At 43.1% G+C, this 144,179-nt stretch overlaps 1 long non-coding RNA gene and 1 other non-coding gene across 2 annotated transcripts; one reads left to right on the forward strand and one right to left on the reverse strand.

Moving 5' to 3' along the window:
- Positions 1-6,147: 6,147 nt before the first annotated feature.
- On the forward strand, positions 6,148-70,385 carry LOC136326047 (uncharacterized). The gene is made up of 6 exons (XR_010729377.1): positions 6,148-6,215; positions 22,580-22,673; positions 64,076-64,275; positions 67,110-67,186; positions 67,889-68,153; positions 68,650-70,385. It is a non-coding gene; the product is annotated as an uncharacterized lncRNA (long non-coding RNA).
- On the reverse strand, positions 51,048-51,123 carry TRNAT-CGU (transfer RNA threonine (anticodon CGU)). The gene has a single exon. It is a non-coding gene; the product is annotated as a tRNA-Thr (tRNA).
- Positions 70,386-144,179: the final 73,794 nt, after the last annotated feature.

Below are 144,179 nucleotides of genomic sequence, written 5' to 3' on the forward strand. Positions count from 1 at the left end.
TTTTCCAGTTATGCCTTGCTGCAGATCTTAAGGTTGTTTTGTTTTCTTTTCCCTGTCTGGTTCTTGAGCCAAAACTAATGAAAGCTGACTGTCAGAATCCCCAGGACATAGCACATTTAGTGTGGAACTGTGGTTGGCTGCTCAAATCAAGAGTTGAGTGTGCACGTGCATATCCCTTGCGCATAGCCTCCCTCCTTATTCTAGTTCTCCCTGGGAGCCTGGAACACCATTAAGACTGTGGCCCTTTTATTTGTAACTTAAATGTTCTTCATGGTTCTTGCCATTGTCCCTGTCAGAAGATAGACCCTGATAATTGGCTTATCTGGGGTTGAGTTCTGCATACTATGAATGTCACTCATTCAGTATGTCTTTTAAGAAGTTTTTTATCAATCATTTACTATGCATCTGCCACCATGTTAGGTGCAGAAATTTAACTTTAGTCTGAACTATAAACCAATCTTATAAGCAGGCCCAGAATTGGAGAAATGTGTTATAAGCTCGGCCTTCTAGAACTCACAACGTATTTTAGCGATGAAAGGGGATTTTTTTTTCTCACTTATCTATAGAAATGTTGATTTTTTTTCGTTAAATGTATATTAAGAAAAATAAGAATTTGGCTTATCAAGATCCTCATGTTTATCAGTAGCTTACTCCTCATTTTGACAATCCCCTCAACTGGGGCTGGACATCATGAAAAAATTTAGTGAAAACCTTATACTTCTTTTGGGAAGTCTTTCTCCCACCTTCCTTTTTATAGCTTCCCTCTTTCCACAATTAAATGCACCAGATATTTCATATCACTTGTTAAAACCATTAATAATGTGTCTGTTTTCTAGTGACATTCCTCTGGGCACTCTTTCAATTTAGGGAGGCTGGGTGGTGGTATTCTTTCCTGGATTCTCAGTGCTGAGTGTGCTCAGTGCTCCAAAAAATATTTGAGTTTATCATGGCCTTTCTTTCAAAACTTCCTTAAAGATTTCTGTTTAACATATTTTTCTTTATACAAGAAGTCCTGTGAATATCTTGCCTTTTCTCCTGATTACTCCATCTAAGTGAAAATCTGAGTCACATGAAAAATTCCTTCCTGTGAATATCTGGTGCAGAGGCCCCATTAACACCTTTATTATCTAAGAGGTGGTTTGATTGTTTCTCCCTGGACTCCCTCGGACAGAATGATGAACTTCAGAGCACTCACCCAAGGAAAGAGGTGAGCGGATTGGAATCACTTGGCTGCACTACCTGCATGTGGGGTAAGAGTCTCTCTCTCTCAAGCATAAATTCCCCTCTTTCTGTAAAGAGCAGCAAAGGCCAAGCCGTTGGCATGCAAATACTTGCAAAGTGAAAATGGATACACTTCCACCGCTCCTCATCGCTGGCCTCCGGAGCACAGCCTGCCAACCGTGCATGCATGTTGGTTTGGCACCAAGACAAATGTTCCCTGGAGCATAGACTGAAACCACCAACCTGATATCGCATGGGACACCAGCCAAATCCTGACCTTGCTCTCTGCAGGTGAGCAGCTGTGGGGTTAACCTGTGATGGTCTCCAGCTCCTGTCTGGTTGGTGGCCTGGGTTTTCTTTTTCCTTTTTTTTTTTTCTTTTAATGCTGCATTTGAATTTGTTGTTCTCCCCACTCCACTGGTATCTACCAGAAACAAAACCACCCTCCTGGTCTCGGTTTGTGAACAGTAGGCAGCTACTTAGCTCCAAGAAATGGGCAAACCACACGATTTCTTCTTGCCTGGTGTCTTCCTGCCCCTTTATAGGGAAGGGCCACTGATGGACCATTCCAAAATTGTGCCCAGGGACTGGGGGCTGGCATCGCCAGCATCTGTGATTGCGGTCTGCTCCCTTTGCACCCTCCTTGTCTGTATTTCCGCCTACTGCTCCAACTCCTCTGTCTCACTTATTTTTTTGTTTGTTTCCAACCATTGTTTATTCAGAGCTTCCAACAGTCTAAGTTTTTCATGAATTCTGAGCTCTAATTGAGCATGTGGGGTGCTGGCTCTTCCAGCAAGCTGCTTTGACCATTATGACGGAATAAAGAGGCAGCAAGGTGCAGTTAGAGTAGGGGCTCTAAACCAGAAGGCTTTGATATAGTCCCAGCCCCACTTCTAAGTAGTCATGGGACTGCGCCGGGACACCTTGGCCACGGGTGTGTCAGTTCCCTCACCTGTGGCATGGGGAGTTTGGATGAGATGATTTTTAAGGCTTTTCTCATTCTGCCACTCTATGGGGCTCACTAGCTCTGCGAAATTTGTAGTGGGTTGTGCCAGTCTCACTTTCCTTTTGAAAAACTTTGTTAAGTGAATAAACAAGGAGCTGTGAATAGAGTCCCCTAAGCAAGGTTTATCAAATGCAGAGTCTCAAGGGGAGAATCTCTCCTTAACGCGGTACCCAGAGGCTTCTAGCCTAGAAAGAAAATTGCACTCCCTATCTTGAAATGTGGGGCAAAGATTTCCTCCAGGGGAAGAAAATGATTCGAGGAATATTTGTCGTTTTCTAAGGATCCTGTTTCTATATTGTAGCATAAGCATGTAGAATTATTGAAGTAAAATTGTACTTTTGGAAGGAAAAGGTTAAAGTTGGCTACTGATATTCATCAGGAGATGGATATTTAATCTTTAATCTCTTGTCCTAGGCCTCTACTTTGGATCAACTCATTATCCCAAATAAACGATGTGTCATTCCCATTATTTATGTCTCACTGCAGCCAAAGTATCTGGACCTCGTTTTAGTAAGCGCCATTCATTTCGACCTATTCAGCATTAATCTCCCTGCTAACATCTTTCCTGTTCTATGTGCTGTCCCTATTTGCTTTTATGTTTTCTGCAGAGTGTTTATAAAAGGATAATCTTTTCCAAAGCAGACAGAATTTTTGTGTATAAACTGCTCTGTTTGAATGCCTCATTGATATACCATCTAAAAACTGAAGTGTTCAGCAAGATTAGCAAAGCCCTGCGCTACTGAGCTGGGGAAAACATGAGAACCAATTTCTTCACTACAGGAGGCAAAGGTGACAACAGATTCCTTTGCTTTCACAGAGCCATTGCCCATACAGGTCCTGCTAGGCCTGGTTGCCTAGAAATTAAAGGGGTACGCAGCACAGCGGCTCAGAAGTCACTGAAAAAGGGGGCATGGTGGCCCTATGACCTCTTTTCTGGAATTTTCTCAGAGAATGTCATGACTCTACACATGCTGAGTTTACATGTGGTCCCCTTTAGCTAAATCCTTTTAAACTTTCATGAAGTATCTGCACGCTGTTGCACAGTTGTTCACTGAGGCTAAATAATTTGTGTTGTTCTGGTCTACCTCGTAGGAAGGGCAGTAAGAACTAAGTAAGAATCCACGGAACAGGACGATCTCCTCCTGCCTCCTCCATGTCCTCCCTCCAGGGATTGGGGCCTCATCCAAACAGCTCTCTTTTGCCGAGAGAGGGGAGAAGAGAGATCACTTCGTTTTACAACGGACAAAGAAGCTTCCTTTGTGGAATTTTGCATGGCGTGAGGTCCCAAATATGCCATCGATGAAAAGACTTAACAGATGGATTCTGAGAACAGGGATACGTTCAAGAAAAAAAATTTTTTTTAATCAGTGGAAGGGGGTTATGAGTCTGGGCAGTGTTGGGGCTGAGCACAGGAAGCCACATTGAGCAAACACTTTGTACCTTAGACGGTGAGTTCAGCTGGTGGAGACACGTGGAAATATCTGAAACACAAACCGTGCTTGGTTTTTAGTTGGCAATACTGTGGAGGTGAAAAAAATCCCAAGATACACAGTGCCAAAAACTATATGTGCCTTCAAAGACTCTTTCCAAGAAATTGATCACTTTGATTACTCAGTAGCAAGTCTTATTATTTTCTGAGGAGTGAGAATTTTTGCCTACAATTCCACATTTATTAGGGAAGAGTTCAAGACAGACATATGGTTGAGCCATTTTAAGGCTATAAACCCATGTAACCTAATACTAAGGGCCTGCCAAATCTCTTCTGAAGATCTAAGCTATAAAAACACTGAAAAAGTATCCATCAAGACTCCATCAACAGTAAGCACTGTTTAGGATTTTGCTTTGGCTCAATGTCATCGTTGTTGGCCATTGGTTATAGCCTTAACTGGGATGAGTGCCCTTGCCTGCATCTGCAGTCCACACCAAGATGAGGATGACAAACATTTGGGAAGAACTTGAACCCAGTTCTTTAGGGTACTTTGTGTGGTCTTTGGGAAAAGTGACAAGCAAGTGATAGCTCTTTCTCATCACTTGGCAAGATAGCCCTGTACTAAGACAGGGGGGTTCTTACAGGGAGCCTGGGTCAGCTGCAATGACCAGAGGGACATAGGGACTAGGTTCTCATGACAGGGGTCAGCCTCTTGGCTGCAGGGAAATTTACCATGTTGGCTCCTTGCATGTTGAAGAGTTACCTTAAGAATATGCAGAGTAAGTTTCAGTCATGTTGGAGATATCATCTCAGTGGATATCATAAAGTTGGAGAACTTTATTTCTTCCACTTTTCATTCTTTTCTTCAGTACTCATTTCTTTTTCTTCCCTTCTTTTCTCTTTCATTTTCTTTACTTCCCTCCCTTTCTCTTTCTCTTGCTATCATTTTCTTTCTTCATCTTGGAGCTCTTGGGGACTCTAGAGTATAAAAAAAATATGATCCTTGCTTTAAAAAGGCTACAACATAAATGGGTAAAAATGGCCAACTCACAATGTGCCTCATGTAAGGCTGTCCGCTTGAGCTTATTTTGCATTTCAGCACCTATCACACACTGGTGGCTGCCTGGAGCCCTGTGTTGAGAGGTTTCTGGGTTCAGAACTAGGCTCAGGGGGAATGAATGCCCTGATCAAGCAGATGTGACAGCAAAGGACACAAGGGGAGTGGGGAGGAAGAGCACTCGTGGCAGAAACTTGCCATCCTGGGTCTAAATCAGGATTTATCAACTGTGGCACTATTGAAATTTGGACTGGAGAGTTCTTTGTTGTTGGGGGCTGTCCTGCACACTCTGGGGTGGTTAGCAGCATCCCTGGCCTCTACCCACTAGATGCCAGTAACACCCCCACAGCTGTGACAACTAAAACTGTCTCGAGCCATTGCAAACGTTCCCTGGGGGGTACAATTGCCCCTGTTTTAAAATCGTTGGTCTAAATAATTACCACAGGACTAACTATAGGGAAATAAATGGGAAAGTTAAAGGGGCTGGAAGGATGCGGAGGTTTAGGGAGGTGGTGAGGGTGTGTGTGACAGAGGAGAAGAAATTCTCAGTCACTGCTGTTGCCTTAGAGGCTGTATATTGTGCTACATTTCCAAAGTCCTAAGGTCATGTTCACTGCTAGGTCAGGACTGGGGGGAACAGAGCCATAGAACACAGCAGGGCAGAGTGAAGTTATACTGCAGTTTATCTGTGGTAGGATTGGTGGAACACGGGATGATTTAGTCCATGCAGGTGACATTTTCTGTGCTGGAGACTTCAATAAAAGAGGATGTTGATGCTCTTTGGGTTCATTACGAGGTAGATTGGCCTTGTATCAGGGGGACAAGAAAACAGTCCCTTGTGCAGCCCTGGGAATCTTTGATAAACAATGAGACCCAGGACCTTACAGGATAAATAAAAGTGGAATCATATCCATTATCAACCCCCTTTATGGGAAGTGAGTTTATTCACCTTCAATCTTCTGACTTGACCCAAATATTGGCAAGCAGTGAATAAATACTAATATATTTGATAAAATAAACCAGTGGCTTTAGGACACGTCAAGATACCTAAGTCAATTTTAAACACTCTTTCCTTTGGGGATCTTAGCCCAGGTCATTTCCGGAGAGTGTGAAGCAATGGGAAGGGCTGGGAGCGACTTCCGGCTCTGCTCCTGCTCGGAGGCTGGGAAGCCGGGAGCAAGTCACCGCACCTCTCTGACCCTCCTATTGGTATCTGCAAAGTGGGGGTGGTACTTCCTGCCTAACAAGGTTGTCATGAGGACTAAATGAGATGGTATACATCAAATGCCATCCTCAGGGATTGGCACAAATTGAGGGGCTCAACAAATGTTGATTACCTTCTATGCCTTTCTCATTCAGACTTGCCATCATTCTCCTGTGGTTGAGAACACGGATAAGAACTGACTTCTGGTTTCTGATACAGGTTTCTTTGAAGTTTCTTTTGCCATCCGGTACCCGCTTTCAGAACATTGATGTCTAATAAGATCAGACTGAAGATTTAGGTAAGTGCGTATGAACTTAAGCTGAGGCAGTAGGTCCCCCAGGTATCACTGGCGTTTTGGAGGCAAAATCTCTCTTCTCGCCCTGTGCATATCTCTGTGTAATTGGAGGGCATAGTCTGCAACCATTTTTCTAGTACAGTAAGGTATGTTATAGTGAACAGAAAACAAATATCATCTTAAGAAACTAGAAGAGAAAATGTACCTTGCATCTTAGACAATTTTCTCCCAGAAGCTCATAGAATTGAACCACGGAAGTCTCAATATTCAGTCAGGAAGGGACCTCCCTAAGGGTGTTAAGTCCAGCTCACTCTCTTCCCAGATGAGGCTCTGAGGACCTGGGGAGCAGGAACTTGCTCCACTAGCATGGCCGTCTCGGTAGAAGCAGTTTTGGGGCCGGAGCCCGGGACTCCCGTATCTTTTTATCTGGGAGCTCAGCCTGAGCTCATGGTGGCATCCTCTCTTCATTGAACTGCTGCTCAACTTGTTCTGTCCTGAACAGAATGAAAGCTGTTTATGGGTTTCTGCCCTGCTTCGTGGAGTTAGTCTTATCTTCCCCACCAGGCCAAGTTCACACGTTTATTCAACACCACTTTAGTCATTTCTGGGTATACATCTATTGTATTCATATTGCAACACAGCCACTTACCAGCTCTGAGACACTGGGCAAATTACTTCACTTATATGGGCTTGGTGTTAGTCAACATTCTTCACAGAAACAGAACCAATAGGCCATATCTATCTATCTATCTATCTATCTATCTATCTATCTATCTATCTATCTATCTCTATGAATTATATTTATATATCTATGGATTAGAATTGGCTCACAAGTTCAAAGATTTGAAGTTGGCAGGCTGAAGACCCAGAAAGAATTGATATTTTAGTTTGAGTCTAAAGGCAGAAAAAAATCTAATGTACTAGCTTGAAGGCAGTCAGGCAGGAATGGGGGCAGCCTTTTTGTTCTGTTCAGGACTTCCACTGATTAGATGAGGCCCACCCACATTAGGGTGGACAACGTGCTTTACTCACTCTACTCATTCAAATGTCAGCTCATCCAGAAACACCCTCAGCAACAAACCCAGCAAAAGATTTATCCAACTATCTGGGCACCCTACAGCCCAATGACACCAAAAGAGGAAGTTAACACAAAAGATTAACTATCACAAATGTCAATCTCCTCATTTGTAAAATTAAGGTAATAATTGCACGTCTAAGGTTAATGAAAAGACTCCTCTTTGATCTCATGAGTTAATGAAAATAAAAGTTAATGAAACTAGAGTGCCCTTGTGTATCTCAAAAAATTATTGATGTTGTTTTTAAAGGACTTGAGAATAGAGGCTAAATTCTAGACAGAGAGAGAAGAGAGTGCTGGGGACAGAGAGAGAGAGAGGAAGGGGTGGCTTCACGGTGTGTGACCTATGTCGTAGTCACAGGAGCTCCACACTTAGAAATGCCCTGTGTTTTGCTGTCTCAAAATGCTTAATAATTTTTGAACAAGGGGCCCTGCATTTTCATTTTGCACTGGGCCTCACAAATTATAAAGCTGGTCCAGGCACGAGAAGTAGGGAGTTTTTAAAAAATGCTCAAAGAGATGTCGGTGAGCTCCCCAGGCTCTGCCGAATCTCAGGTTCCCCTCCCTCGGCTGCTGAATTCTGCAGACATGAAAACTGCCACAAGACATTCATTTTTAATGACTTGTTATGGGCTTCTTAGCAATATATCTTGGGGCATTAAGGTGTGTCAGGGACTTAAAATGATTGATGTCTTCGCTTCACACAAGGGGTCTTCCGTACTTACCTAGCACCAGATATTCACTTGGGAAATTTATGGGCGCTCTTGGCAGCCTAAGCGGCCATCAAATATTAATCAAAAATATGTAATAACTAATATATACTTAAAGAATTGAGGAAAATTAATATTCAAGGGAAGCGTTCAGGGACCCATAAAAATAACAAACGCTAACGGGACCCAGTCAAGGTTGGCAGGTTCAGAACTCACCGTGCTCTTACTTACACTTGCTTTGAGAGTCTGGGATTGCTGGGATCCTCTGACGCTGAGATGGCAAGAAGGAAGGGGGCTTTGTGCTCACTCCGCTGGGTCTGGACTCCTGTTAGTTAGAGGAGTGAGCTCCTACTTCAACTCTGCCTTTCTACCCCCTCCCCACTTTCCTCTGTAGGTCTTTCTCATAACACCAAACTTCCCCAGTCAGCAGACAGTTTTGTTTCTAAATTATATATAGTTTACCTTCAGCATTATTCTGTATTAGTTTCAGATGTACAGCGAAGTGGTTAGAAAATCATGTCCTTTACAGAGTGGTCCCCTCGCTGCCTCAAGTCCCCACCCGGCCGCATACACAGTTATCACCGTATTATTGCCAACATTCCCTCTGCTGTCACCCACATCCCTGTGACTGTTCTGTGACTACCGGTTTGCACTTCGTAGTCCTTTCACCTTTCCCTGCCAACCTCCCAACCCCTCTGACAACTGTCAGCATGTTTCCTGTGTCTATGAGTCTGTTTCTATTTTGTTTGTGCATTCTGTTCATCAGATTCCACATGTAAGTGAAATCGTATGGTAGTTGTTTTTCTCTGTCTGACTTATTTCGCTTCGCATCATACCCTCTAGGTCCAGCCATGTCATCACAGATGAACAGAGTTCATTCTCTTTTACGGCCAGGTAGTATTCCATCATGTAAATGTACCACAGCTCTTCTGCCCACTCACTGATTGACGGGCACTTGGGCTGCTTTCATAGGTGGGCCATTGGAAATAACGTGCAGCCAGTTCTTTATGCGGCTCTCTTTGGGCAGCCCCTTGAGGTTAGACTGTGTCTTATCTCCCTATTTTCAACACCTAGGAGAGTGAATCCACAAAGTATTAGGTTGAATCATACAATACGCCCACTTTTTGTAGATCACAACCACACAAATAGCAGTGCTAAAACTGGACTGGGCCTTTTTAGTAAAAATTTTTAATTAGAACTGAATGACTTCCACAGAGCAGGCTGGAAAAACTCCCACACTTCCTGGTTTCAGTGACTTCTGATTAGCCTATAGGCAGCAGGCAAATGTCCACTCGTTCACTGGGGAAGTCTCATCTTGCTTCTCCTTAGCCAAAATAAAGCCGTGTAGAATGGACCTGCCTGGGGATTGGCAAAGTCAGTTTCATTGTCCCCAGTTGCTGCTTTGGGTTGAGAACTTCCGGAGTCCTTTCTTCTCCTTCGTGTGCTTGTTCTTTGGCTCATTCTCACCGCCACCCTCACCAGCTTGCTTACTTCGGTTGCACTGGGCACGCAGGGAACTTAAATGATTTATTTTTATTTGTGTGGCTCTCCTGATATAATTTTCCAGGAGAGACGGGAATGCTCTCTAATCCCCACAGAGGAGCGGATATCGGCAGACTGAGTCGGCTTGGAAAGGAATAGTTTGTTCGGGGGTTGGACCACCACGGCAGTTGCTGGTCTCCTCTGTTATTGTGAAAAATCAGGAGCAGAGCCTGTCACTTGTCATCTGTTCTTCGAGTGTAACCAACTTTTCTTCCATGGGCCATTTGGTGTGACTATGAATGATGGCTCTGGCTAAATGACACCATCCTGATGGTGGGGTAAACAGAAGTGATGCTGGAACAGGCACCTTGGAAGCAGCCTGTGTTTTCGGAGAGCTGCTGAAAGGGCCTGTGATCGAGAGAAATGTGCAGCACGCTTGGGGCCGAGGTCCTGCGTGTGCCGGCCCCTTCACTCCCCCTGAGCTGCTGGGGCGTGGGCGGGCCGTCGGCCGGGGCTTGACCCTCTACGCACACTTGTACTACAGTTCATATGTGCATGAAATTTCAATGTTATTTAGCTTACCCCCTCATTTTCTTAGCCTCTCTGAGTCTTAGCCAAGATTCTTGCCTTCTAGCTCTGTGCCTTTGTACTCTGTTGTGCATATAACCGCATGCTCTTTCCTGTGTTCTCAGGCACCATTGTCTTAATAACAACTATTTGATTTTTGAGTATCAAAAACCTCTCTGCAACCATATTAATCTGTGCATCAGTTATAAAGCTCAATTTAGAAAGATTGAGATGAGGAAAAATGCATTGCGAGGTAGTATGGAGTGCTGGATAGGAAAGGAAGTTCTGGATTTCAGAAAGCTTTGGCTCCTGTTCTAGGTCCAGCTCTGGCCTCTGATCTTGGGCAAGCTACTCTTCAGGTCTCAGAATTATCACTGGGGCTAAAAATTGTAGTTCCTACAACAGCTGATTTGAAGAGTAATTGAAATAACACATGTAAAACTCTTGCCACGGTTCCCAGCACGTAGTCACTGCACAATCAGTCTGAACTATTACTATTATTTGTGTACGTGTTTGGTGCACATACTGTATCTGCATGTGAGGGAGGTGGGGATGAGTACCTCAGAGGTGGTAGCAATGCAGTGTTGGGATGGTTGCCTCGTTCTCTGTTTCAATTTGCTTGTACAGATATTTTCTGAGGCAGTACTAAAATCTATCTATTGATAAGATACACGCATTTTTATATTTTTGTTCCCTTTTTAAAAAGCATCCTTTTCCAAAGTGTAATAAGAGTTAAAGGAGATCATTCGTGCACCGTGCATTTTGTGCATATAAATTTGCTTTGTACATATCCAGCACGTAGTAACTGTTTGGTACACATTAGCAGCTCTTGCCATTATAGAGAGCCCATTGTGGACTTGTATGAAAAAAAAAAGAAGAGAACATAATTCATTTTACAAACAACTTTGACTCATAGATCTGTATGGCATGTTAATTTTCAAGCATTCTCACACCCCAGTTGGGCAACATAGAATATATTCTTTCCATTGTACAGGTGGAGCAACTGAGAGACAGAAGAGTCACATCGCCAACAGGCAGTGACCCAAGGAGCCGGGGCCAGAACCAGGTCTGGAATACAGACTTCCTGGCTCCTGACCCAGGTTCCTTCTGCCATGTAGCCTTCGCTGGGAGGCTGGAGGGACCAGGGAAGTGTCTGCTTCGGGGATCTCTCAGTTGCCCTTGGAAGTTTATCATCTATCGACTGAATGTTGACCCAAAACACACTAATTCCTGAGGCGACCTTACAGGATGTCCTGTTGAGACTTTTTCTTCTTTTTTGTCAGTGCTTTGCTGGCAGATTAAAATTCAGTGGACCCCATTTGTAGGAAGTCTGATAAAATATTCTCATCTCAATTGCAAACAACTTCTCCATCTGCCCCTTGGCTGAGGGGATCAGACCTAAATGCCGTCATGAGAGGAGAGAGTGAGACCAGGCAGAGGAAAGTACAGGAAACAGGAAGGGTTTGTGTCCGGACACTGTGTCTACCTGCTCTGTTATCTCATGGTACTTACTCATCAGCTCTATTAAGCAACTGGTATTCTTCACCAATTTGACTGACTCTGCCTAAAATTGCCTTGGCTAATTATTTGCTATCTCGTAGATGCAGCTCTATCCATGTAGCAGATAGATCTGTAAGAGAAACAAACGATTTGGGGCTGAGCTATGAAGCTTGGATGGGCAAGGGTTGAAAAGATTGCAAGATATAGGGAGCAAAAGCAGAAAAGCTGATATGGAAAAGGTGACACTGTTTGTGAAAGACACTGAAAGAAGTCAATGCCATCCATCCAAGAAAGCATTTAGAACACCCACAAAATGGAAGCAATGCTTTGGGAGTGAATAGAAAATAGACATTATTTTAGATTTGGACTGGTAAGAGAAACATTCTTTCATTCAATAATTCCTGTATGTGCCTTGTGTGTGCCAGGCACTCTGCTGGGTCCTGGAGATATACGGGCGAATGAGAAAAACAAGTAAGTCCCTCTTGGAACTTACAGCTTAGTGGGAGAGAGTAACAAGGGAAATGTGACCACAGTCTGGGATAGGTCCTAGGGAAGGACTAAAGAGGATGTTGTGACAGAGAGAATCAGGGTGCGTGGGGTGAAGTTCTCTTAGATGCCCGAAAGGAGAGCATTTTAGGCAAAGATAATTTCATATGCAAAGATCTGAGAAGAGACATCTTAGCACATTCTCTAAGCCACCTGAAAGATTACATAGTACATGGTAGTGAGGAGAAAAATGACAAAGCCAAAAGGGGTATCGAGAAAAGAAGTGGCAGTCATTGGGCTGGGAGGTAGCAGTAGGATGGAGACAAGAGGGTAGATGCAAGGTCTTTGGGGTGAAGCAGGGAGGGTGGCGAGGGCGGTGGCCTCGGCTGAGGGATTGGCTATGGGAGTCGAAGATTACCCAAGTGTCTGGATTAAGAACTCGGTCTGTGATGGGGCCACTTACCATGACGGAATGCCCAAAGAGAGATCTTTGTAAAGGGGAGAATAAAGAATTGCATTTGGAAGCTGCATAGCTTGAGGGGAATGTCCAAGTAGACATGCTGAGTATGTTTGGTTAGTTATGTTGGTCTGGAGCTCAAGAGAAGTCTGAATTGAAGGCATGTAAACAACAGAGAAAGAAATAGACAATTCAAATGCTATGTGTGTTCAGAGAATGAAGCAACTCATTTAGACTAGGGATATGAAGATGATTTTAGGGGCATATCAAATTCAGCAAGGACAATAAGCAGAGAAATAGAAAGTGGATAGGGAGAGAATTAGAGCAATGCCTTTCTTTGTATGATAAAGAGCAAAGGCTGATGATGAATAATATCAAAAGGACTGTACTTCTAAATCCTCCCCCAGAGAATTTAACTGGGAGAAGAGACCGAGTGAGGTCTGCTCCATCATTAAGAAAATGAATATTCAAGCCACAGAAAAAAATACTTGCAAGATAGATATGTCACAAAGATTTCATATCCATAATATAAAAAGAACTCTTACAAGCCAGCAATTAGAAGACAAACCAAAAACAATTAGGCAAAAATCTTGAATAAACACGTCATGCAAGATCATGTACCAACAGCAAGAAGCAGATGAGAAGTCATTAGTCATCAAGGAAATGCAAATTAAAACCATAGTGAGCTACTATTTCACACACATGAGAATGGCCCAATCTGAAAACCCAGTACCACATGTGATCATATGGAGCCACCAGGACTTTGATGTATTTTTTTTAAGAGTTAATCATTTATTCACTATATTAGTTTCCTGGGGCTGCCATAAGAAGTCACCACAAACTTGGAAGTTTAAAACAACAGAAATTAATTTTCCCACAGTTCTGGAGGCCAGAAGTCTCACATCAGTTTTCCTGGGCCAAAGTCAAGGGCCACATTCCTTCTGGAGGCTCTAGAGGAAAATCAGTTCCTTTCCTTTTTCTCCTCCTCCTCCTCCTCCTCCTCCTCCTCCTCCTCCTCCTCCTCCTCCTCCTCCTCCTCTTCTTCTTCTTCTTCTTCTTCTTTTTCTTCTTCTTCTTTCCTTCTTTCTTCTTTTTTGACAGAGACACAGAGAGTCTTCTTAAAAAAATGGGGTAAAGAACACATAATAAAAATCTACTATTTTAACCATTTATAAGTGCGTATTTTCACAATGTTATGTATGTTCATGCTGTTGTGAAACAGATCTCCAAAACTTTTTTATTGTGCAAATCTGAAACTCAATACATGTTAAATAACTCCCTTCTCCCCCTCTATGGTAACTACCATTCTGTTTTCTGTTTCAGTCAATTTGGTTATTTTAGATACCAGCTATCCATGAATTCACACAATAATTGTCTTGTGACTGGCTTATTTCACTTAGCCTAATACCCTCTAGGTTCACCCATGTTGTAGCATATACCATTTTTTTTCCCTTTTAAGGCTGAGTAATATTCCACTGTGTGTGTATCATATTCTGTCTATCCATTCATTAGTCTGTGCATTTAGGTTGCTTCCACTTCTTGGCTATTGTGACTAGTGCTGGTATGAGCATGGGCACACAAGTATTTCTTAGAGACCTTGCTTTAGGTTCTTTTGGGTATATACTGAGTGGTTGAAATGATGGATCATGTGATAGTTCTGTTTTTAATTTTCTGAGGAATCTCCACACTGTTTTCCATTGCAGCATCATTATTTTACATTCCCACCAATAGTGCACAGGGGTTCCAATTTCTCTACATTCTCAACATTTAACACTTGCTATTTTCTACCTCTTTTTTTGTTTTGTTTTGAGAGTAGCCATTCCAGTGGAGTGACATGATATTTCTTTTTTTAAATTGAATTTATTGGTGGAGACCTTAGAGTTTTCTATGTACAATATCATGTCATCTGCAAATAAGGACAATTTCACTTCCTCCTTTCCAATTTGGATGCCTATTATTTCTTCTTCTTTTCTGATTGCTGTGACTGGAACTTCCAGTAGTATGTTGAAGAAGAATGGGGAAAGTGGACATCCCTGTCTTGTTCCTGATCTTAAGAAACAAGAGTTTTTGTCCATTGAGTATGATGTTGGCTGTGGGTTTGTCATATATGGCCTTTATTACATTGAGGAATGATCCCTCTATTCCCACTTAGCTGAAAATTTTTATCTAAATGGGTGCGGGATTTTATCAAATGCTTTTTTTGTTTCTATTGATATGATCATATGACTTTTATCTTTCATTTTGTTTATGTGATGAATCATGTTTATTGGTTTGCAAATATTGTACCACCCTTACATCCCCAGAATAAATCCTACTTGATCGTGGTGTACAATCTTTTTAATGTATTGCTGGATCCAGTTTAATAATTTTTTGTTGAGGTTTTAGCATATACGTTCATCAGGGATGTTGGTTTATAATTCTCTTTCTTTGTAGTGTTTTTATTTGGCTTTGGAATTAGGATAATTCTGGCCTCATAAAAAGAACTTGAAAGTCTTTCCTCCTCTTGTATTATTTGGAATAGTTTGAGAAGGATGGGTGTTAGTTCTTCTTTGAAAGTTTGGTAAAATTCTCCTGTGAAGCCATCAGTCCATGACTTTTGTTTGCTGGGAGGTTTATTTATATATTTATTTCTATATTTATTTTTATTACTATTTCAATTTTATTAGTTATAATATGTCTATTCAGGTTTTCTGATTCTTCCTGATTCAGCTTTGGAAGATTGTATGTTTTTATTAATTTATCCATTTGCCCAGGTTGTCCAGTTTTTTGGCATACAGTCAACATAGTATTTTCTTAAAATCTTTTGTACTTATGTGATGTCAGTTGTTACTTCTCTTCTTTTATTTCTGATTTTATTTGGTTATTCTCTTTCTTTCTTGGTGAGTCTGGTAAAGATTTGTCAATCTTGTTTATCTTTTCAAAGAACCAACTCTTGGTTAAATTCATCTTTTGTATTGGTTTTTTAGTCTCTGTCATTTTTTTTCTGCACTAATCTTTATTATTGCTTTCTTTCTACTTAAGGTTTTTTTTTTGTTGTTCATTTTCTAGTTCTTTTAGGTGTAGGATTAGAGTGTTTTCTTTGATATTTTTCTTGCATCTTGAGGTAAGCTTGTGAACTTCCTTCTCAGGACTGATTTCTCTGTGTCCCATAGATTTTTGGTTGTTGTATGTTCATTTTCATTTGTTTCCAGGTAACTTGGTTTCTTTCAATATCTCATTGTTAGCCCATTCATTGTTTAATTACATCCTATTTATCCTCCATGTATTTGAATACTTTTTAGTTTTTTTATTGTAGTTGATTTTTAGTTTTATACCATTGTTGTCAGAGAAGATTCTTGATATGGTTTCAATCGTCTTGAATGTATTAAGACTTATTTTGTCTTTTAAGATGTGGCCTATGTTTAAGAATGTTAAATGTGCATTTGAGAAGATTGTATATTCTGCTGTTTTTGGCTATAATATTCTGTAAACACCCATTAAATCCATCTAATCCAGTGTGTCATTTCATGTCTTTGTTGCCTGGTTGATTTTTTTTTTTTCTGGAAGATCTATCCGTTGAAGTCAGTGGGTTATTAAAATCCCCTACTGTGACTGTATTGCTGTTGATATCTCCCTTAATATCCACCAAGATTTTCTCTCTCTATATATATTTAGTGCTCTTATGTTAGGTGCTTGTGTGTTTACAATGGTTATATCCTCTTGTTAGACCAATCTTTTTAGTATCACATCATGATCTTTTTTGTCTCTACTTATATCTTTTTTTGAAGTCTATTTTGTCTGTTATAAGTATTGCTACCTCAGCTTTTTTTTCATTTTCATTTGCATAGAATATTTTTTCTCTATCCTTTCATTTAAATTCTGTGTGTAGCCCTGGCCGGTTGGCTCAGCGGTAGAGCGTCGGCCTAGCGTGCGGAGAACCCGGGTTCGATTCCCGGCCAGGGCACACAGGAGAAGCGCCCATTTGCTTCTCCACCCCTCCGCCGCGCTTTCCTCTCTGTCTCTCTCTTCCCCTCCCGCAGCCAAGGCTCCATTGGAGCAGAGATGGCCCGGGCGCTGGGCATGGCTCTGTGGCCTCTGCCTCAGGCGCTAGAGTGGCTCTGGTCGCAATATGGCGACGCCCAGGATGGGCAGAGCATCGCCCCCTGGGGGGCAGAGCACCGCCCCTGGTGGGCGGGCCGGGTGGATCCCGGTCGGGCGCATGCGGGAGTCTGTCTGACTGTCTCTCCCTGTTTCCAGCTTCAGAAAAATGAAAAAAAAAAAATAAATAAATAAATAAATTCTGTGTGTATCTTTTGCTCTGAAGTTGGTGTCCTGTAGCTAGCATAGAAATGTGCTGTGTTTCCTATCCATTGAGCTACCCTATATCTTTTGATTGGAGCCTTTAATCCATTTATAGTTATTATTGATAGGTACATATTTTTTGCCATTTTGTTCTTTATGTATGTCTCTTTCTTGCTCTCTCTCACTCTCTCTCTCTCTGTTTTTCCTAATTCCTAAAGTAGGCTCTTTAACATTTCTTGTGATACTGGTTTGGTGGTAATAAACTCCTTTTGTTTTATTTTTAGTCTAAGAAGATTTTTATTTTTGCCTTTAATTTTAAATGATATCCTTGCTGTATAGGGTAGTCTTGGTTGTAGTTCTTTATTTTTCATTACTTTTACTATTTCATGCCAATCTCTTCTGGCCTGAAGTGTTTCTGTTGAGAAATTAGTTAACAGCTTTATGGGAGTTCCCTTGTAAGTAATTAACTGTCTCTTCCTTGCTGCTTTAAAGAGTCTCTCTTTGTCTTTAACTTTTGCCATTTTAATTATGCTGTGTCTTGGTGTGGGCCTCTTTGGGTTCATCTTGATAATGACTCTTTGTGCTTCCTAAACTTGTGTTACTTTTTTCTTCACCAGGTTAAGGAAGTTTTTAGCCATTATTTCTTCAAACAGGTTCTCTATTCCTTGCTCCCTTTCTTCTTTTTCTGATACTTTGTGAAGAGGATTTTATTCTGCATAATGTTGTCCCAGAGGTCCCTTAGACTATCTTTATTGTTTTAAATTCTTTTTTTCCTTTTTGCTGTTCTGCTTGAGTACTCACTGTTATCTTGTCCTCTAAATCACTAATTCAATTCTCTTCTTCATCTAACCTGCCGTTGATTCCTTCTAGTGTAGTCTTCATTTCTGTCTGGTTTCTTTTAATGGTTTCTATGTCCTTTTTAATGCTTACTACCTCTTTGCTTATGTTCTCATTGAATCATCCATTCTTACCCTAAGGTCCTTGAGCATCCTTATAAACAATGTTTTAAAGTCTGCATCTGGTATTTTAATTGCTTCTATATTATTTAGTTCTTTTTCTGGGGATTTCTCTTGTGGATTTAAAAAAAAATAAATTTGGGGTATATTTCTTTATCTCCCCATTTTCTTTGCTTTTTTGTGTTTGTCTTTGTGTATTAGGTAAATCTATTCTCAGTGGCTCAGTTTTCTACATCACCTGAGGTAGGTGCTTCAGAAATAATTTTTATGTGGGTGATGTGCCCTCTCCATTGTAGTTGATTCTTGAATACTGTTGGCTTGTTCATGGGTAGAGTTAACTCTCAGGCTGGATGACTGTAAGGATAAATCTTGGTCACTGTGTATGACTCATTGTTCAGGGGCTGCCCCGCCTGAGGCCAAGTTCCTAACTGGTGTCTGACAGAGTCCCCCTTTGGCTGTGCCATTTGTGTGGCTAGTTGGGTCAAGCTCTGGTGTGATTTAAAATTCATAACTAGTTGTATTAGTTTTGGGCCCCCTTGACCAGGGCTTTTGTGCAGGTCAATGTCAGATGCACCTGTCTGCCTTGGGCTATTCATCAGGAGATACCACGCTATTCAGTGTTTGTGGTCATGCATACAGGGTCTGGATGTGTGTGGGAGGAGCCATGCTGTGTACCAGGATTGGATTTCTGAAGCTGTGAGCTGGGGGAAGATCAATAAAAGCCCAAGGCTCCCTGAAGTAGGCGTCTACTGGTCAGTTATTCCACCTCCCACCCCAATGTTGCCTGGACTTCCTCCGGAGTCTTATGAAGAAAGGCTGTAGAGTGAGCCTAATCTGGCCCTACCTTCTGACTCTTCCATGTGCTAAGCTTGCTAGAGTGGGGGTGACCAGATCGTAAGGATATAACTTGTGGGTCCTCTACTTGGGGGTAACATGGTCAGGTACTCAGTGGGGAGAATGTGTCCCCTATTCCAGAGCCATAACACTCAGTCTCTGCTGGATTCTCCAATGCTAGCTCCACAGGATCAGTGCACCACAGGTTCAGGGTGGATGCAGCCAGCTGTCTCCACGGCAGGACAAGCTTGGCAAGAAAGGGTCACTGGGAAGTGGGCAAAGAGATAAAAAAGTCCTTCCATTGGAGGTGACACCAGCTGGGCTGCAGGAAGGAGTGAGCTGCACTGCTCCCCTTCACTCTGTAGTCATGTCTGCTTGAACCCCTGACTGTAGACTCTGAAGGGGATGAATTCCAAATGTCCCAGCTTTGAGCGGAGCTGTCTTGTTCTCACCCCTTGGGAACTGAATCCAGCAGGTCAGGGCTGGCGGGACTTGGAGGAGCAGATCAAGGCTGCCCTCATTGGGGGTGACACTGGCCTTTGGGAAGGGAGTAAGCTGCATGCCTCCCTTTAGTTCTGCAGCCGAGCTACTAGAGACCCTGACAAGTGTCTTGCATTAGGGGTGATGGCTGCTTAACCCACAGTAGGGGGAAAAGATTGGCCCCCATTCCACAACCACACAGCTTAATGACCCTCTGAGAGTCTGTCTGTAGTTTCTTCAGTAAAAGAGCCCATGTGTCTCAGTTCCCTGTCGGGTACAAACAACAGTCCTTTCTGTCAGACTAGAGCTTGGCCAGATGGTGTCTCCAGTGTTTTAAGGTTTGGGTTAGTACACTCCCCCAGCTGCTGCTGTGAGAATAGGAGGGCCCAACCCTAAAAGATGGTGCTTGAAGGTGCTGTAGGATGTTGATTCAGGATCAGAATCTTGGTAGCTGACCCTCCAGAGAGAGAGAGTCTCCAGAACCACACCATGCAAACCTTTTCTTTATGGCTTCCATATGCCTGAGTCACCTTTCCTCTACCAAAATCCTGGCTGAGTGCCCAAGAGCAAGCTCCTTTGCCTAGACCCTTTAGGAAAGCACCTGTGGATTCTAGCAGACTCCCTCCTCTTTCCAGTGGACAGAGGCCTTGCTGATTTTTTGCTGCCAGATGCTATGCAGGCTCCTTTTCCTGGCCCTGGTGCTCTGGTGTGGGATCCCAACATGAAGTTGAGACCCCACATTCCCCAGGAGGAACTTTTGTAACCCAGCCATCTCTCTGGCTTCTCAGCTGCCGCACCTGAGTGCAAGGGCCAACCCTCTCCACACCTCTGCCCTTCTTACCAGTCTCTGTGTGGCTTCCGCTATAAATCCATAGACTCCTGTTCAGCTGTCCTTCAGTTGGTCATTCAGGTTGATTGCTCTATAATTTAGCTGCAAATCTAGTTTGGCACTGGGAGGAGGTGTGTGTAGTTTCCACCTACTCCATTGTCATCTTGGATCCCTTTATGTATTTGTTGGTTGGAGAACAAAACAACCCAACCACTTTGAAGGACTATTTGGTAGTTTCTTAAAAAAAATTGAACATATATCTACTCTATGACCCAGAAATGCTAAATTCAGGGTATATATTCAGGAAAAATGAAAACACACATGCACAAAAATGACTTGTACAAAAATGATGATATTAATCTTAGTCACAATAGTTAAACATGGGAAACAGCCAAATTTCCACTGATAAGAGAATGGATAAATGGTTGTCTATTCATGTAGTGGAGTTCTATTCAGCAATACAGAGGAACGAGCCACTGCAAATGCAATAATGTCTCAGAAAACACTATTTGAGTGAAAGAAGGCATACATTGAAAAGTAGGTGCTCCATGATTCCATTTACCTGATGTTTTAGAACTGAGAAAATTAATCTATTGTAATAGAAATCATAAAGTGATTGCCTGGTCAGGCACACAGAGAAACTTTCTGGGGTGATGGAAATGGTGTGTATCTCAGGCAAGTGACGGTTACAGAGCTGTGTACAATTGCTAAAACTCATTGGTCTGAATGTTCAAAATCTTAAGATTTTACCTTTTATTATGTGTAACTTATATTTCAGTTAAAAAAATCTCGATGGTCTAGCTCCAGAACTTACATTCTTATAGTGCTTCTCCATGTAAGGGGAAAAACAGGAGTGACTACATGGGAAAAGTTTACTGAAATAAAATGGATGACTCTAACTTCTCAGGTTCTAAAGGTCTTGCTTTCTGAGTAATGCATGTGGTCTCAGCCCATAGGTTCTCCGGCTGATCTGTATCCTAGTGGACATGCGGATATGTTGCTGAATTAGAGACCTGAGATTGAAGTGTGGGTTCAGGTTAATACAACCCACATTGATGTGGCCCTGACTCTATGCTGGGCCTTGGGTGTACCGTGTTTCCTAAAGTAGGCTGTTGGCTTCCTAAGGGACAAGCATTTTGGCTTCTAGCTCTCTCTTTTCCTCCACAATCTGGCCTTGCTCTTCCCCTGGTTGCTCACAGGCCAATGTCTGTACAGAGTAGGTACAGAATAAGTATGGTGAGTGAATGGACGAAGAAATAAGTAATTAACATCAACTGTGTGACACTCTAGATGAATATAAGAACTCAATGACTAGTTTTATTTCAAATAAATAAATAATGTTAGCATATATCTGACATTAAAGAAAATATATCCCCACCTCCAATCTACTTAGTTTCTCTTCACTCTCTGTAAATAAAAGAGTAGAATAGGGAAGAAGACATAGAAAAGAAAATGATCTCATTTTCTGTCCCTTTTACTTCTGATATTAAAGGCCAAACTGATAACAACTGCTTAGTGGTTGAACTTTGGATTATTAAAAAATATTTTGCAAGAAATAAGCTTGGCTTATATGAACCAACAATGAGATAACCTACTTCGACAAGAATGACAGCAACAGTTGATAATTCTGGGAGAAAACATGAACCAAAACAAGAACTAAAAAAAAAAAGAGCCTTCCAATCTCAAAGGCAATGGGATATTAAGGAGATTAAATTTAACTGCAGATGCCAACAGAGAGCTTTTGGAAGATGTATTTTCATGAGGGTCTTTTTTTTTTTTAATCAAAGTTTATTAACTGCCAATATTTTTTACATGGCGTACAAAGTGACAAAATAAAGCATTTAATGATTTTAAATCTAGAATATATTTACAGAAATAAAGCAGAACTAACTTGGGTCAAATGTTTTATTCTTTGAATGCTTCTCTTAACCATATGAATTAGCTTTGTGAGAAAAAAAAATGACTTTAAATAAATCACTGTGTTGAAAATAGAATGTAATTGATCATGTATGAGTCAGCAACCTTAAAAAGAAAATCTATTTTAATTGTTTACATTTGATTTTAGATGGCAGATGAGAATGGGTTAAATATTTGGAAATGTGTATAAAATTAAATTTTATGCTCTGATTCTAAAATGTAAAAGCCTGGCTAATATGTATTTATTGACAATTTTTATAAAATTTAATAATCAGTTTATTGTAAATTTAGTGAAGAAAATAGAGGATATGTTTTATTTATGGAATTTATGAATTCTTGCATGAATACCTAGTCTATCATAAAACAGAAAACAAATATTGTTGTCTTAAGACTATAAATAGGGTGGGGGGTGGTAAGAGGGAGAATTCCAAAGAAGGAGAATTTGCAGAGACATAAGCTTTCACATTTATACTGGTCAGTTGGCACAGAACCACAAGTTTGGTTTTGAGTTTCCTGATGGCCAATTCAAAAAGGGAACACAATTTATTAAAATGACATAATAAAATTTACATTAACTATTGACTTTAAGCAAGGCTTATCCTAATTAGAAAACCTCCCAGAACTCTTAGGGTTAAAAGAAAAGGCGTGTGTGTGTGTGTGTGTGTGTGTGCGTGTGTGTGTGTGTGTGTGTTTTCTCAGGGAACTACGTAACAAAATGGACAATGTTCTCAATAATATATAGCTTTAATAAAAGTAACAGAATTTTGTTCTGAACTCTCTTCTCCAATGTCAGCTGAAGGCGGTATTGCTACGTATGAAGAGGTGAAGACAAACAAGGATGGGTTGGTCTGGAAACCATCGGCAATGTCCTCCAAAACATACCTCATGTAAGTAGAGCTGCAAAGAATTTGGGGTCATTTTCTCTGACATGGGTCTTCTGTGAGGATACTGGGCAGTGATCAGTCAGCTTTAAACATCATATTAGAGAAGGAGAATACTGGCAGTCTTTGGTGAAACCCGAGAAGACATACTAAGCGAGGGCATGCACATGGTGAAGGGTGGAAAATGGCCAGTGACTGCAGTGATGATGATGTCCTCTTGCACCTGAGAGTCGGTCTCCATAGATGAAATGGTAGCCTTGGGCTTGGCAGTCTAAAGACTTGACATTGCCTTTTACTGATTGGGTATCATAAACAAAATCTCTTACTCACTCTGTCAGTTTCCTGACCTCTACAACTAAACTGGGGAGGGACAGCTCTTTCCTCACTCCTGATGTTTCCTTCCAAGTAGAAGTTCTGGATTCTGGACCTTCTCTATCTCCTGTTCCAGGGGAGTGACTTATCTGATTGATACATTTAGGAAAATAAGCTGGACACACTTGACTCACCCCTCCCCCTTTCCTTCCTGGGAGCTATTCACCTGCCTCGAAAAAGCAAGAGTTCTCTCCCCATCTACACTGACCAGACCATCTTCATCAACATGCCTGTGTCCAGGAGGCAATTTTGCTGAATTCTGGGCTTCTCACACGAAGCTGTGTCCTTCCATTGGGCCTTTGTGATACAGAATTTGTTTTAGCTTCTATCTTTCATGCCTTTATTTTATTTATCCATTTGCTCAGATCTCAAGGGAAGAGGGATGCTATCCATTGGCTCCCTCCAGACACCCCAGCAGGATTGACTATTGTTTAATCATACCCCTCTCCCATCAGTTGTGAGGACTGATCAAGGTAACGACCCAGAAGCAGGACGGTGTGCTGTGGCCAGTGTGGGGGCTGCTGACTGTCACTATATGGGCCATTTCCTCACATTCTTTTAGTCTGGAGGCATCACTGAGTAATACTAATCACAGTGTCCATTTTAAGGCAGCGGTCTCCAACACCACAAGAGAATCAATAGGGTCTCAGGAAGTCCCACCAAGTCCTTACATCTTGGTTCAAGGGGTCTGCAGACACCCGTGAGTACTCTTCTTGAACAGCTGTCTTCTGGGGCTACCTGTAGTGTCTGGCCCCTCGAGTGATCCCATTCTCTTGGCTGCAAGGGTGACAGCTATCTCAGGAGTCTTTCTAATCCTGTGTCCATACCCCAGCTTGATGGTGAAAGGGCCTTGTTGGTCTCAAGGTAAAAAATAGGGGATCTCTAGAAGCAGGTGCCAGATAAATAAATATTAGGAACAGTCACGTGTCCGAGGTCCTGCTGGCAGTGGGTGCAGGGTGCAGAGGATGGCATGTTGGCTCCCGGAGCAGTTCTGGTTGTTGGGAGGTGGGTTGACACAAGCACCGTTCCTGGAAGCGTGGTCTCCCAGCACGGCTCCATGTGCCTCCTCCATCTGCTCCAGTATTCTGGGCACCTTGACAGGAGGCCTCCAAATGAAAAGGGAAAACAAAAAAGTACATTTTTTCTCATCTCCAAATACCTACAGCTCAGGGATATGAATGAAAAAACACTTATCTTAGGACTTTCCGACTTACTGCAGGAGGAGGACAGGACAAGAAATAAACAAAACTGTTAAAACAAACACTAAAGGTACCATCTTGCTTCTTTTCTGTCCTTGTTTGCTCTTTATTTATAAGGGGAGGGAAAAAAGAAATCTGGTATTTAAACCAACCTGCTGACAGTTTGCTTTTATTTGATTTGTACCTCATTTGCATGAATAAAAAGTCTAGGGAGAGTGTTGTGACTTAACAGTAATATAAAAGCTATTACGGGTGCCTTGATCATTGGTTTCTTTATCATAGGGTGATTGCATCTTGCTTTTAATCACCAAATGCCATTTAAAACGTTCCCCAAAGCTATGGAGATTGACAGAAGATACAGGTTCCTTCATTGTGGGGCATGCTGAGTCAACTGCAGACTGTAAAACTCACCAGATCCCAAAATGGAAAGAGAAGTGACTGCTAGAGACATGAGAGTGTCTTCTTGTCAAGGACGAGGGGTGAAGGGCAATATCATCCATTAGAGCCTGAGACCTGGGATAGTGAAGGAAGAACAGGGCTTTTCTTGTGCCAAGAAAGTTCCTCCATCCTACTCCCTCCCCGTGGATGGGACACAGGTGGGACTCACTTGATAATGCTGGTGATTCTTCCCCAGAGGGTAAGGACCCTGCCTGAAAAGCCCACCCTCCTTAATATGACCAAAGATTGTGAGACACCCCCCTCAACTCAGTGTGATTGGGGCATTAAGACAGGAAGTATTCACAAGAGCGTGGGGGGTATCTATGCAAGTATTTAAATGGACCCTAAGGCCAATGTTAAATTTGTGAGGTTTCTAGGTTCTCAGTGGTGCCACATTTCATTCTAAATCATTTTTTCTCTTCTTAGCAGAACTGTCTCAGTTTTGGCTTTCATGGGTATTAAAAACTTGATAGTAACATGAGGTTTTACCTCTCCTAGAGGTATTCATATTTTAACAGGGATTGAAACCTTCGCTTTTTCTTTGCGAAGGATCGGGACTCCTCAGGACTGTGGTAGAGAATGGTTGGAGGCAGGGGAGAGAGGGCTACCTAGGAACTTTGAAGTCCTACCACACATAACTGCTAGCTTTCTAGGGGACAGGAATGCAGGCTGGCGAAGAGAAAAGTGGCTGGATTTCAAGTTCAATTAGTAATATAGTGTGTCCGTAAAGTCATGGTGCACATTTGAACGATCACAGGAAAGCAAGAAAAGACGATAGAAATGTGAAATCTGCACCATATAAAAGGAAAACCCAGTTTCTGTAGGATGAGGTGGCATCATGTGCGCATGCGCAGACGATGACATAACACCGTGTATACAGCAGAGCAGCCCATGGCCATACCAGTCGAGATGTGGACGGTACAGAGGAAAGTTCAGTGTGTTCTGTGGCTCACTAAATTTGAATCCGTGACCAAAGTGCAATGTGAATATCGGTGCGTTTATAATGAAGCACCACCACGTGGGAATAACATTACTCGGTGGGATAAGCAGTTGAAGGAAACCGGCAGTTTGGTGGAGAAAATCCATTCTGGTAGGCCATCAGTCAGTGACGAGTCTGTAGAGGCTATACGGGATAGCTACCTAAGGAGCCCTAAAAAATCTGTGTGTGAGCCCACATCGAACTGCACTGAATAGTTATGAAACTGGGAGAGTTTTCCTTTTATTTGGTGCAGATTTCACATTTCTATCGTCTTTTGTTGCTTTCTTGTGATCGTTCAAAAGTGCACCGTGACTTTACGGACACACTGTATTTGCTAGGCTATGAGTTCAGCTGCTTGTGGCAAACTCAGAAGAACAGTGGCTTAAACAAAACGCGAATGCCTTTCTCATGGAACAGTCTGGAAGGAGGTGCTCCATGGTCCAGGTGGCTCTTTGCAATTTGAGGTTTTTCAGAGGTCCGCATCTGCTTGACTCGGGTGTCTCCACCACATTCACACTGAAAACAGCAGGAGGGAGGGAAAGAAGGGAAAAGGGGCACATTGCTCCATTTAAGGACATGACTCAAAGTCGCCTACGTGGCTTCTAAACTTTTCTCATAAGATCATACCTAGCTGCAAGGGAGGTTGGAAAATATCCCGCCTATTTTTGTGCAGCCATGTGCCTGGGATTTGCATCTGTCAGAGGGAAAGGGAGGTGGTTACTGAAAGCCGACTAAGAGTCTTTGTGGGCAGGTTTGGGGTGAAGCTGTTGGAAAGCAGAAGTTGCTTGCTTGGAAAAGCAGAAAGGGATGTTCGGTGGGGTTGAGACGTGAATCAACTGATAGGAGCTCTGGAAACTTGTTTTCCTGAGACTTCACTTCCAACATTTTGGTATTACGTTTTTAGTACTGCCTCCAATCTAATGTATCCGGCTCCAGCTTCCCTTGGACTTCTCAAACTTGTTTTCAACTTTGAGTTAAGAAAATATCATCATAGCCTTTCATCAAATGATTCTATTTAATAACCATCAAGTGAGCAAATACTACAGGCAAGTGAGGTGTGGGAATACGATGCTGGAGAAGCTGTAGTGCCTATGCTGGCAGTGTCTGCAGATAGCAGGCATACTCTATGTCAGGCACTCTACCTAGATTACCCCTTAATACCCAGAACAACCTGAGTGGACACCATTGTTATCATCCTTATTTTATGCATAGAAAGATGAGCTTTGAACCCAGGGATACTGTCTCCAATCCTGACCACCAACACCCTGGTCCTCGACGGGCCAATACACATTCAAATCCTACATTTCTTCAAGGCCTGTCTCAGCCATCACACCCCCTTCCCACCACCACAAAATGAGTTCCTTCATCACATTTTCCTTGAGTGCCAGGTGACTTTTCCTTTATTTTTAAAAATTTTACCCACCTACTGTGTCTGCTCTCTGGCCCGCACAATCAGTCACTTACTTACATGTCACTGTAGAAATATTTCATCTCTCTCTGCTACCTTCTTCTTCTAATTATGTCATAAGCCCCTCAAGGGTTCTAACTCTGGCTGTGCCATTCACTAGGAGGTAATACTTTGAGAATGTAGATCTGGCCTCGCAGCACGGCTGGGGGCAGGGATGGTTTTCATAAGGCTGTATTTAATGAACGGTTCAGAAAGAAACTGGCTAATCAGAATAGTCAATAGCTGTGAATGTCTGTACCATGCAAATGACTATATATATTAGCTCTGGCTGTAAAAACATAATGGGTGACCTTCTTTGCAAGTGCATAGCATGGCCAACATTTTAGGCTTTGTCTCTTCTAGCTGCCACAAAGCCTATTGTCATGCATGTGGCAAGTATGTAATAAGTCTGTGAACTATAATCAACATGATACACAGGTGGGTGTCACACTAGTAATCCCCTGTTTTGGATGAATGATGATCCTCTGGGTCATTCTGTGATTATTTGGTGGTAAGGGGGGCATAAACTTAATTCTCCTACCATACTGGGCTTTAATTCACAAATTTGAATGTGGAGTGTCCTACTGCACCTTCAGAGAGGTGGAGACTGGGGACTTGACATCAAACTACAGAAGCTGGTGAGGCAAGTCTGGCCTCAACCTTCCTGGGTCACCTGGCTCAGGGGGAGGTGATGGATATCCCGCTATGCACAGCCCCAGGAAAGGTCTGGCGACCTAAGGACTCTGTGTGGCAGTTCTCCAAAGTAAGCAGCAGCTCCTAGAATCACCCGGCGGATCGGCCACAATTGCCCCAGAGCCCACCTCCCTACCTGGCACTCAGAGCCTGTTGTGGAACGTTCTTTTTGCCCTTCTGTTTCATCTTCCGCTGCAATCATGCGACAGCTGCATGAACACATGGAGGAGACTTGGCAGCTGCTAGACACAGATGCTGGGCTCTGTAATGCCCTCCCCCCCGCCCCTCTGCTGCTGCTTCTGAGTATTTCTCTGGCTGCCTGGGTGTCTTCGTCCCTGCCTATGAGAGGGACGTGCTTGAGGTGCTAGTGGGGTGTGAACCCTTGGGGGATCGGTGCTGCTGAGCAGGCAGGATGGCTGGGTCCTCAAGTTTGTCTTTGCCTTTTTCACAAATTGTGTCAGTTTTTATCTGTTCCCCATGTGCATGTGTGAGTGAGGATGAGGTCAAACTGACCTGGAGGGAAATATTATAATTTGGGGTGTCTTTTTCTCTCCACCCTTGAAGCCTTTTCTCTCATCCAGGTTCTCATTATGTCCTCGTTGCTTTGTGTTTAACTGGCCTCCTTACTTCCGACTTGTCCCTTTTCTTCCACCTTCCAGAGTGATCTTTCTATATCCAAACCTGACCGCATTTCTTTTTTGGAATCCTCATAGCTTGCAAGATAAAATCTGAACGTAGTGTGACTAAAAGGCCCTGCATGACTCATCTCTGCTGTGGCCACATCTGTTTTGACTGGAACAGATCAGCTGTTTCTACCTCGGTCTTCTACTTGTGTTTACTCAGCCTCAGGAATCCTTTCTCTTCTTGTCTGCTCACCTGGCTTGCTTTATCTGAGCCAGAGAGCTCTCTAGGGTACTCTTCCAGGTGTAGCCTCTCCTTTGGTCCTCGATGAGCCAAACTGAAGAAGTTGCCAACAGAACCATCTCCGTATACAGAGAACCATTCAGACAAAGCTGCTCATTAAAACAGCCTACTGTGTGCCAGATGCTGGGACACAAGTGTGAACAAGCGCCAATCCTCCAGGAGTTCATAGACTGTTGGACAAATGGATGAGAAAGCACACAATTAATATAGCGAGGGAAGTGAGCTCCAGGCCGGAGGGAAGTCCAAGCTGTTACAGAAATTAGATGCCCTTTCTTTGTCTCCTATAACATCCTGAATTCCTTCTTGTAGCTCTATAATTCTTTGTGCATTTTCAGTCTATCTGTCCCCCCAACAACATGTGAATTTCATGAAATCAGAAACTGTATCTTATTCAATTTAGATCCCTTATGCCCACTCAGTACCTGGCGCAGAACTCAAGAAATATCTGTTGGACCACAGCACTCAAATAATGGTGCCCACATAGAGATGGTCACTGGGTGTCTGTCCAGACAAACAGCAACTCCAAGGAAGTGCCCAGAATCCTCCTAGGTTAAAGAACACAGGAAAGAACACGTGGGAAATTAGGGAGCTGCAGAATTGACTTTTACATCTGTGTTATAGAGAAATTAAAAAACCCTGACAAGCAAGAAGGAGAAACAGTATCTTGAGTAATTCTACCACCCAGAATTTACCACATTGCTGCTGTTGCTGTGTTGGTGTGTGTCCTTGCAGACTTTTCTCTACATGTATGTATAAGAAAGCATTTGAGTCAGAATCCTGGTTCTACCACCTACTGCTAGCTGAGTGACCTCAGCCACAGTTCTTACCCTCTCTGTGCCTCCTCGTGCCTCAGTAGAGGTCACAAAAAGACTTAGAGCACAGTGCTCTTGTGAGAATGAAATATTCTACCTGTGCTTATAATAGTACCTGGTACATAGTAAGCACAAACTCATCTATTTATTAAGAGCCTATGTTGTGCCAGGTATTTTTCTAGATATCATTTAATAGCCAAAAGCTCCACTGTTGTTATACAGCTTTTATTCTGGTTTAACCGCCAAGAACATTAACTAGTTTTGTTATTACAAAAAAGGATCATATGATATATTGTATGGAATCTGCTTTTCTCATTTACAGCATCTTGCTGTGTATTATGACATTCCTCCATGTCATAAAACGACCTTACATGATTACTGTGGTAGTGAGCTAGTATTTCAGGAAAAAGATATCATACTTTATTTAATAATTTTCTTGTAGACATTGAAGTAGTTTCTAATTTTTCATAATTCTAAAGTCGAGTATGATGAAAAATCTTTGCATACACCTCCTCATGCACTTCCCGGGGTATTCCGTTAAGATATATAGTGTTAAGAGTGGAATTACAGCTCAAAGGGGCATGCACGTGTATCAGGCTTTTGGTAGACGTGGTCTTCTGTGAGGGTTTTATACCAAATTGCAATCCCAAGTGCTATGGAAGAGAGCCCATTTCTTCATACTCCCATCTGAACCAATGCTCAACTTTTTTTATTCTTTGTAAATTTTGCAATTAGGGCAAAAAAAATGGTATTGTATCATTTTAATTTGCATTTCTTTAATTTCTAGTGAAGCTGATTTTAATATATATATTTCATGGGCTATGTGTAGTTCTTATTTTCTGAGTTGACCATGGTATCCTTTAAAGCCTGCATTGTGACTTTGATATAAAATGATCTTGGATGTTGATTTAGATTGAATAACCTTTTTTTCTGTGAAAGACATAGACCTGTGTTGAGCTTTGTGAGATAATGGTTTCAAGGGACATGTGCCCAACCTTCTCTGTTATATATTTGCATTTTCCACTAAAAATGTCCAACATGTTATAAATTTGACTTTTCTGCACTTCGGCAGTGATGCAGTTTTAATACTAATGAATCACTTTTTTGTACAACCATCTCAGTGAAAGCAGGGGGCACTTTTGCATAGACTGAAAGGTATGGTCGTGCATAATGGATGTATGATCCGGTACATGCTGGTGTTTTCCTCTATGGTGGGTGTTGGCAGAGTTGAATGCACATTTATGTCGGCCTGTGTGCTTGTCTCTATCTTGAGCTGAGTTCAGGAAACAATATGTCAGCGGTTCTCAACCTGTGGGTCGCGACCCTGGCGGGGGTCGAACGACCAAAACACAGGGGTCACCTAAAGCCATCAGAAAATACATATTTGAACAACCAAAACACAGGGGTCGCCTAAAGCCATCGGAAAATTTTTTGATGGCTTTAGGTGACCCCTGTGTTTTGGTCATTCGACCCCCTCCGGGGTTGCTACCCACAGGTTGAGAACCGCAATATGTATATTTTGGGTTCTCTGTGAAGTCATACAAGTATTGTTGTTTTTCTGTGACCTAAATCTATAGCCCAACAGACATTTAGTTCAAAATTTTCTTCTTTTAGGAGGACTGTCCTAATTGTCCCAATTATCCACCCATCCTCAGATTACTTCCCTAACTCTGAACTTCCTGAGCACATGTATCCACATCTAAACTTGCTTATGCGTTGCTAAAAATGTGTCCTCTGTGTAACTCATATATAGTGTTTCTTGTATGGGAACCCTATGCCTTCGCTTAGGACCATTTGGAAGTGAGAGTCCAGGCTTTGTCACATCCCTTCAAAACCAATCTCTCCCACAACTGACCACACCTTTGTAGGAAGATGAAGGAGAAAGCTGCATGATATGACACTCAGCAATAAAAAACACCAAGATTTGTCCTTCTCTTACCAAAGCTCCTCTTTAGTCATGGGCTTCTGGGTCTCCCTCTTCTTCTCTATGAACCTTTGCCTAAAGTAGCCACTGAATATATCATTTCCTTTCCAGAGAAATTTAACTCTCTTCTGGAGTTCTTAGTCAAAGGCATCTGTTAATTGTAATACCCAGGGAAACCAGCATTATTATTATTATTTTTTGAAGTGGAATCTCTTTCTATGGGAAAATGCACTGCTTAGAAAAGTAAGGGTTTCTCCAAGTTGTTCCATTAAGCTATTTCACCAGAATTTGTTTTGTCTCTTCAACCAATCAGATGGCTTCCATTTATTTTGTGTTCTCTCTTAGCTTCCTTCTCTCCCATGCCTCCTCCACAACTTTGTACAAAGTAGGTTCTCAATAAATGCATGCCAACCAGTAGACAGTCTCCTGGCTCTTAAGTATATTACCATGATGTAGCCCAACACTTGAAATTTAGAAGGCAGAAGAATACATGGACAAATAAATGATGGAGACTTGTTCCCTGTACCTCACTACTGTAATGAGTAAGATGCTGTGACTAACTGGGCCCTGTGCCACTGTGTGTACTGCTGTCCAGGGGTTGGGCATCAGCTCAGTCATTCACTTCCTTCTACTTCTAGTGTATCTCTCTTTTTACCCTAGTTAGTTGACAGGGTCTTTTTCTCTAATTCTTTTTGTGTCTTCATCCATAAACAGTTGGGTCAATTCAAGAGGGTACTTCCAAGATCCATTCCCCAGAATATGATCCACTCTTGGATTCTACCTCCTATCCCAGCCATTGATAATATGGTTCCGCCCAGGCTTTTCTATATGGGACCCTGATTGTTTAGGACCTGCTTCTGAGGCTGTACTCTGCCCCATTTCTCCAGAGGACTCCACTGACTTCACAAATATCAGGAAGAGGAAGACACTGGGAGACAAAGGTGGAGATATATTGATTGCATAAAGGGCAGAAGGAATAAAGGACTCTACAGAGAAAAAAAGGCAGGTCTTTTCTACTTGGAAATAAAGAAAGTCAACTCAATGATAGGGTCAAATCCAGATGTTGGAATTTTTATATGGCTTCTTCCTCTGTGCTATGGCCTTTCCTCTTGACTTCTTTGTGTTACTTGCTTGAAATGCACAAAATAAAAATGCCAAACAAGTATGTAGTAGTGGGAAGTGACTGAGAGTCAAAGAGGAATTTCAGGATGTCATTTTACCCAATACCCAAGGAAGTTGGGGGTCAACCTAGAAGATGGGGTTCATCAACCAGATAAAGACTTAGTCTGAAATCTGTGCCGATAAAGTACTGCCCATCTCCCGCTGGCTAATTCTCACTCAGGCGACCCTGTGCTTTCTGTTTCCCTGTCTCTTCACAGATACTGATATCTCATGGGATTAGAGGGGGCATGGATAAATACTAAATGATTAAAGTGTTCTCTTATAACATTTTTTAGTGCCCACAGGTGTTGTGTTTCCTTCTTCAAAGACCTCTGATTGTAGGAATGTCCCACCAAACGTGAGTCAGACTCATCATACACCTCTTTGGCCCAAACCCATGCATTTTTGGTATTTGTAGTAAGAACACAAGAATACTTGACATGAGATCTACTCTCTTAAATTGTAAAGTGTACAGTACTGTATTGTTAACTACGGGGACCATGTTACACCACAGATTTCTAGAGCTTATTCATCTTCACTGAAACTTTGCTCCTGTTGGTTAGTAACTTTCCATTTCCCCCTCCCTACCAGTGACCACCTACCCACTCTTTGATTCTATGAATTTGACTATTTTAGATACCTCACATAAATAGAATCATCAATCAAATCAGTATTTGTCCTTCTGTAACTGGTTCATTTTACTTAGCATGATGTCTTCAAGGTTTTCAGACCCTTGTATTTAAGTCCCTGCTCACTCTTTTGTGGCAGGGTGTATGAAAGAACTAAGCAGTTCTTGTTCACCTCTGCTTTGTCCATGTTCCAGCCCCTTCCTGGTCATTCACTGTCTCCTAGACCCTGGAGCCCTGTTTACTAAATCTATGGTGCTCCCCTGATCTTTGCCCTGAGACCCCCCCAAGCCCTACTTCTGACCTGTCTGACCCTGTGGGCCACCTGGTCCTTGAAGCTTGCCTGCCTCCGGTCTGCTCAGCTCTCCTGCCTGTCCAGGCCTCTGACCCTCGGCCCTTCTGCTCAGACCTGCCCTGCTGAGGCCCCTGCCTGGCAGGACATGGCTCCTGTGATGACTAAATATAGGAGTTGTACAAAAGAACGGTGGGACCCAAATAAAGTCTGAAGCAGGAAATATAATGATCCTCCAAAAATATGGTTCTGATGCTTCCACAGGAGCCCTGTCTCTGCTTCAAAGCATGTGAACTATCTTTATTTTGCATTCAAACTATCTTTTGGGGCCAGGTTTCCTTCATAACACAGCTTATTGCAAAACGGATCTGAAACCCTAGGGAGTTTATCTGTAGTTAGGTGTGTTTTTTTTTCTTTCTTTCTTTCCAGTAACTGTGGGTCGGAGGTATTCCAGCCATTATTAACTAAAGGACTACTCTGTTTTATGACATCTAATCAGGTGGATGTCCCACTGGGAGAACAGATTGTGTCCCTTTTTTTCCCTCTGGACTGAGGAGATAAAGAGATAAAATTCATACGCTGTTTTATTTTTGTAAAAAAAAAAAAAAAAAAAGTAAAAGTCAACAGCACAGTCTTCTTGTGAGGTCTTCACATGCACCTGTCATGCACAGGAGCCTGGGCTAAACGGCAGAGACCGGGGGCTCGCAGCTAGGGTGTTTTGTCCTCTGAATGGCTGGGCTTCCTCTGGTCCAGAAGAGCTGCTCTTCAAGGTCATCTTGGATCCTGGTGGTTCAGATGAAAATGGCAAAATCTGAGCGTGCTGTGCTCAGATGTCTTTATGTTCCAGACAGTTAAGTTCCCTCTTGGTTTGGAATGGAGAGGACCCCGAGCCTGCAAGTCCTGGACAAGTAAACATCTCTAAGTTTCCACTTCCCGTTACACAAAATGGACCAAAGAATGCCGGCCTTGTCGATTGTCTGGACCCTGGTGAGACCCCAGGCAACGGCGTACGTAGAACCACCACTTCTATTCAAAGGCACAGTATTGTCTTGGTTACAATGCAACTCGGGCACTATAGGCTTCCCTTTAGCATGCCCTAGTAACTCTAGCACCCTTATCTTTATAAGAACCCTTCTTAAAACCATGTACGCTTTCACCCCCATGTCACATATCGGGATAGCTAGTCTTTTTTTTTGTATCTTTCTGAAGCTGGAAACGGGGAGAGACAGTCAGACTCCCGCCTGACCGGGATCCACCTGGCACGCCCACCAGGGGCGACGCTCTGCCCACCAGGGGGCGATGCTCTGCCCCTCCGGGGCGTCGCTCTGCCACGACCAGAGCCACTCTAGCGCCTGGGGCAGAGGCCAAAGAGCCATCCCCAGCGCCCGGGCCATCTTTGCTCCAATGGAGCCTTGGCTGCGGGAGGGGAAGAGAGAGACAGAGAGGAAGGAGGGGGGGTGGAGAAGCAAATGGGTGCTTCTCCTATGTACCCTGGCCGGAAATCGAACCCGGGTCCCCCGCACGCCAGGCCGACGCTCTACCGCTGAGCCAACCAGCCAGGGCCAGGACAGCTAGACTTGAAGTAAGATTTTGTTTGTCCTGAAAGTTTCTCCTTTAAAATAGGAAATGTCCCCTGGGTCCAGAGCTTTGAAATTTGTGAACAAAACTGTTTCCACTCTGCCTGCACTTTTCGTGATGTCATACATTCTCCTCATATTCCTTCCACGTGTGCTTTTGCAGTATGACTGGATCAAATTCCTTCAAATTGTGCTCACACAAAGGCCACAGCATTCTCTGATCACTGTAGATTCTATTCGAATGCCATCATCCATTGGCATTTCCATGTGTGTATCAGCTACTGTCTTGTCTTCCTCAACTGTAGGCCCCCTGAGGGCAGGGAACACTTTGTTAGTAGTATCTCAGCCCGGTGCCTGCCATGGAGCTGTGCTTTGGTAAACACTTAGAAATTGATGTTTGGGGAGGAATGGATGGCTGAGGACTGTAAGGTAGGCCAGTCAATTTCAGTGGCTTTGGTTCATCAAATCTCAGGGCTCAGGGAACCTTTAGGAAGAGACTCCAGTGCTGCCCACACTTTTGGTAAGAGGGTAGGGGAGAGAGACTTCATAGTGAGACTCAAGAGGCTCAGAAAGCTACCCTGCCTGTAAACCAAGTCCAAACAGTTCTTTGATTTAAAATATATATTCGTTGTGAAGATACAAGAGCCACCCTGTGTAGTGGGTCAATGCACAGGCTCTGGAGTCGCTGGACCACCTGGTTTGAATCTTGGCTCTGCCAAAATTTCCTAAATGTACGATGTGACCTCTCGTGCCTCAGTTATTTGTCTGTAAAATGGGGGAAATAATAGCAGTTGCCTAACGGAGCTGTAGTGTGGATGAAATGAATTCATATTTCTAAAGTATTAGAAAAATGTCGGAAAAGATTCAGTGCTGCATAAACAGACAAGCACACGTTCCTGGGAAGAACACGGAGAGATCCCGCACTGAAAACACCCATGTGGGAATGAAGCTCCTCCCACTGCCTGCAGGAGACAGTTAACCGAGAGCAGGGATCCCGCACTGAAAACACCCATGTGGGAATGAAGCTCCTCCCACTGCCTGCAGGAGACAGTTAACCGAGAGCAGGGATCCCGCACTGAAAACACCCATGTGGGAATGAAGCTCCTCCCACTGCCTGCAGGAGACAGTTAACCGAGAGCAGAGATCCCGCACTGAAAACACCCATGTGGGAATGAAGCTCCTCCCACTGCCTGCAGGAGACAGTTAACCGAGAGCAGGGATCCCGCACTGAAAACACCCATGTGGGAATGAAGCTCCTCCCACTGCCTGCAGGAGACAGTTAACGGAGAGCAGGGATCCCGCACTGAAAACACCCATGTGGGATTGAAGCTCCTCCCACTGCCTGCAGGAGACAGTTAACGGAGAGCAGGAGCTCCTGGTAGCACAGACCAGTCAGGAACAGCTCCAGGGAGGGCTCTCTGGCCTGAAAGCAGAAGTCACCTTCTCAGAAATCAATAACAAAAATAACAAAGAATATTGTGCCTTTTTTGAGCACTTACTCTAAGCTGGACCCCGTGGTAAGGGTCTGCTGCTTACCAGTATTCTTTACAGCAACCTCGTGAGCAAGGTGCTGTTTCATTCCCGTGGATGAGAAAGCAGAGCCCCAGAGAGACAGTTGATTTGCCCAACATCATGTGGGCAGCCAGGCAGAGCGCCAGGAGCCAAAGCTCGTGCTCTTAACCGGTGTTCATCTATGTATCCATCAAGGCAGCTTCTGAGCTCAATGTCCTCTGTCAAGTGGGCATACCCTTGACATGTATTTTCAACATCGTGAATAGGATGCTGGAGTTCATAGTCTCAGCTAGTAATCTGGCTCATGGCAAGGGCACTGACTTAGAAACCAGGTGGCCCTGCTTTCACTCTAGCCCTGCCACTTACTGGGCCAGCTGGGTCAACCTGGTCACCTTTGCTGGGCTACCACAGGGGAACTGTCCTGACTACTCAGAGACTCAGGTGAAGATCAAGTGTGGTCATTCACATTCAAATGTATTCAACAGTGGTGCTCACTGTAGGCTCCAGTCTTGTACACGCTGCATTTATATGCATTTCGTTATTGTAAAATAACTTAGGAGACATTTAAAATGCCAGGTAGTATTGTTTCTGCGAGAGTTTGCACCACGTGAACCAGTTCTTCTGAGGGCCTGACTGCCCCCAGGCAGGCTCAGCCTGCGTTTCAGAGAGGGAACCTCGCTCCCAACACCTCCCCTGACGTCCAGCCTGCCTCTCCAACTATCCTATGAGTAATGGACACGCTTAGAGTTGCTTCAGAACCAAGTCACCAGCACAATCAGGAAGCCAAATTGAATCTACTCTCCCCGCTCCCTTGACGATCTCTGGGAAGGTGGGATCCTCATGAAACAGCAGGTACTTCTGCCCCCGCGTCCATCCACCTGCTGGGGTGTTGGCTTGGCCCCGAGCTTCACTAAGAGGAAAGGTATCAAGATGAAAAAGAAAGATAAGGGTTAAGGCAATGATAACAAATAAATCCAGGATTCATCTCAGCCAGGAGGCAAAAGGGTGTTTCGATCATCTTTTCCCGATGGTTTCTGTTCTGATTGGTCAGTGCCTGTGGTGGCCGGTTGTTAACAATATTGACGCTCACCTTTGGACACTGCTTGCCTGCATTCTGGTTTTGCAAAAGATCTCTGCGGTTCTGTGCTCCGTCAGGTGTCAACTCTCATCCCGTCTGCCTCCTGGAATCAGAGTGGTAGCACAGTAGACAGTATGTGGTCTTGGAGCCGTGGTCCACACGAGGCTGACATGCGCGGTGACACCTGACGTCAGGGAGGACCCGAGGGAATGCTTCCATTCCACTGGCTGAACTCTGAAAGCAGGAGCTGGATCTCCTTCAGTTCTTCGGCAATGACAGTCCCGTGCCGATGTGCTCAGTACGTGCCCAAGGAATGAATGAATGAATGAATGAATCTATCAGCAAGCACCCACTGAGTGCCTAGGTGAGGTGCTGGGCTGGGGTAGTCATGGCAAAGAGTGAACTGAAAAGACTAAACCACAGCTCTCAGAGTATTTCCAGCTCATGGTGGATGATCCCACCCCCATGTGACAAATATAAAGAATACACAAATACCAGCATTTAATTTGTGCGAACAATTAAATATCATTTTTAAAGTTACTACTAAGGGAAATGAAAGAACCAAGGGCAATCGAGGGTGATTCGAGACTTTTCTTGGATGTAAAGGCCCCGAAAGAAGCAAATTCCTTTGGAAACCGCCCAATGTGTGGCATTTCTCCTCCATCCTTTTTCAAAGCTGGTTTTGTTGGGTTTTTCACTGAGAGCCTTGGGATGGAAGGAGAAGCTATCTCCTCAGCACAGAGTTTGCTGCCCCTCTTCCAAAGGGAAGGCAGATTTGGGGAACTGGCACTGCCCCTGCCCAGATGGCCGCCAGCAGCTGGCTCTGGCAAGGGCGAGTTCTCACTCTGGGCTGCTGGCTGCCCAGCCCCTCCTGCCTCCCCAGCAATGCCGGCCGGACCGTTGGAAAGGAGAATGTGAGAGCCCGGCCATGCCAGCAGCTCCTCGCCACCCTGACCTGGCGTCTCTGGCTCTGGCACCCGGGTCTGGAGCCGGGAGCAAGGGGAGCGGACCCAGCCCAGCCGCGCCAGCCAGCAGCTCCAGCCTCCTCTTCCTGCCTTGGCTGCCAGCTTCGCCTGCCTGTACCACACAGTGGCTCCTGACATCTCCAGGGCTGCAGCACCAGCAACAAAGGGTGGCGGCCATTTCAGGGACAGTGGCCTAGCTGGGTGACCGTCGGCTAGCCTGGGTAACAGGGCCTCAGATGATCAGGTGGCCCATGGCTGCCCCTTCCCACCCTGACACTGCTCTGCCTCTCAGCAGACCTCACCTGTCCTCATTCACGTTATCCTAGGCACTTTTTTCCTTCCTTTCTCCCTTCTCCCTTTTTCCCTTCCTCTCTCCCTTCCTTCCTCTCCCCTTTCTTCCTTCTTTCCTTCCTTCCTTCCCTCCTTCTTTCCTTCCTCCCTCCCTCCCTCCCTCCCTCCCTCCCTCCCTCCCTCCCTCCCTCCCTTCCTCCCTCCCTCCCTCCCTTTCTTCCTTCCTTCCTTCCCTCCTTCCTTCCTTCCCTCCCTCCTTCCTTCCTTCTTTCCTTCCTTCCTTCCTTCCTTCCTTCCTTCCTTCCTTCTTCCTTTCTTCCTTCTTTCCTTTCTTCCTTCTTCCTTTCCATCCTAAGCACTTCTATCCCTACATCCATCCACTTGCTATAGTGGGATGTTGGGTTGGCTTCGTGACTCATTAAAAGTAAAGGTATCAAGATGAAAAGAAGAGTTTGAGAGCTAAGACACTAATAAAAAATGAATCCAGGATTCATATTCTTCCTCCCTCCCTCCCTCCCTCCTTCTCCTTCCCTCCCTCCCTCCCTCCCTCCTTCTTTCTCCCTCCCTCCCTCCTTCTCTCTCCCTCCCTCCCTCCTTCTCTCTCCCTCCCTCCCTCCTTCTCTCTCCCTCCCTCCCTCTCCCTCCCTCCCTCTCCCTTCCTTCCTCCTTTCTTCTTTTCCTTTCCTCCCTCCCTCCCTTCCCTCCCTCCCTCTCCTCTCACAATGTCTTTCCCCTACTTTCTTCCTTTCCTCCTCCTCCTTTCTTTTATTCTTCAAACATTTATCGGCCACACATTCCCATTCCCCCCCCCCCCCCCCCCGCTAGGTCTGGACATGCACAGATACAATAATACTTGGCCCTGCCCTGAGGAACTCTCAACTCAGCAAGGACATTTGTGCCTGAGATGGGATGAGTCTGTGACAATTAATGACAATAGAATGTGTTAAGTACTATAAAAGCACAGAAATTACTAGGAAAGCAGAGGAGAGAGCCATTAATTTCTACCTGACCCATTTTGGACCAAAGTTAGCTAAGGAACTGCCATTTTTCAATTTAGTTGCTCACTCTGCTTCTTGTGTTCCGGAGAAAAGATTTTATGTCTCTAAAGCTGGCTGAAAAAATGAGAGGTTTGATTTTTTGTTTCCATTCCTGTTTATAACTGAGGTTCTGGGGCTTTGAATTTTTATTTATTGTATTCAATTTATTTATTTTATAGGTAGCCTTTTTGCTGTTGTATCCAAGAACTTTGTATCTAACCCATGTGTCTAACCCATTGTGTCTAACAATGTTGCCAAGGTTTTCTCCCACATTTTCTTTTAGAAAATTTACAATTATATTTACATTTAGGTCTATGATTTCTTTTAAGTTAATTCTTGTATGTAGTATATTTTGAGGGTTTTTTGTTTTTGTTTTTTGCACATAGACATCCAGTTACTCTACTACCATTTGGAAAGAACTATACCTTCTCTATCGGATTGCCTTTCTGCTTTTGTCAAAAGTAAGTCGACTATATCTGTGTGCATCTGTTCATAAACTCTTTAAGAGGAGTATTTTTATGCATATATACTATCTCACACATTTTCTCTCTGTGTCTCTATCTTAAATAAATGCATTCCTACTGTTTAAGTAGCACCCTATGGATGAACTCGAGTTACTTTTTGACTAGGTTAAAGAAACAGTTTTGGCGAATCTTGCTTAGCATTAACTTTGCCGCTCATTGCAGCGTAACTTTTGTGCTTGGGACTTTTGATCTTAAAGAAATGCCATTGAGACTCAATAAGAAATGTCACAAAGGTTAATGAGGGCAAAAGCTGGGGGAGGAGTTGGGATTTACCTCATCAGACTCCAGATATTTGTATAATTCCTTTTGTACTATTTTACAATGAAAATATTTAGGTGTGGGTTGTGGTGGCAGCGAAGATAACTATAAGACTAACATATTAGATTATAGGCACTTTAAAGCAAGGTGTATCTTCTTTTGTGAAAAAAAAGAAGAAGCCCTCCCCATTGCCTGTACAATAGACAGTAAACAGCTCCTTACTATTTCCTGCTTACTTTCTGTTGCATCAGGTCAAGTACAAGAATCACCCAGATGTTTTTAATGCCTTAGTCCCCGTTACATTCCTTTGGTTCTCCTTTACCAATAAAATTATTCTTTTACAATTTTGGAATGCAAAGCATGCAAAATGGTGTCTTCGTGTTGCTTAAATGCTTTCCACCCATGCCACTCATTTCTAATTTTTCATGGCCTTAAGCCACCATCTGCTAGAAGGGTGGGAAGGACTCTTGCAAGGTTGTCCTGTCCTGCCCACCAGCCTCAGGCCTGGCTGCCCTCGGGCCACCAAATGGGAAGCAGTCTTGTCTTTCCCTGAAGAGTTTTCAGAGCTTCGTTCCCATCCTTGGAGGTGCCATCTTCGGGGTACAGCCAGTTCTTCCCTTCAAGGACTGGGCCCCTAACTAATAGGCCAGGAGACTTCATTCGTATCAGATGCTCTGGGATGCTTGCACTGTCATAATAGTTTTGTGTCTTTAAACCCACTTTGCTTTCTTTTCTTTTATAAATCAATCAAACACTTCAAGTCCAAACACTCACATGGGGACAGCTGGTGATTAACCTCTCTCCACTCCAAGAAGTAACCAGCGTCAGTGGTCTTCCGTCTAAAACAGCCTGGCCCATTTTTAATACACCAAAAAGACTTTTGCCCATAGCCCTCTGGTCATCTATTTTCCTTAATAGCCTTTTATGCGGGACCTTATCAAAAGCTTGCAAGGAAATCCAAGTAAATTATGTTCCTTGGTTCACCTTTACCTACTATTTCATTAACTTTTTCAAAAACAATATGACATAGTTTTCAACATAATTAAAGGGGTTGGGAAAAGGGAACTTTAACTACCACTTGGCAGATTTGGGAGTTGCTTGGGAGAGCTGGGTCACTTCTCATCGTCTGGCTCTGCTTAAGGACACTAATTCATTTCCCAGGCTGTCCGGCGGGGTCAGCCACTAGTTCAAGGTGGAAATGACAAGTTTTTAGGCTTTCAAGTGTGCCGTACTCAGCTCTCCAGAGAGCATGGAGGAAGGAAACCATGAGCTTATCTAGGTCTGGCCCAGAGAAAGGAAATGTTGGGAAGGACCAAGATGAAGGCAGAGGAGGAAGGGGGGGTGCTACCCCAGGACAGCCTCGGACACTCCCAAACAACTCTTTACTTTTGTACGCAGAAAGGCGGGGCTGATCCTAGAATCCAGGAAAAGTTGCTGCATGCCAGGGGAGCTATGTAAGGCCAGAAGGCAAGGATGGGTAGAGGCCGGCAGGATGAGAAAGATGCAGTTTGAAATTAAATAGACTCATATAGCTAGTAGTAGCAGCGGGAAAAGAGACAATAATAATCATAATCATAATTTCAGGTGCATTTGTTGAGTCTCTTATGCGCAAGTATGTGCTGGGTGTGTGCACCTGCCTGTCTCATTTGAGCTGAATAACCAGGCACATCATTAGATATCATCATCCTTGATTTATAAATGAGCAAAATAAGGTACAGAGAGTTTTAAAAACCTGAAGGTCACACAGTTAATAAATTATCAGATTGGGAGCCAACCTCTTCCTAATAATTCTTGAAGTACGTGGCTTTTTATGTCACTAGCTCGTCAATTCTTAGCCCATTTGGTGCCAAATTCTCCCCTAAGTCAAATATTCTGCTAAATGAAATGTTCTGAACATTCTAAATATAAAGGACCAGTTTTCATGCAATAAGTGTCATTATGCAATGGCTAAAAAAAAAAAAGACTATTTAATTTGTATTAAAAATTCACAAAAGCATTGAAGGGTTATAGTCCTTAAAACAACTTGGTGACGATTCATTTTCACTGATTTGAGAACTTGGAAGTGCGTACTTGTTTACAAAGAACTCTGGCTGACAGAATGCTGGTGAAATTGGCTTTTCATGTACAAAGGAACCAGTAAGGAAAAGCAGAAAAGCTTCCATTTCTTTCTGGCTTACTTCTTGGTTTCCACTGGCTCCATGCCTGTTTTTCCTTATGTCCTAAGAAACGAGCCATTTTTAGTCTTTTTAGAAAGCCCACCATAATCGCCCTCCCACGTGCTGCATGCTTTACAGGAGGTGATGTCTGCGTGTTAGAAAACATTGTTTTGAGTGTCTTTTGAAAACTGGGATCCTCTCCCAGGTGTGGCTGCAGGCGTCTGTGTTCCAGTGACCACGACACCTTACCTTCTGGCTCATGCATGCTTCTTGTGAAATGTCCAGTGTCTAAGGGAACAAGTAGGAACCTGAAGGCACCAGCTAATAGGCTTCCCTCTCCTGATTTGTCAAGACAATGGCCCTTCAGACCGGGAGTCTGAGAAGCTGAGGAACCAGAAAAGCATCTTGGGCTTCTCTTCAAAGAATGAATGTGCTAATTGGAGAGAAGGCAAAGGTGGCAGCCAGAGAGAAAAATCAATCTTTCAATCTGGCATCAAAACTGGGAACCCAGATGAGAAAGAGCACATATCCTATCTTAAGAGGGGAGATGGCCCAAGCTGCTGGTACTCACTAAGGGTAAATCCAGGTGTGGTCAAATGTAAGTTTGCAGTTGTAAGTATGCAACACACAGTTAATTCTTGTGTTATTTATTTGTTTGTTAGGCTTGATATTATATTTTTACTATTATTATTATTAACCTGCTTCTCTGCCCACCCCTGTAAAGTCTGAAGTTGGCCATTTTAAAGAAACGTTTTAGCATCTATTTTAGGAGAACAGGAAGCATCAGGCCTACATGCTCATTGGATGTGTGACCATCAGGTAGGTCTCTGCATGACACGCTGGACAGAGGTGCAGAGACCCCGGGCCATGCAGGGAGGCAGAAAGGGTCCTAACACAGTGCTTGCATTCTAATTCTAGCTCCGGCACTGTCTAGTTTCGGTGACCTTGGACAAGGAGACTTGGATTTGTTCATTTGAGTTGCAGTTTCCTCATCTGCAACATGAGACGGATGCCTGCCCTATTTGGTGGTTTGAGGGATGTGCGAGACATACATGCACAGTGCCTGACCACCCACGGCAGATGGTTTCACGCCTGTGAATTTCTGACTCATTACCCTTCTAAACAACAAACGTAGACTCACAGCACAACTGCAGGTATGGCGTTATGTTCGCTGTAGTCCCTCTACAGGCGAGGAAATAACATTTCTTTTTTTTATTTATTTAATTTTTAAAATTTTTTAAAAATTTTATTTAGACAGTTAATTTTAATAGGGCGACATTGATCAATTAGAGTACATAGATTCAGAGAAAACATCTCCAGATCATTCTGACATTTTGATTATGTTGCATACCCATCACTCAAAGTCAAATTGTCTTCGGTCACTTTTTATCTGGTTTTCTTTATGCCCCTCCCCTCCCCCACCACCTTCTCTCTTCTCTTCCCCTCCCCCTGGTAACCACTGCACTCGTATCCATGTCCATGAGTCTCAATTTTGTGTCCCACCTGTGTATGGAATCATACAGTTCTTAGTTTTTTCTGATTTACTTATTTCACTCAGTATAATGTTATCAAGTTCCACCCATGTTGTTGTAAATGATCCGATGTCATCATTTCTTATGGCTGGGTAGTATTCCATAGTGTATATGTGCCACATCTTCTTCATCCAATCATCTATTGAAGGGCTTTTTGGTTGTTTCCATGTCTTGGCTACTGTGAACAATGCTGCGATGAACATGAGGCTGCGTGTGTCTTTATGTACCAGTGTTTTTGAATTTAGGGAGTATATACCTAGTAGAGGGATTCCTGGGTCATATGGTAGTTCTATTCTTAATTTTTTGAGGAACCACCATACTTTCTTCCATAATGGTTGTACTACTTTACGTTCCCACCAACAGTGGATGAGAGTTCCTTTTTCTCCACAGCCTTTCCAACACTTGCTATTACCTGTCTTGTTGATAATAGCTAATCTAACAGATGTGAGCTGGTATCTCATTGTAGTTTTGATTTGCATTTCTCTAATAGCTAATGAAAATGAACATCTTTTCATATATCAAAATAACATTTCTTAATAAAAATGTATTGACTAGAGTTTCATCTCAACTGAACCTATGGACATGAAAAATATTTTTTAATAATATTTTTAAAATATTATTTAAAAATAATATTTATTTTTAAAATAAATATTTATTTATTAATAATAAATATTTTAATTAATTAAATTAATATTTAATTAATTTAATAATAGATATAAAGCCTTCCAGAGCTATACAATTTCGATGACATTGCACATGTTTCTATTCAACCTTCATCCTACCATTGACAAGTGACTTTGCATCATGAATACAGACTGGGGTTCAAAATTACATGCACTACACTCAGTTGAGTTAAAGGCCTAGAGCAGGGGTCTCAAACTCACGGCCCACGGGCTGCATGCGGCCCGCCGAACAATTTTGTGCGGCCCGCAGACTAATCCACGAAGTTCAAAGTATAAGGCCCTAGAGCGTTTTATATTTTCAATATGATTTCTCATTGTATTCTGATCCCTTTCTGTCTCTCTTAAAGGGAAGCAGTGGGGAACTGAATAGGACTTAAAGTTGACAAGTAAAGGAGGCCCCATAAACAGCCTCTGGGGGTAAATGCCCACTTTTCCAGGGTTCTCCTCTCCCCTCCTACCTGACAGGTAGAGAGCATCTGGGCTTGGGAGGAAGCCTTTGGGACCTCGGGCTGGCTTGCTATCTCTGTTCCTTGCTGGCTTTTGCTATATAGGATGTCTCTGGTCTGTTCCCTGGGTACCATGGCTGGTGGCTAGAGAGGAGTGGTTCCTTCATCTGGTCTTTGGTCTGTGTTTAATCCTGTCCAGGAGTCCTTGCAGTATATGGCTATCCTGACTCATCTCCAGGACCCCTGTATGCCCTCTGGCCTCTCAGCTTCTCTGTATCCTCCCACAGGTGAATATGGAGACTTCCATGTGCACCAAGTGCAGGCTTGGGGAAGCCAGAAGTAGCACCGCAGAGCCCCTAATCAGCTGCCTGGGCCAGGTGCACCTACCTGGCAATGGGGCCATATTGTTGAGGTTCCAATACAAGTGCAGGCTTCTGGAGGGAGGGGAAGGTTGGTACTGAATTTCTTCTGGAATGTTCAAAGGAAAGTGAGGGACAAGCCCCACTGTTCTGGGGAATTCCTGGTGTGGGCAGGGTGGGAGGTCAGGGACACACATAATTGGCTAGTTTCCTTTTTCCTTGTTTTTTTTTTCCATTTCTTTCTCTTCCCAGATTCCAAGACAACTTTCAACTTTCTCTCCAGGTGAAGATGTCCTTTAAGTCAGATTCTAAATTCTCTACACTGTGAAATTCTATATTGTCACTCAGAGTATTGCTTTGCTTATATAAAGGAGCTTTTGAAATTCCTTTTTTTTTTTTCAAAGCTTATCTTTCAAGATTATCATTTTATTAAGCACTCAACAAAATTACTAATTTGATGACAGATGTTGAGTGATGACTTCTTTTTTCCAGCTGGTATTTGTCCATCACTTAAAGACTGAGAAACACTGATTTGATGGATGAAAACCATAAAGAATCATGACTTAGTGGAAAATGGGGATTATATCACTTTAAGTTTAAAAAGTGGTATAGGTTAGGTACAGTTTGGAGATGACCCCACCCAAGTCCTCTGCTGTTATTTAACTACTCAAGTGAAGCTTAGTGACAGCACCGGGGGAAGGAAGGCACTTTGCTGAAGGGGCCATCAGAGATAGAACCACGTTAGCAGTTTGTGCTGAGCCTGGGAAAGCGGCACGTAGACAAGGCCTGTGCTGAAACTTCCAAAAGTGGGATTTTCCTGGGCGGTCTGCTTTTATGGTCACTCTATCCCATCCTTAGAAGCAGTTACTAATTTCCTTCCTAATAGATGGATATAAGCTCAGTGTAAGAGTTGATTGGCAGTCTTCTTGGGCCCTCTCTCTTTTTTAGGAGGTGACCTATCCACCTTGCTTGATTTGAAGATTACACAAAGCTGCCATTTTGCCAAGCAGAATTTTTCAGAACTTTATTGAATCCATTTAACAAATATTTTTATAGGCTTCTCTTTGGTGCCAGGACACTGTTCTAGACACTTGGCATGTCTCTGTTGTAGCACCAAGTATGGAGAAGTAGAGGAAGAGGGCGTTTAAGGAGAAGGGGAGCAGAAAGATGGGGGTGATTGTGTTGGAAATGAGTCAAATACACCATCTAGCATCAAAATCATACAAAAATGATACTTTTTTCATATTGCTACCCTCAGGAAACACAATGATTTCCTGGGGACTGGAAGATTCCCCTTTTTAATTCATAAAATAAAATGTCACTTTACTCAGGATGAATGTGCAACACTGGCGATAAAGTTCATTGCAGACGATTGCCCTCCTCTCCGGGCTGACCGGCCTGCTCAGTGTCCTCTACTTTACCAAATTTTATGCAGAAATATCTCCCTTCCTCTGACTCTTTATAACCTGGTATCTTCCAAAGCCATGGAGTCACCTTTCTCGTGAGTCTTATTGGACTCTGCCGGTCACTGCTGACAGGAATTCACTGAGTTCCTGTCATGTTTCTAGTTGGCCTCAAGACTAGAGTGAGAAAAAGGTCTATGCCTTAAATTTCTTTGTATCTTTTACAATGCTTTGAAAAAATTACAGGCCTGTTGTAAGCTTAAATAAATAAACAAATAATCAAATAAATAAGAAGGTGTATACTACTGAGCTCATTTAGGGATGATATTAAAATGGTCAATACCTAGTATAGCATGGAGCACTGACCATTCAGAATACTCCTACCAATATAAATATACACTCACACAACAAATCATTTCGTATAACTATTGCCTGCTATTAATTAGAAGGTAGTCACATGCACAGTTTGTATTTTTAGAGGAACTTGTTAGAAAACAGGATTTTAGCAGTGCTTTTGGCTAATCTACATATGTATATTACAAGAAAGAAACGATTAGGAAAGAATTCATGAGTTGATGAGTAGAAACAGAATAGAATACAGAGTTCAGCAATTTGAGCTGTAGGATTAGTAAAAAAATTAATTTATTTTAGACTCAGTACAACATGGTAGCAGAAAAGGCTTTCCGTGACAGATATCTAGTTAAAGTTCTCAATTAGATGAAGTTGAGGCAAAATCAAATCTGGGCATGGCTTTCCAACCTATTGTTTTTGGTAACTTCAATGTATAATATACATTTAGTTAATTGTGTGTGAGAGAAAGGTGAGCGGGTGAAGAGGCAAAGAAAAGAAAGATGGACTTGATAACAATACCCAGGAAATAACTGGGGGTGTGGTTACTGGCACGTGGACCTACCTAGAAGCAAATATGTCATATGCCTTCTAAGTTTTTTAAGAATCACATTGCCAGAGAAATTAGGTGCTTGGACTTGAAAAATCCTTGCTTGTTCAAGGCCTAAAATGGTTGACTTTCCAACCATTCTAGACTGAGCAGAAGTCAGGCTTTTAGAGCGGCACTGTTGTGAAGGAAAGGTGTTCGCCCAAACCCACTTTACATGCGGCCAAAGAGAAGAGCAATGATAACCTGGACTTGTTATCTTTGAATATATGTATCCTGATTTATTGATGTCACCCCATTAAAAAAATAAAATTATTAAAAAAAAAAAAAAAGAGAGAAGAGCAATGAAAAGAGTCCTTCTTACAGCCCACTTCACACACATCCACCATGCCCGGGGCATGGGCTTCAGACCGCTGACCCGGAAGTGTTTCAGCATGGCGGGGACCATGCTGCTGCATGTATTCCATTATCTTTCTTTGCAAATGAGCTTATTTTCCTGTCCTTTTCCCCCCATTATAAATGGGTTGTGATGTTAGGGAAGCTGGATGCAGACAACTGTGAGCTCTCACACCTAGAGGTATGACATGACTGATGGAGAAGAGGGTGCCTCACCCTGATGTTCTGAACATTGATCTGGATGGAGGTGGTGACTGGATGGGACCTTGCACTGACCTCCTTGGGGTGAGGTGGGTTTGCTCCATGAGTACAAGGAAGAGTAAGGTGAATATTCGGTGTCCAGAGGGGCAAACTATGGCAAAATGCTTTCAGTGTTCACCATTTCTGTCTCTCCTTGAACACATGGGAAGGTCACATCTCCCAGGCCACCTAGCCGTTGGATGGGCATATCACCCTGAGCTCTGGCCAATGGAACATGAGTAGAAGTGATGACTGTTACTTTGAGGCTAAGTATATCAAACTAGGTATGTCTTCTCTACATTTTTCTCCTATCTGAACAGCTGGATGCAAAGGACTTTGAAGAGATGGAAGAGCTACATGATGGACAGAGCCCGGCCCACGCCAGATGTTTCTGAGTAATAACCTCATTCTGCGTTATAGTATTTATATTCAGAAATGTATTTTATAGCAGCCTGTACTGATTACCTTGACCAATATATTATTCTAAACTGGGAACTAGTTCTAAACACTGGGAAAGCTCTTTATTACTCTTGAAAGGACTGAAATCATCATTATCACTATCGTCTTTGCCACATTTGGTTAGGAAAAAAAAACTGTTTAAGTATCTATATTTTGTCAGGCATCATGATAGAGATTGGAATGCAAAAAGAAATAAGACATTATTTCTGACCTTGTCCACAATCTGGTGAGAGATTTTATATATATATATATATATATATATATATATATATATATATGTAAAAACAAATAATGATACCAAGAATTACAGTGGTCCCTCATCTATCTTGGGGGTTAGGTTCCAGAACCTCCTGCGATAAGCGAAAATCCACAAAGTAGCGACCTTATATTTATTGTATCATTTATATATTTTTAAGGCTTTATAAACCCTCCCCACACTCTTATAAACACTTCCTATGCTCTTAAACACTTTCTACACTCTTAAACCTACACAATTTGACAGTATCTTATTGCAATTTCATATTTTTTAATATTTTAATATTTTTATATTGTTTTTAATTTTTTAGGCTAGAAAATGCTTATTTTACCACAAAATAATTAAAATAATAAATTTATAAAAATGCCTATATACCGCAAAATGCTGTAATATAGCAAAAAATCGGCAATAAAAAATTAAATATATACAATTTAAAAATCCACTATACAGTGAGACCGTGAAAAGTGAACTGCGATAAGGCGAGGGGCAACTGTGTATCCTAAGTGTAACACCATCGCCATGTGACATAGTTAACTCTGTGTGGAGGTGGGCAGTGGCAGTGGTAAGTAGATCTCACAGAGGAGATTACCTCTACATCAGGTTCTAAGGGTGAAGAAGGACTTTCTAGGCAAATCAGGCAGGTGGAAGGCAGTGTAAGTAGAGGATACAATTAATGTGAAAGCATACAGATATGAAAATCGGGAAAAAGAAATTGATTTTTACTGTGGAAGATGAAAACCATATTTATCACAAACCATATTTATCACACTCATCATCATTATCAACTTTGTCATCCTATCATCAAAAGTGTTTAGTAATTTCCATGCAAAGTGACCACATGGATTTGACCTTTGCTCTCCAGAAGACCTCAGTCCAGGAGAACATAGGTAGCCAGTTAAGCACTGATCAGGTGAGGTAAGCTCTATAATTCTGTAATATGGGCTGAGTAATTTGACTTGTCTTTGTCTCACCAGTACTGTCGTACTAAAGAGAGAACTCGTATTTATCCGTTCTGACATATGGAATGGTTATGCAAATCCACTAAGTAAAATGTGTGAAACCTGATTTTAAAAATATAAATAATATAACATACATGTTTATATTTTTGGGGTTTTTGTTTTGTTTTGTTTTGGGTTTTTTTTTTGTATTTTTCTGAAGCTGGAAACAGGGAGAGACAGTCAGACAGACTCCCGCATGCACCCGACCGGGATCCACCCGGCACGCCCACCAGGGGCGATGCTCTGCCCACCAGGGAGCGATGCTCTGCCCCTCCGGGGGGTCGCTCTGCCGCGACCAGAGCCACTCTAGCGCCTGGGGCAGAGGCCAAGGAGCCATCCCCAGCACCCGGGCCATCTTTGCTCCAATGGAGCGTTGGCTGCAGGAGGGGAAGAGAGAGACAGAGAGGAAGGGGGGGGGGTGGAGAAGCAAATGGGCGCTTCTCCTATGTGCCCTGGCCAGGAATCAAACCCGGGTCCCCCGCACACGAGGCCGACGCTCTACCGCTGAGCCAACCGGCCAGGGCACATGTTTATATTTTTAAAAGTTAATAAAGGAGGCCTGGGGTGAGACGGGCAAAGTCATAGCAGTGTGCATGCCATCACACTAAAGAATACATTTCAGTGCCTTCTGGTGGCAGTTGACTGGCGTCCTCAAATAGATCCTACCCGGGTGCCGTGGTATACCTGCAGCACAGCTGAAAGGGTAGCCACTCTCAGGCAATGGGGCACATCGATAGAGAGAGGTCCGTGTGGCAGGCTGGATCGATGGCTGGACCCGGAGTGCAGGAAGGCAGTCCCATCAGAGCAGGAATGAGGATCAGAGTTGAAGATAGAAATGAACATTTCAGTCAGAGGGTGGGTGGCTTTGGAGGTGAGTGGGTAAGGCTGTTAGAGGGAAAATGAATCACCAGGTCTGAAGCCAAGACTGTGAAGCTTAAGTCAGGATGCAGAATGGAAGTGAGCTGGAACAAGTGGCTCAGAACTGAGGTTTCAAACAGTGACAGCATTGAAGGTCCAACTCTCACTGTGGTCCCCTCTCTACAGCCTGGATAGCACATTTTTTTTTTTTTTTTTGGATAGCACAGTTTTCTGTGGCAGAATAGCATGTTTTTATATGTAGGCATCTAGAACATAGCAAAGAGGTATGAACCTCAATCTTGAAATATCATTGTCTAGACACTGGGACCTGAGAGCTCCAAGTGAACTAGCACGTGGTCAGTTGTTTCCCGCCATCTGCCTTCTTCCCCATTTCTAGGTGTGGAACATACTTCAAGGCTTCGGCATAGCAGTGGCTCTCAGTATATTAGTGGCATCCAAGGAGGCCACACAACAGGCAGGGAGATGCCATCAACCCCCATAATTGGGGATAAGTTCCTAAAATACCCCGTTTTCTCTTGGTGGTCCATCATAGAGCTTTGATCCATGCAACTCCCTAATACCCTTGAAAACCTATTTAGAATATTGTAAGGTTATAAATTACAAGGGCACAGGTCCTGCATAGACAGCTACTTGATCAAGTCATTTCAGTGTCTCTGAGACCCTAAACCTGTCTTGTCAAAGCACAAACGCTCCTGGTATTTTGAGATCGGATAAACCACTTCCTTGGTATCCATTTAGATCTGAAAGACTGAGGTGTAGAGCTCTCTGTAATAGAGGCCTATGTGACATTACCTAACTAAAAGTCACCAGTGATGCATCTGAGAAGTTCAGGCCCAACAAAACCCAGACTGGAGGACTTGGATGACATTGCTGTCACCCCTCCAACCCATCGATAAATCCTTGAAGCTTTAACCCTCCCCTCCCCTCCCACCACAACCCATTTACAAGGATGGTGGAATTACTTTGCATTGGAATTAATGCTATAAAGAGCTACCTTCTCATCTGAGTAATGCTAATTCATCTCCATCCCTGGCCATTGGCTACCTATTAGAAATATCCTGACAGCCTGTATCTCACCACCATTTCAGCGGGTCCAGCTCCCAAGAATAACCTTCTAAGGAGGATGAAATGCATGCCAGTGCATCTAATACCAGGGCATTCGCATTCATATTTTTAGCAGAGTACATCAGTTAGCCCAACCTTTAGTGTACTGTATGTACTTTTAATAATCTCCATAAAAGCCTGATTTCCAATCCCTAGGCTCAAGCTGACAGTGTAAATAAAATCACCCAAATCCACAGGGTAAGAGAAATGAAAATGACAAGGATTAAAATTTGGTCAAACCTCTTTCTTTTTAAAAATTCAGCTTCCCTTCCAATTGGATCACGACCCTCTGTGTGCTCAGCTTAAGACCAGACGGTGTGCTTTCACTTTTATTCCTCTCTGCAGCAGGCTTACAGTATTTAGAGAGAGTCTGTAAAGAATGTATGCTGGGTGGAGAGTTAATACCATAATCCCCCATCGTTGGGGTCAAATGCTGAATAGAGCAAAAGAATTAGAAAACATGTTACATACAATGGCAGGAAAAAATGCATCAGCATGCTGTTCTGTGAACACGAGCCTTCATCACCCACAAGTAATGGCCATGGGGTACTAGAGTGTATAAAGAGATGTGTACTTGAAGTCTAGTGTGTTCACATAAACGCACGGGTGGGAGACTGGAGTGCACGTTTTAATACCCACACGCTCTGGGAGGCATTTGTCACCGTTTCTAATTGCTTCTTCCCAAGTACCTGCTTGGATTTAGTTCCTGAGCCACACATTTAGCCACTAAATTGTTTCACAGGGTTGAACTTTGAGCTATCTCTTTTCGCTCTTCAGCAGTGGGTGTGAATATGGTTCTCAAAGTGCTGTAATACATCTGTCTCTGGAGAATTCTCGTAACGAACAAGTAGAAATTTGAGGCACTGCCGGCAAAAAGGATTGAACAGTCACCTTCCATTGTATCTTGGGAAAGTCAACCGAACTTCCCTGGAGTAAGATTACAGACAAATAAATAACTTTGTGTGGAAGTTCTATAAAGAGAAGCGTGTGTGTATGTGTGTAAATGGTTGGGCATAAAATAAGTTGAATTTGTTTTATTATATTTATTTTTATTTGTAAATGTTTTCAGACACTACCATTTTATTTTATTTTTCTCTTTAAAAATAGTTTTATTCCTATCCCCCCCTCCCCTTTGGCAACGATCAACTTATTCTCTGTATCTATGAGTCTGGTTCTCCTCTGTTTCGTTTGTTTTGTTTTGTGTTTTAGATTCCACATGTTAGTGAAGTGGTACAATATTTATCTTTCTCTGTCTGCCTTATTTCACTTAGCATGATACGCTCTTGGTCTGTCCAGGTTGTCATAAATGGCAACATTTCATTCTTTTTTATTGCTGATTAATATTCTACTGAATTTATTTTAAATAATATCATTCAAAGAATGATATTATTATCATTTATAACATTACCATAAATGCTGTTATAGATCAGAATTTAAATTAACATATTGTAAAATACACTCTTTGGGGTGTTGAGATCTATAATTTTGACACACGCAGAGTTGTATAAACACTACCATAGCCAAGACACTGAGCATATTTTATTTAAAATACATATTTTATTTAAAAATGTATTGTATAATAAATATGTATTTTCCAATGGCTTTAGGCGACCCCTGTGTTTTGGTCGTTCGACCCCCGCTGGGGTCACGACCCACAGATTGAGAACCGTTGATGTTGTAGAGTGTGCACAATTACCAGAATAAAGACTTGAAATGAGATTTTATGCATATATAAAAAACAAAAAAGAATATCATCTGTATATTTTAAACAAACTTTTATACATATATTTTTATATACATAGGTAACTAGAAAGCCAACTTTTTATGGTCATAAAAGTCTTGTTTATTGCTCAGTAAATTCAGTGAGTGCAGAAACAGTAAGCTAACCCACTCTTACAACCCAGTGCTGTGATTGTACCTTAAAGGTAACAGAGAGAGGAAAGCTTAGGTAATAAGGAGGAGGAGAGAAGATCATATGTGTGTGCACATTTATGAGCTTACAAGTTCCTTGTTCCACTAGACCGTGATGGACATTGACTTGTTTCTGCAGCTGACCAATGTTATATATGTATATGAATAATTGACTGAAAGCTAATAGTCTTAAGGAGAAAACTATTAGAAAAATTATTAATTATGGTTTTATAGTTGTTTATGAGGACCATTTTTTTAACTTAAAAAGACACCAGAATTGGCCCTGGCCTGGTGGCTTAGTAGATAAAGTGTCAGCCCAGCATGCCAGAGGTAGTGGGTTTGACACCCGGTCAGGGTGTGGGTGAGAAGTACACGAATAAACAGAACAACTAAGTGAAACAATGAGTCCTCCCACCCCACCTCAAATCAATGGAAAAATTTTTTTAAAAGACACCAAAATATATACAAAAATACTGAGTAAGATTGGATTCTAAGCAGGAAGAATAAGACATGTTTTTGAGCAATTCAGCTTGTCATCGCTTTTTTACAGAGCATATTGACTAAATTACCAAAGAAATCTAATTTCAAGCAAATGAATCATCACTGTTTACAACAGAAGTATTATATTAATACATCTTTAAACAGCTACACGGTCTTATTGACATTTCTACTAGTCCAGGGTCACCCTCTCAGTCTCTTTTATTAGCTACTCCTTCTCTACCTTATATTACTTTCCTCACACTTGTCTTGTTTGCATGGAGGATCATTTATACCTGTAATTAGATAGAAACTCCCAACCTACATCTCCAAACCAGGTTTCCCTCATGAGTTCCAGACACGTATTTCCAGCCCTCTACTGGATGGCTCTCCACGGACATGCTACAAACCCAAACTTACATTGTCTGCCATGGAGCTCTATCTCTATCTGTCAAACCAAAGGAGCCACAGAATTTTCCATACGCTTCTATTAGCTCTTATCTCACTTCCTGTTTCTTTCACTGGACTGAAGGCAATGAACATGTGTCTTTTCCCTAGTGCCTGGCACAGTGCCTGGCATCTGGTAGGCATTTATTAGTATCTGTGGAAGAAATGAGTGCACGTGACTCTCATATGCATATAAATAGGGGTTAATTTCCACCCCAAGCCCCGATGTATACGGATAGTTTTCAAATGGATGGGGAGTTAGGATACACATATAGGTATAAGCAGCGATTCTCACACCAACCACTATCTCTACATAATGTCTAGAGATGAAATAGTTTCTGCTTTAGGTAATGGGGAAACCAATTAGCACATTTCAGTTTTTTTCCATTCTTTTTTTCTCATTGAAATCATTTCTCTTTTATCCAACATTGTAACATAAGTGTTTTTCCATGTATTAAAGAGTCTCCAATATTATTTTCACTGATGAAATTATATTGCTACAGAAAGAAAGCCTTCTTGCTTTATGCCAAAAGTTCAGTTTAAAGCCCCATGAGGACCTCATACGGCACCTACTCCCGGTCAGTGGTCTATTCTGTACACCAGTGCTTCTCAAAGCGTGGTCCCTGGGCCAGCAGCATCACGGGCATCCAGGAACTGGTTAGAAATGGACATTCTTGGGCTCCCGCTTATACCTTCTGAACCAACAACTCTGCTGGTTCAGAAGTGGGGCCCAGCAGTCTGTGCTTTAACAAGCCCTCCAGGTGATTTCAATGGACAAAAGTTTGAGAACCACGGTCATATACTTTCCAGTGAAAAGTCACCCTGCTATATGGAATCTTCCTGAACTCTTTTCCCACCCACTCTCACTATTCAGTTAGGTCCCTTATTATATTCATGTTGATAAAAGTCTTCTGTGTTTGACAATGAGACTTGAGAACAGGGCCCGCTTTCTTGATATACTTAAAAAAATAAATATAAATGGGGTATAAGGCAGTAGATTTTTAATTTAACTTTAGCAACAGAGGTTTTGTGTGTGTGTGCATGTGTGTGTGTGTGCGTGTGTGTGTGTGAAAGAGAGAGAGAGAGGACACACACACACACACACACACACAGAGGTGTTAGGTGACCTGGGCTCCTGTTTTTTTCTGTGGGCAATTTATTTATTTATTTATTTTTTTTTTAATTTTTTTTTTATTTATTCATTTTTAGAAAGGAGAAGGAAAGACAGAGAGAGAGAGAGAGGAGAGACAGAGAGAGAGAAGTGGGGAGGAGCTGGAAGTATCAACTCCCAAATGTGCCTTGACCAGGCAAGCCCAGGGTTTCGAACCGGCGACCTCAGCATTTCCAGGTCAACGCTTTATCCACTGCGCCACCACAGGTCAGGCTGTGGGCAATTTATTTAGCATCTCTGAGCCACATTTTTCTTATCTGAAAATGATAACTAATCTGTAATTTCCCCTCCGGTTGGAAGGGTTTTTTTGTTTTTCCCTTTTTTATTGTGTGGCTTCTGATAGAAAGAGATGCGGGCAGTCTGAAAAGACCTCTGTTCCTTGGAGACACAGGAATAGTGTTGGCTGTGCCGCTTGCTTGTCCCCGGCCTTCTCCTTCAGTGTTGACTTAGAAGCATTAATGAATAAACACTGCCAGGCTGCCACCATTCCGAGTGCCAATCAAGAGAAGGAAATCTTCCGCTGGAGTTGTGTTAGCATTGAACAGGTTCTCCGCCGCGGCGTTCGACGGGGAGTGCAGGCTGATGATGGAGGGGCACGTGAAGAAGTCAGGAAGCTGCAGGCCACCGTCGCGTCAGCCTTTTCTGCAGCCTCCTCTCATCTTCTCTTTACCCCCTCGCCTCCTCTCCCCCTCTTGTCTCCTTTCTCTCTCCTCCTCCTCCTCATCCTCGGGGAGCTTGCCAAGCCCTGGCCCACATCACTCTCCCCGTATTACATAACCTGCCTACATGTCCCTGAGACCCCCAAGCCCCAAGTCTATTTCACAGTAAGGAACAAAATGGCAGGTGTCCCCAATTATCGTGAGTTTCTCGTGTATACTCACTCCCTCCTCAAGTGATGTCTGTGCTCATCTTCTCGTTTTTCCAGAACCTTCTCTTGCTTCCTCGTTTACTGTTTTCGGGACCCCTGACTCTGCCTGAGGCCACTTCTCAGAGACAACTCTAAGCCTCCGAGTTAGCTGGGAGATGACCCCCAGTTGGAACTGTGCTCTCCCATTGCTAAAGACTGAATGTTTGTGTCCCCTCCCTCAATTCATATGTTCAAATCTAATGCCCAGTATGATGGTTTGGAGGTGGGACCTTTGGGAGGCATTTAGTCATGTGGGCAGAACCAGGAAGGGGATTAATGCCCTTGTAAAGGAGGCTACCGTGAGCTCCCTTCCACCATGTGAGGACACCGTGAGAAGGTGGCCACCTATGAACCAGGAAGCCAGCTCTCACCGGACACCAAATCTGCCAGTGCCTTGCTCTTGGACTCAGTCTCCGGAACTGTGAGAAATAAATTTGTTGTTGTTAAGCCCCCAGTCTGTGGTACTTTCTAGTTAGAACAGACTAAGATACTGGTGCTTGTGTAAAGTAGGGTTTGTGGGGGGGGGGTAGTGGAACAGGGGGGGCCTGAAGGGGAAGACAAGCATGATATTAAACTTTTGTAACTTTGCTCTACATGAGGTGGCCTGTGACCCCATCTTGAAAGAATGTCATCTGGCCTCAGCTTAGCCAAAGGCCAGAGAATTCTCTGAGAGGCAGAGAACTTACTCCATCAGTCAGTACCTGGTGTGTCAGAGGTTTTGACAGAAATACCAAATGCCCTTTAGTTAAATGTGTGGACCCAACACGGCCTGATAGGGAAGGCATGCTGCTTAAAATCAACACAACAGCTCACCTTTTACATGAGACTACACACTTGTGCACATACAATTATTTTTTTTTGAATGCTATTTTAAAAATGGTATCTATATATCTATGTATCTGTGTTTGTTTGCTTTGATCATATGGAAAACTGAAGCAATGGACTGCTTGGTTTGGACAGCTGCCAGCTCCCCCCCACCACGCCCTCTCCCCCACCACACCCCCTCCCAAGCTCCAGCTTCTTTTCCTTCCGCATATCAATGGTGCCAATCTCATCTGCCTTTTGCTTCATCCAAAGGATGAATGTCCCCTTTCATCCTCTGGTCTGCTGCTTTCTCTCTCGGTCAAGCTCATCGAGACAAGCGTTGACACTTAGGGTCTACAATGGTGCGCCAACTTTCATTCTCAGGGTTTCTGGCTCTGGCCTCCACGCTGCTCTACCCACAGTCCTCGCTCTGCCACCACGGTCTTGCTGAGTCACCCACCTCAAATCGTACGGCAATCGTTCCATCGTTCCTATATCGGGCCTCCCTCAGGAAAACTGATCACTTCCTTCTTGAGTCCCTTCTGCCCCTCAGGGTCCTTGACCCCCACTCTCTCCTACTTCTCTTCGGAGCTCCTTAATGTATCCTCCCCAGCCCTTCCTGGTCCTTCCAATGCTGGTCCTGTGGGTGGGGTTCTGAGTTCGGCCCTGTTTTTCTATACTATTTACTCCTCCTGGGCAAAACGATGGGCACCCTCAACCACACGCTGATAGTTTCCAAACCTGCACCTGCAGCCCAGATCTCCCTCTTGTGGGCTCCAGACATTTTTATTGGAGAATGTCTCCATTTAATAGGTACCTGAAAATTAGGTCTGTTAACAAATTGAAATGATCACCTTGTCTTTTAAGCTCAGCTCCTCTTGCTTGTTGAATGGCACCATCTGGCCACTCAAGTGAGAAACGGAGAGTCATCCTAGACTGACCGTGCCTAAGTTCAATCAGGCAAACCCCCTAACACTACGCCAGACGTCTCTCTCTCACTTGTCCGCGGCTGTCACTCCTACCTGGGTTTGGGTTCTCATCCTGGCAGCTGCCTTTGGGGCTCCCGCCTGTAGTCAGCCACACCTCCACCTCACCTTCAATCCATTGTCTGGATGATCTTTCTGGAATGGTGCTGTCTATAGCAACCATTAGCCGCATAGTTATTTACATTTAAATGAATTAAAATGAAGTAAAATTTAAAATTCAGTTCCTCAGTCACCCTAGCCACATATTAAATACTCAGTAGCCCATGTGGCCAGTGGTTACCTAGCAGATGGAGAATACTTCTTTCCATCATTACATAAAGTTCTGTTAGAGCTGTTTTTGTTTTCGTTTTTGTTTTTTAAGTGAGAGGAGGGAAGATAGTGAGACAGGCTCCCACACGCACCCCAATGGGGATCCACCCGGCAACCTCTGTGTGTGGCCGATGCTCCAAAGAACTGAGCTATCCTCAGCACTTGAGGCTGACACGGGACCAACCGAGCCAGTGGCTGCAAGAGGGGAAGAGGAAGAGAAGAGGGGAAAGGAGGGGGCAGAAGCAGATGTCGCTTCTCTTGTGTGCCTTAACTGGGAATTGAACCCAGGACGTTCATACACCGGGCCGGTGCTCTATCCACTGAGCCAGGGCCATGGCCAGATTGAATTGTTAGGTCAGAATTGTGTCATATCCCTGCTCACTTCCTGAATATTCCCCACATACTTCCAACTACACTCCAAACTCCTTAGCTTGGCACCTAAGACCCCGCCCTCCAGTCTACTCTCCCTTCTACTGTCCCCGCCACTTGAGCCTTGTGTCTCGGGCACGTGAACCCGCTGGCCCTGGCCCCACGCCTCTGTGCTTCTGGTTACGCCCTTTCCTCCGCGCAGAATTGCATAGGGCTGCCTCCCTTCATCCCATTAGAACTCCTCTGTATTCGCCAAACTCAGCTCAGGCACGATTCCCTCTGGGAAGCTTTCCTCACTTTGCTACGCAGAGTTTAGACTCAGGTTTTTTTTTTATTATTTCCCCTGGCAACCTATACTGCTGTGACACTGCTCATTAAAAAAAAAAAATCTATTGATTCACTGGGAAAGTGTGAATAATGCATAATCCTCCCCCGCCCCGACATCTGCATCCTAATCTCTAAAATTACCTTACATGGTAAAGGAACACTGCATGTTTGACTGAATTAAGGATCTTGAGACAGGGAGATTGTCTTGGATTGCCCAGGTGAGCCCAATGACATAATCTTTCCTTATAATAGAGATACAGGCATATCAAAGTCAGGAACAGAGAGAGACTAAGGATAAGGGACAACGGAAGCAGCGTTTGGAGTGATACGCTGTGAAGATGGAGGAAGGGGTCACCAGCCAAGGAACACAGGTGGCTTCTAGAAGCTGGAAGAGGCGTGGAAACAGGTTCTTCCTTGAGACCTCCAGGAGGAACACAGCTCTGCGACCCACTTTGGGCTATAGTCACTGGAGGTTGTTTTAAACCATGAACTTTGTGGTCGTTTGTTGCAGCAGAAATAGGAAACCGATACAGTTACTCTTTCATCAATTTGCCTATACATCTATGCCACCTGTCATTTGACACAGAAGAGCTGAATACCTGCTTTGTGCCAGACCTAGTATTATATGCTGAGAATACAATATAACGAATAAAAACAGTGGTTGCTGGGGGGAGGTGTGACAGGGGAAAGGGAGAAGGCACCAGTCCCGGACACGTGGAAGTGCAAAGGTTGTGAGGGGCCAGACGTGTGGGCTGTCTACAGTTGAGGCTGCTTTCTCTAGCAACGTGGAACCATTGTTCATGACCCGATCTGTGTCTGCCTTACTGTGGAAATGGAGTGACAATGAAGGCCGGGGGCCACGGGGGGCTGCTGCCTTTTTCTGAGTGAGAAATGATGAGGGCCAGAACCAGGGGAGGGCAGTCAGGAGGCAGGTCTGGGGATATTTGGGTGGTATTTCAGAGGAATTGATGGGGTTTTGTGATCAAAATTCTGTGTTAGCTGCTGTGCAGAATCCAAGATGACTCCACTCCAAGATGACTCTGAGGACGGATGACTCTAAGCTCAGTGCCTGGCACACAGTGGATAAGAAACAATTGTCTTGAATTGAATTGTGTGGCAAGGAGACAATGGAGTAGATCATCACTGGGAGGGAAGGATGATGCCAGTGATTCTGAATAGTGGAGGAAAATAAACAGAAGAATAAGTGTGTGTGTGTGTGTGTGCGTGCGCGTGCGCGCACGCACACACAGGGAGAAAAGATGCACCCTGGTTACCCTGCATGATTTTTGCTGCTCATTTTGATCTGAAACCGCGTTCAGAGAGTGAATTTAGAAAACTGTATGACCACCTTGAAGATGCCAGGTTTCTCTCAACGGCATACTTAGCTGCTGTTTTGATCTGAAATGTTTTGGAGCAGGGGAGGGAGAACAAGTGGTTTGTGCTGATTTGGGGTGCACTTGCTGCATCATTCCGGAATGAGGGCTGAACCTCTGTTTTCTCCATCTATCCACCCACCCCCTTTGCTGTGGGCTAGCCTGATGTCTGAGGTCGGGAGTGACATGTACCCTGGCATTGTAGGAGGCTACAGAGGCTGCCCTTGCCCAAGACCCTCCACAGCAGCCACATGGGGTGAATGTTTGCTATATTGGAGGGGCACTTAGGATCTCTGCTCCACCAAGTGGCATCCCAGTTCCACCACACTGATGGGAGAACACACACCAGTATCTAGCCGAGGCCCTGAAGTTCTTGTTTCCCATCAGCCGTGCTCTGAGGCATATTGACTGTGTCCCTGGGATGACAGAACAGGGTCCATGGTGGGCGGACAGAGCTTTTCTTGGATTTGTGTTTACATGGAACATTGTTCTAACAGCTAGGAAGTGTGACTTCGTAGACCACCGAAAGGGGAAATTAGTTTGGGCAATTCTGGGTTAAACAAATGTACTTAAGTCTGTAAGACTTTCCAGAAGAGTTATCCTGCAGGCAAGCCTTGTGAATCTCTGAGAGAGGTGTCAAGGTTCTCCTAAGCATATTTGACTCCAGAGCACGATAAACACTGTGTGAAAAAGTGTCCCCTGAACCAAGGGTTGGAAAGTGTTGACCTACTGAAGCAGAGGGGTCCAAGGTATATTCCTGGCACATTCAGCAGGATGTAACAAAGACATTCAGCCATTGTTCATCTTCACATCTCCGACGGGCATGACTCACTAAAGCAGGGGTCGGGAACCTTTTTGGCTGAGAGAGCCATGAACGCCACATATTTTAAAATGTAATTCCATGAGAGCCATACAACGACCTGTGTATGTTATGCATTATCCAATAAAAATTTGGTGTTGTCCTGGAGGACAGCTGTGATTGGCTCCAGCCACCCACAACCATGAACATGAGCGGTAGAAAATAAATGGATTGTAACACATGAGAGTGTTTTATATTTTTAACGTTATTATTTTTTTATTAAAGATTTGTCGGCGAGCCAGATGCAGCCATCAAAAGAGCCACATCTGGCTCACGAGCCATAGGTTCCCGACCCCTGCACTAAAGACAGGCGGAAATGGGAATGTGACAGATCTTTTTGCTCTGACACTTTCAGTTTGGATTTGAACTCACTTTGCTGAGGAGCCAGGGTATACAATAGTTATCAATCACTGCCCCTCTGGTCTTCATTCCCTAGCTTATCACACTTGGACTTTCCTTGTCTCCTTCATCCCCCAAATGGCTTGTTACAATGAAACAATTCATGTTGGTTTTCTTCTTTAAAAAATGTTTGAAAACTACAGTAAAAACACTCATTGATTTCCTTTGGCTGATGGAGCATAGTACTGTAACCTCCAGTTGTTTAAGTTCAGCTTCTCTTTATCCCCTGGGACTACAATACTCAGTATTTTGTAGTCGGCAGGGGTCTTCGTCATCTATAGTTTTATTTGATCCTCAAAACACCTTTATAAGGAGGTAATGAAACTCCATTGTCTTAGTCTGTTTTGGCTGCTATAACAAAAACCACAGACCAGGTGCCTTAAAAACAGCAGAGATTATGTTCAAAGTTCTGAAGGCTGGCAGTCCAAGTTCAGGGGTCAGCATGGTGGGGTCTGGCTAGGGCCTTCTGGGCTGCAGACTGCCGACTTCTTGTTGTGTTGTCATGCGGAAACAGCAAGAGAACTCACTGGAGCCTCCTTTATAAGAACACCTACTTTTCATCCTCAAGACCTAATTTCCTCCCAAAGACCCCCACCTCTTAATGCCATCACATTTGGCATGTGAATTTGGGGGGGGGGGGTGGGGAATGCAAGCATGCAGTCTATAGTTTGTAGAAAAATAAACCAAACAACAAATTTGGATGCCTAGTTTGTGCCTGGTATCTGGCGAAATGTTTGACGTATGCGAGTTCATTTAAAGCTCCTGTGAACTCCCTTTATTAGAACATGTTATCTTCGTGTTGGAAATAAAGAACTGGAGGCTTAGAGAGTGAAGTAACTTGCCCAAGCTCACATAACTTAGACGGGAAGTAAGGTCCGGTCGTTCAACCTACCTACATCTACATTGCTCACAAAAATCAGGGGATATTTTATCACTTCATATTCATTTTGAAATATGCCCTAATTTCTGTGAGCAGTATATTTATATCCCAAATCCACACTCCGCCCACTCTGGTATCCTTAAAGAGGAGCTGAGGCCCAGGACAGCCAGAGATTTGCCGAAGTTCACATAGCAAATTCAGGGAAGTTCTGGGATTAGGACCTAACTCACTTGACTTTTAGCCCAAGAGCCTTTCTTGTACATCCTTTTGCCAGGTCACTGGAAGGCATTTTTAAGAATAAAGAATGACCTGTGAAATGTCCCTGATGGCAGCAATAATAACAACCGCATGAGAGCATCGGAGAAGAGGAAACAGCAGTGGCTCAGAGTCACCGTCCCTCAACGCCCTCTGCACTGCATTGCGGAGGGGATTCCACATTGCTGAGAAAAATGCCACCCATCTTCACTCTCGCAGGTAAGGGACTGGGACTCTACTTACGGAGTTTGGACTCTTCCCACCAATTCTTTTCACGGCCAAAAAGAAAACAGAGCCAATTCTACCTCCCCCTCTAGGGATGCTTACTGTTTCTGCTATTGAAATAAATATGATTCCGTGACATTTACTGAGCTTCTCCTCTGGGTAAAGCTACCCTGACGGTTGAATCCCTGTGCGGTGTCAGGGGACAGCAGTGGAGGTGAGTGGGACACATTTTCTCAGAGCCTGCAGTCCAAATGGATCGGTGGGGTGTGAGAAGCAGTACTGCAGAGGCACAAGCTGGCAGGAAGGCGAGAGGGAGACACTTCAGGAGACTGAGGAGGAACTCTGAGCATCGAGCAGGCCGTGTTCACTGCAGTCACTCAGAACAGTTACTGGCGGCATCGTGCCTGCAGTCACCTGGTACTGAGTTCATCAGGGACACTTACTGTGTAGTTCCTAAAATACAATAAAAGTAGGGTGAATTTTTTTTTTGCCACTTTCCCAAACCCACAGCTTTTTAAAAGCTTTCCTTAAAACTAGATCGGAACAAAGAAAACTCCTATCCGCAGTTTCGCTCTTTGCAGTTTCCATTATCCATGGTCAACTGTGATCCAAAAATATTAGATGGAAAATTCTAGAAATAAACATTTCATTCTGAGTAGCATGATGAAATCTTGTGTGTTAAACTCCATCTTGCCTGGGACGGGAATCATCCCTCTGCCCAACATCTCCACACTGTATGCTACCTGCCCGTTGGTCTACTAGCCTGTTAGCCCCTGAGAATCCCGGTGCTTGTTTTACTTCGTAATGGTCCCAGAGGGCAAGGGCAGTGATGCTGCCAATTCAGATAGGCCAGACAGAAGCCATAAAGTACTTCCTTTAAGTGGAAAGATGAAAGTTCTTAATTTAATGAGGAAAGTAAACATGCTCACACACCTAGTAAAGCCACTGTAACCTGCCCAGCAGTTTTTCTGTGATTCAGAGCCCCCAGACCTTAACTGAGGTTGCTAAGATCCATGGTATGAACGAATCTTCTGTCCATGAAATTGTGAAGAAGGAAAAAGAAATTCATGCTAGTTTGCTAGAGAGAGAAAGAGAGAGAGAGAGATCACAGTCACATAACTTTTATTACTATATAGGGTTATCATTTTATTATTAATTATTATGGTTAATTTTTTACTGAGTCTAATCTTTAAAATAAACTTTATCATAGGTATGTATATATAGGAAAAAACATAACACATAGATATAAGGTTTGGTACAATCCATGGTTTCAGGCATCCACTGGGGGTTATGGAACATACCCCCACAGGGAAGAGGGGATTGCTCTTTGCTTCCATCTCCTGGTTCCCCTCTGAGAGCTCCTTGATCCACATGAGACAGGGAGTCACGTGAAAGAGAAGAGTGGTCTGATCTCCCCTGGGCTGCTGAGTTTCAGCCTTGCTCCCCGGAGCCAGGAGTGCATGCCAGCATTCATCGTCGACTCCCCGTGTCCCTGCTGCCCCTCCCTCTCTGTGGTGCAGTGGTGGGTGGAGTCTGAGCGTGTGCCCTGTGCAGGGTGAGGGCTTGTGGGAGTGATAAGGAAGATCACCCTGATTCTTTCCTTCATTTAGGCCAGTTGTAGTTAACCTGGTCCCTACCACCCACTAGTGGGCGTTCCAGCTTTCATGGTGGGTGGTAGTGGAGCAACCAAAGTATAAGTAAAAAGGTAGATTTAACTATAGTAAGTTGTTTTATAAAGATTTATTCTGCCAAACTTAGCGAAAATCTGATGTAAAATACTTGGTAAGTAATTATTATTATATGCTTTAACTTGCTGTAACTCTGCTTTATAAATTTTATAAAGTAAAGTTACTTCCCTACTTTATAAATCACCATTACTGTGGAACTGGTGGGTGGTTAGAAAATTTTACTACTAACAGAAATACAAAAGTGGGCGGTAAGTATAAAAAGGTTGACTACCCCTGATTTAGGCTCTGAGAGTTGGACAGAAAGAGAGTCATCGGAAGGGGAAGTCTAATAGCCGGAGAATGGACCCGCATCATGACAGCAGAATCTTTTCCCTCCTTTTGGTGCATTATTTTATACTGCTCACAAAAATTAGAGGATATTTCAAAATAAGTATGAAGCAATAAAGTATCCCCTAATTTTTGTGAGCAGTATATAATTCCTGTACTGGTTTTATCCACTATTAAATAAGGATCTTTAAGTCAAGACTTACTTGTATGATTAATAAAAATATTGAGGATAATGAGGAAAATAGAGAAACGGGTTCGAAGAAGAAAAGGCACTCTATAAATCTAAAGCAGTTACAGCCTCTTGGGTTACCAATTCCGAGGGGCGCATCCACATTGGCCACGCTGATGTGTGCCAGTACCCAATAATTCTCCCTCTTGCACATTTAGGCTTCCAGATCATTAGGCTGGGAGAAGCAAGTTCTTCCCCGGAGAAAACACAGAGTTACTACTCCACTGTTCCCCCAGCCCCGCCACTGACTCAGGGAATCTCTGAGAATCTCTGGAAGGGACTTTAAAAGTCATTTAGTCCAGCTGCCAGTATAGTCTCTCGCTAAGCAGGCCAGTGGGAATATAAAGTAAAAGTGCAGTTAACTCTCAATTATTTGGGTGCAGATTGTCCACAGACAGCGAGGGAAAAGATTTGTGCATTTGGAGGCAGCGATCGGGTCTTGTCTTGTCTGTTCCTTCTCCAAGCTAGACAACCACAAATCATTTCAGTGTTCCTTAGAGGACTGATTCCCAACTTTTGAAAAGCACACAAAAGGGAAGCCATCTCATCTAACTAGGTTGAGGCTGCCTTCATTTGCATTCCAGAAACTTTTGGCTGTTCCCCGTTCCGAAGGGATTGACTGCATTTGAAATCAGATGACGGAGGAATTGCTCTCCCTGAGGTTAGTCGTCAGCCATCATCCTGGTGCCCAGAGACCGCTAACCGCCAGTGCCTTAACGACTAGCCACCACTGCACAATCACGGAAATGAATTAAATTATTAATTTCAATGGTGCCCCATGGTGCATTTATGAATTCCACCATCTGGGGAACATAAATATGGAGGTCCGCATTATAAACTTGGAGGCATGGTGCTCGGTGCCAAGGGCTGTATCTCTGAAGGCAGTAAAGATTTTTCAAGATGCTGTATATGGAGCGACAAGCTGTGCATTTGGGAGAAGGTCCTGTCCCTAGGTCTCTATTAGCTTTACCATTTATTGAATCTTTCTTCTCCCTTATTTTTTAGCCAGTTCCTATAAATAGAGCTGATGTGTCAAGTCTTGTCTTTGCAAGGGAACAGGATGGTGAACGACATAGAACTCTGAAGTACTTAGTTATTCTGCCCCTTTACTATTCATTGAATTTCCTTTCATGCTCCCCCAAAATCTCATCTCTTACTGACTAGCTTCAAATATGTAAATCTCTGTTAGTAAGTTCTTCATACTGAGACAGCTACTCTTGGGTTTTGAATGTTTTCAAAAATCTGCCTAGAACTTTAAGACAATTGTTCCAGAAGCAGAGGGGGTAGAGGTCCTGGAGTGGTGTGAAACATACTCTAATAAAGTGGATTTAACTTTCCTTCGTTATGTGAAACATTTGTCCAGATGTTGGGGTTCAGCAAGCCTACCCTGTCTGCCATCTGTGAAATCCCCATGGGCTGGCGAGAGAGGGGCACTTCTGAAGAGCGTATGTAAATGACTCCCATGGAGCCCTGCAGGAGCACCATAAGCCACCTTCTTCCTACAACGGATTACCAGCTCAGAGCTAAGGAACAGCCCACACCACAACTTCCTAATATCCAGAACAACCAGATTTCTGATGCCTGCGGTCACTGTAGGTACAGAAGAGAAGTGCAGAGCCTCCTGCAGGGTAAATAGTTCTGTGGCGTCGGTGGTGGTATGCAGCTCTGTCTTCTTATTATCTGTGGGTCCAGGCCTTCGATGTCATTTTTTGTGTCTTGGCTGGTCGACGACGAACATGGCTGTTGCATGACAGGGCTGCTCCCTTCAGGGCCTCTGCATGTGCATTTCAGCTTGCTCAGTCCTGTAAATGAAAGCCATCCTGCGAGCTGGTGTGATTTCTAATTGAGACTGAGGGTGCACTCTGAAGGTCCCCCCCCCCCCGTCCTCCATGCTGCCACCACCAGTTGCTGGCGTTTGCTGGCCATTAGGTGAAACATAGCTTTGGTATGCGAGGTTAAGCAGCAATATTTGGGGATAGCATATTTTTAGCAGCTGTCTTTTAGGTTGATTCCCTTCAATTTCCTGTAGAGCCAAACATCAGGGTGGCTTGAGATATGGTGATCTGAAGCTTTGGGACTAGGTGGTATGTTCCTAATTAGAATTTCATTTCTCCCTGGTTTCAGATGCCATTCCATCACTTCGTCATATTAGCTTGTTATTAGCCATTCACAACAAGAGAATAAATAGAACCTGCAGACTACGATGGATTTAAATGAAACTTCTGATCGTCATGGCAAGGTCCTTGCCAACAGCCTCCTTTTTCTGTTCCCAGACTGGAAACGCAAAATGTTCATCAATTTGAGGAGCTGGACCTCCTGGGACTCTCATGTCCCGTGTTTATTAATGACAATGAAGATCCCCAAATCAGTGACTTACGCAGTTAAGCCTCAGTATCCCCAACCTCTGTGGGAGTTAGTAGACTGGAATAATTACAGACTCAATAGTGATGATACGGAGGAAATGCACTGTAGTTGGAGTCAGTGGAAAGAGAAAGCAAATGTTTCTGGTCTCAGGAGAATCTGTTTGCTATTATGAAGGAGAAGAGGAGAAGCCACAGTGAGCATGAGTTCAGTAGCTGGGAGAGATTATGTAAAATTGTCATAAAAAACAAGAGATGATCAACACAAAAGACCCTGCAGCATTCTGCTGCCCTGCTCAGCCTGCCACCCCACCTGGGGGGACAAACAGTCCACACTGATTTTGAGGTGGAAATCTGGACTGGTCCCTGCTCTGGGAGGGGAGGGGATGCCGGTGAGCCTGGAGGAACCAGTGTAACTGCTTTGGAGCCTGAATTTGTTTCCCACTCAGACAGGGGAGAAAACTTCTCTCACACAAAGAACTGAGAAACTTCCTTTGCTCTGAGGTGCACCTGTCACAGCAGCAATTCTTGGTAATTGCAGGGTTTCTTTTCTCTTTGGATTGTCAGGGTAGCTCACCCTCCACCACCAGCAGCTCCACACTGAGAAGCCAAACCCCTCCGAGGCTTAGGTCAAGTGGGCTGCCCAAAGCCATGCTGGAGCCCGGGTAGACCGCAAGCCCAGTGAGCCTGGCTCCCTGCCAGAGACGATGCCTGTCCCCTACAGTCTCCTTGAATCTCTATATCTGGATAGACACTGTGTGACACTGCCTTGCAGCAAATAAAGGGGATGAAGAAAACCAGCATTTCTTTCTGAGATGAAAGCGTGCGTGCCATCAAGGGGCGAGGAACAGGAGGAATTGTAGGAAGAAGAATCCCTGGGAAGGTTCAAAAGTATGTGGGTTATATCTTCAAGGACAAGTAGGACGAGAGGAAAGAAGATGTTTTCTTACTTCTTGGGCAATATCTAAACAGACCTTGATCTCGGGAAGGGAGAATGGCTGTCTGAGTGAGAACCAGCTCTAAATTGACACATCACTTCTGGTTCAAGGGTAATTGCTTACCCAGGTGACACCCTTTTAGGTGAATTCTTCTTTAGAACAAGGTTTGATGCTCACAAAAATTAGGGGATCAGGGACCATGCAGATACTCCAGTACTTTCAGCCTTTTGTATAGTGTATTTTCACCAATGAGATAAAGTTGGTTTTGCATCTCATTTGCATAATCGAACAACTTTCTTTGATTTGTCTTTTGCTTTTCTGATGTTCTTGTTTAATAAAAAAATCAAATGCTGCTTTTTTTTATTGCTTCATATTTGTTTTGAAATATCCCCTAATTTTTGTGAGCAGTATATTTAGGGGCCAGAGGATAAAGAAACTGTACAGCTCTATGGAGAATTTTTTAGGGGAATCTAAATAAAATCCAGAGGATTAACACATTGGTAGGCTCTGAGACAGCGATGTGTGTGTATATGGTCTATTGTTGAGTACTTTCAGAAACAACATCCTTTAAGGGACCAAGGGAAGCAAGATTGGGCAGAGGGGGAGTGGAATTGTGGTACAGATATTAACAGAGGCTTGGCTAACTTCATAGTGAGCGCTTGCATTAGGATGGCTCTTCAGAGTCGTCCTGAATTGAGACAGGTGTGCCAGGAATTTTGTACTTCCTGGTTGTGAGGAGCAGGAGGAGTTCAGTGGAAGCCAGTCAACGGGTAGCTCTGGCAGCAGTTGGGGGCCGCCCCTGGTGAAGGGGTGTATCCTCCATGCGGCGGCCCCCTGTAGTTCAGGGCAATTCCCAGGGAGGACCTCAGCTGTGAACCATGAGAAGCCAACTCACAATGACTGGAGGGATCAGTGTTTTGGTCCTCTGTGACTGCGTGTGTGTGTAATAAACTTATAGAGTAAATTTGCCCAATCTGGGACTAGCTCCTCCAGGATTCTGTATGGCCTTTATGGGATAAAATGAGGATTAATGGGACCAACTACAGTTCCTACTGCTGACTATAATTCTATAATTAGTTTGGAGGTCACAGATGATACTCATGATCTCCATCCTCTACTACCCATTTCTTACCTCCCCTTAGTATCAGCACCTCTGCCCTTAGTTGACACCTAACTCTAGGTGGCTTATCTGATGGAATAACCCAGACCCTCATTTCTGAGGGATCTGAGTCCTTGTCACCATGTCCATTTCAGACCATGACTACTGCCCTTATCTCTTTAAAAATTTTCTTTTTATTTATTGATTTTTTTAAGCAAGATAGAAACATTGATTTGTGGTTCCATTTATTTATGCATTCATTGGTTGATTCTTGCATTTACCCTGACTGGGGATTGAACCTGCAATCTTGGCATATCAGGACAACCTCTAACCAACAGAGCTACCCAAACAGGGCTGCCCTTGTCTCTTTGTATAAAAATTAGACAGTAGAGTACGAAAAAGTTCTCCAGTGGATCAACTCAGTGTCAGACATATTTCTTCCTGTCCCCATTGTAGAAACCCTACCTCTCTCACAATCAGGGCCATTTAGTCACCCCTTTTCTTGTCTGCTTGTCTCCAGGTACGAGGGTCCTGAAGATACCAGGTAGCAGCTATATCTTAAAGTTAAATGGCATTCTCACTGTGTCCTTAATCAAAGCACCCCCCCTCTGGAAACCAGGACCTCTAGACCCATGGAACCTTCCTCAAGTGGGCCACCAGAAGAGGTAGTGAGCAGGGCTACTCCTATTCCACTTCCTGGTCCCCATTCCTATGAACTCTCCCTGTCAGGCTGCAGCACCATATAACGGTTGTTGATATAAGATATGTTGTATAACTCACAGTGGAGGCTGGTGCCCCAACCTTTGTTTATTTATGATTATTATGATCACCTTCAGTCAGAGTTAATATTAAGCATAATATTAAGGGGATAATTAAGTGACATAGTGAATGGATGTCAGGAGATTAAACATCTGTAGTCAAGCTAGCCAAAGCCTTGCCAGCAGTATATGTGTTAATTTCAGTCAAGAAGAAGTGCTGCCCCATCCAGGGCAAAAGGCATTCAGTTTAGTCAGTTTACCACCACGTGGTTGGTCTTCTTGAGGGATGGTATCATGTAGGGGGCTCAGCACTGGTCTTTGTGATTGTCAAGTTGGACATTAGACAGTTGGCTTTGGTGAGTGGGACCCAGACGGAAGGGCCCATGTATGGCTTCCATCCCTGTCACAATGGCTGTCTCATTCATGAGCCCATCACACCAGGACTAGGGTGACTAATGACAGAAGCTGGTTGGCATCGACTGGTGAGGTTGTTATATTTCAGTTGGCTATTTAGTTAGTTATTGATTCCATGATGGTTACTCTCTGAAGGGCATTAACATACTCTAAAAAGATGTTCATGTTTCATACCCATTCATCCTATAGGTCCATCTGCATGCTTCCTTCTCAGATTTTCTAGTTTCTGATCTTCCCAATTTCTTCATTCTATGTCCCTGTCCAGACAAGCCATTCACTGCTACTCACCAGTCTGGGTATATTCTTACCTTGGCTGACATCTCTTTCCATGCAGTTTATGAGTCGATAGATGACCTAAAGCTCTGCCTATTGGAAGGATTTTCCCTCATTGCTGCAGGCCACCACCAAATGGGGCTGTAGTTCAGCAGGAGTTTTTTTTCAGCTTGCACCCATATACTGAGCCATCCATAAACCAGTATGGCCTTTACCCATGACCAGCAGGTGGTCATAGGGACCTCCCATGAGATTATAGATGTGAGACAACAGTGGTGGGTGACACGGGCTTCTGGGCTACCTGCTTCTGCAGTGTGTACCTTCTGGCCCTGCTCATACCTAATCTTGAATGTTCTACTTCCATCTAATAATTGTTGGCTTTTATGCCTGACCAACCTATGACTTGGTAGGTCTGATAACACCCTTAGGATGGGTAGTTCTGGCTGCATGATCACTTGCTGTCTCATGTGGGTCCAGTAGCATGCAAGGAACATAAACACATATACACATATTCTCTCTTGCTCTTTTGGTTTCAGAAACAAATATTTTATTTCATCCCTGCCAGTTCTTGCTCATCCAGGTAGATGGACAAGATACAGTAAACATATATATTCTATAGACTGCCCAGATGGTCCTCATCTCCTCAGACTATTGAGACAAAAGATAAGGGAGTTCATTTTGATTTGGGGCAAGACTATAAATGTATACAGTTGTCAGTCAATTTGAATTACTTCTATTGATAATTTGCCTTTCTGATAAAGAAGGAAAAGAGTTAACTCATTAGGTCAATGGCCTTATACTGTGCACCTGAAGCTATGTTACGCTTCTCTAGAAAGATACTACTCTGGTTACACAGTTCTAATTGGGGCTGCGACTTGGTTGAATTTGTGTGAGCTCTCACCATCCAACATGATCACTCTGGTTTTATTGTTGTTGTTGTTTTTGTTGTTGTTTATAAGGGCCATAAAATATGGTATGATAGAGACCACCACCCTTGCATGCACTAGGCTTTAGGAATGGCTTTACTCTTTGCCATTCCCGTATAAGGAAGCCATATTATCTTTTATTTACTTCTGTGGCCTGGGGTGATAATAGTTTTAGAGCCTCCTGAATGGTCTTTTCCACAAAAGTTGCTTTTACCTCATAGGCCAAGGAGCCTATATGGGGGTTCTTCCAACTTTCTAGGGTGTCCATTCCAATTATACAATCAAGAATCAAGGAAATGACCACAAGTAGGTTCATTGATCTGGTGGACCCTTTGTGAACCAGACCTACCTAGGGCTCCATTTATTACCTGGCCCTCATAAGTTCCCACTCTAACAGGGGCCATGTTGATGCTTCGGACCTCCAGGTATCACCTCAGACCTTGTGTCTGGCAGCCCTCCAATATCTGGGCATTCTCATTTTCCTAATGCATGGTTACCAGTGGCCATAGGTACCTCTATGGAAGGATTGGGGAAATAAATATTATAAACCTTTGCTGTTATGTTACAGGGTTCTTCCTTATGGGGCCTGGCCTCTCCTTTGGGCCATGAGCTCGAGTCCAGAAACGGGGCAAGAAATCATGACTTTTATGGGGGGGGGGATGACTACCTTCAATTTCTTGATTGTTTATCCTTGACTTCTTTGGTTGTATAAACTAGGAGTACCCAGTTGGCTGCTCCTACCATGTGCCCTAGGAACACTGTATGTACTATTCGTCATCTTACAGCTCTTTGTCCCTTGTCACCTTGTTGACCTGGATGCTCCTTATTATAATTGGACACACTCAGTTTCTGACAGTTACATGCAACTACCTGCCTTTTATTCCACAGCCATTCCATCATCCCACTGCTGTCAGGGGTCCCAGTCTCTACCAGCAATTCCTGTCATCTCCTCTGGTCAACAGAGGACAGCCACTAATGAGTTTCTCAATGACACTGGTGTCCCTCTCATTAATGTACCACTTCTCATTTAGGACAAATGGAGAAGTATGCTCTGGGTTCTTCCACTGAGTGTATGTTTTCCACAAACCTAGTGTTGGAAGCTAGGATCCTGAGGAAGCAGACTCTGAGATGGAGTGAAGTGCACGTGAAGTTTATCTGACACGCTCTTGGGATCACCAGCTGGGGGACAGGAGACAAAGGGTGGAGTCGGGCTCTGATGCAGTTTCCAAACAGGCCTCTGCTGTCTCCTCCTAGGGCCCTGAGGCGGGCCAGCCCTTCTGAGTCATCCTGAGTTGGAGCTAGTGGACCAACACTTACATTCCTGCCTCAAACAGTCGCTGTAGGCAGACTGCCCTTGGGGGCGGGGATGGGGGCATGGCCCCAGGAGCGGCAGCTCTGTTTAACTGAGGGCAGTTTCTGAGAGAGCAGACAGCTGAGCGCAGTCAGCTGGTGGTACTCCAAGCAGCTGGGAAATAAGCCCTTCGAGCCTAAAGAGGGATGAGGGCGGTGCACCCCAGCATCCGCGGCACCTAGTAAAGCCACTCTAACATGCCCAGCTCTCTGAGCCTTTTTGTCCCTTGGTCCACCATCTGCTACCACAGTCTGGGATTTCTACTTTACCAATTTGTGTCAAAATTTGGATTAAAAACATTTCTTAAAAATATTCAGATATTTGCAAATTGGAATGAACTAGCTAAGTGACTGATTGGCTTTTCCATTTGCACTTTTTAACTGAATTACATGATGTCTACCATATAAAAAGTTTATGAATTCTAGAACTTAAGTTTTTATGTCTTAGAGTCAACAAACAAACTTCACCACAAATTGGGGCAGATTTCCCCTCAGTAAGTCCCCCGTGCTCCTTGAGAAAGGGGTCCAAATCTTCCTACACTCTCTGTAGGCCCGTGGCTAGTTCTCGGTCAGCACTGGCTGATGGAGCCGCTCTCTCCTTAATCCTCAGCCCAAACCATCCAAGCTGGTAGCAGTACCCACACACATGCTGGGGGCTTGAGAATATACCAAAGCCCACACTTATCCCCCACTCCAGAAAGGTTCTACGCATTGAAAAAAATAACAACATTTATGCAAGACCACAAATTATTAGTTGTCCCATCAAATTATTTCAATTTGAAAAGTTTGGTTCCCACTTTGCCCAGCAGTCTGCCCATGCTAAAAGTGCGCTACTCTTAGTTAGGAACACTATCCGCTCTGGCCCACTTCTCAGTTTCTTTGCCTCATGTCAAGTGTCCTTAACCCCACTTACGGGGACATCTCTTTCCCAAACTCCAGGACAAACCTTAAGCTTACCTATGAGAAATGTAGGAGGAGACAGCAGTTTTTTCTGATTCAAATCCCCCAGACTTTGGGCTACAAATCTGCCTGGATAGTTGACTTTGGACTTATTTCTGAGACTTAGGTTCCACATTGGCCCGAGGTCTGAGCTCTGGATCCTGTCATGTTCCCTGTCTCAGAAATGCGACCTGGGTCTGTCCTTCTGAGCGTTCATGCTGCTTTGCACACTTCCCTGGTTCTGTCAGCCCCTCGGAACCTCCCACTGTTATTGACCTCAACTGGATTTCCCAGCAAAGCTCCCTTTGTTTTAGACATTTTAAGTGTCTTAAAATCAATCTTTTGCCTAATTCCCCCCATTCTTCCTGTTGGATTTGACTTCTTTCAGGCCTGTTGTGGAATCTGGCCCTTGCCTTTCTGGTGCAAGAGCGGGATTTGTTCTGAACTTCCTCCTGCTCAGGGTGCCCTGGGCTTTTATACAGTGTATCTGTAAAGTCATGGTGCACTTTTGACTGGTCACAGGAAAGCAACAAAAGACTATAGAAATGTGAAATCTGCACCAAGTAAAAGGAAAACTCTCCCAGTTTCATACCTATTCAGTGCAGTTCGATGTGGGCTCACGCACAGATTTTTTAGAGCTCCTTAGGTAGCTATCCCGTATAGCCTCTACAGACTCGTCACTGACTGATGGCCTACCAGAACGAGGTTTCTCCACCAAACTGCCGGTTTCCTTCAACTGCTTATCCCACCGAGTAATGTTATTCCTATGTGGTGGCACTTTGTTATAAATGCGCCGATATTCACATTGCACTTTGGTCACGGATTCGAATTTAGTGAGCCACAGAACACACTGAACTTTCCTCTGTACCGTCCACATCTCTACTGGCATGATTGTGGGCTGCTCTGCTGTATACACGGTGTTACGTCATCATCTGTGCATGCACACATGCTGCCACATCATCCTACAGAAGCTGGGAGGGTTTTTTTTTTACTTGGTGCAGATTTCACATTTCTGTCATCTTTTGTTGCTTTCCTGTAACCAGTCAAAAGTGCACCATGACTTTACAGACACACTGTATGTAACTTAACCATGTCTGGGATGTGATCAGAGCAAGGCTCAGCAAAGCTCAGTGGGTTCAGCGTGAGGTGCCCTGGCAACCGACAACCAAGACCTGAAGTGGGAGGACAGGCAGGGAGAGGGCAGGCCTGTGGCAGAGGTCTGGAAGAGAGCACAGTGAAGGTGTGACAGGCAGTGTGGCAAATCAGGAGAGGTTCAGAGGGGTCTCAACTCAAGCCAGGTGTCAGGAGATGATGGCAGAGTACAAGTGGAGGCAGGAGATACCTAATGCCACATTGATAGTGATGTGATGGAGGGCTAGAGAGTGCTAGGCTAGAGTAGGGCCATGGCCCTACTCAGAGGAGAAACTGAGGCATGAACCCAGTTACATAGTCAAGGCCAGGCTCATAGGGAGTGCCTTATTAAGCACTTAGGTTCACAGGAATTTTGCCAAGACTTCAGATACCTGGTCCCCACTCTTTAAAAGGTTCAGATACTGAAATACTTTCATCTCTAGTGAGATAGTCAGGATCAAGTGTGGAAAGAAACAATCCCCAATTCTCCATAACTTAAAACAGCAAGGGTTGGTTTCCTGCCTACTCTACCAGCTAGCAGTGGTGGTGTAGGGTCAGAGCAGCTCTGCTCCACATAAAGTTTCCTCAGGGTCCCAGACTGATGATGTGCCACCATTCTGGGGATGAAATCTTCCCAGGAGGCTCAGGTTTGCCTCTGGGTTTGTTGCTCCAAAGTCTAGAGAGTTGAATATAAGCCATTAAATGTTTTGGATTCTTCTACTCACATTTCATTCACCCAAACTACTCACATGGGCACACATTACAGGGCAGGCCTATTTAATCTCCTTAGACTAGACTTAGAGAATGGGATGTTGGGACACTAGCAATGCCTATCAAGTTGAGTAGAAACTGACTCATAAACTAGGCTTTGCTATGTCTATAAATTGTATGTTTGCTCTTAGTAGGAGGTGGGGGACACCTCATTATTATCTCATGATGAAAAGGTAAGATCTGAGGGAAAAAAAAGGGTTAGCAGCTAATCCAATAGGGTCAACAAGTCTTCTAGAGAGTAAAATATATTCTGAAATATAGTCACAATTTGGAGTCTCTGATTCACCTTTGAATGGGCCAACTCTAGCTTCTGGGCATGTGTCTTCTCATTCATTAATTAGTGCTTCCGGTAGTATGTGAGGGCAATATAAAGCTAAACCAATGCATCAGAACTGACTTATTTTTTCCAGTAGAAAATACGTTTCTCTGAAGAACTGTCCATGCTCTAACTCTCCTTTTCCCCATTATGTAAATCACACCATGTGTGCACTGACTGTTCCTGCCCAAGGTTGTGGCCCGTGGCTATAGAAAAGCCCTATAACTGGTCTGGGAGTTGGGGCATCTTATTTGGTTTTATTAGCATCATGCTTCGACTGACTGACTCATTGTTGCATTCCAGGAGCTTCTTGATATAACTTCAGTTTTCTAAAAAAGGAATACAACTGATTAGATGCAATTCTATGTTTCTTTTAAAAAAATCTGTAAACTATAATATACACAGATATGCTCACGCACACAGAGACACAAATCATAAAAACTTGCTACCTTTCGAAGAAGGAAGTTGTCCTTAATAGTTTAAGAACCACTTTGAAAGATTCCTATACTGTCATAGAGTAACAAGAGTCATTTCAATTGTAAAATGCATTGTGGGAATATCTCTGCCATAGGTCCTTTAGTGGACACTCAAAAGAAGTGTTCTATTCATAGGCAGAGAGCTTCAGGTGTCAGGGCTCAGAGTGTGGAAGGGTTTTAATGAAGGGGCTAAGGGTGGGGAATCATAACTGCCGAAGATTCAAGTTGTCTCGGACCCGACAGCCTTTGTGAGAACACACACTCTAGCACACGCCAGAACATCTGTCCAGGGTGGTGCTCCCAAAGCCTTCATTACCTTTCAGACTGGAAACCACAATGACAGCAATTCTTAATTATTTTTTATTTTTCAATTACAGTTGACATGCAATATAATATTAGTTTCAGATGTATACCCCCGTGATTAGACATTATATAACTTACTAAGTGATCATCCCAATAAATCTCGTACCCATCTGACACCAAACATTGCTATTAGAATATTATGGACTATATTCCCTATGCTGTACTTTACATTCTCATGATTATTCTGCAACAACCAATTTGTACTTCTTAATCCCTTCACCCTGGCAGTTCTTGTTAGACTGAGCCATGCAAGGAGGAAAGATTCTTAGAAATCGCCTGTGGATGTTGATACTGTACTGTGGTTATTTGACTGAAAAAGCATTCTTTTCTTAACAACCAGCAGTTGTAGGCTTTTCTTGGCTCCAGGTGAAGAGGTGACTTCCCTCTTTGATTTGGTGTTCATAATTGGGCTGTCTGTTAGCGGAGGTGGTGAGAAAACAATGCTAATGAGGTCAGAGGTTCAGTGCCCACGTGGGTCAGTTAGCTTTCTTTTGTTCTTTGGCCAAAAGTCTGTATCATCTAACTGTGTCCAGCTACTGTGATGATAATAGAGATTGGGAGAGAGTGAGGGAATGTGGATGACTCTCTAGTCCTATTCTTCCTACAATGGAAAACAACTTTAAGTTCATGTCCTTTTGCAGCAAAGCCATCTTCAGGGTTGAAGGACTTCCCATTAAGGAGCAGTAAGAAAAATGAAAGGTAGAATTCCACAATGGTGTTAAGGAGGCTGAAGTTATCGGATCGATGCTCACAGCCAGAGCCTTTGTTTGGTCATTTATGCTAATGAGAAGACAGCAGCAGCAAAAATAATTATTATCCATGGCCAATTTTCATTTTCATATTAACCAAAATTTCAGCACTTTCTAGACATTTGTGTAAGGGGTAAAGTGGATTGATTTGAGTTTTATATCGTTGTTTTTTTTCTCAGCCACTATCTACTGGAGATTCTAATGAGCAATGAAAAAATGCTCATAGACAGCCAGAAAGAGAAGCCCAAATATTCCCACAAGTCGGGTTCACCCTGAAACGACTTAGATCTGGCTTTTTAATCACAATTCACGATTCCCCATGCTACGCACTATTTTCTAGAATTACTATGCCTTCTGTAATGCTATATAGCAACATGAATCAGAAAAGTCACTAACCCAGCATGATGAAAACTATGGGCTTCTAAGTTAACCTTATGACTCTTTAGTTGTTTGTGTGTGTGGTACACGTGTATCTTTAGGAAAGTTTATTTACATGCTTATAAGCCTCAGTTTTTTTTTTCTTGTAGAATAGAAATACTAATGTTTATCTCACAGGGCTGTTGGAAGATTTACATGATAGAATATGAAGGAGTCTGGCAAGTCTAGTGTGGTTCCCTGGCAGAATGTTAAGTATTTTCCCTGACGACTAGAGTTCTTATTATCAACATTGCATATATTTATTCTAATTGTTTGGCAAATTTCCCCCACTTTATTGCAAAACCAAATGTGTAGAACATCCATTACTAATACGTCATTAGCAGATGCTGTTGGTTGCCTTTCTTTGTCCCCTGGCCCACCTGAATTCACTAGCAGCTATAATAGAAGGTTGGCATCTTCCCATCTCAAGGACCTGGGTCTCAGCTCTTCCTTTTCAAAAGCACTTACAAAACCTAGAAGCCTAAGAGTTTATGCTCCTAGGGGTAACCTCAGGTTCAACCAAATGAAAGTTGCCTACCGGTGGGGTGATTCTGAGACCTATTCCATACGATGTCTCAGAAGATTATCAGCGGGATGCAATGGCAGCTGTCCACAATGGAAACCCATGCATAATGCACCCTATTTTTACTTTCTTCCTTCTCTGTCTCACCTTCCCCATTTCTTCACTTGTCATTTCCGGATTAATTTTGCATATAAATTCCTAGCCCCCAATTTCTTATCTCAGGGTTTGCTTTTGGGAGAACCCAAACGAAAATGTGTACCTCATACAAGTTTTATTTATTTTTTAATGTATGTGCAGTTAAGTTAACTCTATATTATAGTGTGTAGTTCTTTGGGTCTTAACAATGTGTATATTCATATCACCACCACTGCAATCAGGACACAGAACAGTTTCCTCACCCTAAAAATACCCTCATACTGACCCTTTATAGTCAAACCATCCCCTTCCACCCTCTGACCCATGGCATCCATCCCTATAAGGGTCCTTTTTCAAAATGTCATTCATTGTGTAACCTTTGGAGACTGGCTTCTTTTCTCAACATAACGCCTTTGAGATTCATCCGCAGTGTGTGTGTATCACTAATTCATTCCTTTCCATGCTGAGCAATTTTTCATTGTCCGAACGTAAGACAATTTGTTTGTCAATTCATTTGTTGAGAGACATTTGGATGGTTTCCAGTTGTCAAAGATTATGAATAATGCTGCTCCAAATATTCGCGTAGGTTTTAATTTCTCTAGGGTCAATACTGAGGAGTGGATTGGCTGGGTCATATGGTGAGTTTATTTATAATTAAACATATATAAAATTATGTTTAATTTTATTTAAAAAACTGCCAAACTTTTTCAGAGTGACTGTACATTCCCACTAGCAAAATGTGACAATTCCAGTTGCCCTACATTCTTACTCAACTTGATATTGTCATAATTTTTATTATTTTAACCGCTCCAATCAGAATGTAATGATAGTTTTCTTTTGTGCTTTTAATTTGCATTTCCCTAATGGCTAATGATATTGAGCATTTTTTATGTGTTTATTTGCCCTTTTTTTTCTTTGCTGAAGTACCTGTTCAAATCTTTTGCTCATTTACTTTATTTTCTTGTCTATTGTTTTGAGAGTTCTCTGTATATTCTGGATACAATTCTTTTATCAGATATGTGATTTGTCAAATATGTTTTTCTGGTCTGTAGCTTGTCTTTTCATCATTCTGTCAATCATAGGGTTTCTACAAGGACTGTTGAGTTTATACACTAATTCCTTTCAAACCAAATAGACATGCTATACACATGTCAACTGGGGAATGCAATAGGAGAAAAGTTCGGCTTGAGATTCAAGACAGAACTGAGCTCAAATCCTGGTTCACTCACCCACTAACTGCTTTGCCACGGACTATCCTATTTGCTTCCTCATCTATAAAGTACAGACAATAATAGTACTTACCACACAGGGTTACTGTGAGAGTTAAATGAGATACTGTCTGCCAAGGCATGTTAAATACTTAACACACTGTAAACCAGGGGTCCCCAAACTTTTTACACAGGGGGCCAGTTCACTGTCCTTCAGACCGTTGGAGGGCTGGACTATAAAAGAAACTGAACAAATCCCTATGCACACTGCACATATCTTATTTTAAAAAACAAAATGGGAACAAATACAATATTTAAAATAAAGAACAAGTAAATTTAAATCAACAAACTGATCAATATTTCAATGGGAACTATGGGCCTGTTTTTGGCTAATGAGATGGTCACTGTCCGGTTCCATATTTGTCACTGCTAGCCGTAACAAGTGATATGATGCACTTCCTGAGCCGTGATGCGTGCGTCCCTCATCACTGTACATGAGCGACGCAGCGCTTTGAAGACCGCCACATACAGTACTCTCACTGACCACGAATGAAAGAGGTGCCCCTTCTGGAAGTGCGGCGGGGGCCAGATAAATGGCCTCAGGGGGCCGCATGCGGGCTGTAGTTTGGGGACCCCTGCTGTAAACCTTTATATTTGTACTGCTATGTTCTGTTTTATTGCCAAGCCTTTGCATAAGCCGCTCCCTCTGCTTGGATTCTCCTGCCTGTCCTTTACCTCTGGCTTTCCCACTCTCTGGCTTCTGAAGGTGATTCCTGTTTGGGGGCTTTGTTTGACATCTCCAGAGTGGACCAGGTCCCCCTCTTGGCACTCCCACCATATCCTTTCCTCACCTCCTTCACCCTGTGTTTTAAGCACAGTGAGCTGTGTGCAACCCAAGGGCAAGGCTAATGTTTTTATTATCTAAAATAATTCCAGGTCGTGTTTGATGAATGAATGAATAAATAAATGAACGAATTCATCTCATGCTTTGTCTGAGAGTTCCAATTAGACATCCCTCTGAGTATTGCCAAATTCAGTCCCTTTAAAGCAGCCTTAAACACCCTGGATGGATGTCTCTGACTTTCACCAGGACGTGCTTACAATCAGCCAGACAGACACTGCATCTTTGACAAGTTGGATGCCGAGTGGAGAAACTTGAATGCTTTGCATCTATTTACTTTTAGCACATGCCATAAAAATTAAAAATACATTGTGCCACAAGTGCCGTATTTAGTGTCTCACTTTAATTACATTCAAGTGTGTTGCTAAATAGTCTTGAGAAAACCTTAATGACCAGCTGTTCTACCCTTTTCCCATATGTCAGCAATGGTTCTGAAATCACGTTCTGGGACAGTAAGGTTGTGTAATTAGTCAGTGTATAGTTAACACTTCTAGATTTTCCCCTTAAACTGTGGACCCTTTACTCTAACATATTGTGTGATTTTACTGGTTTGGCGCAAATCGATTCAATGACATGCCAAACCACAACTGAGATGCAGACTCCATCAGACTTGTTATCATTGCATCATTATTTCCTCATATCTTTTTCATCATCAGGATGGCATGCTTTTGTGCGTGTGTGTGCTATGCAATATTCAGCATGTTCAGCTGACAAATAAACTTAGTAAAGAGGGCTGTAAATTTTTAATATTCCCTTCATAATGCCATTTATCTCATTAGAATTAGATGGGAGAGTGGCTTTTGCATCCTTTTGAACAAAGAGCTGTCACTCAAAGACACAGCAACCATTTAAGGAAACAAAACAAAACTAGAATTCCCCAAGGCCGTAATAGAAGCGAGTATTTTACATTGCTTCCAGTGAGAAAGTAGGGATTTTTATCTGCCCTAAACTGGATTTGGGAAATAAAAGAAGTTGGTGGTTATTTTGAAAATAAGTCATTAGTTACTTGCAATTTCAGACTCTGAGCTTAATGTGCTGTTTTGAAATCACAGTAATATTTTATTTGATTGAATTTAGCTAATTCTTTGATTTTCTTTTTTAGTGTTGACAAGAGGCTGAAATAGAAATATAAAATAAGGAAATGGGGAACAATCTATCTATTAATTTAATATTCTTTGGTTCTTTCTCTTTTTCTCCCCCAAAAGAAAATGTCCTTGACATCGACCCAAATTACAAGTCAGAAACGTACCTCTGATTTCTGATGGAGAATTGGCCATATAAATACATTAAGACAAAGTCATAGCTGAAGCTTTCTTCAGCCCAAAAGCATCAAATTCATTTTTGAAAAAGGCTGAGAGCTTCGCTGTTCTAAGACCAATTTACAACATATTTTTTTTCTTCTAAGCATGAATTTCCAATGACTTATTTAGATGTAAGCACTGACAGCTGTAATCATGTCTTAAATCTTGCTTTGTATCCTTAGTTATAATGTTGTTCAATTAATATTCAGAATAATGGAAGTGATGTGCCGTTTTGAAAAAGACTTGAATACAGTCCAATACTTTGGGAAACGATCTCTCGAGAGGATTAATCAGCATTTAAAACTTGCATTAATAAAAATCTGATCTTTGGCTGTGTGGCATGCATAATACTTTTCATTTTTAAACATTTAGCTTCATAATACAGCATCTTTTGTCCCAATTTTTAAAGGATTTTAACATTGAGCTCGTTCAGATCAATCCTGCCTTGACCCTTGTACATAATTGGACACTTGCAATTTAAAAATATAAGAATGCTCTTTTTGCATGGTGCTCTGAATTCTATTTCCATTATTGAAGATAAGGACACTAGTGGACTGCAACTTAGTACTTAACATTTCCGTTTCTCCCCCCCCCCCAATTTATATCCAAAGAGTTTTGAACCTTTCTTCAAACTTCAATTATCCAAACCTAGTCCTTGAGAGAAAAAGAATTAAAAACTATGTTTAAATAATGAAAAAAGATCAATGCTACTAGGCTCTTTTGCCATAAACGGTATATATTGAACAATATAAATTTTAATGGTCTCTTTTTGTGTTTAAGCAGGAATAAATAATACTGAGTTATTTACATGTAAACAAAGATGTCGGTTCTAGATTTAAAATAAAATGATGTGATGCAGAATGAACTGGGGAACAGTGGACTAAGGGCTCTATTCGGCTTATAGCTAAACGAGAATGTAATCAATTATAGAAACAGAAGAAAGAAGATTGCGAAGGCAGAACACAAGAACATCGCTGTTTTATCCTAGCAGAGTAATTGGTTGCCTTACAACCAGAAATAAAGCCAAGTGAGCACAAGCTCATGGTGGTCTTTGCTTCCGTAGACCTGCAGCTTGCTCTCCGGCCCGGGACCAGCTGCTTTCCTTTGGCTGATAGCCCGTCTGGCACTGCTGGCCATCAGGAGTAAAAAGGGTCTCCTTCGTGGTGTGAAAGTGGCCCGGGAGCATTTTATGCCTCCCCTTGTATGATTTCTGGTTGCCAGAAAGGGAAGCCACAGAATCGTTGTCGGTGTTTCCACGATAAAGCGGTAGAAACCATGGAGCGGGTTCCCACCTCTGCTGGGCCTTAGGAGGGCTCTGTGGTGCAGGCAGCCACTGGGCATGCGTGCTTCTTGCAGGACGCTCATTAGGAGCCTGCGCGCGCAGTGGTGCTGGTTTCTGTGGGCCGGAGCTTTGCTCAACTGAGCCCCGTTTCTAGCAGCAAAGTCTCTGTTGTGCCTGGAGCAGCAGCCTCTTTCGGGCTCCTTGAAGCCCCAGGACTGGTCTGAGATGGAGAGTGAGGGGAATGCAAGAGGGCACCCGAGACCCTCGGAAAGGTGGAGGGCAGCTGTCCACCGAAGGAGCGACAGTGGACGGCAGGGATAGGGTGTGTCAGCTTCCAAAAGGACAGGTTGCCAAGAGAACGAAAGCATTTCTTTACGGTACGACAGGGCACTGAACTGTTTGCCTCATACGTAAAGCTGAGGGCATGTTACGTCAATGAGGATGCCAAACACAGCAAAGCTCTCCATACAGGGAAACCTGACCCAAGCATTGGTGACTACTGCATCTTTATCCACAAACTGTGTACGTAGTGGAGGTGGATGGAAATAGGTTTGAATGGAGGGAGATTGAGGACCATGGCTTCTGTCTTTCTAGTAGGTGTCTTCTGTGTTTAAAAGTCTCTTTCTCAGATTGGTTGGTTGGTTGGTTGGTTTTCCTTGCTCTGCAACATTTTGTCTCCACATGTGCCCAGACACAGCTGTGGTGAGGCAGGAGACAGAGCTGGGTCCTGGGCCCCTGTGAGTACCCTGCTTACTCTTAGAGGAAGGGGGTGAGAGCCTGCTTCCTGGATACGCTTTCCCGGGATCCTGGCATTTGGGAATTTTGTTTAACTTCTTGGGGGAAGATTGCACCACACTCGTTTGGGGTCAAATTAGGAACATTTTGACAGGCTCAAGGCCCACTTGTTCTTATTCCCATATAATCTTTCTAAAACTCAGCTAAGATTAGTCTAGTTCCTTCCTTTAAATTTAAGTGGTTTCCCCTAGCCTCGTAAAAGAAACCCTAAAGCTTTGGTATAATCAACATCTTCTTGTTCTCCACTAACCTTGGACTCCTGGACTCCAGTCATAGTCACTCCTTAAACATCAGTATTTTTCCTGACAATGTCCTTGCTCAAAGAATACCTAGTCCTTCAGCCTTTGACTGCATGGAGAACTCCTACTCATCCTTCAGTACCCATCTCAAATGCCACCTCCTCCCGACTGCTCTTTCTGAACTTCCATGGCACTTTTACCTCCTTCCACTTCCTCCATCTTATTCCTGTTCAAAAAGAATTAACTGCTCTTATAGCTGTGCTCTCCTGCTATAGTAATTATCACTTATGCTAGAGGTATTTTTTTTAATTGTTGTTTTCCCCACAAGGTTGTGTTTTGCAAGTTGGAATACTAACCCCAAAGTTGTTATTTATAAATATTTGTTGAAGTGAGTTTTCCCTTCAATAAGCACTAAGTATATTTCAAAATCTTAGCACTGAAAAGAATATTAAAGAGTTTAGAGCCAAAAATTGGTTTGTCTTTTTAAGTCTAGCAAATATAATAATACATACATTAGGATCTTAGACTTCCTTTTGGAATTTAAGAATTTTTTTCTCAGACATATATATGTCTCTTTTTTTCTACACCAGACCATAAAATGCAATAATACATTTAATAACCACAGAAATATGTATTTATTTTTTCCTAATCTTAGAAAACCTTAGATCAAAGTAGATTAAATACTTGGTTTAGACTGTATATCTAGTCAGACTCTCTCCCACCAATGAGAATGGCACTTAACCATGATTTCTGAGAAGTATTTGATCAGATTCAATGTAAATATACATGGCTTCCATTGAAAGAATGATAAAAATATCGTTTTCTCTGTTGTGATGTAGATAGGAAAAGCAGCAAAACTCTATGAGGGTGCCTGTCACACACCCTCCGAAGTCCCAATCTTTTCTAGACAAGCAGATCTCATGCCTAGCTGCCCATAAGAATCTTCTAGAACAGGAGATGGCAAACTATAGCCCATAAGCTGAATCCAGCATGCTGCCTGTTTGTATAATAACATAATTCAGCTGGAGCACAGCCACGCCCTCTTCTCATATCGTCTGTGGCCACGTTTAGGCTGCGATGGAAGAAGAACCTGAAAAAACTGAAAATATTTACTATCTGGCTCTTTACAGAAAATGTTTGCTGACCCCTTTTTGTTTTGCTTTTAAAACAGTGAAGACGCCTGAGCTCTACCCCAGACTTATTAGTAATGGAAGGACTAGATCCTGATCATTTGTATTTTTAAGAAGCTCCACATGGGATCCTGATTGCTGACTCTTAACTTTTATTTTTCAAGAAATTATCCATAAATCATGCCAAGCAAATTTTTATAGCACATATCTTACTTATCTTGGCATCCGTAACACCCCACACAGCTCCCAGAAGAATTAGATGCTAATAGTGCTTTTGGTAAGTGAGTGAGTGGTCAAGGTAAGGGGGCTTCATTTGCTGCTATTACCAGAACCCCCTAAAAACCACAGTAAACTGTCCGTGCTCTCTGGCACCAGGATATTTGCCCCATCACATCAAAGTGAGATTTCTTTTTTTTTCCTTCCAACTTCAACCGAACCTGGAAAAACACAAATGGCACTGATTCTCTGTGGGTTTGAAATAAAAAAAAAAGATTCCAAGAGTGTCAAACGATGCATGTCTCAGTCTGCATAAACATGGTCATCTTCTCATTGCTTGGGACATGCAGGAAAAAATTTGACTCATCAGGAGAAATGGTGCAGATGGCATATTTGGCATCCCCAACCTGAATAGATCAGCGATGCATTTATTTACATGACTTTGTTTGCATTGTGACCATTTATCTGGGCCCTTGCTCACATTTAACCTTTCGAAGGGTCAGGAGGGAGGGAGCCATTTTGCCCTTGGGATTGGATGAAGTGAGCCCCCTGTAGCAATGATGTTTGCATTTCCTCCTACCTGGAAAACACTCATTTCTTGCAGCATCAGAAAACATTTGGTTATGTTATCTCGTGGGTCCAGGAGGAGTGTGGAATGTGCCAGATTTAAGAGCCATTGCCAAACACCATGGTTCACATTATGTAGACAGCATGCCAGCGGAGCTGGTGCTAACTAGTTGTAGATTCGAGGTCGCCTCAGAAGCAAAGGATCCCTGTTAGTCATTTCCTACAGGGACCATGACCCTGTGCCTTTGGTTGTGAGATATCTTTGTGTCTGTGCACAAACCATGGCTTGTAGGCACAGCTGATTGGCCACTGTGACTGACCTCTCCCAGCATGGAACAGCGTGCCCCAAAAGTGACACCAAAATGGTCTGAGATCCCACAGTGACTTGCTGATGCTGAGCCTTGGAGAGCTTGGGTCTAGACCTGGGAATAGCACTAGCTGGGGCTCATCTCCGAAGCTCTCATTTGTCAAATGGGGACAAATTACTTGATTTCTCTGAGTTTTGGTTTTGTCATCTTCCGACAGGGATGTCAGAGTTGTTATGGCAACCAAGCTAATCCATACAAAGCATCTGGCACAGTAACTGACAGCAAGTAAGCTCTCCATAAAAGTTTTTGTTATTACTATTATTATCATTGTCATTATTATTGATACATATTGCATGTAAATCAGTGAGGAGGTGGCTGATGTGCCAGTTCCTGAGCAGACCCAGATGGGGCCTGGAAGCTGTCTGGACTGGACTTCCTGCCGCCTGCCCAGGTCACCAAAGGGAATGTGGGAGTTCTTCCAGAAAAGGGTTTCTACCAGGGATGGCAGTGAGCAGGTGAGCCATCTACCTGGGGGAGTGGCCAGAGAAACTGTTTCTTGATTTGTTGGAAAATGTGCTTGTTAGCTGAACAGCTCCATTCAACAGGCGTTTATTGCTTTTCTACTGACCTAGACCCATGTGAAAGGGCTAAGCTTGGAGGAGGCTGGATGACATCATCTTCCCTGGTCGTAATGTGAACGACAGAAGGAATCAAGGCTGCTCTGGAAAATAATGGGAAAGTGTGGATATGTTAAAGTCCATTATTTTTTTATAAACATGTTTAAATGTTGCTTCACAAGGAAAGCTTATCACACAGTGTTCTCTACTAGGTTTTCATAAGGAGTCTTAAATGCAATTGAAAGAAATCCCAGATGCTCAAAGTGACAGTTGTTAATTATGACAATGATGTTTCAGAAACTGTTATCACAGGCCTTATAGCCAGGATACCTCTTCATTCCACTCTGAAACACTCCCCCAGGTCAATCAATTCAATGGGAAGTCAGGTCAGTCAACAATAACTAGCTTGTTTCCACACACCTCATCTGCTTAGCAAAGCTCTAGACACATAATAGGTATTCAATAAAAACTTGAGACTAATAGAATAATATTTATTAAACATGAGATATCAGGCCCTTCTGTAAGTGCTTTATATGTGTTGATTAATATTATCCTTATAGTAGCTTAATGAACAGTACCATGGTTATCACCAGTTTTAGAGGTAAAGAAATGTAGCCTCTGAGAACCTAAGGAACTTGTTCATGGTCACACAGTTCCAAGTGGGGAGCTGGGATTTCACCCAAGCTGATAGCCCTGAGCCCATTCAACAGTATCCTGGCAACAAAGACGTGTTCTAAATCTAACACACCACTTTGAAAAAGAAACAGAACTTTGAATTAGGGGATGTCCACTTAAGGTGTTTCTTGAACTGATTGCATTTTAATTCTTGATTCAACACCTGAATTTTTGTATGAGTAAACCTCTAGTAAAAACTTAGTAAAAATGATGCAAAACAAGTAGATTATGGTATGTAAAGTAAGCACTTGGTGATTAGTCTTTGACCATGGAAGGAAAAGAATGAAGGAAGGAAGAAAGGGAGAGGGAAAGGAAGAAAAAAAGGAGGGAGATTGAGAGAGACAGAGACGGGAGAAAATAGATGAGACTAATTTGATTGTGTAGATAAAAACCATGTGTATGACTGTAAAGTGTCATATTTGCTTTTTTCATGCTTCCTGTCCCTTCATAGTGTGTTCTTCTCAGAGAACTGTTTAACAGTGACACAAAACATTCCGTCATGTTCTGGGCAAGGCTTTCAACCTGCCAAGGCAGGGGCGCGATTACACTAAAAAAGAACTGACCATGGTATTCACCCTGAGAACAACTCCACTCCAGGCACCTAAAGGAAATCTCTAATAGGTAATTCCCTTAAGCCCTGGAAAAGGAGTGGATAACAGCCAGACTCTCTCATCATCCAATCACATCTCGAGGTTCAGATTTTGTCAACGCCCTGCAGGCTTCTGCCCTGGAAATGGAAGGCCTGGAGAATATGGGGGGGGTTGCCGAACTCCAGTGGGGCTGCCTGTACCCACTCCAGCTACCGCCACTCTGCGGTAGTGATGGATATGGAAGATCACACTAGGCTGGACAACCCAAGCCTATCACAGCTCTGCCTGCAGGGCGGACCATGCAGAGATAGGAGAGGCTGCCAGGTGCTGCAAGAGGCTGGTGATGGATGTGTGGCATAGAGCTGGGAGGCCAAGGAGCAGGGATGTGCAGCAGCAGGTAGGTATCCAGCTCCTGGATAGTGCTCTGCAGAGGGATCGAATGGCCTCCAACATCTAAAAGGGTAGTGAGAGATGAAAGGGGGGATTCCAACCTGAGAGAAAGAAGCAGGGCACATCCCAGCTCCCAGAGAAGATAGAAAAAAATGGAGGACATCCAAGGGCAGCTGCTTGTTTCATGAAGAAGTGTGCACTGTGGGCGGAAGGAACACATTTGTCTACTCTATAGTTCCCAGGTGGTGTCAAGGGCCAAGCTTGCAAAGTTAAACTCAGTGTGGCAGAAGAGCTCTCCTAAAGTGCTGTAAAAACACAAGAGAGGCCCTAGCTGGTTGGCTCAGCGGTAGAGCGTCGGCCTGGCATGCGGGGAACCCGGGTTTGATTCCCAGCCAGGGCACATAAGGAGAAGCGCCCATCTGCTTCTCCACCCCCCCGCCTTCCTCTCTGTCTCTCTCTTCCCCTCCCGCAGCCAAGGCTCCATTGGAGCAAAGATGGCTCGGGTGCTGGGGATGGCTCCTTGGCCTCTGCCCCAGGCGCTAGAGCGACGCCCCGGAGGGGCAGAGCATCGCCCCCTGCCCCCTGGTGGGTGTGCCGGGTGGATCCCGGTCGGGCGCATGCGGGAGTCTGTCTGACTGTCTCTCCCTGTTTCCAGCTTCAGAAAAATACAAAAAAACAAACAAACAAACAAAAAAAAAGCACAAGAGAAATTATTGTCAGCCTCCCAGGTAGCAGAAGGAACAGGGCTGAATGTTACAATTTGCTAAGTCTTTCTCATAGTTAATTTCTGCCACTGGGTAATTGACGCAAAGAAATGGACACTCGCTGTGAGTTTTTTTTCTTATTTTGACTTTGTAATACAATTTTTTTCAGAGGTGCTATGGACTGAATTGTGTTCTCCCAAAACCCAGATGTTGAAGTCCTATCCACTGTGACTGTATTTAGAGTAAGGAGCTAATTAAGGTGAGATAATGTCATAAAGGTGGGGCCCTGATCCAATAGGATTCGAGTCCTGATAAGAAGAAGCCAGGGAGCTCTTTCTCTCTCTTTCTCCATCGTGTGAGGACACAGAGAGAAGGCCGCATCAACAAGCCGGTAGAGAGCTCTTAGCAGAAACAAAACAGGCTGGCCCCTTGATCTTAGACTGCCCAGTCTCCAGAACTTTGAGAAAATAAATTCTTGTTTTAGCTGCACAGTCTGTGGCAGTTTGTTATGGCAGCCCAAGTAGACTAAGAAAATAAAATGCTTCACATACCTGCAAGCCTGATCTCCTGTAACCTGTGCTCAGAGAAGACTGTAAAGGCAGAGATTGTTCATAAAGCTTGGGCTTTCTGTGTGATGGGCTGAGAGGTTTTCCCCGAACGGTCCAGCTGAGTCCCAGAGTTTGTACTTGGGGGAACGAAACTTATTTTGAAAAATCTGTAAATATTTTAGAAGATGAAAAGTACAGTATGGAAAGTAGCACGATTAAAGCAAAGGGGGAATAAATGAAGAGAGAAGGAACTCCAGGAAGAAAAAAAACATGCTTATATTGTCCTGCAGAGAGTAGAACGCTGAGCCAACTTTAGTCCTGAATGTTTCCTTTAAAAAAAAAAAATTGTGACTCCATTAACCAACTCCGAATGGAGTCATACAAACCAAAATACTAGAATCAGGGAAATTTTCTAGTGAGGGAAAACATTTTGGTAATATTAGTAACTTAGTTTTCTCATAAGTAAATTAATTCAATGATTTCTTAGGAATCATTTAAAAAACGTACAGTCTTGGAGATTAGTGAAGAACCCAGTTCTCACTGGAGGCGGCGATTCTCTGGTCTGTTAGAGGAGATGAATTATCATGTAATAACTTATTTGTGCTTGAGGCGGGGCAGGAGAATGGGACCTTCTGGATTCTGTCCCTTTGTCTTGGAAAAAGTACAGACTTATGTGAAATGTATCTACTGCTTTCTTGCCTTATTAATTTTGTTTTCTTTTTTTTTTCCTTTGTTCACAGTCGCTTGAAATTTTTTTCATCTTTATTGTGATGTAATTGACATATACCATTATGTAAGTTGCAGGTTGCAGTGCAATGACTTGATATAGGTATATACGGCAAAATGATTACAATAATAAGGTTGCTTTACAATCCATCACCTCACATAACGTTCTTTTATATGTGTGTGGTTAGAAGTGTTAAGTTTCACTCTCCACCAGTTTCTAGTATACAGTACAGTATACGTTGTACTGTACTCACCGTGCTGTACATTAGGTCCCCAGAAATTATTCATCTCAAAACTGGTAGTTTGCAGGATGACGTCAGTGTAATGGCGCGGTGGGAAGCGATACCAATAAATCTCCCCCAAAACTCAACAAGATCTTCAACCAGAAACAGAAAAACCTATCCTTGGAGCCTCCAAATGTTTCGCAATACACCCGAAGATATGGTCGAGCAAAAAATTGGCTAAATATATAATCAAACCCCGAAGGAAATAGGGAGTAAGAAATACTCCGCCTTCCTCACTAACCTTAACAGGGTGGCTTTCACTGGGAACTGAGAATATAGAAACTGAGGCGGGTAAAGGGGGTGAATAGATCCAGGCCACGGCACAAACGGCAAAACCAGGCTGTAGCATGGAGATCCAAGCTGAGGAAAAACTGTGCCTGTGGCAACCCGGTCAATACAAGCTAAGACTCGTGCCAAACCCAGACAAAGAAAGACTAGTGGGGCAGCCATTTTCCCCAATCTCCTGGTTGGCGCGCACAGATAGTGGGCGAGAGATTCTTCCGACTGCCTCAGCAGTGGGCGCCCATGTTACCCCACAGAGGGGCAGAGTCAGGGGCCTTTCTGTGGGCCAAAAGCGGAATCTCGAGCTGCCCCAGCACCCTGAGGGAGCCATGCACGGGGAGGGAGTGAGAGCCAATTCCAATGCTGCAACTTTTCCGTGTGGGAGGGGGTTTCACTCAGAGGGTGAGACTTCCGGCCTGATATCCTGGTCTGCGTGTGAAGATAGTGAGCGAGAGTTTCCTCCAAGCGCCCCAGGAGTGGGTGCCCGCCCGTGTTACTGGACAGAGTGGCAGAGCCAGAGGCCTTTGAGTGGGTGGAAGCCCCACCTAATTATGCTAGCAGCTCTGACTGACTGAGCCTTACCCAGAGCCCTGTGCTGAGTGGGAATAGAGTGGAGAGTGGCCAGCTCTTTGAGCCTCTAACTATCTAGGCAGAGGCAGCAGCAACCCCATAGCTGGATTATCAGGCTACTAATTGAGGAAGGAAAGACTAGGAGAGAGGCTCCAGGAACACGGACTCTCTCACTGTCGGAGCCTATAAATGCTAATGAGCCTCGACTGCCAACAAAACTGAAGCACAATACATGACATCGCCATAGAGACTTATCAACTGCAAACCTCTACCTGAGCGTGTCAAAGGGGCAGAACCCGGGGTACAGAGTCACTGACCAGGAAGAGGGAGAGAAAAGAAAAAGCAAGAAGATAACCTCTCAAAATCAAGAATAATCTGCAGACTTTATAACCTATCCCATTTTATTATATTTGTTTGTTTCTTTCTCTTATCTTCATTCTTGATTTTTTTTTAAATTTTTTTCCTCCTCCAATTTGGTGGTTTAACTCTCTGCCGGTCTTACTCTCTCCTCTCCTTGAACTACACTACCCATAAGTGTTATATCTCCCATTATCTTTTCTTTCCTCTTCCTTTTTCTCTATGAAGGTTGCACTCCAAAACCCTTAACTCTCTCTCTCTCTCTCTCCTCTTTTTTCTTTTTTCTTCTTTTAGTGGTACCCTCTTTTTCTCTCTCTCTCTCTCTTTCTTTTCTCCCTCTATATTAGTTTCTTCCTTTCTTCTTTACATCTCCTCTCATTCAAACCTCAATAATGAACAAATTATCTTATCTGGGACTCAAACTTATGTTTGTGGATTTTGGGGGGTTTTTACTTCACCTTTTTAACTCACTAGCAGTTCTCCCATCCCTGGCTCTCCATTTTATCTAGTTTTTGTTCCACTAAATACAATAGTAATTTTTTAATTTGTCCCCCCATTTTCCTGTTTCCCTCTTATTCCTCTCATCATAACTCTTAGTCAGCCAACACCTAAAAGCAAATCATTTTATTCTTGACCCAGATTTTTTCCTTATTTGCTTTTTGTGGGTCCATACCCCCTTTTTTTTCTGGGGTTTTTTTTTTGCCCCTTTATTACTTCTCCCCAATTCAGGCCCTCCAGTACAGGCATTGTTTGTTATATTTAGTACAATATAACTCACAGTTCACCACAAGATTTTCTCAAGAAAGAGGGGAGAGGAGAGGAGAGGAAAAAAGGAAGGGGGGAATAATTTCCTTTTTTTAAATTTTTTATTTTATTTTATTCTTTATTTAATTATTTTTTTTAAAAAAAACTCTTTGATTTTTTTATTTTTATTTTTTTAACTTTTTATTCTTTATTAAATCTCATTAATACTATCAACAAAATCACCCTCAGGTGCCATTAAGGAAGAGAAAATCGAATATCATGGATACAAAAGAAAGAGAGGTAACACAGATGAGGAAAAATCTATGGAGAAAAAATTTAGTATATTGGAAACCTTGGAGTTAAACAACAGAGAATTTAAAATAGAAATCCTAAAAATACTCAGAGATATACAAGAAAACACAGAAAGGCAATTTAGGGAGCTCAGAAAACAACTCAATGAACACAAAGACTATATTTCCAAGGAAATTGAAACTATAAAAACAAATCAAACAGAGATGAAAAACTCATTACACGAGCTGAAAAACGAGGTAACAAGCTTAGCTAATAGAACAGGTCAGACAGAAGGTAGGATTAGTGAAATAGAAGACAAGCAACTTGAGGCACAACAGAGAGAAGAAGAAAGAGACTAAAAAATTTAAAAAAATGAGATAGCCCTACAGGAATTATCTGACTCCATCAAAAAGAATAACATAAGAATAATAGGTATATCAGAGGGAGAAGAGAGAGAAAATGGAATGAAGAACATAAACAAATAATAGATGAGAACTTCCCAAGCCTGTGGAAAGAACTAAAGCCTCAAATTCAAGAAGCAAACAGAACTCCGAGTTTTCTTAACCCCAACAAACCTACTCCAAGGCACATCATAATGAAATTGGCACAAACCAACAGCAAAGAAAAAATTCTCAAGGCAGCCAGGGAAAAGAAGAATACAACATATAAAGGAAGGCCCATTAGATTATCATCTGATTTCTCAACAGAAACTCTACAAGCTAGAAGAGAGTGGACCCTAATATTTAAAGTCCTGAAAGAGAGGAACTTTCAGCCACGAATACTATACCTATCAAAGCTATCCTTCAAATATGAAGGAGAAATAAAAACATTCACAGATACAGAAAAGATGAGGGAATTTATCATCAGAAAACCCCCACTCCAGGAATTACTAAAGGGGGTTCTCCAATCAGATACAAAGAACAACAAAAAAAAACCCAACAAAGCCACAAGTAAAAACTCCAAGAAGAATACAATAAAACCAAATTTAAACTGTGACAACAACAAAAAGAAAGGGGGAGGAGAGGATGGAGATTAACAGTAGCAAAGGACAATGGAGTGCAAAAGTACTCACAAAATAGTGCACTACAATGAACAAGGTAGGAACCCTTTTCATTACTTAAAGGTAACCACCATTGAAAAAACCACCACAGAAGCACATGATTTAAAAAAGATAGCAACAGAGGAAAGATGTATGGAATACAACCAAATAAAAACAAAAGATAGAAAGATGAAAGAGAAGGATCAAACAAGACACAAAACTAACAGAAAGCAATCTATAAAATGGCAATAGGGAACTCACAAGTGTCAATAATTACACTAAATGTAAATGAATTAAACTCACCAATAAAAAGGCACAGAGTAGCAGAATGGATTAAAAAAGAAAATCCAACTGTATGCTGCCTACAAGAAACTCACCTAAGTAACAAGGATAAAAACAAATTCAAAGTGAAAGGCTGGAAAACAATACTCCAAGCAAATAACATCCAAAAAAAAGCAGGCATAGCAATACTCATATCTGATAATGCTGACTACAAGACAACAAAAGTACTCAGAGACAAAAATGGCCATTTCATAATGGCTAAGGGGACACTGAATCAAGAAGACATAACAATTCTTAATATATATGCAGCAAACCAAGGAGCACCAAAATATATAAGACAGCTACTTATTGACCTTAAAACAAAAACTGACAAAAATACAGTCATACTTGGAGACCTCAATACACAGCTGATGGCTCTAGATCGGTCATCCAAACAGAGAATCAACAAAGATTTAGTGGCCTTAAACAAAACACTAGAGCACCTGGATATGATAGACATCTACAGGACATTTCATCCCAAAGTGACTGAGTATACATTTTTCTCCAGTGTACACGGATCATTCTCAAGAATTGACCATATGTTGGGCCACAAAAACAACATCAGCAAATTCAGAAAAATCGAAGTTGTACCAAGCATATTTTCTGATCATAAAGCCTTGAAACTAGAATTCAACTGCAAAAAAGAGGAAAAACTGGTAGTTTGCACCATACACTTTCATTCATTCCCCCACCTCAGCCCAACTCCCTGAAAACCACCAAGCTACTTCTATGAAAACAGGGTTCTTTTTTTGTTTTAATTCCACATATAAGTAAGATCAAATAGTATTTGTATTTCTCTGTCTTATTTCGCTTTGCATAATGCCATCAAGTTTTATCTATGCCATGGAAAATGGCAGAATTTTTCTTCTTATGGACAAATAATATTCTATTACATATATTCACATTTTCCTCATTCATTTCTGCATTAACAGACACTTAGATTGTTCCTATACCTTGGCTATTATAAATAATACTACCATGAACATAAGGGTGCAAATATCTCTCCAAGATAAATATTTTATTTTTTTTTTTTGGATAATATACTCAGAAGTAAAATTGCTGAACCATATGATAATTTTATTTTTAATTTTTTGAAGAATCTCCCTACTGTATTTTATAGTAGCTATACCAATTGATATTCCCACTAACAATGCACAAGGGTTCCCTTTTCTCCACATCCTTGCCAGCATTGGTTATAACTTCTCTTTTTGATAATAGCCATTCCAACAGGTGTGAGGGCATATGTCATTGTGATTTTTTTTTTTTTTTTTGTATTTTTCTGAAGTTGGAAATGGGGAGGCAGTCAGACAGACTCCCACATGCACCCAACCGGGATCCATCTGGCACGCCCACCAGGGGGCGATGCTCTGCCCATCTGGGGCATCACTCTGTTGCAACCAGAGCCAATCTAGCACCTGAGGCAGAGGCCACAGAGCCATCCTCAGCGCCCGGGCCAACTTTGCTTCAATGGAGCCTCGGCTGCGGGAGGGGAAGAGAGAGACAGAGAGGAAGGAGAGGGGGAGGGGTGGAGAAGCAGATGGGTGCATCTCCTGTGTGCCCTGGCCAGGAATCGAACCTAGGACTCCTGTATGCCAGGCCGACGCTCTACCACTGAGCCAACCAGCCAGGGCCTGTCATTGTGATTTTAATTTGTATTTTCCTGATGATTAATACTGAGCAACTTTCTATGTTGGCTATTTGTATATATTCTTTGGAAAAATTTTTATTCAGGCCATTTACACATTTCTAAATAGAGTTAATTGTGTGTTTTGTTGTTTGTTTGTTTTTTTTATTGAGTTGTATGAGTTCCTTATATCTTATAGATAGTATAAGATATACTTACTAAGTATAAGTACACCCTTATTAGGTATATGGTTTGCAAATATTTCCTCCCATTCCATAGGTGGCCTTTCATTTTGTTGATGGTTTCTTTATTAAAAAATATTTTTAAATATTTTGGGGAGGATTTTATTTATTCATTTTAGAGAGGAGGGAGAAAAAGGGAGGGGGAGCAGGAAGCATCAACTCCCATATGTGCCTTGACCAGACAAGTGCAGGGTTTCAAACCTGCAACCTCAGCATTCCACGTCGACACTTTATCCACTGCGCCACCACAGGTCAGGCTTGTTGATGGTTTCTTTTGCTGTGCAGAAAATTTTTAGATTGATGTAGTTCCACTTATTTATTTATACTGTGTAGCTAACAGTCAATTCCAGAGGGTGGATGCTCCAGCCCCACTGCCCCAGCTCTTGGATTTTCACAATCGTGTCTTGTCTATTGACAGTTGTTGGTCTTATGAAGAAGGCAAGTCAGGAACAACCTACGCCACCATCTTGACAGGATCATGTCCTACATTTCTGTTTTCTTTTTATCCTTTCTTCTACTTTATTGCTTTTCTTTGCTTTTTGCCTCCTCTTAAGTGAGATGTGAATCATTTTTAATCGAGGGTCATATGAAGAGACCATCTCAGTCTCCTTCTCTTCAGTGCTGGTTTTAATTTGAATTAATCAGGGCCATTTGTAGTGAGGAACAAAGAGATGTAGTGAAGGGCTGAGCAGAGTTACAAGTAAAGCACGGGGTCATCCGGGTAAGTTCAAGTGGTGCTGAGATTGGAATTTATAGTGTCAAGAATGAGTTTAGCCAGAAGCCAGCTCCAGGCTAGCGAGGGCTTCAATCCATCTTGAATTCCCTTCTTCTAGGCTGGTTAGTAATGTCACAAAGGACTGTGAGTGCTGGCGGATATTTACGACCATTTTTTGGTTTTTTTTTGTTTGTTTGTTTTTTTCTTGGTCCTAAACAGAGCAAAACCCAAAAACACACCCATGAAAGGGAACCATCTCCTCTTTTAGCTCAGAGCAAGCGCTCAGTGAAAGGGAGCTCATAATTGTTGTGTTGTAGATACTGAGTGAGGCATTTTAGATCACATTAATCTGGAGAGCATCGCTTTAAGAAAGGTAGTGTTCTCATTTCACATATAAAGCATTTGGAACTTCCAGAAGTGGAGAACTGTGTTGGTATCACACCTTGTACATGATGAGGCCATGTTTCAGACACAGATCTCGCTGATGATAAAATTCTCATGGACTAGAGAAGATTGGGAATCACCTTGGCTCCAGTGATTTTGACAAGTGACATATCCTGAGCAGGATGGCGGGGCATCTAGTTACCACGTTGGGCTCCACCACGAAGCTGAGAGCCATAGACTGATTAGGTATTTCTTGCCACACATCTCCTGGCCACAATTTCAAGCAAGATTTTTGAGATCTCAGTAGAAGCAGAGCTAGAAGGAATTTCTATAAACTTGGGGCAGAACATGGATTACCTGCTCTATTATTTGGCAATCACCATGAACCCCTCCTGCTCCCAGAAGGGATAGCCCAGGTGCAAAATTGAGTGAATATAAAGGTACAGATTGAAGAGAAGATGGGCTGAGCCAATGGGGATCTTCCTTTGGCTCATTCTTCAAGCTGGCTGCTCACTCCTTTTCTCCTTGCCCATAAACCACGAGGTCCTCAAGAAGCTGCACACACTCAATAAGGAAGTCTGGCAGGCACAGGATGAGGTGCCAGATATTCCTCCTCCATGCCCCTGAGATAGAGAGATGGCGAACATCACTAGTGAGGTACTTGCTATATTGTAGATGTGTATTTGTCTATCTGTGTTTCTCTTTATGTGTTTCTTGGGAGCAAAGAGTTTATGTTAAATAAGGGGGAAACTAGAACAAGTTTATGTATTATTACAGGGAGACAAATAGACTTGAAACACAGATGTCCATTAAAGGTGCTGTGATAAAAGTCTACCCAGGAGTGCAAAAAAGAAAGGTGACCACTAAATAGTGGGTAGCGGCATGAAAAAGATTCAACAACATTTTAAGATTTTTTAAAAAAGATAAGTAGCTGTCAGTGTGCTTGCCAGGAATGAGGAGAGGGTATTAGAAACACTGGAAATAGAAAAAAATGTTGAGCAAAGATATGTATCATGTTGGCATGGGATAGCATTGTGAATGACAGAGATGTGAGATGGGAGAAATCTGCTGTGACAGGAACATAAGTTGTAGGCAGGAATTCGGTGACAGAAAAGTCTACAGAAGAAAATCTGTATGTCGTGCTGAGGAGTTTGAACTTTTTCTCAAAGGTGATGAAGGTCTGTTAGAGGGTTTTAGACACAAAAGTGATTTAAATAGAACTACGTTTTTGTTGTTAAAGAAGATTTTGGTTGACGATTGTGTTTGAATCACAATGTGGAAAAGCTGGAGATCAGAAAAAGCTTGAATCACCAAAAACAAACTAACAAACAAACACATATTCGGAGCAGAGAGACCATACCAGGAGTTCCAAAGAGAACTGATTAAAGTCAAGCTGCAGCAGCGGCACTGAAGAGTGAAGAATGGCACCCAAGAACATAAGAAGAAAAGATGGTCAAAACGGAGGCACTGACTGTATATATGGGTGAGGGGAGGGGCTGGGTGACTTCCAGTTTGGCACGGGTGACTGGGTGGACAGTTATACCACTTATGACAATAAAAGATGGTAGAAAAAGCAGACTTGGAGAAAAGGTTGAACAGTGGGGATTATGTACGTATTGTTTGGAGGTGACTGAAACAGCGGGTTAAGATGACCCAGTAGGCAGTGTAGAATTTAAGAATGAAGTTTTAATTAGAAATGAAAACATTGACACCAGCAACATATAGACCAGTAGAAGTCCAGGGAATGAAAAGGATTGCTAGGGACAATCTCATCCAATGTATTGTGAAATAAAAACAATACTGAAAACAAAACCCTGGGATAGAGGGAAGGTGTCAATAGTTAAGAAACAAGAAACAGAAGAGTAGCCACAGAAGGAAGTTCTGGGTTTCTACATTTTTTATTGGGATGGAGAGAGGTAAAGTAGTAAGAAACTAGAGAGTTTTCAAACCAAAATAAATACTAAAGGAATTTCAAGTTTGCAAGACTAGAAAGGGAGAGAGATTGAAAATAGAGCAGAGGTCAATGCTATAACTGAAAAGAGAAGACGGAATTGGATGAGGAATAGTTGAATGGGTTGATCTCATACTGAAGGGCAGATAGTTTTACCTGTGAAACTGGAGGAAAGGGAATAAATTGGGAAAAGGGTAGGGAAGACTCCAGAATTAGTTATAGATACAAGGATGAGAATTCTCACTTCTGTTAACCTTGATTTTCTTAGTCAAGTAAGAGGCAAGTTCATTTGTTGAAAGAAGGGGGTTGATGGTAGAAAAGGAATAAGAAAACTGATAAATGAGTAAAATAGAAACTTTGGAAGTCATATAAAAACTTGACCATGTATAAGCAGAATAATGGAGGAGGAGTGCACTGGAGGCCCGTGCACCTGCCAAATTTATTCAGGAAAAATATGTTGATGACTGTAAGTAAAAGAGTAGGAATTTCCAAAGTACATGAAATTTGCTAAATAATTGTGAAACAAAATTGACATTCAATTTTCATGGAGCACAAAAATCCACAAAGTTTTTTTATCAAAGAAATCAAAGCCAAGCCAACTAAGCACTGGAATACATTGGGACTGGAATCATTAGTGTCTGAAGATCAAAGATGAGAGAAATAGCTAGCATGAACTGTGAATAATATATCCAATGTTATAGTGCTTCCCTAAGTCAGAAACAAATAAAAGTGTTCCAAGCCTAAGTAAATAGGTTATACTGCAATGCTGGTAGCAAGATAGGTTTGAAAACCGGAAGTTTGAGATCACACTGATTTTAACAGTATGCGAGCACTTAGCAGCTCAGCCATAAGAGTGGTGTCAGATGGCGGGCGGCCAGTCTGACCTAAGCAGAGGGGTTTTGTGTCCTATATAGCAGAAGGACAGAGCAAAGGGTCCTTCCCTGGAGAAGCAGCTGAGTACGAAGGGAAAGGCTAGTATCCAATTAAGAAAAGCGTCGGCCGCCTTTTCCCAGTAAAACAGACAATGTTCTGGTCAATCTAGCCAAGACAAAAGGCTATAAATTAAACATCAATCATCACCTGAAAAAACTCTCTGCCATCTAGTCATTGAAATATACTACCTTGATATAATTTAAAATTTCTCTTTGAAACTATCAGCCAATATAATAGTGGCAGAAACATTCTTATAAAAAATAAGAACAAGACAAAGATGGTGTCATAATTATCCATTTTACACTAATCAGAAGTCATAGCCAATAAAAAAGGGGGCAAAATAAGAATAACAAATATTATTATTGGAGAAGAAATAAAATTATTGTTACTCCAGACAGTATGACTGTCTATCCAAAAAACTCATGAGAATATGTTGAAGTTATTTGAGCTAGTTAGAGAGATGAGGAAGTTATTCAGTCACAAAATTAGTATATAAAATGTTTAGTACATGCCAAAAGTGACCAATTAAAAATCATTATGAAAATTAAAGTCCTGTCCATTAGAGCAATGTAATTTAAAATATCTAGAAATAAATAAAAGTTCTGTAGGAGCTGCATGAAAACCAGTTGGAAATTTTCACTCAGGGACATTAAGGAAACCTAAGTGGATGTTGCTGTTGTATTTATTTATGAATGGTAGGCTATAGGAATCTAAAAACAGGAGAGTCCCCAAACAGATGTATTTATTTAATGCGATTTTTTTTTGTATTTTTCTGAAGCTGGAAATGGGGAGGCAGTCAGACAGACTCCCGCATACGCCCTACCGGGATCCACCCGGCACGCCCACCAGGGGTCGATGCTCTGCCCATCCGGGGCATGGCTCTGTCAGGACCAGAGTCACTCTAGCGCCTGGGGCAGAGGCTAAGGAGCCATCCCCAGCGCCCGGGCCATCTTTTGCTCCAATGGAGCCTCGGCTGCGGGAGGGGATGAGAGAGACAGAGAGGAAGGAGAGGCAGAGGGGTGGAGAAGCAGATGGGCGCCTCTCCTGTATGCCCTGGCCGGGAATCGAACTGGGACTTCCGCACGCCAGGCCGACGCTCTACCACTGAGCCAACCGGCCAGGGCCTTATTTAATGCGATTTTTATACAAATCCCCGATTGTTTCCCCCCCCCCGATTGTTTTATGACACTTGTTTAAATTACTATGACTTTACCTACACCATGAGTCTATTCTCATTAAGAGACAAGAAGAAAATTGGGAGAAAAAATGGGAGAGGATTTGCACCACCAGAAAGCTAATAATTATTATAAATGTACATTTGTATATTTATAGTTAGATAGAGATTGAACCAGAAGTAAACTCTAGTATAATTAAGGATTTAGACTATGGTGAAATTGTAATTTAAATTAGTAGATAAAGGATTGATAAAAGCCCGGATAAATGCTTAACTCTTATAGTCACATCCTTTACTAGACCAGTGTAAGTGCCTGCTTGGGTTTGCCACCCTCCACCTTCCTCCTGAGCTACTGTCTCATCTCCTAAATGCCCTGCTTCCCCAGCCTCCAGAAGCCACAGCAGGTCCAGCACCTAGGTCTGACTCAGCCAGGGAGCCTCGCCTTCCCTCGCAGCTGCCTGCAATGTCTGGGTAACACAACCCAGGAGCATAGGCCTTGCCCATTGAAAGAGAGGAGACAGAGAGCAGACAGATCAGTTCCTCTTCTCATCCCCTCTCTGCTGCATTGGACTTGTGCACTGGCTCTGTCAGCCTCTCTGTTGCTGTCTGCATCAGCGACAATGGCTGTGTTTTTCTGCAAAGCTGTGGCCAGCCTGGTGAGAATGCGCCACCTTTGATTTTCTTTCCTCCTGTGCTTCCTCATTGTCCCTTTGCCCTCGCTCCTGATGCCTTGGGATCCCTCTCCCCCAAACCCGTAAGCTTTTCCTCAAGCTCTGCTTTGTGAGGGACTGGGTCTCTGACACATTCTTGCTTCACACTTCATACTGAAACACATCATAGATGGATTAGAGCATTAAAATGTAAAACAGAGGCATAAATAAACAAAAACATGTGAGTTTATCTATCTGCAAACATGCGTGTTATTTATTTATTTTTGCTACCAGCTCTGGGTTATTACTACCCCTTATAAGCTTTTTAAATAGTCCTTCTAGGTTAATCCAACATGTATGTTACCAAGGTGCAGAAAATATTTCTAATTCAAGAATTTGATAGATTTATTTGATAGATTTGACTGTATACAAGTCTTAAACCTCTGCAGATTGGAAATATCACAATAAAAATTAAATAAAACATAACAAAAAAGAAAATATTTAAAATGCCTTCACCAGATAGAGTCAACATTTTAATAGATTGGTTTAGGTTAATATATAAAAAGCTCTTATAATTCAATAAAAATAATACCTTGCTAGAACAAGTAATCCATGAAGAAAAAACACAATGATCAAAAAGCACATAAAAATATTCAGTCTCCCTAGTAAGGAAAACATAAATAAAAAAGAATGAATAGCCTGACCTGTGGTGGCACAGTCGGGCGCATGCGGGAGTCTGTCCGACTGCCTCCCCGTTTCCAGCTTCAGAAAAATACAAAAAAAAAATCGCATTAAATAAATACATCTGTTTGGGGACTCTCCTGTTTTTAGATTCCTATAGCCTACCATTCATAAATACAACAGCAACATCCACTTAGGTTTCCTTAATGTCCCTGAGTGAAAATTTCCAACTGGTTTTCATGCAGCTCCTACAGAACTTTTATTTATTCCTAGATATTTTAAATTACATTGCTCTAATGGACAGGACTTTAATTTTCATAATGATTTTTAATTGGTCACTTTTGGCATGTACTAAACATTTTATATATTAAATGTTTAGTCCTGCGCTTCCTCATTGTCCCTTTGCCCTCTGTGCCAGTGGATAAAGAGTTAACATGAGTTGCTGAGGTCACCAGTTCGTAACCCTGGGTTTGCCCGGTCAAGGTGCATGTGATAAGCAATCAATGAACAACTAAAGTGAAGCAACTATAAAGTGATACTTATTCCCCCACCTCTCTCTGTCCTCTTTCTCTCCTTTATCTATAAAATCAATAAATAAAATCTTGAAAAAAACCCAATAAATACTATTATATATAATATATATAAAACAATAAATATATATATATAAAACAATAACTATTATTTCTTCCTTATCAGATTTGCTAAGATTAAAACCAAAGGCAACTCTCCAAAGTGAGGGGGGCAGTGCAGCTATGTTTTCACAAACTACTGGGAGGTCTGGAATTTGGTACACTCTTTTGGCAATATGTTGTTAAAAGTTTTAAAATTTTTCTTATCCTTTAAACAAATAATTCTGCAAATAAAAAATTATCTTAGGGAAGTAATCAGAGATTGACCCTGAACAGTTGGCTCAGTGGTAGAGAATCATCCTGGCATGTGGATGTCCCAGGTTTGATTCCTGGTCAGGGCACACAGGAGAAGTGACCATCTGCTTCTCCACCCCTTCCCTTCCCCCTTCTCTCTCTTTCTCCTCTCTCTCTCTTCCTCTCCCACAGCCATGGCTTGATAGGTTCAAGCACATCAGCCCTGGGCATTAAGGTTGGCTCTGCGGAGCCTCTGTCTCAGGCACTAAAAATTGCTTGGTTGCCAGAATTGCCACAGATGGACAGAGAATTGGCCCCAAACAGGGGTTTTTGGGTGGATCCCTGTCAGGGAGCATGGGGGAGTCTGTCTCTGTATCTCCCTACTCTCACTAAGGAAAAGAAGAAAAAATAATAATTATAACCAGAGATCATCCCAGACTTATGTCAAAAGGCATTCAGAGCAACATTGTTGATAATAGTAAACAACCAGAAACAAGATAAATACCAAAGAAAGGGACTGTCTAACTAGATGCTTGCATATTAATAAGATGGGATTCTCTGTAGCTATTTCATATTGTGGTTTTGAAAATATAAAAAGTTGTGGGGAAATGTTCTCAACATATACTGGAGTATAAAAAAACCTGCTTATAAATGTTTTGTAAAATAAAATTTTAAGTAAAATAAACAAACCAAAGGACTCACAATATATGCAGCTCTCTTCTCTCTTTTCACATCTCTAAGACAAAATTAAACTCAATGAGAACTGGGAACACAAACATTATAAATTAATGATGAGTCACTCAGTGGTTTTTTCCTAGAATAACTTTTGCTAATTTCATAATCACAAAATATTATTTAAAAATGATTTTTGACCATAGACCTAAATGTAACAATAAATCTATAAAAATTCTCATATAAAACATAGACTAAATCTTGAGAACCTGAAAGGCAGGCAAAGATTTCTTAAAACATAAAAAAACTCAAACCATTTTATGGTTTTTGGGGGAAAAAAGTAGTAATTGGACATTATCAATATTTAAAACTTTTTCTTTAAAGATACCATTAAGAAATAAAAAGAGAAGCCAAATGAAAGAAAATAATTGCAGTGCATGTATTTTTTTAAAAATTTTATGTAGAATATATGAAGAACTCTTATAATTCAATAATAAGAAAACACCCAATTTTTAAAATAGGCAAGAGATTTGAACACACACTTTACAAAAGAAGCTCTACAAATGGCCAATAATCACATGAAAAGATGGTCAATATCATTACCTATGAGGAAAATGCAAATTAAAACCACAATGCAATATCACTATGTACTCACTGGAGTGGTTCGAATTGAAAATACTGATAATATTAAATGCTGACAAGGATGTGGAGGAACCCAAACTCTCATATATTGCTGTGGGAATGTAAATGATTCCACCACTTTGAAAACTATCAGTTTCTTAAGAATTTAAACATCTACCTGTCATTCCACCAGCCCTTCTACTCCTAGTTATTGATATTTACTCACAAGAAATAAAAATATCTGGCAATACAAATTATTATGGAAAATGTTTATGGTGGTTTATTTGAAATAGCCCAAACTGGAAATAGTCCAAATAGCCATTAACATAAATATGCAAATTGTAGTATATCTTTACAATAACATATTACTCAGCAATAAAATGGATGAATTACTGATACACACTAATATAAATGAATCTTAAAGTGATCATGCTAAGTGAAAGAAGTAGAAACGAAAAGCACATACTCTGTGATTACATTGAAATAAAATGCAAACTAGTGTCTAGTGGCAACAAGAAGATTGGTAGTTGCCTGTGGCCAGGAGTGGAGGAAGGGATGGAAGATCAAGGTTATGAAAATGTTCTAAATCTTGATAGTGGTAGCAGTTTCATGAATATATCTGTTTGTCCAAACTCACTGGACTGTATACTTTAAATGGATGTAATTGAGAACACATAAATTATGCACCAATAAAGTTAATAAAAGTTATTATTTTCCTGTGTTTCTTGCTGGATGAGATCTACTCAATCCTGATGCCTCCTATGTTTATTGTCTCTTCTTCTACTTAATATTGTATTGTCATAATAGATTGTGGGACACCACCATAATTGCTTCTCAGTTTCTGTTTGTGTGTAAGGGTGGGGGGGAAGGAGGGAGGAGAGGAGGGAAGATGGGAGGACGGGATGAACACTAAGAAATAAGAAATTGAAAATTCCAAAATGCTAGGGAAGTTTTGGTGGAGAGAAAGTTCTAGATGCATGGAATCCAGGATCCAGATGGCTGTATGAGCCTTGGAGAGGAATACGGACAGAACATTGGGAAATTCTGGATGGACACATGAGAGTCTGAGTAGCCATGTCTGGTGACCTCAAATGTTACGCAGATATAAAAAGACATCTTCTGAGAGACGGTCCTGGACAGGCTGGTGGTCAGGAGAGTGGGATTTATATAGAAGCAACAAGAGACAAATAAAGGACTCAATTAACACAGGGGAGCATCAGGGATGATCAGAAAATTCCAGACCAAGAGAAAGCTTCTCAGTCCCTCACTGGGTTTTCAGACGTCAGCTTCCTTTATGATGGGCATGAAGGACAGCTCGCTGCTGACCATGGAGTACCACCCCACTTCAGCTCCTCATACAAACCTCACGAATGTTTGGCAACTGTATGCCGATGTGGAGAAATGAGGAAATGGAGGTGCTTATGCCCTGATTGTTGATAGAGCTTTGTCTGATTTTCTTAAGCGTCAATGAATCTGATCTCCCTCCAGCTGATGGAGGCATGCAACTCCAGATGTAGATCTTTCTCCAACAAGCAACACTCCTAGTCTTCCCTGGTCAAAACTATTATACTATTTTGCATATAATACCTCCATTAAAGATCCTTTGCTTCCTGCCCAAGTGGGGAAAATGTAGTCCTGTTAAGGAGAATCCAGTGTGCCTACTAAGTGGGTTGTAAGGTTGGAATGGGGGCTGAGAAGGTTTATGCCAAATAGATTTTATTACCGTGACTGTGGTCTGTATCACCAGTCTTGGATAATTGGACCACAGCAGACATGACTTTCTTCCAGAGGCAACCTGTTAGAATGCATGACATGATGATGCCCTGATGAAGACCACCTGGCCCTCCTGGAGGGTCAGAGGTACATTCACAGGTTCCTGTAACTACTGTAAAATGACACAGCAGCACAGCCCTTGGCGGTATCCAATGAAAACAAAGACTTGGATCTTTTGACACCCCTCCCCTATAAATAGGCCACTTAATAGATTCTACGTGGAGTATACATCTGATATTTTGATTTGGGGTTTGGGGGTTTTAAATCATTACATCAGTAGTGGGACTCCAGAAAGCTTCCCTTTCTCACCTTACCTTATTTCTATTTTCTAAAACTAGGCAGACAATTTATGTATCATATAGCTAAATGGTTCTTTCCATATATTAGTGACTGATTTCTATGTGATCAGTTGTGCACTTAATTATCAAGATAGCAAAGAAGAGCACCCTTACTATTTTTTTATTTTATTTATTTTTGTTTTTGTTTGGTCATCATGGTGGAAGAATTTTTAAAAATGGTTTTAGGAGAGAATAATTATGAACAAGCTAATCAAATAAGTTTCATTCGTATTTTTATTTTAAAGGCATTTATTGATCTCAACTAAAATATTCTTTTTTCTTTTTTAAGATGGCAGGGCCCACACAGGCTTAGTGGGGAATCACTCGGAGGCACGCTCTGTTAGGAGAGAGTATGGAGCCCTACAGAGCTGGCTGCACTCCGTTCTTTCTTATTCTTCCTTTGTTAAAAATGGGACTGACAATTGCAAAATACTAGGGATTACCAGGAGGTGAGAAATATCCAAAGGGCCCCTTGAGGCATGGAGTCCAGGATACATAGGGAGAAATTGGACTAGGAGCGCTCTGTTCTGAGGGTTTTTTGTGCATTACATTTAAACCTCATGACGACTCTATGAAGTACGTATTACTTTCAGATGAGAAACTGAGGCACAGAAGGATGGAGTAATATGTGCATATTCCCAGAGCTAGTCAGTGGGAGAACAAGCACTTACATCCCTATCATGTGGGCTGAAATTCTTATAGGTATAATTACATTAAAGGAAAAGTAGCTGGTATGGTGTCCTTCATAGAATAGAGGTTGAGTAGGTGCCAAAAATATTAGATAGTATTGATTTCTCTTTTGATTATCATAGTAAGATGAAGACAGCCAGTGTCTATAGATTTTAAAGTCTCAAACCAATATCAAATAATAACACTCAAACACGGCGTAAGTAGGATATTAACAATGGCGCTTTCTGTTCTTTCCTGCTATAGTCAGTGTGGTTGGTATAGGATCCTACTCTGCAAACCGAAGTTACACCCAGGAGTGTGGTGGTGCAGGCCAGGCAGTGAGGTGGGGAGGAAGAGAGGACTGCTCCCATCAATCACGTAGAGATGGAACCTCCATTTTTTGGTTTGCTCTCACCGTTTAAAACAGGGGTCCCCAAACTTTTTACACAGGGGGCCAGTTCACTGTCCCTCAGACCATTGGAGGGTCAGACTATAAAAAAAACTATGAACAAATTCTTATGCACACTGCACATATCTTATTTTAAAGTAAAAAAAACAAAACGGGAACAAATATAACATTTAAAATAAAGAACAAGTAAATTTAAGTCAACAAACTGACCAGTATTTCATTGGGAACTATGCTCCTCTCACTGACCACCAATGAAAGAGGTGCCCCTTCTGGAAGTGCGGTGGGGGCCGGATAAATGGCCTCAGGGGGCCGCATGTGGCCCGCGGGCCGTAGTTTGGGGACCCCTGGTTTAAAACAACCAGTGACATCGATGCTTTTCGAGTAGAAGGGTAGAGATTCAAACTATTTGAAAAGAGCAAACAAACTACATGACTCAGGGCCTCCAATCAATGCTTGCAAAGTTAAAAAAGGAGCTCTAACTGGTAATTTATTTTTTTGCAGACCCTAAGCTCACAGCTATTTTGTTAAAGGAGTTTAATGTAAGGACCAACTCTAAGGCTTGGCCCGTCAATTTTCCTGTTTTAGTGGGAAGAGTGAGGTGGTGGAGGGTGGTATTGTGTGGAGGTAGGTAAGAGACACACCTGACTTCATACTTCTTGCTGGACTACTCTCTAAAGAATTATACTTAGTGGTGTGTTTGCTTAAGGACCACTTGTAAAGTTATGTCCTTCCTCCATTCACATAAATTGAGAGATGTTTTAACCATCCTCTTATTTGAATTTGAGACTCCATATGCCATCATTACATCAAGTTCTGTGGTATTTTTTTTTTTTTTTTTTTTTTTTTTTGCATTTTTCTGAAGCTGGAAACAGGGAGAGACAGACAGACTCCCGCATGCGCCCAACCGGGATCCACCCGGCACGCCCACCAGGGGGCGACGCTCTGCCCACCAGGGGGCGATGCTCTGCCCATCCTGGGCGTCGCCATGTTGCGACCCTCCTGGGTGTCGCCATGTTGCGACCAGAGCCACTCTAGCGCCTGGGGCACAGGCCACAGAGCCATCCCCAGCGCCCGGGCCATCTTTGCTCCAATGGAGCCTTGGCTGCGGGAGGGGAAGAGAGAGACAGAGAGGAAGGCACGGCGGAGGGGTGGAGAAGCAAATGGGCGCTTCTCCTATGTGCCCTGGCCGGGAATCGAACCCGGGTCCTCCGCACGCTAGGCCGACGCTCTACCGCTGAGCCAACCGGCCAGGGCCTATTTAAGTGGATTTAAAATCTTTTTCCCTTTTTAACATTTTGGGCTTTTGTGTGCAACTTTGGGAAGACTGTATCAGGGCTTACATAGTTAATAGAAGCAAACTAAAGCAAATAATCACCTTCTGGCACTTCTTGCACGTATTCTAATTTTTTAATGGAGAAAATGCATTCTTAAATTAGAGGTGCATAATAAGAAGTACTAATAACAAAAATAAAGTGGAATACGTAAGAATGAATCTAGGGTTATAAGCAAAATGCACTTGATTTGGTAAGGATAAAAGCTGGCTTGAATCAGTAAGAATCAGTACAAAAAAAGAAAAGCCTCATGATGTTCATAAATTATCCATAATTGTATGGATTTTAAATATAAAAGTTGGCAGTGGAAAAAGCTAAAAGCCATTAGGAGAGATACTATTGTGCTATGCACTAGGAGCAGCAAGTCACAATCTTATGAAAAAGAAACACAACAAAACAAAACAAAAAAAACCTTACCTAGAATTTTCTAAGTTTTGACAACCGTACTTGAGACTTATCTTGATGTTTACCACAATGCACGTATTGTTCAGCATGCATGGCCTAACGCATATATGAATCATATTTGAACATACTTGAAAAGAGCTACTACTAATTAACGTGAATAGTCTTCATCCATGAAGGTCGTTTATTGCAAAGTTCTTTTTTCCCCCTTTTATTTTTCTAGCTGAATATTGCTAAAGGAGTCCTCAACAACAGCCATTAGTTTAAGAGACTAGTCTGTTTTTTCTCTGACATTGGATCATAGTTTTAAAGAGTCTTTTTCTTTTGCCAAGAAGCCATAAAAAGTAATATTTAAAAGCGAGAGAGAAAAGAACTGGTCTCTTGTTGAGCGGTATGTCCACTCATTACGCTTTATTTTCTCATCAACTTCTTGTTATGGTATTTAAGACTTATTTAGCTAAATCGTCAGACTTCATTTCAAATGGAATCGATCAGAAGTTTTTCATTGAAAACTGGGAGGGCCGATACTTTCTAGGGCTCACTGAGACGGTCTCTGAAAGGCTTTCCAGATAAGTGTTACAGAAATTTATTCTCTCAGAGTTTTAGAGACTGAGAAGTCCAAGATCAAGGTCCAACAGGGTTCAGTTTCTGGTGAGGGCTGTCCTCCTGGCTTGTAGAGGGATGTCTTTGTGCTGTGTCCTCACATGGCCTTTCCTGAGTGCATGTATGTGGAAGGAGAGACCACATTCTTATGGTCTCATTCAACCATAATTACCTCCTGAAGGCCCTGCTTCCACAGACAGTCACATTGGGGGGTTAGGGCTTCAACACGTGAATGGGGCGTGGGGTTGTGATTTAGTCCATAGCAACCAGACACCTTGTTTTGTATTCAAGATATTTCTTCATTGGGTATTTTCCTGGAGACTGCAATGCTGTAAAGGATATTGGGTAAGCATAAAAAAATCTATAACATGAGCCAGAATGAGATAAATGCTAAAAGCAAGTGTCTCCAGGACTAAGGGATGGAGCGGTCAGATCCAGCTGAATAATCAGTAGGACCCATTGAAGAAGAGCCCCTTGCACTGGACATTGAAGGGGTAAGAGCTTGGGGAGTGGCAGGGCATGGAGAGCATGCGCAGTGTAACATGAGAAAAGTGGTGGGGGGGACCGTGAGGATGAAAATCGTCAGAAGACAGGCTGCTCTAGGTTGTGTGGGGTCTCTGAAGCACAGCTGAAGGAGGGAGAACAGAGGGACTGACATTCCAAGGGACTCGTTGGGAAGACATCGGTGAGTCACTGAAAACTTCAGGGAGGTGCTGGTTATTTTATAAGCCTCCTTCCACTGCTGCGAAAACACTGCCTCAAACATGTTTACTGGAAAAGTCTGATTTTATCATTAAGAAACCGATCCTTCAACACTGGACAATTCCCTCTCCAAATGGATTCTTGCCTTGACACAGAAACATGCCCGTGAGCGATAAACCTGGTTGGGGTTTGGGGAGGCCACTGGGAGGAAGGAAGTTAAGAGGCTCTGAATGAAGGCAGTCCTTCGAATGAAGAGCAGCAACGGTGTGGCGGTAGTGTTTTCCTGTTTGGGAAGTTTAATTCTTCACGGTTTGCTTGGCTGTCAGAACGCTTCATGTTTTTATTTGTGAACATACATGGTGATCATCCTTAAGACAAAAAAATCTGATGGCAGGTCCCTCGATGCCCTTGTTCAGAACAGATGTCGCAGGCAGTGCCGGGCTTCAGTCGCACCTCTGAGACGTTGTAAATTGCACGGAGAAGCATCTCTGCTACACTATTCCTGTCTCACATACACCCTATTAAGATAATGACGGAGGAAAGAGATGGAAATAGACACACACACTTAACAGATCTGTAGATTCCCTAAGATAGAGCCATCATCTGCATCGATGCAATTACTCACAGTTCATGTGACAATCAAAAGCATACAAACTCAACAGGGGAATCAGAAAGAGATGCACACACTTTGTCCATCGACATGGAACAGCTGCGTGGCCCTATCATGTTCAGAAAAATTGAAACGTTACAACATTTTTGTGTTGGGGGAACACAGAGGAATGATACAAGCAGAGAGGGACAGCCCCAAAGACAATGCCTTCACTTAAAAAATAGTAGGGCTCCACGGATTACAGATCCTGAGCTGAGAAAAGATATCTCTCTCAGTAAAAAGTGAATGTCTCTTGTGCCACTTCCCCTGAAGGCGTGCCCTTCTCTCCAGCCTCCCTGACGTAGGCCCATCTCAGCTCCCCGCGAGCTCTTCCACAGGCTGGAGGTTGGACATTCCAACTTGTTGTTTGGGCTCCCTCGGACATAACCTAAGTCTGGATGGCAGGGTGAAATCGGATAAACAGCCGCACTGACTCCAGGGACAGTTTTTTTGTGTGGGTGGTTGTTTTTTTTTTTAATGCAAACATCTGTTTCTTGAATTTGGCCACGGTAGGCCTAGGGGAAAAGGGAATTTTGATTGATGAAATAAGATCAAGAAGGAGTGGCTTCATTCTGTTTCTTCCTTCTGTCTCAGGGAGTATAAAGCCTGTCTCCCTTTAGCATTACAGAGGAAGGAAACCCTTTCCAAGTTTCCTTTGATACTGGGTTCATGCCCAATTCTAGTTGAGGTGAGATCATTGTAGAGACCTTTTTTATTTATTTATTTATTTTTGATAGTTTGCTGGACTACAGATCTAATCTGCTTTGAAAGAAACTCCATGCATTCATATAAAAATACAAACCTAGAATACAGGTGAGTAGAGTGATCAACAAATATTTATTAAGCCATTCCCACGTGCCAGGCACTGAGCAGCATACTAAAATGTATGCAGAAATGTAGAGGAATACATTCTTGCATGTTATGAAGCTTCGAGTTTTAATAAGAAAATTATGTGGTAAAGAACAATAAAAGACAACCTATGATTTGGTACTAAATTGTGAGGTATAATATTACTAGTTGTAGTTGTTTGTAACAGGAGAAGGTGAATGGACTACGGAGGCTGGAGAAGTCTTTTAAAAGGAGGTTTGAATTCGGTGGGGGGTCTAAGGCGCTGAGCAGCTCTGAGCAGCCAGAGTCCAGGCAGAAGCATTTCTGGTGGAGAAGATTGCACACGCCATCCACAACGGTTATTCTGTCTATTGACTGTCCCCTTGATGAGAGCTAATTGTACAGGGCATTGTTTTTCTCATTTAACAGGTAAGTAACAACAACAACAACAACAGCTAATTTTCATTTAGCACTTACTATGTTGCAGGAACTGTTCTAGGTACTTCGCATATTTTAAATTATTTAAGCCTTCTAACAATATTACCAACTAGGTACTTTATTTATTTTTTCTTTTTTTAAGTTTTATGTATTGATTTTAGAAAGGGGAAGGGGGAGAGAGAAAGGGAGTGAGAAGCATTCCTATGTGCCCTGACCAGGCAAGCCTGGGGTTTCGAACAGGCGACCTCAGTGCTCCAGGTTGGAGTGCTATCACGACTCCAACATAGGCCAGACTAGGTACTATTCTTATACCCCCCTTGGTCGTGAGGAAACTGAAGCACAGAGATGTTAAATGACTAGCCCAAGGTCACCAGGGAGTAAGTGGATGAGCTAGGATGAAACCCTCCCTAGTTCTTTTTTTTTTTTTTTTTTTTTTTTTTGTATTTTTCTGAAGATGAAAACGGGGAGAGACAGTCAGACAGACTCCCGCATGCTCCCGACCGGGATCCACCCGGCACGCCCACCAGAGGGCGATGATTGGCCCCTCCGGGGCATCGCTCCGCCGCAACCAGAGCCACTCCAGCGCCTGGGGCGGGCCAAGGAGCCATCCCCAGCGCCCGGGCCATCTTTGCTCCAATGGAGCCTTGGCTGCGGGAGGGGAAGAGAGAGACAGAGAGGAAGGAGGGGGTGGTGGAGAAGCAGATGGGTGCCTCTCCTATGTGCCCTGGCCAGGAATCGAACCCGGGTCCCCCGCACGCCAGGCTGAAGCTCTACCGCTGAGCCAACCGGCCAGGGCCCCTCCCTAGTTCTAAAGTACCGCACTCTAGGATACTGAACATAGGAGGAGAGCAGAAGTATGGTGAGCACAAGGACACTGACCTTGCAGGAGGGATGAGGTCTCAGGTGAGGGAGGCTTTGAGTATGAGCAGTGAGGCGGGATAGATAAGCATTTCTCATTCTCAAACAATTCCTTGTTTTAACTTGTAAGAGCCGATCATCAGTTTGAAATGCGAGTGTGAACATCAAGGGTCGAGGTATGCAGACCATTTCAGGACATAACCACTACACACAGTACGCGTTAGGCTCTTTCAGCGCAGTGGGAAACTCATCTGAGTGTCGGTCTCAAGACTTCTCAACAATTCCAGCCTTGCCCTAGGACCAGGGCCACTGGAGAAGAGACATGCAAAACCTGCCTCCCCACCTCTGTGTGGGTTATTCTCTTAAGAGATACCTGCTATTGCCCTGGTTGAATAGCTCAGTTGGTTAGAGCATCAGACCAAGGTGCAGAGGTTGCTGGTTTGATCCGCAGTCAGGGCACATATGGGCACGGATTTGTGTTCCTGTCTCTCTGTCTCTCTTCCTCTCTCTCTAAAATCATTTTTAAAAACATTTTTTAAAAAAAGAAGCACCTGTTATTAATTTAAAAACATTCCTCTATCAATTCTATATGATAGAATTGAGGTAAGTTAACTCAGTAAACCATGTTTGAACGCGCGCGCGCGCGCACACACACACACACACACACACTCTATATTTACCTCCTAAATAGACTTGAATCCTGGTTTTCAGTAAAGATGTAAGATCATATGGGTCTTCTTTGTATCTTTTAGTAGAAAAACCAACCAACCTAACTGGAAAAAATACTATGATATCAGGTTGGTTTCAGAAGGGGCCATGTGAAGGGAGAGAGAAAGGGATAGGATCAAAGAGGATCCAGGCTAGTTTTTTCTTATCAAAATGCCTTCCTCTTATAGACCCCATATTCCTGAAATCCCATTAGTATGGATTCATTTCTTTGGGCCTCTTTCTGTAATAAAACTAACAAGTTTTTCTGATGGAAAAAGTATCTAATTCGGTGGTTTTAAACACAAAGTCTAATACTACAAAAGAATTTCTTTTTCTCAAATGAATTTTAAATGATAATCTCAAGATGGAAGAGCAAAGGTGAGCTTGTCTGAGGAAATCAGGTGCCAGTAGGGTGAGGGGAGTTCTTCCTGCTGACTTAGCCTCTCCTTGTCCTTCATATTAGCCCTCGGAGCACACCCCAGAGTGTTCAGGCTCTGGGACTTCATATGAAACCTTTTAGACACTTCAGTTAGGATAAACAAATAAGATTTCATTTTTCTCATAATAGAAGTCTGGTGGTTTGTCGGTGTTAGTTCCATGGCTCAGAGATCTAGGAGCCAATGTCTTTGTGATTTTTCACCTCTTGATCTAAAGAAGGCTGCTCTAGCCCCAGACATCACATTTTTTCCAAGAAGGACAAGAAGAAGATGAAAGGACAGTGCCAGCCATATCTATTTTTTTAAATCAAGAAAATAAAAGTTTTCCTGGAAACTTCCAATAGTCATTTGTTCAGGCCTTGTTGGCCTAAAATATGTCACATGGTTACCCTAAACTGTAAAGTTATATTGCCACTCCAAAGAATATTAGGGTTCTATTTTCAAGGAAGAACATAGGTATGGCTATTGAATAGATGACTATAGTAACTGTGTAAAGCATAGCCTCATTGTTCTCTTTATGTACTTCATGAAAGAACACATATTTTTAAGCTGTCAATAGAAATTCCATATAAAATGAACTCATGTTAGAAAACTAGTGACTTCCCTTTTGGTGGGAGCAAGGGAGTATAGGTTCTTGCAAGCCACTGATGGAGAAAGAATGCTGAAAAGGGACAATGGTATAAAGGAAATGATAGAAAAGTGATAAAGATAAATTAGTGGCGATTCATAGGGTACTCCATGCAATTTCTACTGAGTGGAATTTGTCCAGTAGCATATCATATATTCTTGGATAACAAGCCTAATACAATGCAGCTTTTTAAAATATAGCACTTGTCTCATGTCAATAAGTAGTGTGATTTGTTTCACCAAATACATTTGCCTGATTACCCAGAATACTGATTTGTTGATGCAAAACTGCATTTATTGGATATATGATAGAATTGAGGTAAGTTAACTCAGTAAACCATGTTTGAACACACATACACACACACACACACACACAGAGCTGTAAACACAAAGACTTGTACAGGGTGCCCACTCTGTTAATACCTTTCTGCCGAAAAGTGATTTTGTTCCATTTCCCTCCTTCCTATTGAACAAATAACCCGGGGACAGTATAGCATATCTGCTTTGGGTATAATTACAAAACATTTTCAGCGGAGAGCATGAATGAGCAGGGACTTGTCCTGAAAAACAGAACAAAAAGAAATTATTAATCATGTTTTCCTTTGTTTACTGTTTTGCTTCTGAAAGGAGCACTAGTTCAGGAAGAGATGCATAATTAGGAGCTATGCCAGATGGGTAGTCAATGTGATTTTAAATTTTTATGGAGAACAGAGTTGTTGCTTGGACATTTTTTTAGAAAGTACTTTAGTTCTGTGTAGTATAAAACAAATACTTTGCTTTAGAAGGTTTCTGTCTCCCATGTGATGATGTTGAGTGTGTTCTTAAGTCCTCCTCTGCTGCTGAAATAACTGTCCTGACAGAATAGAAGGAGAAGGGGCCAACCCAGGGGAGGAGAAAAGCTCATCCCTTCCTGCAAGGAATGGTTGAGGGCATTATTTAATCATAATTGTCATTATATATACTTAAAACACACACACACACACACACACACACACACACACATACACACATTCTACTTCCTTTCCCTTGTTTCCCAATCAATTGAGAGTTACTTGTTCCTTCCATTCTTGGGCTACAAGGACATCTAAAAAAAGTGCTGCATCATTTTTAAATATCATATTTAAACAAAGGGAGTGAGATTTGTCAGCTAATGGCTGCTGCTTGGCCAAGAAGATGGGCTCAGTGAAGAGCTTACCTTAGAGGACAAGGAAGCAGAGCAAATGCCCCAAAGGCAGTGCTTTTAAAACTCTGGGCCCTGACACATTAGGGCCATCAAATCAATTAAGGGGACTCCTATGACATATTATTTCCTAGTCAAATAGAGTTGTGCAGACTAGAATAAAATAAAATAAATGATATGAATGTGAGTCACATGTAATAAGGGTCAGTGCTATTTATGAAACTTTAGTTTTAATAATATCTGTGTGTACTTCTATAAGTCCTATTCCTGGACATGCATCATGGGCAAAAAGTTTGAAGACTACTGCTGCAGTGTTAAGCGTGAGAGAACCAGTGTTTCTTAGCTTACAATATCGATTGGAAGGAAAGGAGAGGTGGGGAAACGGGGGTGGGGTGGAGTCTCTGAGTTCCTCATGTCCGTGGTAATGGTAATACACAATGGTGAATAACCTCTTTAACTGTGCGTGTGTGCAACTTCATTATTTTTTCATGCATATTCTTCTACACAAAATTGAGAACATTTTTGTCAAGTTACTCATCCAAAAGAAAAAGAAACATTTAGAATTTGAGATTGCATTATATTCATTAAATAATTTGGAGGAGAAAGTTGACATCTTAGTTGAATCTGCCAAGCCAGGTGTGCAGGGCATGTCTACACTTATTCTAGTCTTTTTCTCTATCCTTTAGCTCTGTTTATACTAGTTTTTTAAAGACTTCTCTCTCTCTCTCTTTTTTTTTACTGTTTTGTTGTCTCCTATGAGTTTGGCATGTTATAGTTTTGTTATTGTACTTGCTTTTGTTTTTTTGTTTATTTGACCCTAAGCTGTTGACCATGCTTTCATGTAAATTGACCATATGTTTATGAAGGTCCCAGAATCGCCTCTGAAATAGAGAGCTCCTATTTGAATGAGTGAGGAAATCTTAGAGCCAAGAAGTGGACGAGGAGGGACAGAACACAGGCAAAGAGACGACCATCCAAATAGCACAGAGGGGCCCTTTCCTCAAGTCTCTCAGAAGCTTAGTAAATGTTAGGCCACCAGATGAAGAAGTGAGCCCAGATTTGAGTAAGGATCATCTGAAATTATTCTCAGGAAAAAGAAGGAAGGTGCAACACCCAGCTTGCTGGAGATTGTACAAGAACTCGGTGCTCTGGGTACTGATGGCTACCAGCAGGGCACACTTTTCTGGCCTGGCCCATGGTAGCACTTTTTGAAACTCATTTCAAGACCCTTGTCATGAAGCTAGAATTACAGTGTGTCCATAAAATCATGGTGCACTTTTGACCAGTCACAGGAAAGCAACAAAAGTCGATAGAAATGTGAAATCTGCACCAAATAAAAGGAAAACCCTCCCAGTTTCTGTAGGATGATGTGTCAGCATGTGCGCATGCGCAGGTGATGACGTAACACCGTGTATACAGCAGAGCAGCCCACAGCCATGCCAGTCAAGATGTGGACGGTACAGAGGAAAGTTCAGTGTGTTCTGTGGCTCACTAAATTCAAATCCGTGACCAAAGTGCAACGTGAATATCGGCGCATTTATAACGAAACGCCACCACATAGGAATAACATTACTTGGTGGGATAAGCAGTTGAAGGAAACCGGCAGTTTGGTGGAGAAACCCCATTCTGGTAGGCCATCAGTCAGTGACGAGTCTGTAGAGGCTATACGGGATAGCTACCTAAGGAGCCCTAAAAAATCTGTGCGTGAGCCCACATCGAACTGCACTGAACAGGTATGAAACTGGGAGAGTTTTCCTTTTATTTGGTGCAGATTTCACATTTCTATCATCTTTTGTTGCTTTCCTGTGACCAGTCAAAAGTGCACCATGACTTTACGGACACACTGTATATAAGGAGTGTCTTGAGTTGCCAATTAAGCATTAGTATTTGGTGGGATAGGGGGGACAGCCATGGCTCCATCACAGAGAGAAAGTGTGCTCATGACTTGGCCCTTCTGGGCCACAATTTCCCATCTGAGGTTCTGTGAATCTTACACCCAGCTCCAGACTATTGCTGAGTCTTCCTTTTGCTCCTCAGCCCTCTCTCAAGCTTGCCTGGAGAAGGCTGGAAAGCCACTCCTGCCCCCTCCCCAACTCTTAGACTTCTTGTACCTTTCTGTCAAGCAGTCACCAGGTTAGGTGCTCAAAGGAAGGGGAGGTCTGTGAGAAGGCCTGCCTTTGCGGTGGCCTATACCTTGTCACTGCAGGCCGGGTCTCTGGGCATAATGTTCCACTAGACTGTGTGGATTCCTTTGTAAACCTAACTCCAAAAGTATCACTAGAAAAATCACTGTAATGCAAATAAGAATCACCTGGGACCCTTGATCCTTATCTGGGGTTGGGGTTTCAAATGTTTCCTTTGTGTGGCGACGGAAGTGAGGCTCAGACCTTCTTTAGAGGCATCCACCATAAAGCCTTCACGAGACACCAGCCACACTGTGTTAAGATGGCTCAGAAGACTCATTCTTCTGAAATATACTGATTTTACAAGGCAGGTAGCATGCCCATAGGAAAGAGTAAAACTTTGTTGCGACATAGTCAAATCTTCTGTTGAATACCCACCACTTTTAAATCCCCCGTCTTCTCTGGCTCCGTGTCCTCAGCCCCAGTGACCGTAGGCCCTCCTTGGTGACATACCTCTTAAACCTGTCCATTCACTGCCTACTTAACCCTGACGGCATTGTGTACTATCATACCAGACTATCAAAACAGCTGATATACCGAACAACTCACACTAAGGTATAAATCAATGTCTGGTTATAACTTTATTTGGTATCTCTCCAATACAGCATACCTGACATTTTAGTAAGCCCCTTAAACCTGAATCAAGAAGAATGTTGAATGATGGAAATTTCAGCTACTGAGAGAAGGTCACTGTTGGTGGTTTAGGACAGGGTTTACCTGTAGTTATATATACATATCTTGCCATTTTTATTTGTAAGTCATCTAAACCTTAAAAAAAAAGTTTAAAATTGAACTGTCTAGGGTTTCCATGAACTGTTTTTGGCAAAGCTTTTAAGTGGTGATTAGAGAAATTTTTGTGCAAAGTCAGTAAGGATAGACTACAAGGGAAATCTGCTAACGAGGCAGCATCTGCATGCGGCCATAATTTTTTCCTTGCATGCTGGGGCCACACACACCTGGCCCCAGAGTAGAGAAGGAGGGTTATCATTTGTACTGGCCGGCCAGTGTGGAAGGCAGACAACTCTCTGACAGGCCCAATGAAGACAGTCTCCAAGTCTGCAAACATCACACTAATGGTATCACGTTCATTTCAGTCCTTACTCTCTCTCATCGGAACTTTGAATATGAGCTCCTGTAATGTCTAAGGAGAGTCCACAAGGGTAAGTTTCATCAACAAGATTCCAGGTAGTGGAATTAATAGCATCCTATTCTACTCTTTAGAGCAAACAACCTAATATTAAGTTAAACCATAGGAAACTGCTGTTTCGGTAGGTCAGAAACAGTTGAATACCAGCAATCTCATATTAACCTGACCTGCTGCTGCACACCTGGGAATCACCTGAAGCATTCCACCATGCATGAATCCTCTTGAGCCAGAAGAATAGATTCAGTTACAATTCATACACATTTTGCTATATAAAATAAAATAGTGTTAAAGAAATGAATATTAATCTTATTCTGAATGTGGCTTTTTAATTAATCTCTCTAATGAGTTTCTAATTTACTCTTCTTTAAGCCATGACCCAAGTTTTTATTTAGTGTTTCCCTTTAATAATTAGAACTCAATAGACTGATGGTAACATAGACCATGAGGAGAGGAGCATCCAGAGTGAGAATTTCCGAATCTGGGAAAGTCTGCCACCCAGGTAGGTATGGAGAGGACAATTCCATGGTCCAGAAACACTGATTGGGTAGAATAAACTTTGTCCTAATTCAGAAAATGTTGGCGCCAGTGTATCTGGTCAGTTGCTTGGCATTAAGGAGTGGGTCAAATTCTGTGAGTCAAGCCAACTTTGGTCTTCATTCAGAAAACTTTCCAAGGGTGGCTGGTGTATGTGGTTAATTCTGGCATTAGAGAGGAGGGGTGTAAGTCCAGAAAAGAGATCAGTAATTGCTAGGTGGAGACTTATGCTCTAGTTTCTGGGTTGGATGGGGGATGTGCCTTCTGGTCTTAGAACTGGAGTTTCCAGCAGTGCAAGCAGATTTCAAGCACCAGAATCTTCCTCAGCAGATTTGGGGCCCAGATCCATTTTAGCTGATAAAGAGACCTAGAGGTATGACCAGAGACCAAACAAATGGGTCTGACTCACAGGGCTCAGAGCCTAAGAGAGCTGGTCAAGTTCGAATCTACTAGACAGAGACAATGGCTTCCTGCCGGTCAGGAGCTGGTGGGCAGGCACCTGCATGTGGAGACCATCAGTAGATCTGGTTGTGAGGATTTGGGTATGAAAGAAACAGAGGAAACCAGGAAGGGCTAATACTCTTGGCTCATGTTCACACTACAACTCAGCTTAGAGCTGCACTGTGTCAACTTTTTATTGAGTAGTTACCATCTTCCTTATGTAAAATTAGGTTCTTTACTTCCCTTAATTCTTATAAAAATGGCATGAAGGTAGTTTATTATTTCAATCTTTGTGATGAAGAAACAGAATATAATAATTTATCAAGATAAATTATTGGGATAATTATTTTTATTGGAATAATAATTACTGGGACACAAACCAGATCTTTGTTCTTTCGTAGGACAACGTGCATTCATTTCCTATGGCTGCTGTAACAAACCACCACAATTATAATGGCTTAAAACTACACACACTTATTCTCTCATAGATCTAGAATAGAGGTCTGAAGTCTAGAATCCAGGTGTTGGCAGGGCGTTACTTCTGGAGACGTAAGGAGAGACTTAGTTGCCTGGCCTTCTTCAGCTCCGACAGGCCGCCTGTATTCCTTGGTTTGGGTCCCTCTTGCCATCACTCTAACTTCTTGCTTCAGTCTTCACTTCTCCTGTTGGTTCTAATCCTCCTGCCTCCCTCTTATGAGAACTCTTGTGACTAGACGGGGCCAACCTAGCTATCCCCTTGTCTCCAGATCCTCAACAGATCACATCTCCAAATTCCCCTTTACCATGTGAAATGACGTATTCACAGGTTCTGAGGATATGGAGGTAGACACTTGCTGTGGGGCATTTTAATGCCTTCCACAGGAGGGAATAGGGGAAGTGCTTTGAGCTGGGTAGGTAAAGGTGGCCAGACAGAGGGAGGGTTTGAACTTCCTTTGAGGCTGGTGTGGAGCAGGGACAGAGAGCAGAGGCGGGAGTCCCACTGCCCACAGGACTTTCGGCGGAGGGCAGCGGCAGCAGGCTGGTCCTCTGTGGGGAAGGACCTCCGGCAGAGGGATCTCTGAGCTGCCTGAAGCCGCAGGGACCACAGACAGATGGCAGGACCAGCTTTAGCAGCAGCATCGTAAAGCTCAAGGAAAGTCATCAAGGTGACGACTACCATGCAGAACTGCCTACACCCCCCACCCCCACCTCCCCGCCTCCCGGCATTCCAGAAACACAAGCCCACATCCAGGATGGTCTTCTAGAACAGGGGAAAGGGTTCCCCCAAATGACTGAGATTGAATATTCAGTTGAACTAACCAGTGGGAACAAAAACACGATTAAGTATCACTTCAAGAGTTTTTAAGGGAGTATGATACTATAGACTTTAGTATTGTGGTTTAGAAGTCATATCTCTTAGAATTATAAACTTTTGCTATGGCCATAGGAGGCTGAGGGGCAGGTAAGGACAGAGAACAAAGAGTCTGTGGCACACCCAATCTCTGTAGATGTGAGTAGTAACGAAGGGCAGCTCACTTCCAAATGCTCCTCAGGATCTAAACCTAAACCAAACAACCTGCAAGTTCGTCAGGCTCTTTGGATGGTGGGCAGGCAGGCAGAAAGTATCTGAATAACAATAACCATATTAATAAGTGTATCCAATGGGGGTGGGGAGGGGGTAAAAAAGGTGGTAGGGTATTCCCAAGAGGAAAATTAATTTCTTTTTATAATCTGCCATAGTTTATTTCACATATTCATGACCCACCCAGTATGTTTTTTTTTCTTTATGACGAGCCATAAAAATGACAAAATACATTAGCCAAGTTTTTCGTTTCTGCTAAAATGACTGTATTCAAAAATAATAACAGAGACTTGTATCAGCGATGCAAAAGACGCATGAAGTAAATGGGGCTTAATTTGTACACAAACTGTCAAGGCAGTTTTCCTCACGGCCTCCATCTTCTGAATTCATTAGTCTCTAATTACGGCCAGTGGGGACCAGCAGTTAGAAGGTTAAAGAGGTTCTGACAGGCCTAATCATTGCTCAGGAAGCTGAAAATGTATGCAAAGTCTCGGCAGATGGGGTGAGAGCAGCTTCTGCCAAGTGATAACTGTTATTCCTTTGCACCTCCAAAGCTGTCATCCTAATAGGCACATTTTAAATTTATTAATGCTCTAGTTACAATGCATACACAGTCTCTAATGGTATGTCATTCTGAGTATATAAACTGAGCAATTAACACGTATTACCTGGTAATGGTAAAATTATTTGTTGCTTGTTTTTTTTTTTTTTTAATTGTCTCCTATTGCAGTAAGAATCGTCCCAGGAAAAGCTTCCTTTTGTTAAAATAGTATCAGAGCCACTCTATAGATGGATTTCCCTTTTTTCCTCTGCTATGACAACCATGCCTCCGTCCACGTGACACCCAGCCTGTCTCTTCCAGCATCGATTTCTGGCTCCTCAGGTCAGAATCTTGTAGCTGAAACCACATTGGGTGAGATGTTTGGTCAGACTTTTGGGAAGAGGCAGAGAACCTCAAGTTTTGACAAAATGTGAGAAGAAACCAAGGGTGGTGTTTCTCATTTGTGACTTTTTTGCTAACTCAGAAAAGTCAAAGTAAGGGTATCCTTTGCAATTTCCAATTGAAAATCGTTAATATCTTGTCCTTCTTTGGTGGCCTCCCTGACTTTAATCCTGACTGCCTTAAAGCAAACTAATCACCAGCAAGAGGTAGTTTTTTTGTTGAAAAAAATAAAAATGGGATTTCTGTCTTTCCTGTGACTCTATCACCACGACATAGGAAAGGCCTTTAGTTAAATGCAGCACTTAACACCCCAGTCTTTTACATGGAGGAGGCTGCAGAGATGGAGAAGGCTGGAATGGATAGTCCCTGAACTGTAGGCTCCGTCAGGACTACAGACTCATACGCGGTCCTGATAGTGTGATAAGGTGTTCATCTTAGCAGCCAAGCAATGACCTGTCTGACGCCTGACCACCACACTCCACACCCACTCACCCGTTTTGGCTAATTGATTTACACTGGACAGAAATAATGTAACTCTTCCCCCCCCCTTCCAAAAAAATAAATGACTCAGAGACTTGATGTTAATTAAAACTGTGATTTCCATCTCCCTACCAGGTGATCTGTTTGAGATTTGTATACCATACAGAACAGGTATCAAACTATTGGGTAACAAGTTTTCTTAGCCTGAGACCTCATCACCCATCCACTGTGGCTCCTTCAGAGGCTGGAAGGAGAGCCCAGGTCGGTTAACAGACGTGGCCTGGGTGATCTCAGGCAAGGGTTCTCATTTCCCTGAGCCTCGGTTTCCTCATCCTCGAGGGGAGATGTGGGCTTGGACCACCTCTGGCCTCTAAGATCCTCGTCACTGCTGAAAGTCCACACGTCCAGGAATGTCAGCGCTGCGTCGCCGGATCGGGACTATGCAGTTGGCCCGGAGCGACGGCGAGGGGGCCGGTCAGGCCTTTCATTTTCCACTTCCCGTTCTCAACTTGGAAGCTTCCTCTGGTTTCTGACCATCTTGTTTATTTATAACTTTTTAAAAATACGTGCACAGCGGATTTTTCTGGCCCTTTTGCTGTAGTTTTGCTATCTGATATATCCATTCATTCTCAAAGATTAAAAAAAAAAACACACCAAAAAACTGTTTCAGCATCTCTTTAATGGGAAATCCAGTGAAGAGAGTTAGACATAGCCTGCAGGGTCAGTGTACGTGCCGTGAAGGGACACTGTAGGGAGAAGGGACATCCCGTGGGCTCTATGAACTGTGTGTGGGGTCGGGTCACGGGGCCTCATGTGTTCCTGGAAGAGTGGACCCCGCTCTGTGTCACTGGCAGCCTCCTGGCCCCCTTGGCCTTCGTTTCCCTGTTCACACAAGGAAAGGACTCGGCTGGCTGTCCTGAAGGGCTGTTTCAGCAACATTCAGTGACTCTCATTCACTCTGGGAAAAAGGCATTTCCTCCAAATCAGAGCCTGGGAGGCCACATGGTATCTAGAGAAACAAGGAGATGGAAGGAGGAAGAGGGTCCTGAAACATCCTCTTTACAGGAGAAAAGTTTGCCTGAGAAAGTCTCTTCATTTTGTGGAGAGTGGGTCACAGTGTGGGGCATAGCTTATTCTCCAGTAAAAAGCAAAATATTGATTAAGATTATTAGCCAAAGTAAAAAAAAAAAGATGGCTTTGGAATCCACCATCCACCTGTGAATCTTGTGAGTCTTGGGTCGCGGTTCCCCCTTCGTCAGGTGCGTCAAAGACTTGCTCAGACTCCCCTGGAAGTGGCACGGTGCTTGTCTTGTGCTCCGGGTGAGTTAAGTGTGGTCAGAAGTGACCGCTGCTCCTCCCCTGGGGACATTTGTATCATTTGGTAGTGGATGCTTCCCAAAGAATAAACTGCCCTCATAGAAATACTTGGAGGGCTTATTAAAAGGTTAGATTCCTGGGCTCTACCCAGACCCATGTATGCAGAACCCCAGGGTCTGAGCATGGGGACCTTTATTTATTTATTGATTGATTGATTTTATAAAAGGGCTCCTCAGGGGATTCTTACACACAGCTGAGGTTGGAGGACCAGAGTGCTGGAAGGAAGGAGGCCAGGCTGACGAGTGTCCTGAGAACAGTGTTCTTCATTCCTCACTCGGGGTGACTAAGTCGCTCCCTCCTACAGGGAAGGTCCAGTGCCCTGCATGGAGGTTCCTCCCATGAGACCCTCCCAGGAGCAAGGACACAACCGTGAGCTGGAGGTCAGAGTTACTGCAGCCAAGCCCAGTTCTGCCCAGAGACCGCATTCTTCCTGAATCAGACATTTCCACGCTGGAACCTGGGGGTTGTCTGGATCTCAGTTGCTTTCCTCCAGAGCCTTAGTTTTCAAGCCTCGGCAGCCTGCAGTCGCCGGGCTTCGATAACACAGAGGGTCCAACGACAACAGTTCCCAGCTCCCTGTACTTACCCAGTGCTGCTTTGCCCACGTACGACCAGAGACACACATTCAGAGGGACCCCCAGTCAGTGCAGGCCCCTGGAACTGTGACCAGGCCAGTGTTAATCATAGGAGAGAAGAAAATCAAGGCTCTGTAGAGGGGAAATCTATTAGTATTCCTTCCAGGCTCAGTTCCAGAGAACGATTACTAAAGCAGTGTACTGTCATGATGCACTGTATTTCCCCATGTATTAGACACTCCTATGTATAAGCCGCACCTTAATTTTGGGGCCCAAAATTTGAAAAATATGTATTACATAGTTATTGAACTTAAGTTTTATTCATCATAAAATTCATATAACTTCTCATCACCGTCAAAACTCCCATCCATTAGCTTGTCCTCATCTGTGTCTGATGACGAATCACTGTCCTCAACGAGCACAAAAACAAGCGTGAAAAAGAGGGAAATGCAAGTGAAAAAACTACAACCACTGTATAAGATGCACCCAGTTCTTAGACCCCCAATTTTTTTAACAGGGTGCATCTTATACATGGGGAAATACACTAATAGAACCTGAACAGTATTTGCCTCAGATCAAATCTTGGCTCTAGCTCATGACCATGGAACCATGGACAACATGCTTAAGTTTTCTGTGTCTCAGTATCCTTAGAATAGGGAGAAAGTAACAGTACTTCCCTCCTAAGCTTGTTCTGAAGATTAATGAGTTCATAGATGTAAAGTTCTTAGTAAACACTGGTGAAAGGTTAGCCATAGTTAATTCTGGATCATCTACGAGCGAGCTACGTGTAGGTGTGTGCTTTGTGCAATAGCAAAGTGCTCGGAGCTCAGAAGGGTCTGCACGGGGTCTAATGCTCTATTAGTGCTCTCTTGACATGCTTGGTAATTTTTGAACGAGGAACCCCACATTTTCATTTTGCACTGGACTCCATGAATTATGTAGCCAGGTCCGTGCTGTGTTAAAATGTAAAGTCTTTATAGTGTTGATACTAAAATGACCAACTTTAACATTACCTTATTGAGAAAGGTCAGATTTGTCCCGGAGGAGAATTTGTTTGATAACTGGGCTAGAGTAAATATTTTATGCATGTTTGCATGCAGCCGGTGATGACTTGTCTTTAGTGATATAATTTAATAATAATAATATTGCTCATTTCTCTTTGGGCTGCAGAAGTTTAACATCCCCCGGCTTTCTGTAGTTGGTCAACCAGATGACTAATAAACTGACCACTCACATCATAAGGAATGGTGAACGTACTTGGGTAACAATAAAGTTTATGTGCTGTCACCTCCATTCCCCATCACATATTTTGAGTGTGCAGGTGTGCCTCAAATGTGTCTGTGTAGCTTTTACACATGATATTTGAATATCGGCGGTCTTTGTTTCTGCTGCTGCAAGGGTGAATCTGTCTGGCTGTGAGGAGGGGACCTGGAGATACCCCTGAAAGCATTTGGTGAGTCCAAGAGAAGGGCAGGGTGGGTGTGAGACATATTGTCGACGCTTCAGAGCATTAACTATAACCTAGGAGTCTTGCTTCCCCAAATGCCCCATAACCCCTTTTGAAACTGCTTTCATTTATCTTATCACTTGCTCTCTTACTTGAAGAGACATTCCTCCCTCTCCCCCATTCTTTTTGATCCAATCTGGCATGGCTGGAAGGGGACAGAGATTTGCTGGAGCAGGACCCAGTGCCTCATGTCAGCCATCCTGCGAGAGAAGCCGCAGGCCTCCACGCTGCCCATTGATGCCACAGCCAGCACCGTGGGAGGTGAGCACTGACACAGGGCCAGGGGCCACCCTGATTCTTGGTGGTGCAGCTGTGATTTTTCCAGAAGGCATTTTTCTTTCAGTGCCACCTGTCAGGTGAGGGGGTTGAGAACCTGAGGCATCAGGAGTCCTGTTTACCAGATGGAGCTGAGCTAACAAGGGAGGTGGGGGGTAAATTAATTGCAAAATAGATTCCAGTTGTTCACTTGTGGGTCGTGAGGCAAACACAGTCCTTCCACTGGGCTGGGAGAGAGGGTCAGCAGTAGGGATGCAGAGGGATCTTCCAGAGAACCGAGGGAAGAGATCTTGGTGGTGTCACCAACTTGGTCACATCTTTGGGGGAATCACACCCCTTTCATAAGTGTAGGTACCTAGGGTCTGTCTCACTACCACAGAGGACATCCTTGATGCTTGTGGCCTTTGTCCATATGGGGCTCTTCAGAGCCGTGAATAATCTGAGCTAAATCTGGACAGGAGGGAGGGTGAGAGTGGAACTTGCTGGACAGGAGGGAGGGTGAGAGATGGTGGCTCATGAGAGATCTTTCTCAAAACTAAAAATCTCAGAGATGTTTGGCTTTTTCTTACCAGCTGTGTAAACTTTGAAAAATTACATAGTCCCCTGTATACCTTAATTTCCTTATTTGAGTGTGAAGATTAAAATTGTACCCACTTTATAGGATTGTTAGTTCATATGAATGAGATAATAAATGTAAAAAATTTAGAATAATGCTTGGTACATCATAAGATCTCAGAAAAATCTGATTGTTTTTACCATTATTGGTCCTTGAGTGTGTGTGTGTGTGTGCGCGTGTGTGTGTATGGTTGTGACAGCCACACCAAAGAGGACATAGCCACTGCTTGAAGAGCTAAGCCTTAATGTTTTGGATACAGAGAATGGAAGGAAAGAAACCTGACCTCTTGCTCTGGGATCCTCCATCCTAATGGGAGAAGGAGGCAGTATGATTATACTTAAGGAGAGTATTCCAAGAATTCTAAACTCACTTTGCAGCATGATCCTTACCCACGCTATTGTTAAACTGTTGGCTCAGGTTGTCAATCATCCAGTGTGCATTGAGCTCTTAAAAGGTAAAGAGCTGAGGGCCTGGCACATTCATTCAGTTAACAAATAGTAGCATCTCCTACTCACCAGACAGTTGTCTAGGGCACTGACCAAACCACCAAAACTCTGTCCTCAGAGAATTTTTTTTTTTTTTTGTATTTTTCCAAAGCTGGAAATGGGGAGAGACAGTCAGACAGACTCCCGCATGCGCCTGACCAGGATCCACCCGGCACGCCCACCAGGGGCGACGCTCTGCCCACCAGGGGGCGATGCTCTGCCCCTCCGGGGCGTCTCTCTGCCGCGACCAGAGCCACTCTAGCGCCTGGGGCAGAGGCCAAGGAGCCATCCCCAGCACCCAGGCCATCTTTGCTCCAATGGAGCCTTGGCTGTGGGAGGGGAAGAGAGAGACAGAGAGGAAGGAGGGGGTGGGGGTGGAAAAGCAAATGAGCACTTCTCCTGTGTGCCCTGGCCAGGAATTGAACCCGGGTCCCCCACACGCCAGGCCGACGCTCTACCGCTGAGCTAACCGGCCAGGGCTGTCCTCAGAGAATTTAGCTTTTAGTTGAGTGATAGAAAACAAACACATAAACACATGATTATATAATATACTATCATGTGGTGAGCATATGAATTAATGTAGGGTGAAGGGCTAAGTAGTGTTTGAGAATGGGATGGTCTAGGAAAACCTTTCCAGAGGAGGTGATACCCAAACAGACTTGAATGAGTGGAGTGAGGGGGTTAGAGGCAGAAGAAATTGGAGAAACAAAGGCCTTGGTTTACAGCTGTGTGAGGAAGGCAAGGAACATGGAGATCAGAGGGGCAGGCAGGGACCAGTTAACAGGCAGGGTAAGTTTAAATTTCATCTCGATTGTGATGGGAAGACTTTGGAGGATTTGGAGTGGGGAAAATGGAATGATGTCACTTATACTTTAAAAGATCGAGGTGACTGTTGAACAGAGAACAGATTCTAGGGAGTCCAAGCGTCAAAGCCGAACCCAGTTAGGATGCTGTGACATTAATCTAGGCAACAGCCCCGGGATGGTAGGAGTAGAGATAAGAGAAGTAAGGTCAGAGCTAAGAGACTTACTTCTGGAGCATGTGAGAGAAAGATGAAGCAGGAGGTCCAGAGGGTTTTTGGTCTGCGCAGTTGGAAGAGTGACGTTGTCCTAACTGGTGGGAAGACTGGAAGGGGAGCCAGCCTGGCAGAGGAGCCTCGACGGCCGCTCTGAGCCGCCTGGGTTGACTCAGAGATGCTTATTACACAGCCAAGCAGAGACATCAAGTAGGCGGTCGAATAAGTGAGTCTGGAGTTTAAGGAGAGGTCAGGGGTGAAGATACAAATTTGGGAGTTAGCCTAGGCATAGCATTAGGTGAAACCATTGAAATCGCCATTTCTGTATATAAAAAAGATTGAATATCAGATGTTTCTTATGATTCAACCTGATCTTTCAATCCACAAATGAGAGAGATGACAAAAGGAGGCAGAGTAATTATGAAGAGGTCCAAGGACTGAGCCCCTTGTTACTCCAACTATTAGAAATCAGGAAGAGGAGGATGAGCCAGCAAAGGAGCGTCCTAGGATTTGGGGAAGAAAACAGGGGCTGATGGTCCCTGGAAACTAAACACAGAAGGTGCTTCAAGAAGGAGAGCCAGGCCCTGGCCGGTTGGCTCAGCGGTAGAGCGTCGGCCTAGCGTGCGGAGGACCCGGGTTCGATTCCTGGCCAGGGCACATAGGAGAAGCGCCCATTTGCTTCTCCACCCCTCCGCTGCGCCTTCCTCTCTGTCTCTCTCTTCCCCTCCCGCAGCCAAGGCTCCATTGGAGCAGAGATGGCCCGGGCGCTGGGGATGGCTCTGTGGCCTCTGCCCCAGGCGCTAGAGTGGCTCTGGTCGCAACATGGCGACACCCAGGAGGGTCGCAACATGGCGACGCCCAGGATGGGCAGAGCATCGCCCCCTGGTGGGCAGAGCGTCGCCCCCTGGTGGGCGTGCCGGGTGGATCCCGGTCGGGCGCATGCGGGAGTCTGTCTGACTGTCTCTCCCTGTTTCCAGCTTCAGAAAAATGCAAAAAAAAAAAAAAAAAAAAAAAAAAGAAGGAGAGCCAGCGTGTATACTGTGTCAAACGCTGTTGAGTGGTCAGAAGAGGACACAGAGGGCATCCCCAGACATTGGCCCCTGAGTCACCCAAAGTTCCTGACCATGAGAAACCGTCAGATGCACTTCCTGCAGCCAATCGTTCTTTAGTGCCTGGATGCGGTCTTGATGCCTTAATTTTGGAGGATAGCAACTCATTAAGAGGACTAGAAACCTATCATGAAGAGGCTCCTCCTTGAGGGAAATTAAGAATGGTAGTGCCTTATTTTCCCCCAAATGAAAATATTAAAATATAAAATTTACCATCGAAGGCAACCTCTCCTCACCTCCTTGTGTTGAGTGAAGTGAGTGACTCCCATTCCCGTCCACCACTGTCTGTCCAAAGCCACAGCTCCCGAGAAGTGTGGGTATACATTTCCTGTTCTTGGTAGTCTCACCTCGTAGGAGAGGAATGATAAAGAGAATGAGATGTGGTGGCCCCAGGGACTAGCCTGCTGCCCGGAGGGATGAGTTGGGAAGGAGTGTATGGGGGAAGAGGAGGCGTGGGGCAACGTGTCTTTGCAGGGTCTCAAGACACCAGAGTGGTTGGTTAAGTTGTTGGCACGAGGGGATTGTAGAAATGGAGGCAGGAAGAGGGAGAGAATATAGACTAAAATATGGAAGCAGTCTGGAGTATTTTTAGATAAAAGGCAATGGATTTCTGGGCACACATGTGATTTTAACACACTTACTGCCCACCGGTTAGCACAAACAAAGAACATTCCTGTGGGGTTGGACTTTGGGTAAAAGATTAACAGTCTTTCCCCCTTCGTGTCTGCTTCCTCCCAGGCTCCACAGGGAAAATGGATGAGTGGAATGGGGATGACCGCTCCCCTCAACCTACGTGGACCTCTCATGTGCCTTCCTGCTCTCTGTTGTATTCACTTGTTAGTCACTCCTTGGGCATAGATTGAGCCCAGTGTGTGCCAGCACTGAGCTGGCATTGCTTGGCACTCAAAGATTTTTTTAGAAAGCCACAGGAAACAGGTGATGGAGACAAATGAAGGTCATGAAGGATAGCAGACAACAAAGGGGCAATGAAAGGGGAGGCATTCTACAGAAAAGGTTAGCTTGAGACTGGCCTGAGTCTCCTTATCCCCAATGTCACACCCCTTCTGCTCTTGGGTCATCTCACGGGCTTGGATCAGAGAGGAAGTTTAAGGAAACTGAAACTGTGGGGCCAGAAGAGGACCATGTGGAGACGGAAATACTTGTCCCGGGGGAGAGAGTTCTGGGGGATGGGATTTTCAGGGTCTCTCCATTCCCTCCTGTGCATGTAGCTGACCACATAGCTTAACTATAAGGCACCTCTCTGGAATAGCTTGCCTTCGCCCAAGAATGCACTGTGGGATTCACGCTTTCAAAGGAAGGGCTAGAGTGTGTCCTCACCTCAGCACTGATGGACCTGCCCCGTCCTATTGGGTTGTGGAAATGGTAAGTTTCTTCTCTCGGAACACATTCTACAAGATGCCAAAAGGCACTGAATACTGCCTCTGGGCCACCTCTAATCAGAAATTTGGTTTCCTTCTTCATGTTGGCCATAATCAAGCATGGGAGGGAGGTGGCCTGGGTGGCTCTCTGACTCAGTTCAGGGTCCCAGCCCCAGGTAAGTGAGCCCTTGCTAACACCGTCATTTCATACCTCATGGGAACCCTCTGCAAATTCTAAGAGAGAGAGAGAGGAGAGAGAGAGAGAGAGAGAGAGAGAGAGAGAGAGAGACTAGTCCCACACAGAATGTACTGTAAGCCATCTCCTTAGCTTCATTTGTTTTACTTTTTCTGATATTTATTCTTCCCTTCCCCCCAGAAAGACCAGAGGAAGCTATCCTAGGGCAGGCTCAGGGCAAAATTTTTTTCAGGAAGAGGGCAGAGTGTCCCTTCACCCAGACATCAGACCCCCTGGAGGCAGCCTGGAGTTCCCAGATGCATTCACCGATGTGCCTGGAGAGAGGAGGGGCATTGAGAGGAGTCTGGGCTGATGGGGTGTGGGGTCTCACTTCCTGTCTGCATCAGTGCCGGCGACTTTCGTGCAGGTCCCATCAATCTAAAGCCAGTTCTTGAGAAGTCCTCTTGGCGCATCCACTGGGGGCCTTCCTTTCTCACCATTAACCAGTGTGTCTGCAATTAGGAGACAATCACCTGTTTGTCCAAACTGTTGCTTATCCCCTGACAGCCCCACACCAAAGCGGCAAAATGAGCATAAATGAGTCACTCATTAAAAATGATTTCAGTTGATCAAGTCCTATTTATTTCTCTTTTATATTCCACTCTCTATAGATTTAATGACTCCAAATGATAAGGTATTAGCTATCATAATCTATCCCTTGAGTAACACAGGACTTGGCTGTATGTATGTCAATACTAATAACAACAGCAGCATCAATGCCAACAATTACTAACATTACCAAGCACCTTATATGTGCCAGGCACTGTGTTTGGCACTCTCATTTAATTCTCACAAAACCCTTCGAAGGTAAATATTATGATCTTCATTTACATTGAAGGAAATTCACGTTCAGAAAGTTTAAGGCAATAAACTGAGGCCTCTGCTGTCTGTCCTAGGTTCTCCCAGTTCAGTGTCGCTCAGAGTATGATCCTAGAGCCACTAAAACCTGAAACCCCTGGGGACTTTGTTAAATTGTTACACTTCAGGGTCCTGAACCCCCTCTTAGACTCAGGGAATCAGAACCCTTAGAAGTATGGCCCTGGAATCTGCATTTTAAAACATATTCCCCAAGAGACTCATATGCTCATCAAATTTTGAGCGTCTCCATCTCTGGCTTTTGAGATGTCTTAACCACTGGGATGTCAGTGGCCAGGGGGTCAGACACTGGGGAGGGAGTGTGTGGTTAACTCGGAGCAGAGCTGGTCCTCACTCTGGGGAGCAGAGGGGAGAGCTAGAGGCAGGAGACCTGTGTTTTCGTCCTTGGTTGAGCTTATGTGGTCATGCCATCTCTCTTGGCCTCCATTTCATCTGTCAACCAGGAGTGATGCTTTTCATTTCCAGACAGTTGTGAGGATTGAAGGAGATACTAGATGAAAAGCAGAATAAAACGTTAGAAGTAGGAAGTGTCCTGCAAATATATGTGACATTATCCGTGGGTTTGCCCGGCGACGGGGCAGGTGACGGTACAGAGTGGTTACCGTGAAAGAGAGGCAAACGCTTTAGGGGAATGGATGTCTCGGGGTCCGTCCAGCCTTCTTGGGAAGGGCCATTTCCTCTACAACTCAAGGGGAATCACTCCTTTGTAGCCAAGCAGGCACCCTTTTATCTAGTGCCAGTCCCCCTCCAAGCTTGTCCCAAGTGGGACTCAGGTGTGCTTTCTGCCTCAATTTCCCGCCTCTCCGTGGCTGCGTCCTCTGCCAGTGCCGTGTCCTTAAGCCGGAATTACTCGGTGTTTTCTGTGCGCCAGCATATTATCATTTATTTAGTCTCCACAATAGTGCCATGAAGTCTATACTTCAATTAAACCCATTTTGTAGACAAGGAAACCCCAAGGAGCTGAAGTAATCTGCCCAAGCGAGTAAGTGGTGGGACTCCAGACCCGCCTTCTCATCCTCTGTGTACCACACCCCTGGGAAAGGATGTTAGGAGAAAGGTGTGTTCAGCTTTGAACTGTTCCGAGGTCCTTGAGGGCCCATCCATGTTTGAAAGCAGCTTCTCCTTCTCTCGGCCCTGCTACAACGTGGCCTAAGTTATTCAATTAGGGAGGGAAATAATTGGCAGTGGAGAACGCCTCTAGCAGTGGTAATTACCTCCAGCGCCTTGTTGGAATAGTCGAGCTACATTTCAGTTTATGCTGTAAAACCTTAATTATAATATAAACAGCTGCCCTTCAGCCCTGCGGGGCAGCAGCCTTCCCCTGCCTCCCTTCTCTGGCCTCCCGCATGGTGCCTCCCTCAGGAGTGGTCAGGGAGGTCCTGGAGCAGGAAGGGGCTTCAGGGGGGAGGGGAGCTAGCGCCTGAGTGTGCTGTGGGGTTTGGGGGCCAAGCTACAGGGAGTCCTTGACAGGGCTCTAACTTCATATGTGGAAGCTAAAGGCAGCATCCCCACCTTGGTGCCACTCACCCAGAGCCTCTGGGGGGCAGAAGGGCCCAGAAGTGAGTAGCCAGCCTAGTGCCATTTGGCTTAGCTGGGGTTTATCTGGATGTGGGATAGTTTGGGGGTAACATTTCTTTTCATTTACTCCCCTGTGAGGGGGCACAGGGTTTTTCTTTTTAGGCCTCTGGTCGGCAAACTGTGGCTCACGAGCCACATGCGGCTCTTTTGCCCCTTGAGTGTGGCTCTTCCACAGAATACCACGTGCCTACCTATATAGTTTAAGTTTAAAAAACTTGGCTCTCTAAAGAAATTTCAATTGCTGCACTGTTGATATTTGGCTCTGTTGACTAATGAGTTTGCCGACCACTGTAATCTAGGCTCAGATTCCATGGCCACGGTCAGGGCCATGTTGAGTGCCCAGCACTCTTTAGGTGTCATGCGTGGTGGGCATGGTCATACATGACTCTTCAGTCTGACGTCACAGCACCTGTACGCTCAGGGAATTAACATCCTCATCTAATTGGTAAGAAAAATTTACCCAGAGAGAAGACTTATAATGCTGACCACCGTGTGAGGCTTAATCACAGGTAGGTTGAGGGAAATTAGATATTTTTGTTCAAGCGGAGGGAGGGGATGGTCACCACCAGGCACCTGAGAAGGCCCAGAAGCAGGGTGCGGAGGAAGAGGGAGGACAGAGAAACCAGAGAGCTGAAGGTGCTGCTGTGTCGAGATACCAGATTTGCCCGCGATGGGCCCTGGCGCCCCACAGGGCTACTGGGTCAGAACCTGGACTGAAAGGTAAGGACTTCAGTGTGGTGGTTGTATAATCAGATGGTCAGGGATCTCTCTCCAATCTTTGTGGGCCAGATAGAGAAATGGGCGCTTCTCAGTAGTCTTCAAAGGAGAGTGAGCAAGAGACTCTCTGGAAAAGCAGGGATCGTTATTTGAATTTCTATATTTTACAATCATTTCTTCCTTGTAATTTCTTGTTTCTGTATGTTTTATAGTAGGCATCTATACAATAGGCTATTTATCTAATTTACACACAAATAAATCTCTCATTTAATCTTGTAGAAGCAAGGCAAAGCGGCGTTCAGAACATGGATAGCAGAGCCAGACTGCCTGGATTTAAATCCCTGCTTGGTCATCTGCTAGCTGTGTGACTTAGGGTAACTTAGTTTTTCTGGCCTCAGTGTCTCCATCTGTAGAACGGAGCCCACAGACTCTAGTCTACATGATAGGTAGTTGTGAGGACACCACAGGGTAGACATGAGTTAGTGCAGGCAAAGTGCTTCTAACAGTGCTTGACCCTGAGTAACCGTTCAGTCAATGTCAGTTAGCAAGGTGGGATAAGGAAAGATAAAGAGATGGAGGTTAAGGGAGGCGAGTAGAGGAGCCGACATTCCAATTTGGGGGATATATTGGGATGCATGAAGGAAACTAAGTCCTTACAAACAACCAGACAAGACCAAGAAGATAGATCTGCGTCTGCTTCTAAGATGCTATGATTCCAGACTCCCATCTGCACCTGCCTTTTCCATCTCCCCGGCAGGCACCGGGGAAGCATGGTAGCTCATCTCTCTCCCAATCAGAAGATGCTCTACCAGTGGCCCTTGTTGCCATCAACCCCAACAAATGCACTGCACATCGCTCTAGAGTCCTCCAGATGACCCCCAATCCCTCAGGGTATCTTTGCTCCATGGAGGAATTCTAAAGCCTTCTGGAATAATAGTCAAGACAAGCAGGAGTGTTGCAGAAAGGAAGGTGCTGGAAGGATTCAGCCAGGCAGCATAGGGTGCGCTCCTGCTGGGCACACCGGGGAAGACGTCTGGGTGGAAGGGACTGGCCTGGAACGCCCATTAGAGCCTCTTCTCTCTGGGTTCCTTGACAGCCCTTGAGCACGACACCTATGTGTTCTAGTTTTGAACTTAAAGTTCGCAAGCAAGGTGTCCTTGCTATAAAGACCTTGCATCCTTTGGGGAGTTTTATCGACTTCATAGCATCTCAGGTTGGTCTAAGAGTTAGCTTCCTGCCCTGACAGCAGCTGCTGAGTGAGTCTGAGGTTCATCCAATGTGTAAAGAGCTTCAAATCTAGGGCTTTGCGGTGGGAAGAAGTGATCCCCGTGGAAAGAGGAGGAAATAGTGGTGAGCTGGAGCACTCATTGCCACAGACAGAGCTGCTGGGCGCACACCAACTCTTCCCCACCCTGACGACTGGCAGCCTGCTTCCACACTACCGGCCCCTGTCCCGCGGCTCCCTCTCTCATAAACACGGCGGGACATTTTCCCCTGCTCCCCTTCCCCCTGGAGAACGTAGACTGTGTGGGTTTCCTAAAGGATTTTAGTGTAAATAGCTGCCAGAAGCTACCAGTAACTAACATTTCCAGAAATAAAGAGAAACTTGCAATGTTTCAGGACACCTGAAGCAATGTGCTTAAAATAAGGGGCTTGCTTGCATTTGAAATTAAAGTCAAGTCCTTGAGTGGATGTTCATATTTTTATTTCATGTTACCCTGACTACAATTTTATCTTCTCCTCTCATTTCAGCTAGTCCATCTTTAATGAAGACTTGAAGGGTGAGGTCCTTGCTTACTCGCTGTGAGTGACTCTTCATCTGTGTTATCTCTTGGTGGCTGATAGGAGAGGGAAACTGCTTAAGAGACTGTTAAAATGCTACTTTCAGAAATCCTCAGCCAATAAAAAGTTGCTTACAGAGTTATAGAGCCTCTCTCTGTGTGTCAGTTTTTCTTAACCTCCGAATATCAACTGTCCAGTTATGGGTTTACAAGCCCTTGGGGATCGCTGCATTGAGTAAATTAAGAGGAATGGTCACATTCAGTGTAGGCTAATACACAAGGCCAGTAGTAGGAAAAGGAGCTACCTATTAGATCTTTTATAAAATGTGTCCCTAAAGTAAAAAGAATGGTTCCCTCAAGACTTGTCCTATGTACTGCCTTTCACGGGCTGGTTCATATTTATAAGCCAATTTGTCTGGAAATAAATCTTTTTAACACACTCAACTAACTCTGAGAGGTGTGTCCCCGGGAGCCAATCTTCCTAAATGAACCGTCTCAAGAAAGGCTTTAGCAGCAGCACGGTCAGTTCTGGAATTTCCATCTTCAGGAAAAAATATACATATCAGAGATTGATTGGAGTTTGAGAAACTGACAAATGGAATCCAGACACCTAAAACAAACTTTGTATACCTGGTTAAGGAGTTGGCATTGGAAAGAAAGATTTTTTTTTTTTTTTTAATACAAGCCTGGAGCTCATTAATGGTCCATCTGACCTGAGATTAATTTGAACAGCGGTTGGCTTTTCATCTACTATGATTCCTTTGCACAGGGTCAGAAAACAGGGCATGTAATCATGAAAATCTAAAGTTTTTCTTCCTTCCTTCCTTCCTTCCTTCCTTCCTTCCTTCCTTCCTTCCTTCCTTCTTCCTTCCTTCCTTCCTCCTTCCTTCTTCCTTCCTTCCTTCCTTCCTTCCTTCCTTCCTTCCTTCCTTCCTTCCTTCCTTCCTTCCTTCCTTCCTTCCTCCCTCCCTCCCTCCCTCCCTCCCTCCTTCCCTCCCTCCCTCCCTTCTTTCTTTCTTTCTTTCTTTCTTTCTTTCTTTCTTTCTTTCTTTCTTTCTTTCTTTCTTTCAATCTTAAACATAGAAAGGACATCTCACAAAAGTTAAAATGCAGTCTTAGAAGAGCACTGTTTTTGGTTGGATTTTGTTTGTTCGCTTGTTTTAGTGGGAGCTTGTACAACTTTCAAACAGAAGTGCTTTTATTACATGTTTGTACTGATATATAGTGAACATTCAATAAAGATATTTAATTTACAGAGTTGCTTTGACCTGTTAGTTAAATGAGATGAAATAAAAGAACATGTGCAAGTATTTCCCCACGACGCTCTGTGTTGGTTGAATTATAAATGTGACATAATCACGGATGCCACTATTTTTTGAGTAATCCGCAGTGACTCCTCACTTCTTATAGAACAGTCTAAAATCTAAAGCTGAAAAATCTTAGGCTCCTAATAATTCAACCTCCCTCTCCTATCTAGCTAGTCTTATGTGCTGCCACCATCTCTCACACACATCGCTGTTCAGATAAAACCCAATGATTAGGAACCTTCAGGTCTCTCAAATTTTCACATGCCTGCCCATCATTTGAGGTCAGAAAGCAACTCTTCCATGGAGCCGTCTGGATCATTCCAGCTGGTATCAGTGTCCTTTTCTAAGGCCTTTCTCTATACTGTATTGCTTCTATGGTATTTGCCACATCCTTTTTCTGTGTTAACTATTTGCCATACTAGCTCCCTTCCTTCATATATTTTTGATAAGCATTCACTGAGTACCTATACTATGTGGGCAGAAAGCTGGGCCTGGGGAGGGACTGGGAAGAAGTGCAGAAATGAGTGGCATTCATTCTGGAAATGCTCATGGCCTGGTGGGGATCCTCAAGGTCACATGCCCCACCATGTTTGCAATTCTGTATCTCCAACAGTGTCTAACAGGTCCCATGCATACCAGATATAGATGCTAATAAAATCAAAGAGTGTTAAAGGTAAAGAAGATCAAAATGTTGAATATAACTACCTCATCTAGCAGAGGAGGAAAGTAAGGCTCAAGCAAGTTAAACAGCATGTCCAAGATCACCAACAACTCCAGAGTTATAAGTAGAGCGCTATAAGTAACCACAAGTCAAACTGGGAAGAGTCCAGCTATGAATATCAGGTATTGGGACCAGTTTTTTGGGTTTTGGGTTTTTTCCCCTAAAAATCATAGTTTCCCTTGGCCATAACAAGTCCATTTTGCCCTTGGAAATAAACACCATTTCTATGAGGTTCTACTCTGGCATCAGAGGAGGCTGGGTTTGAATTCTATGTCAGTCACTTACTAACTGGATGCCCTGGGATGAGACACTTACTATTTCTGACTGTCATTTTCCTTGTCTATAAAATGAGGATGGTAATTCTTATTTATTAGAATCATTATAAGGATTACATTATTATATGAAATAAATTAGTATAAGAGAAGAAAATGAGATCAGCTTCCGCTCTCTCATAAGTTGTTGATAGAAGTGGTGATGGTGGGTGGGAGTAAATGTTATAGTTCAAACACGTGGGAATGAGCTTTCTGTGAATGGCGTGTACCCTGAAGCAGTCATTTGTTAATTTCATCACCTAGAGATTTGGGAAGTGTCTGCATTTGTAGCCTCCAGAGTTCCCATTTCCATATTTACCAACCAACCTGTTCCAGCACTTCAATACGTCAGAAAGAAATTCCTTTCTTCATAATTTTCTAGATCTTCTATTTTCTCTTCAATCACATTCTGTGTTCAAACCCAAGTGACCCACTGCAGGGCCAAGCATGCAATGAAGAATAAGAGTGAGGTTCTTATAATATGAATAATTGTGACACTTTTCACTCCATCCCACCTAACATGTTTTTTTCTACCTGCTCTTGGTGTCCCCAGGAACCAGGCCTCCTCTCCAGATTACTGACACATCTTCTTGCTGATTCCTCGAGGTGAACTTCCATTATTGCTTTGCTAGTTCAGGCCCTGTTCCTGCTCAGCCTTACTTCCTACTCATCCCAGGGCTCAGTTAACTGCTGCAGGAAGCAACCAGCTTAATTTTATGTTGTCTTGATCCTTAAGCAGCCACGCCCACCAAGGTTTCTCAGTTTCAAGTGTAAGAAGTCAAATGGTGAGCATAAAATATGAAGGTGTTGGGCCTGACCAGGCAGTGGTGCAGTGGATAGAGCATCAGACTGGGACATGGAGGACCTAGGTTCGAAACCCTGAGGTCACCGGTTTGAGCGTGGGGTTGCTGGCTTGAGCATGGGATCATAGACATGACCCCATGGTTACTGGCTTGAGCCCAAAGGTCGCTGGCTTCAAGGCCAAGGTCACTGGCTTGAAGCCCAAGGTTGCTGGCTTGAGCCCAAGGTCACTGGCTTGAGCAAATGGTCACTCATTCTACTGTAGCCCCTCACTCCTGTCAAGGCACATGTGAGAAAGCAATCTATGAACAACTAAGATGCCACAATGAAGAATTGATGCATCTCATCTCTCTCCCTTCCTGTCTGTCTGTCCCTATCTGTCCTTCTCTCTGACTCTCTCTCTCTCTGTCAAAAAAAAAGATGGAAACATTGGTATTGGTAGTGGAGAGAGGAGGGGGGCTGGCTATGGTGGTGTTACACCACTCTCACTCCAACAATCATAACACAACCTTATTCCGGACAAGCTCGCAGCTAAAACTCAGAACCATTCTCAGCTCTACTTTTACTAAAGAAGATAGAAAAGACAAGGGAAGATACTGGTAATCAGAATTAGCTAAGAAACACTGGTTCTAAAGAATATGTTAGGGTGACGGTAGATTCAGACTCATATTGTTTGCCCTCCCTGGCATAGCTCTGCTGCACCGTGATCTCTGCTGTACAGACTGCCATCTTATTGTTAAAAGATCCCCCAAATGCCTTCTGGATTATCAAAAAAACAAAAAACATGGGAGATTCTTATTGCAATGAGTATGCTTTGATATTAAAAATGTCCTTATTTTTAGTTTGTTGACCATCCGTTCTAAAGGTACATATGGTAATCTTTAGCCAACTAGAATATTCAGTTGACCAGAATATTTGCACACTTCAAAGCTGTAAGAATTTATTCGGCAATTATTCTATGTCAGCTCTTTGTTAGACACTCTGGAATAGCAATTCCTAACCTATGTCTGAGGAATCCTGAGAGGTTTATGAATGGACTTTGGGAGTGCATAAACCCACTGAGTTTGTGGGCAGAATTAGGTATCTGTCTTTTTAAGTTTATCTTTCTACAACAGAGTTCGTAGACTCCATCAGCACACTTGCGAGCTGTAAGCTGTAAGTAAGCGTTTTCTCCATTGCACGTATCTGGCAAAGGATGCCTTAGTGGCTAGTGT

This window comes from Saccopteryx bilineata, chromosome 2 (assembly GCF_036850765.1).
Source record: "Saccopteryx bilineata isolate mSacBil1 chromosome 2, mSacBil1_pri_phased_curated, whole genome shotgun sequence".
NCBI classification, from domain to species: Eukaryota; Metazoa; Chordata; class Mammalia; order Chiroptera; family Emballonuridae; genus Saccopteryx; species Saccopteryx bilineata.